The 144,179-nt window shown below is 44.5% G+C and overlaps 2 long non-coding RNA genes across 2 annotated transcripts; one reads left to right on the top strand and one right to left on the bottom strand.

Moving 5' to 3' along the window:
- Positions 1 to 61,465: 61,465 nt before the first annotated feature.
- Positions 61,466 to 82,777, bottom strand: LOC138746361 (uncharacterized). Its single transcript, XR_011346901.1, has 4 exons — positions 80,943 to 82,777; positions 80,358 to 80,658; positions 70,509 to 70,649; positions 61,466 to 61,900 (listed from the first exon to the last, which is right to left on the bottom strand). It is a non-coding gene; the product is annotated as an uncharacterized lncRNA (long non-coding RNA).
- On the top strand, positions 82,495 to 135,531 carry LOC138746362 (uncharacterized). Its single transcript, XR_011346902.1, has 3 exons — positions 82,495 to 82,765; positions 109,450 to 109,570; positions 135,152 to 135,531. It is a non-coding gene; the product is annotated as an uncharacterized lncRNA (long non-coding RNA).
- The last annotated feature ends 8,648 nt before the right edge of the window (positions 135,532 to 144,179 follow it).

Raw genomic sequence — 144,179 nt, 5'->3', positions numbered from 1 at the left:
GACATCTGTGTACCAAGAACATTTAATCTTCCTGCTTGTTTTTGTCACAGACTGTCAGAGGCCTAGCCTTGATGCAAAATAACCATTGTATTCAAAGTGATAAGCTGAAAATTATGTTAGAAGCCTAACATGCTAGCTTGCTTGCTTATCTTTCTTGCTGTGCTGGGAATAGATGCTTGGTTAAGCAGTTTTTGGGTAATATAAGCCATGGTCCCGCTGCTGAAGTTTGTGACTCTCCGAGAGGTGGCAACATCTTTCAGCAAGAAGAACTTCTAGAGTCCAGCTAACGTCCCGGTCGAGGGAGGTGGAGAAGCTGCTACCGTCGCCCCGACAACCTATTGCAAGTGTGCAGTCATTGCCTTGCTTTGGCACTTGGGGCCAGTCCAGGCGTTGATAAGTATAATTTTGAAGGGCTTGCATATTGTAGTTTGAAATCAGCTTTTGAATTTGTAATAAAAATTTGTTTTTCTGAACTGCTCTCGGTGTGGGTGTCTATTTTCTTTTGGTAGCTCGAACACTGTGACCAATCTAAAATGAACAAAGTGAGAGGTACAAGTTTACCCAGGACAGGGAACGGGGTGGAGGAAAGGGGAGGTGAATGGAGGAAGGTATCTCTACCCCCTCCCTTCCCCACCCATTCCCCTACATTATCCCTGCTTCTCCTCTCCTCCTTCTAGCAGGTCGGACCTCATTCCGGCCAGAACCTCCCTGTGGTTTCAGAGCCTCCGTTTCAGGAAGTGCCTTCGATGCTCGCTGCTGGACAGACATCTTGTCTCTTGATTCATTCTGTACCGTTATTATTAAATTAAAAAATGGTTGGGTTTTTTTAAGCTTGAACTCAAAAGGCTGGTCCAGATAGACAACACAGAAACTGGCCCTTTGGCCCCTCTCTACTGCTGGCTGAGCTGTTGTAATCAGTCCATATTCCTTTCCCCCTTTTCATTCTTTGCTCCCAGCCAGCTCATGTTGCCTTGTCAATCTCATGGCCTGTGGGAAGGAGCTGTCTGGCTTTTATACCTCCATATCTCCTTCCTGATGGCAGGGGGACAAAGATGCTCTGTGCTGGATATCTATGAGTTTATTTACAAATCCCATCCCTGCAAACAATCAGGGGTCCCTTACCTTGAGGTTCCACCCATGTTGCCTCTCCCTCAGCACTCTCTCGTCAGAACACTCCTGCACCCTCCTTCCCCTCCTCTCCCACGTCTCAGTATCCCGTTGACAATTCCAGTCAGCTGCCATATCTATACCCTGCCCCACCTAAACTGATGGATCAATCAACACCTCCCCTCAAGAGTTCGAGGAATCCACTCTCTCGCAATGTCCTGCTAATGAATGTCCTGCATCCTCCTTCCCCCTTGGTTTCCTCCTGTTATCAGGCACCTGGATGGACCCCTACCCGTGTTCTCACTGATCTCTCTGCACCTCTGCCCTCCATCCAAAGGTCTTGGTTGTCTTGTGGGGCTGGTGGAGAACAAAGCACCAACTCAAGGAGATGGGGAGCAGTACTGAATCCCCCAGCTCCAGGAGACAGGGAGAAACACAGAGATGCAATCAGGGGTCAATCGGATAAAACCTGATCATCAGTTGAAAGGTGCAAGGAACTCTCGGTACTGCTGCACGTGGGGCAGGTGTGGCCCATCCCCACACCTCTACCCTGGCAATTCCCAAAACAGTTTCCCTATTCATGCGGGGGTCCAAAATGCATAGAGTCTGGAGAAGGACCATGTACGTGGTCAATCACTGGGGGCAAGGGTGTAAACAGCATGGCCATCATTGCGTGTGGCTGTGCGTGGAACCAAAGTGCACGGGCACCAAATGGCGCTATGTGCTGAGATTCTACCTGGCTCAGGTATTGCAAAAGATTGGTCTGGCCCTGGTGCCTCTCAGTGTCCCAGTCAGCAGGACTTTGCCCCATCACCTTCCTGGGAATGGTTTCATAGACAAACACTTTTGACCACAAGGCTGTCAGGTAGTGGTCAGCAGAGAATTGCTGACACAGAGACTCTAGGACTAGATGGGATACTGCGGGGTGGTCCACGGAGCAGAGCATCCAGAGACAGACATCCAGAACTGCTGGAAGACCAGAAACTCGGTGAAAGATGCCCTTTGGTCTGCCTGAAACCCACATGGGAGTAGCAAACACTAGAAGACATCTGACAAAAGCAAAGGGAGGAAGGATTAGGGCAATATGAGAGGTACTTGTTTTTACACAGAGTTGTGGGTGCCAGGAATGCCTTGCCAGGAGTGAAGGCCAAAACATTAGGGGCATTTAAGGGGCTCTTAGTCACATTGAGGGGCTGAGACCAAGGAATATATTCTCCAACAGCAGAGGGTGGCAGTAACCACAAGATATCAAGCTGGTGGCAATGAATCTAAACAGAGACCACCTAAGGCAACTGCGCGCCCGGCTGCAGGAATTTGGACTTACTGTAAACCTTACTTAGTGCCAGTTCAGGCTGGAAATGTTTGACTTCCTGGGGCATCAAATCAACCGGCACGGAACTAAGCCCCTGCTTGAAAAGGTAGAGGCTGTTCAGTGCTTACCCAAAAACTCCATAAATTCACCAGTACAATTAATTTTTATAACCAATTCATACCAGTAGTGGCCCACATCATGCGGAGAAAGGTAAAGACATTACCTGGGACAATGAGGATTTGGAGGTGTTCCAGAGGGCCAAGGACGCACTGGCCAACACAATCCTTCTGGTAGACACCAGGCCAGAGACACCCACCACTCTCACAGTAGGTGCTTCCAGCACAGCAGTAGGGGGTGCAATGGAGCAATTCATTGAAGGGCAATGGCAGCCCCTGGCCTTCTTGAGCAGACACCTCTGGCCACACGGACTCAACTACAGCACCTTTGGCTGAGAGCAATCGGTGCTGTATCTGGCAGTCTGAGGCAGGTAACCTGACCCCAGCTTCACAATGGGGAGAATGTTTCACGGAGATGTACGAAAAACTGTCACAAACACTGTGACACTGGGTTAACAGCAGTGAGAAGGTTTAACACTAATGTACGATAAACTGTGTCAGATAATGTGACACCAAGTTCACAGTCGGGAGAAGGTTTAATGATAATGAGATAGAGACTGAGACAATGGGTTCACAGCAGTGAAAAGGTTTAACTGTGATGTACGATAAACTATGGCAGAAGCAGTGACAAATGGTTCACATTGGGGAGAACGTTAAACTTAATATACGGTAGATATGGCAGATATTGTGACAATGAGTTCACAGTTGTGAGAAGGTTTAACGGAGATGTACGGTGGACTGTGATGGATACTGTGAAACCGGGTACACATTAGTGAGACAGTTTAATAGTGAGGTTCAATGAACTATGGTAGGTACTGTAACACAAGGTTCACAGGGGGAAGAAGGTTTAACCTAATGTACGATAAACTGTGTCAGATACTGTGACACCAGGTTCACATTGGTGAGAATGTTTAACAGTAATGTACGGTAAACTGGGTCAAATACTGTGACACCAGGTTCATAGTGGGGAGAATGTTTAACGGTGATGAACAGTTGACTTAGGTAGGTACTGTAACACCAGTGTCACAGTGTCACATTATCTGCCTCAGTCTACCGTACATCACTATTAAACCTTATTCCCCACTGTGCACCAGATGTCACAGTATCTATCTCAATTTACCGTACATCACCGTTAAATCATCTTTACTATCTTCTTCAGCATGATGCTGAAAGAAGCCATGAAAGACTTCAACAATGAAGACGCTGTTTACATCTGGTACCGCACGGATGGCAGTCTCTTCAATGAGGCGCCTGAAAGCTCACACCAAGACACAAAAGCAACTTGTCCATGAACTACTCTTTGCAGATAATGCCGCTTTAGTTGCCCATTCAGAGCCAGCTCTTCAGCGCTTGACGTCCTGTTTTGCGGAAACTGCCAAAATGTTTGGCCTGGAAGTCAGCCTGAAGAAAACTGAGGTCCTCCATCAGCCAGATCCCCACCATGGCTACCAGCCCCCCACCCCCCCCCCCCACATCTCCATCGGGCACACAGAACTCAAAACGTTCAACCAGTTTACCTACCTCGGCTGCACCATTTCATCTGATGCAAGGATCGACAACGAGATAGACAACAGACTTGCCAAGGCAAATAGCACCTTTAGAAGACTACACAAAAGAGTCTGGAAAAACAACCATCTGAAGAAACACACAAAAATCAGCGTGTACAGAGCCGTTGTCATACACATGCTCCTGTTCGGCTCCAATTCATGGGTACTCTACCGGCATCACCCACGGCTCTAGAATGCTTCCATCAGCGCTGTCTCCGCTCCATCCTCAACATTCATTGGAGTGATTTCATCACCAATATCGAATTACTCGAGCTGGCAGAGTCTCCAAGCATCGTATCCACGCTGTTGAAGACCCAACTGCGCTGGGTGGGTCACATCTCCAGAATGGAGGACCATCGCCTTCCCAAGATTGTGTTATATGGCGAGCTCTCCACTGGGCACTGAGACAGAGGTGCACCAAAGAAGAGGTACAAGGACTGCTTAAATAAATCTCTTGGTTCCCGCCACATTGACCACCACCAGTGGGCTGATATTGCCTCCAACCGTGCATCTTGGTGCCTCACAGTTCAGCGGGCAGAAACCTCTTTTGAAGAAGACCACAGAGCCCACCTCACTGACAAAAGACAAAGGAGGAAAAAACCCAACCCCAACCAACCAATTTTCCCTAGTAACCGCTGCAACCGTGCCTTCCTGTCCCGCATCGGACTTGTCAATCACCGCCGAGCTTGCAGCAGACGTGGAATTTACCCATCCATAAATCTTCGTCTGCGAAGCCAAGCCAAAGAAAGAAAGTAACACCAGGTTCACAGGGAGGAGAAAGTTTAATGTTGATATACACTTGACTGAGGCAGAAACTGTGAGACAGGATTCACAGTCATGAGAAGGTTTAACAGTGATGTTCTATAAACTGTGTCAGATACTGTGAAAACCACTTTCACATTGGGAGAAGGTTTAACGGTGATATACGGTAAACTGTTGGAGATAAAGTAAAACCGAGTTCACAGTCGGGAGAAGGTTTAACTGTGATGTACGATATTCTGTGGAAGAAACAGAAACAAATGGTTCACATTGGGGAGAATGTTTAACGTGATGTACACTCGACTGAGGCAAAAACTGTGTGACAAGATTCACAGTCGTGAGAAGGTTTAACAGTAATGTACAATAAACTGTGTCAGATGCTGTGACACCAGGTTTATAGTGGGGAGAATGTTTAACATGATGTACAATAAACTGTAGCAGATACTGTGACACCAGGTTCACATTGGGGAGAATGTTTAACAGTAATGTCCGATAAACTGTGTCAGATACTCTGACACCAGGTTCACAATTTGAATAAGATTTAACGGTGATGTAAAATAAACTGTGGCAGATACTGTGACACCAGGTTCACAATGGGAATAAGGTTTAACGGTGATGTAAAATAAAATGTGGCAGGCAAAGTGACACCAGATTCACAGTGGAGAGTGTTTTAATGCTGATGTATGGATGACTGAGATCGTTACTGTGACATTGGCTTCACAGCAGTGAGAAGGTTTAACAGTAATGTACGATAAACTGTGTCAGATACTGTGACACGAGGTTCACAGTAGGGAGAATGTTTAACATGATGTACAATAAACTGTAGCAGATACTGTGACACCAGGTTCACATTGGGGAGAATGTTCAACAGTAATGTTCGATAAACTGTGTCAGATGGAGGAGTCACGTGATGGTGTAGTGGACAGTTGGGGATCTCCAGCCCTCTCCGGAAAAGTTTAAAAAAAAACAGAAAAAACAAAGGCACAAACACGAAAATTAAAATAAAGTGAAAGTAAAGGTGTGAAGGAAATGGCAGCGAAGAAAGAAAAGTCGAAAGCAACGGGAAGAAGAGAAGAAGAAAAGACATTGGAAGAAGAAGGTGAAGGCCTTACCTGTCCAAGGAAGCACGCCGCGGAGAGAGAAGCCCGCTCCCTCAGGTCAGTGCAAGTCGCGAGCTCGGGACTACAAAAATGGCTCAGAGAGCCAAGTAAACGTGCGCAACCGCGCATGAAAAAAAAACATTGACGGGAGGGGGGACCAGCTGAGGAGTCGATCTCCACAGCTGAGAATGACAGCTGCAACACAGCAACAGGAAGAGAACACAGAAAACAACGAGAACAAGAAATAAGAGAGTAGAAAGAAAACAAGGAAACAACAGATGACCAACCCAGAGGAAGAAGAAGAAGAAGGACATAGAGAAATGGAAGAAGAAGGGAAAGGCAAGACAATGGATATATATTTTTTTAAAGAATATATGGAATCAGTAAAAAAATGGCAATTACAAGAATTTAGTGAAATAAAAATAAGAATTAAAAGTGCAGAAGAAAAAATGAATAGAATAGAGATGGTCATGTCAGATGTAGGAAAAAGAGTGGACAAGGTGGAAGAACGAGAAACAGCCGTGGAAATGGAAGTAGATGACTTAAAAAATAAATAAGAAGAATCTAATAAAAAAGTTAAAGAGACACAAGAGCTGTTAGCTCAGAAGATAGATATAATGGAAAATTATAATAAAAGAAATAATATAAAGATAGTGGGCCTTAAGGAAGATGAAGAAGGCAAGAATATGAGAGAATTTATAAAAGATTGGATCCCCAGGGTCCTAGGAAGACCAGAATTACAGGAAGAAATGGAAATAGTGAGGGCACATAGAACACTAGCCCCTAAACCACAACCACAACAAAAACCAAGATCCATTTTAGTAAAATTCCTAAGATATACAACAAGAGAAAATATATTGGAGAAAGCAATGAAGAAAATAAGAGAAGACAAAAAGCCATTGGAATACAAATGTCAATGTTTTTTTCTATTCATGCATAAGTTTTGAACTCCTGAAGAAGAGAAAGGAGTTTAATACAGCAAAAGCGATCCTATGGAAAAAAGGATATAAATTTATGCTAAAGTACCCAGCGGTACTTAAAATAGTTATTCCAGGGCAGCAAAACAGAGTATTCTTGGATCCGGAGGAAGCACAAAAATTTGCAGAACAACTACAAAACAGACAGAGAGATGAAGACACGTAACGAGAGCAAAAATGACCACAAACTATATGTATGCGTGTATGTGGGTAATATATATATATATATATATATATAAATATATGTGTGTGTGAGTGTGTGTGTACATGAGTGTATGTGTATTTAAAAGAAAATATATAGAGTATAGATAAGAATTAATAAGGGAAAGAAAGGGAAGAGAGGAAGTAAGGAGGGAACTAAGAGAGTGACCTTTGCTGTATATGAAAATTGAAGTCTTTTCTGGGGGGGGCTGGGTGGGGAGGAGATACGGTCACTGCGAAATCAGTTGACGCTTGCGAGTGAATTCGCAAATCCAAGAGAGAGTTTGGAAAGAGAGTGATGATCATCCGGCCAGTGAGAGACATTGGGGACAGAGTCACTGGGGAGGGGTCAGAGCCTCAGGGAAACAAGGGCCCTGGAATTGGAAGCAATCACAGCTCATGGAAAGTAGGAGGAAGAACCCTGGGAATCATTGAGAGTGGCGAGGTTAGTGCCGCGGTTAGAACAACGCTGTTAAGGGGTCAGCGAGCCGAGTTTGAATTTGACACTGTCACTGGGGAGTTGTACATTAGTCCCGTGTCTGCGTGAGTTTTCACCAGGTGCTCCTGGTCCTTCCACCATTTAAAACATACCGGGGGTTGTAGGTCATTGGTGTAATTGAGTGGTTGTGGCTCATAGGCTGAAAGGGCCTGTTCCCGGGCTGCATGTGTCAATCTAAAATCTCCATCTAAAATGATAGTCCAGCTTGTCATGAATTATTTAAGGATTCAACTTAAAAGTGTGGTCCAGATAGACAACTCCGAAACCATCCTTTCGGCCCTTCTTTTCTGCTGGCCAAGCTGCTTGGAAATAGTCCATATCCCTCTCAGCCTTTTCATTCCACAGACCCATTCAACTCATATTACATTGTCAATCTCACGGCCTGTGGGAAGAAGTTATTTCCGTCTGGCAGCCTGATTTTTTCCTCCATATCTCCTTCCTGATGGTACTGGGTCAAAGATGCTGTGTGCTGGATGTCTGCGGGTCTATTTACAGGCCCCATCCCTGCAGACATTCAGAGGCTCCTTGTCTCAAAGTCCCATCCATGTGGCCTCTCACTCAGCAATCCCTTATCTGAACACAACTACCCCCTCCTTACCTACCTCTACCACCCCTTAGTATCCTCATGATAGTTCCAGGCACCTGTTATGTCGACCCTTGAACTGCGCCAGCTCTAATTTGGACCCAGGCCTTACCTAAACCATTGGAATAACCTGCGCCTTCTACCCTTGAGAGCCCGAGGGAATCTGCACCCTCATCAGGGTCCTGCTGGTGCACCATCGAATGCCCTCCATCCCCTTCCACTGGTTCCCTGCTGTTATCAGGCTCCTGGATGGACCCCACCCTGGCAAAACTACCCATATTTTCACTGATCCCTCTGTACTTCTACATTCCGTCCAGGGGTCAGGGTTGTATTGTGGGACTGGTGGAGAACAAAGCACCAATATCAGGAGACAGGGAACAGTGTAGAGACCCCCAGATCTGCAAGATGGGGACAGTGCAGAGACCCCCAACTCCAGGAGACAGGGAGCAGCACAGAAACCCCCCAGTTCTGGGAGACCGGCTGAGTTGTACACAAGTCTGTAAGTGGCTGGACCAGGAAGTATACAAATCTATGTTCCAGGGTAAACTAGAACAAAAGCGAGGAATGCACTTTGGTAAATCAGTCCGCTCTCCTCTTCACAGTCAGATCTGACTACCTGAAGGTGTCGGGGATTTGGCTTGAAGAGGCCGAGGCATGCAACAAAAAAATGGTCAGAGCCGATTGTAAAGGTCCACCAGAAACTCGGTCTGTGGGAATGACATTCCCTCTCAGTAATGGGGAAGAACCTGGTCATCAGGTGCAAGGTGCTCTCGGTACTGCTGCGTGTGATGCAGGCGTGGCCCATCCCACACACCTCTGCCCTGGCTATTACCAGAGCAGTTTCCCTCTTCATGTGGGGATCCAAAATGGATGGAGTGGGAAGGAGGTCCATGTACGTCACCAGACTATGGTGTTATGAGCCCAAAGGACCCCAAAACCCAGCAGCAATAGACATTCACCAGGACGAGTAGTTATATAAAGATAAGTTGTTTTTAATTATCTTTAAACATGAAAACAGAATCAAACTTTAACTTATCTCTATTAACTTAACTAACCTTAATCCCCTTCTAAGTCTAAGTGCACGTGTATGATGTGTGTGTAAATTTAAGAAAAGTTTTTTGGTTTTCAGTTCAATCTCACTTCTCATTCTTCCAAGTTCACTGGTTGTAGGCAATTCTGATTCTGTGTACGGAATTGAGCATGTATAAAGTTCACCAGACTTTGCCACTCAGTTAAGTTCCATGGGGTTTGCAGAGAGAGAGATTTGTTGTTTCAGAATTTCCACAACTGAACTACTACCATCATCACCTCAATGTCTCACTGATAAAACTTGACCCATCAGGGTTCTCCAGATGATAACCTCTTTCTTTCAGGCTAGCACAGTATTCCTTCCTGTTCCACTTATTCTGAGAGAAACATCAGACAGAGAGCACTTCCAACCATTCGCCACTCTGGTTCCTACAATTTTCTCCTGGCTTGCACTGTTCGGCTGCTTTCAGTGCCACTCACACTCTGGCTGAGAGAGCTTGTTTCACCCCTTTCTGTCTCTCTCACTCCAACTGAGACTGCTAGAAAGCCCATGTGACTCTCTCACTTGCAACCCCCCCCCCCCCAACCTTCTTCAGCAAACAACAGAAGTTATCCTTCTTGGTCAAGCTGTTGTCTTAGCTAAACAAAACCCAGGGGTGACCTTTCTGTCGGCACTTTGTAGATATTCAACCAGCCAGCCTGTCTCCAAACCAAAATAATCATCTATTTATTTCATGACCTCATTTCATCTAGCAGTTACTTGTGAAATATGCATAGCATTCTCCATAGTTTCTGTGATGTTACTGAATATGAATTCTTCAGTATTTCAAATAAAATATGTTTTAAAATGTGTGTATGTATTTAACCTACTCTAATTTTACCAGATTCTCCCAAATATATATTCCATTACAATGGGGTTAAGGGCGTAACCAATGTGGCCCTCATCATGTGTGGCTGCATCGGGCTGAGCGTGGAAACTAAGTACAAGGGCACAAAGTGCTGCTATGTACCGAGGTTCTACCTGTATCAGGTGTTCTGAAGGATTGGCGCAATGTCCTAGTCAGCTGGACTTTGCCATATCACCTGTGTGGAAAAGTTTTCATAGATAAACACTTTTGACCACAAAGCCATCAGGTAGTGGTCAGCAAGGAATTCCTGCTGATACAGAGAGACCAGGACTTGATGGATACTGCGGGGTGGTCCCCAGAGCAGAGAATCCAGAGACAGACTCCAGTCCTCCCTTTGGTTAGGAAGAGTGAGGCCATCACGGGCAAGGAGTGTGGCCTGAAGGACCAGGTCAAGGAACTTGAGCTGCAGTTTGATGACCTTACTCTGGTTAGGGAGAATGAGGCTATCGTAGACAAGAGCTATAGGCAGGTGGTCGCACAGGGGCCCACAGGAGGAAGGACAGTGGGTTACCATTAGGAGGAGGAAAGGGAGGGGTCAGGTTCATGTGCAAGCACTTGAGCCTGTAATCTTCAGAAATCAGTACTCCACCTTGAATACTGAGGAGTGGGATAGTCAGACTATGGTGGGCAGAGGTGTGGTGTCAACCTCTGTAGGGATAAAAGGAAAAGGGCGATAGTCAAAGGGGATTCAATGGTTAGGAGGACAGACAGAGGTTTTTGTTGACGCAATAAGGAAAACCTGATGGTGACTCCTGATGTAAGATGAGCAAGACCATTCGATGTGAAATTGGAGCGTGCGCGCTACTGTGAAGGGTGGAAAGAAGGACACACACTCAAGAAATCAATGTTAAAGACTCCTTTATTACACTGGCAGCTCTACTTCTATTCTCTCCCCGCTGCTGTCAACTGGAGTGATGTCACATCCATGCCAGCCTCCAATTGGTCAGTGCCCATCCAAGTTGATTCCTGCCATGCATGTTGGCCCCTGGTCCGAACATTGTTGGTCCCCATGGACTCTGCGAGGTCGCCACGTTTGTCGGCCATCTTGTGTACCAAGTGGCATCCCATTTAGCATGATCCCCCACCTCCCCACAACCAGTGATTAGAGCGCTGTTTGCTGCTTTCGGTCGCCTATATCTGCATCGTGGGGACTGAGTAGAGACCGGTTTGCTAATGTCCAGATGTGCTGGCTTGAGGCGGTTGATGGTGAAAGTCTTTTCCTTCACACTGATATCCAACGCAATTACCGTGAAGTGTGGAATGAACGATACACACCCAAGCAGTCAAAGTTGAAGACTGGTTTGTTGAACTGGCAGTTCTGCTTATATACTCTCCCACTGCTGAGGACAGGACGTACGAGACGGCAGAGCCAGCCTCGGATTGGTGGGTGTTCCCTCCATTGCTCAGTGCTTCCTGCCATGTGGAATGTCACCTGAGATTAAGTTTGTTGGTTCCAATGGGATCTGCGCAGTCACTGTGTTTGTCAGCCATCTTGTGTACTGGGTTGCGTCCTGGTTAGCGGGCGGCAACAACCATATGTTGTGGAAGAATGTGGAGCCCATTTTTACAAAGGGTGGGTGTGAATATTTAAATGAAGCTCTGACATTCCCTTTCTCCTTAAGGCCTCAGTTTATGAAAAGGAATGTTAAAGTATTCGGTTCTCCTGTTGGGGGGTTCCTTATCCTCAATTTTTCTTCTTTTTCTTTCAGTGAGGGGATGTAGGGGGATGGGATGGTCTACGGGGGGGGGGGATATCTTTATTCTTTCTTTTAACTATGCCACATGTATTTGTATTTGATTTGAATTATTATTAATTGTGTGAATTCTTTGTGGTATTTAATTTATCATTAATTTTTTTGAATGATCAGAGGTCAATCCACATGACCTAAAGTGGCTGGGAGCAACAATGGCGACACCCTCCTGCCCCCCACCACCCCAAATATCAATGTGATCCACCAAGAACATTGTCAAAATTGTCAAGGACCCCTTCCACCTGGCCAAAAGCATCATCCAGCTATTCCTCTCGGGAAAGAGATCCAGGAATATCAGAGCCGTTAACACCAGGCCCAGGAACAGCTTCTTCCTCCAGGCAGGGAGAACGTGGAACGATTGACGAGCTGCTCATACTCCTTGACTCTGCAATTTATTCAACAATATTGAGTTATTTTTCTGGACGTGCTGCACATGGATCATTTGACTGTTGGTGTGAGGGTTTGGTTGTGTGTTTGCATCTGTTTACCCCAAGAACGCTGTTTCATTGAGTTGTACTTCTGCTATTCAATGGTAATAAATTTGACCTTGTACTTTGGAATGGGTGACGAAGAGATTTCCTGGAAGCTGGGACCTATACCATAATGATGGGTTACATCTGAAACCCTGAGGGACCAGTCTCCTGGCTGGGGCATTTGCTAGGGCTGTCAGGGGGGGATTTAAACTAGTATGGTTGGGGACAGGGTTTCAAGTTAGGCAGAACAGCAAGGTCAGGGTTAGTAGGATAAGGAGAGAGACAAGTTTAAATAATTTGAGGGAGGAAAAGCAGGAAATAGTAAACAGATGTTGCAGTGAAAATTGTGAGAATGGTAGAGAGGAGGATATGCAAAAGGTGGGATGCAGGAGATCCCTGAGTTGTATTTATTTAATGCGAGGAGTGTAGCAAGGAAGATGTATGAGCTAAAGGTGTTGATTGACATGTGGCATTATGATGTGGTGGCCATTAGCGAGACGTGGTTGAAAGAAGGTTGTGACTGGCAGTTGAATGTTCCAGGATTTCACTGCTTTAGATGTGACAGAGTTGGTGGATTAAAAGGGGGAGGTGTGGCATTACATGTCAGGGAGGATATTACAGCAGTGCTGAGGCAAGATAGACTGGAGGGCTCGTCAAGAGGGGCAGTGTGGGTAGAGCTGAAAAATAAGAAGGGTGAGGTTACTATTATGGGGTATATTATAGGCCTCCAAATGGGGAAAGGGAACTAGGAGAGCAAATGTGCAAGGAAATAGGTGAGATATGCAGGTGAAATAGGGTGGTGTTGGTTGGGATTACAATTTTCCAAATATCGATTGGGAAAAGCAGTCAGTAAAAGTGCAGGATTGCTTAGTATTTATGCATTATGTTCAGGATTGCTTTTTGCAGCAATATGTTGAGACACCAGCTAGAGTCGGAGCAGTGTTCGATCTGTTGTTTGGGAATGTAATGGGGCATTGCAATGGGGCAGGTGACGGAGGTGAGCATTAGGGAGAACTTCAGATCCAGTGATCATGGGTCCATTAGCTTTAGCTTAATGATGGAAAGGGATAGGTCGGGTCCGAGGTTGAAGTTCTTCAAGTGGGGGAAGGCGAGATTTGGAGAAATGAGAAGGGATTTGCAGAGAGATGTGTGGGCTGAAGTATTTCCTGGAAAAGATGTAGAGAAAATTTGGGGGGCATTTAGAGGTGAGATTTTGAGAGTACAGGATCTTTATGTTCCAGTCAGGCCAAAGAGGAAAACTAAAGTTTCGAGTAAGCTGTTGTTTTCTGGTGAAATTAAGAAGTTGGTTCGGGACAAGAGGGAGGTCTATACCAAATATAAAAAAACAAGGGATTGAAGAGATGTATGGTCATTACTTAGATTGCAGGAAGAATCTTAAAGAGGGAAATAGAAAGGCAGAAAGAAGATTATGAGGTGTCCATAGCTAACAAGGTGAAGGTGAATCCTAAAGGTTTTTTTCAGAAGTGTGAACAGTGAAAAGAGTGTTAAACATAGAATAGGTCCACTGGATGATGGGACCGGTGAACTATCTCGGGAACCGAATGAGATGGAAAAATATTGAACAATTTTTTCTCGTCTCTATTCACGAGGGAAAGGGACATTGGGCTATATAAGATAAGAGAAGCAAAGTGCTTAGTTATGGAAAGGATCGAGATTAGTAAAGTGAGAGTTTTGGAGCTTCCAGGATCAATTAAGGTGGATAAGTCTCCTGGTGCTGATGGGATTTTTCGAAGGACTTTAAGGGAGGTCAGGGAACAAATAGTGGGGGCACTGACAGCGATTTTTCAAAGATCACTGGAGGAGAGTGTGGTGCCGTGGGATTGGAGGGTTGCAAATGTAGTTCTGTTGTTCAAAAAAGACAGTAGGTGTAGCCCAAGTAATTATCGGCCAGTAAGTTTGACTTCGGTGGTGGGGATGGTTATGGAGGGTATTCTTAGAGATAGTATGTACAAATATCTGGATAGGCAGGGTTTGATTGGGGGATCCCAGCATGGGTTAGTGAAGGGAAAATCATGTTTGACAAATCTTGTTGAGTTTTTTGAAGAGGTGACAAGAAAAGTGGATGAAGGTAGGGTGGTTGATGAGATCTATTTGAATTTTACAAGTTTCTGCACGTATGGTTAGTTAGGAAGGTTCAGTCACTAGGGATTAATAGATAGTGAGATTGGTTCAGAGGTGGCTTGGAGATAGACAGCAGAGAGTCATGGTGGATAACTCTCTGTCAGGATGGAAGCCTGTGACGAGCGGTGTGCCTCAGGGATTGGTGCTGGGTCCCCTGTTGTTTATCATTTATATTCATGATTTGGATGAGGGTGTGTTTAACTGGATAAGCAAATATGCAGACAATACGAAAATAGTGGGAGTAGTGGATGGTGAAGCAAATTTTATTGGATTACAGGATTTGGTTTGTTTGGAAAAGTGGATAGAAAGATGGCAGATGGAATTTAATGTTGACAAGTGTGAGGTGCTGCATTCCAGAAAAAATAATATAAATAGGACATATGCAGTTAAGGGGAGGGCGTTGAGGAATCCAGAGGAACAGAGGGATCTTGGAGTTATGGTACAGAGTTCCTTGAAGGTGGAGAGTGGGAGGATTGAGCTAGTGGAGTTATTCTAGTGAACCGGTGCGGACTCAAAAGGCCGACATGGCCTGTTTCCGCTCTGTAAATAGTTATATGGTTTCATGGTGACACAGTTTTCAAAGTCCCATCCCTCATTACAAAACTCTCTGCTCTCCACATTAGTGCTGCACATTTCTTTACTGCTGCTATGGCTGGACTCAGAAAGTTTGTTTGATATTTATGAACTTCAGTTTTATATCTGCTTCATGTATATATGACCAAGCACAAATATTCTCACGTCCTTTTGTATTTTTATCTTCAGAATTTGTCCCAATAATATACTGAAATCCTTCCAAAATTCTTCCACTTTTACACAGGTCCAAACCGAATGGAAAAAAAAAGTCCTGATCACCTTATGACATTGAAAACATTTCTTGGAATAATTGGAGATAAGTCCATTTAATTTATATGGAGTAGAGCACAATTGATGTGGACAATTGTACTTTTATAACTGGCATAAATCATACTTGTAACACTCTTGAAACAATCTTGACCCTATTTCTCCTTGAATTTGTATATTTCAATCTTCTTTCCACCCTTGTTTCGATTTATATAAATCCTTTTCCCCATATTATATTTGATGTCTATAAAATCTCCTTCCCACATTTGAAACACATTTCTGATATTTAGGTCATTTCTCTGGGGTAAGATAGAATTGGTGTAAAATATTAGACGGAACCAGTCCATATCTTGCTTTTCTAATTGATGTTGTGCTGTCCTTACACCAATCTGACCATCTTCTTTCTGAAATCGTCATATCCAAGTCTGACTCCCATCTTTCTCCTGACCTCTGCTATCCTGGTTTTAAATTTTCTCTCTGGAGAGCATCGCACATTTCATTGATAAAGTTTGGTGTATTCCCCATCCAGACTCTTTGTTCCATTTCACTAATTTTAGATGGGGTCAATGTTGGTCCCTATCTTTCTCTTAAGAACGATCTAAGCGGGAGAAAACAGAAGAAGGTCCCAATGGCCACTCCGAATTTGTGTTTAATTGTTTGAAGAATTTCTTCAGTGAAGCAGTCTTCAGAATATCTTATACCTCTGTCATAACACAAATTTAATATTCTATTGCCTCTGTTCATAGGAAATAACACATTTTTACACACTGGTGCTTTTCTTGAGATCCCTACCTTTTTTCCATAAACCTACATTAATTTCTTGCCACGTTCTGATCAGATCTATCTGTCTTTTTTTCTAGTGATTTGACTCTCCATTTATTGATAAAATACTTTGCTTCCCCTCCTCCATTGTTGTCGGGTTCGTGTGGGTCCCACAGTTTAAGAACCAGACCAAAGCAGAAGTACAAAGCACACGATTATTTTGGAGATGGAAACAGGACAACAGGGTTGATATGTTAGGCAAACCTCTACACTTCTAATTAGGAGGGAGAAACTGACAGAGACTTGGGGAAATTACATGAACATACACATTCTACATTCAGGATCAAGGTGATAATAGGTAAGGAGGAATGCAGTGGTCATTGGGGACTCCATTGTCAGAGGTACAGACAAGAGATTCTGTGAGCCAGGCAGGTATACCCACATGGTGTGCTGCCTCCCTGGTGCAAAGGTACGGGATATCTCAAATCGGGTCCAGAGTATTCTGAAAGGAGAGGGCGAGCAGCCTGATGTCTTAGTACATGTGGATACCAATGACATAGATAAAAATAGGGAGGAGGTACTGAAAAAGGATTACAGCGAGTTGGGACAGAAGCTAAGAAACAGGACTGCCATGGTGGTGATCTCTGGATTGCTACCTGTGCCAAGTGCAACTGAGGACAAAAATGGAAGGTTGAGACAAATGAATGTGTGGCTGAGGGGCTGGTGTAAAAGACAGGGTTTTGGCTTCTTGGACCATTGGGGTCTCTTTTGGGGAAGGCATGACCTTTACAAGAAGGATGGGTTACACCTAAACCCAAAAGGGGTCGAGGGAGTCACGTGATGGTGTAGTGGCCGTTCGGGGAACTCCAGCCCTCTCCGGAAAAGTTTAAAAAAAACACACAAAACACAAAAGCACAAACATAAAAATTAAAATAAAGTGAAAGTAAAGGTGGGAAGAAAATGGCAGCGAAGGAAAAAAAGTCGAAAGCAACGGGAAGAAGAGAAGAAGAAAGAACGTCGGAAGAAGAAGGTGAAGGCCTTACCTGTCCGAGGAGGCCCGCTGCGGAGAGAGAAGTGCGCTCCCTAAGGTCAGTTGAAGTCCCGAGCTCGGGACTACAAAAATGGCTCGCGGAGCCAAGTAAAAGTGCGTAAACGCGCATGACAAAAAATACACTGACGGGAGGGGGTACCAGCTGAGGAGTCGATCTCCACAGATGAGAATGACAGCTCCTGTCCTGTTTTGCAGAAACTGGCAAAATGTTTGGCCTGGAAGTCAGCCTGAAGAAAACTGAGGTCCTCCATCAGCCAGATCCCCACCATGGCTACCAGCCCCCCACCCCCCCCCCCCCCACCACATCTCCATCGGGCACACAGAACTCAAAACGTTCAACCAGTTTACCTACCTCGGCTGCACCATTTCATCTGATGCAAGGATCGACAACGAGATAGACAACAGACTTGCCAAGGCAAATAGCACGTTTGGAAGACTACACAAAAGAGTCTGGAAAAACAACCATCTGAAGAAACACACAAAGATCAGCGTGTACAGAGCCGTTGTCATACACATGCTCCTGTTCGGCTCCAATTCATGGGTACTCTACCGGCATCACCCACGGCTCCTAGAACGCTTCCATCAGCGCTGTCTCCGCTCCATCCTCAACATTCATTGGAGTGACTTCATCACCAATATCGAATTACTCGATCTGGCAGAGTCTGCAAGCATCGAATCCACGCTGCTGAAGACCCAACTGCGCTGGGTGGGTCACGTCTCCAGAATGGAGGACCATCGCCTTCCCAAGATCGTATTATATGGCGAGCTCTCCACTGGCCACAGTGACAGAGGTGCACCAAAGAAGAGGTACAAGGACTGCTTAAATAAATCTCTTGGTGCCTGCCACATTGACCACTGCCAGTGGGCTGATATCGCCTCCAACTGTGCATCTTGGTGCCTCACAGTTCAGCGGGCAGCAACCTCCTTTGAAGAAAACCGCAGAGCCCACCTCACTGACAAAAGGCAAAGGAGGAAAAACCCAACACCCAACCCCAACCAACCAATTTTCCCTTGCAACCGCTGCAACCGTGCCTGCCTGTCCTGCATCAGACTTGTCAATCACCAACGAGCCTGCAGCTGACGTGGACATGCCCCTCCATAAATCTTCGTCTGCGAAGCCAAGCCAAAGAAAGAAAGTAACACCAGGTTCACAGGGAGGAGAAAGTTTAATGTTGATGTACACTTGACTGAGGCAGAAACTGTGAGACAGGATTCACAGTCATGAGAAGGTTTAACAGTGATGTTCTATAAACTGTGTCAGATACTGTGAAAACCACTTTCACATTGGGAGAAGGTTTAACGGTGATATACGGTAAACTGTTGGAGATAAAGTAAAACCGAGTTCACAGTCGGGAGAAGGTTTAACTGTGATGTACGATAAACTGTGGAAGAAACAGTAACAAATGGTTCACATTGGGGAGAATGTTTAACGTGATGTACACTCGACTGAGGCAAAAACTGTGAGACAAGATTCACAGTCGTGAGAAGGTTTAACAGTAATGTACAATAAACTGTGTCAGATGCTGTGACACCAGGTTCATAGTGGGGAGAATGTTTAACAGTAATGTATGATAAACTGTGTCAGATACTGTGACTCCAGGTTAATAGTGGGGAGAATGTTTAACATGATGTACAATAAACTGTAGCAGATACTGTGACACCAGGTTCACATTGGGGAGAATGTTTAACAGTAATGTCCGATAAACTGTGTCAGATACTCTGACACCAGGTTCACAATTTGAATAAGATTTAACGGTGATGTAAAATAAACTGTGGCAGATACTGTGACACTAGGTTCACAATGGGAATAAGGTTTAACGGTGATGTAAAATAAAATGTGGCAGGCAAAGTGACACCAGATTCACAGTGGAGAGTGTTTTAATGCTGATGTATGGACGACTGAGATCGTTACTGTGCCATTGGCTTCACAGCAGTGAGAAGGTTTAACAGTAATGTACGATAAACTGTGTCAGATACTGTGACACGAGGTTCACAGTAGGGAGAATGTTTAACATGATGTACAATAAACTGTAGCAGATACTGTGACACCAGGTTCACATTGGGGAGAATGTTCAACAGTAATGTTCGATAAACTGTGTCAGATGGAGGAGTCACGTGATGGTGTAGTGGACAGTTGGGGTTCTCCAGCCCTCTCCGGAAAAGTTTAAAAAAAAACAGAAAAAACAAAGGCACAAACACGAAAATTAAAATAAAGTGAAAGTAAAGGTGTGAAGGAAATGGCAGCGAAGAAAGAAAAGTCGAAATCAACGGGAAGAAGAGAAGAAGAAGAAGAACATAGAGAAATGGAAGAAGAAGGGAAAGGCAAAACAATGGATATATTTTTTTTAAAGAATATATGGAATCAGTAAAAGAATGGAAATTACAAGAATTTAGCGAAATAAAAAGAAGAATTAAAAGTGCAGAAGAAAAAATGAATAGATTAGAGATGGTCATGTCAGATATAGGAAAAAGAGTGGACAAGGTGGAAGAATGAGAAACAGCCATAGAAATGGAAGTAGAGGACTTAAAAGAGAAATTAGAAGAATCTAATAAAAAAGTTAAAGAGACACAAGAGCTGTTAGCTCAGAAGATAGATATAATGGAAAATTATAATAGAAGAAATAATATAAAGATAGTGGGCCTTAAGGAAGATGAAGAAGGCAAGAATATGAGAGAATTTATAAAAGACTGGATCCCCAGGGTCCTAGGACGACCAGAATTACAGGAAGAAATGGAAATAGAAAGGGCACATAGAACATTAGCCCCTAAACCACAGCCACAACAAAAACCAAGATCCATTTTATTAAACTTCCTAAGATATACAAGAGAAAATATATTGGAGAAAGCAATGAAGAAAATAAGAGAAGACAAAAAGCCATTGGAATACAAATGTCATTTTTTTTTTCTATCCAGACATAAGTTTTGAACTCCTGAAGAAGAGAAAGGGGTTCAATACAGCAAAAGCGATCCTATGGAAAAAAGGATATAAATTTATGCTAAAGTACCCAGCGGTACTTAAAATAGTTATTCCAGGGCAACAAAACAGACTATTCTCAGATCCGGAGGAAGCACAAAAATTTGCAGAACAACTACAAAACAGACAGAGAGATGAAGACATGTAATGAGAGCAAAAATGACCACAAACTATATGTATGCGTGTATGTGGGTAATATATATATATATATATATATGTGTGTGTGTGTGTGTGTGTGTGTGTGTGTGTGTACATGAGTGTATGTGTATTTAAAAGAAAATATATAGAGTATAGATAAGAATTAATAAGGGAAAGAAAGGGAAGAGAGGAAGTAAGGAGGGAATTAAGAGAGTGACCTTTGCTGTATATGAAAATTAAAATCTTTTCTGGGGGGGGCTGGGTGGGGAGGAGATACGGTCATTGCGAAATCAGTTGAAGCTTGCGATTGAATTCGCAAATCAAAATGGAGAGGGGAGATGTGGTTGCCCGACAAGGGATAAAGGGCAACTCAAGAAGGGGAGGGGATAGTGGGGTTAAAGAAATTTTAGATAGGAGAATAAGGGAAATGTTTGATGTTTTAGAAATGTTGCCTTATAAAGTGTTCAAAAAAAGAAAGCAGAAATGGATAAAAGGAAAGGTGATGATGAGGAAACGGAAAGGGAAGATAAACAAAGTATGAAATGGCAATGTTGAACTATATGACTTTAAATATTAACGGAAAACATAACCAAATCAAAAGGAAGAAACTACTAAATTTACTGAAAAAAGAAAAAATTGATATAGCATTCGTGCGAGAAACACACTTAACTGAAATGGAGCACAAGAAATTAAAGAGAGATTGGGTAGGACATGTAACAGCAATAATTCAAAAGCTAGAGGAGTAGCTATATTAATCAGTAAAAATGTACCAATTAAAATAGAAGAGGAAATAATAGATCCAACAGGGAGATATGTAATGATAAAATGTCGGATATATTCGGAGTTTTGGAATTTACTCAATGTATATTCACCTAACGAAGAAGATCAAAAATTTATGCAAGATAATTTTTTGAAGATAGCAGACACGCAAGGGAACATACTAATAGAAGGGGATTTCAACCTTAATTTGGATTCAAACATGGATAAAACTGGGAAAAAAATTAACAGAAAGAACAAAGTAACCAAATTTATAATTAAATCGATGCAAGAAATGTAACTTTTGGATATATGTAGGTAACAACACCCAAAGGAAAAGGAATATTCATATTATTCGGGTAGACATAAAACATACTCAAGAATAGACTGTTATCAGTTCGCATGCAAGACAGAGTTAGAAAAACAGAATATAAAGCTAGAATATTATCGGACCACTCACCCCTGATATTGACAATAGAGTTAGAGGACATCCCTCCAAGAATGTATAGATGGAGATTAAACTCCATGCTACTTAAAAGGCAGGATTTTAGAGAATTCATTGAAAGACAAATTAAAATGTACTTTGAAATAAATACGGAATCAGTGAAAGATAAGTTTATACTATGGGACCCAAAGAAATCGTTCATCAGAGGGCAAATAATAAGTTATGTAACCAAGATGAAGAAGGACTATAATCAGGAAACAGAGCAGTTGGAAAGGGAAATAGCAAATATAGAAAAAGAATTAGCAATGAAGGAAGACACAACTAAAAGAAGAGAATTGGCAGATAAAAATATAAAATATGAAACACTACAAACATATAAGGTGGAGAAGAACATAATGAAGACAAAACAGAAATATTATGAACTAGGTGAAAAAACACACAAAATTCTAGCATGGCAGCTAGAGAATGGTATTGGGATCAAGGAAAAAAGACAAACAAATCACATAAAATCCAACGGAGATTAATGAAAACTTCAAAGAATTCTACGAACAATTATACCAAACTGAAAACAAAGGGAAAGAAAACAAAATAGATGAATTTTTAACTAAAATTGAACTACCAAAATTACAAATAGAGGAACAAAATAAATTAACAGAACCATTTGAAATAGTAGAAATACAAGAGATAATAAAAAAAAAACTACCAAATAATAAAACACCAGGAGAGGATGGATTCCCAATAGAATTTTAAAAAACATTTAAAGATTTATTAATTCGTCCCCTCCTGGAAGTAATCAACCAAATTGATAAAACACAAAGCTTACCAGATTCATGCAAAACCGCTATAATTAAAGTAATACCAAAGACAGGGAAAGATCCACTCGCACCAGCATCATATAGACCAATATCTTTACCTAACACAGATTATAAGATAATAGCTAAACTATTAGCAAACATATTAGCCGACTATGTACCCAAAATAGTAAATCTATACCAAACTGGATCTATTAAAAAAAGACGAACAACAGACAATATTTGTAAATTTATTAACTTAATTCATGCAGTAGAAAGAAATAAAACTGCAACAGTAGCGGTTGCTTTAGACACAGAGAAGGCCTTTGACAGAGTAGAATGGAATTATTTATTCAAAGTACTACAAAAATTCAGTTTACTAGAGAAATATATTAATTGGATTAAAGCATTATATAAGGGGCCATTGGTGAAAGTGACAGTAAATGGATATATATCAAAACAATTTAACTTAAGCAGATCAACAAGACAGGGATGCCCACTATCATCCTTATTGTTCGCGTTAGCCATAGAACCACTAGCAGAACTGATAAGAACAGAAAATAAAATAAAAGGGATAAAAATAAAAGACAAGGAATATAAAATCAGTTTATTTGCAGATGATGTTATAGTATACTTAACAGAACCAGAAATATCAATAAAAGAATTACATAAGAAATTCAAGGAATATGGAAAAGTGTCAGGATACAAGATTAACGCAAATAAAAGTGAAGCAATGCCAATGAATAATGCGGATTTCTCAAAATTTAAGGAAGAATCACCATTCAGATGGCAAATGCAAGCAATAAGATACCTAGGTATACAAATAAATAAAAACCTCGGCCATCTATATAAACTCAATTATTATCCACTAATGAAAAAATTACAGGACGACTCAGAGCATTGGAAAGACTTACCACTAACACTAATTGGAAGGATAAACTGTATTAAAATGAACATTTTCCCAAGGGTACAATACCTATTTCAGGCATTGCCAATACACTTGATGGAGAAATTCTTCAAGGAGTTAAAGAAAATAATAAGGAAATTTTTATGGAAAGGGGGGAAACAGAGGATAGCACTGGATAAATTAACAGAATGGTATAAACAAGGAGGCTTACAACTGCCAAACATTAAAAATTATTATAGAGCTGCACAATTAAGATACCTATCAGATTTTTATCAAACAAGGTAAAAGCCAGATTGGACTAGATTAGAACTAGATAAAATAGGGGAGAAGATACCCGAACATATATTATATAAATGGGATGAAAAATTGGTACAACGTAGGAATTCTCCAGTATTACATCATCTGCTCAATATTTGGAAGAAGATTCATGTAGAAAGGAATAAAACAAATTACCAACTACCAAAACTAATACTGACACAAAATCAGCTAATCCCTTTTACAATAGATAACCTTTCCTTTAGAGAATGGGAGAAAAAAGGGATCAAAAGAATAGAAAATTGCTTTTCAGGAAATAAATTATTATCCTTTGAACAAATGAAGGATAAATATAATATAACTGATGATACAAGGTTGGCATACTACCAACTGAAATCCTACTTGAAGGACAAATTGGGAAGCAGTCTGAGGTTACCAGAGGGAAGTAATTTTGAATATGTGATTACAGACACAATGATAATCAAAAAAATTATAACAAACATGTATATTAAACTACAAGAAAAGGAGAATGAGGAAACAAATGGTAAAACTAAACAAAAATGGGAAAAAGATCTAAACATAAAGATAAAGAAGGAAACATGGGAGAAGTTATGCTTAGGAACTATGAGAAATACAATAAATACGAGGTTACGTATGATACAATATAACTGGATACACAGGCTTTACATTACACCTCAAAAGTTAAATAAATGGGACCCAACAGTATCTGACAGATGTTTTCGCTGTAAAAAGGAAATGGGAACAACAATTCATGCAATCTGGACATGTGAGAAAGTGAAAAAAGTTTGGGAAGATCGAAACCAGATATTAAATAAAATCACAAAAAGCAATATACCAAAAAACCCAGAGATCTTCCTCCTAAGTAACATAAAAAACAAAGAATTTGGACTTGATTTGGATGGTGCACAAAAAAGATTTGTTAGGATAGCCCTAGCTGTAGCAAAAAAATGTATTATGTCAGCCTGGAAATTAGAAGATAACTTGAGAATACAACAATGGTATATAGAAATGAATAAATGTATTCCATTAGAAAAAATAACATATAATTTAAGAAATAATATTACAATATTTGAACAAATATGGGAGCCATACATGAAACATAATAGAGAAAACATACAGGAGACATCTACCACCTAAAATGACAGAAGGAGAAGAGAATGAAAAGAATTGACTCAGTGGAATTTCTTGTTTATTTTTATTGAGTGACAACATTGTTTGATGGGTTTAATGTATCTTAGATTCTGAACTTTAAATGAATGGAGGGGAGGTAGGGAGGGTGGGATGGAAAGAGGGAGGAGGGGGAGAAAACGACACTATATATTTGAAAAGGAAAATGTATGTATCTTGATCAATGTGGTTTATAGTGTGAAAAATAAAAAAATTCAAAAAAAAAACTCTGTCAGATACTGTGACACCAGGTTCACAGTGGGGAGAATGTTTAACATGATGTACAATAAACTGTAGCAGATACTGTGATACCAGGTTCACATTGGGGAGAATGCTTAACAGTAATGTGCAATAAACTGTAGCAGATACTGTGACACCAGGTTCACAATTTGAATAAGATTTAACGGTGATGTAAAATAAACTGTGGCAGATACTGTGACACCAGGTTAACAATGGGAATAAGGTTTAACGGTGATGTAAAATAAAAAGTGGCAGGCAAAGTGACACCAGATTCAGAGTGGAGAGAGGTTTAATGCTGATGTATGGACGACTGAGATCGTTACTGTGACATTGGCTTCACAGCAGTGAAAAGGTTTAACAGTAATGTACGATAAACTGTGTCAGATATTGTGACACCAGGTTCACAGTTGGGAGAATGTTTAACGAGATGTACGATAAACTATAGCAGATACTGTGACACCAGGTTCACATTGAGGAGAATGTTTAACAGTAATGTACGATAAACTGTGTCAGATACTGTGACACCAGGTTCACAGTGGGGAGAATGTTTAACATGATGTACAATAAACTGTAGCAGATACTGTGACACCAGGTTCACGGTGGGGAGAATGTTTAACGTGATGTACAATAAACTGGGGCAGATACTTTGACACCAGGTTCACAGTGGGGAGAATGTTTAACGAGATGTACATTAAACTGTGGCAGATTCTGTGATAACAAGTTCACAGTACGGAGAACGTTTAATGGTGATGTACAGTAGACTGGGACAGAAACTGTGACACCGGGTTCAGAGTGGGAAGAATGCTGAAGGTGATGTACAGTTAACTTTGACAGATACTGCTGACACCGGATTCACTGTAGTGAGAAGGTATAACAGTGAAGTACAATAAATTCTGGCCTATACTGTGACATCAGGTTCATATTGGGGAGAAGGATTAATGGTGATGTATGGTAGGGGGAGGCAGATAATGTGACACCAGGCTCATTGTATTGTTCATTTATCTAATTTATATCTCCATTTTTTTGTGGCAACTTCTAAACATTCCATAAACTTCAATTCTAATCAGATTTTGTTCATTTAAATAGGTCACCACTAAAACCCCAAATAGTTTGGTCTCTAAAGTACACTGCACAAAATTAAATTTTTACTTTGGTTTGGTTTCAACGGCACTTCAGTCTGCTTCATTATTTTTTCAGTCCCTTGTTTTGTACTTTCTGCTTTGCCCAGCCGATTCGCCTAATGGGCATCCAACTCTGTCTTCTCAGCTTGACCCAACGTCTCCTCTGTAAACTTAAGCAAACCAAAGAGACCAAAGGTAAAATTTTCACATTTGCATTTTCAAAAACAAAAATCACGCTGTGACTTGCAGTTTCACATCATAATCCCACTTGCTAAACTTGCAAGCAACTGCACCGCATCCTACAGCTGGAAAATTGCAAGAGAACTGCTTGGTTAAAGCAAAGATTCCACTCAGTCACCCCATTAAAAGCCTCCAAGTTAACAACAGATAGCAACCTGCAAGTTAAATACAAAGATCTGTATCAGGAATATTAACGGGGTTTTTAAAAAAAAAATCATTTCAACTATTGAAAGAAAACTCCTCAGGGAACACCAGGCTCTTGTTGAACAATTCTTGTTGTATTCCTCAAAATGGTTTGAATCTTGATTTCAAGCAGAGTCATTTGGTGAGATTGTTGGTCCAGAACAAACTCTGCCCACACACTCCCTTAACTACCTGCAAAGTCCTGGTTCAGGTCTGCTCCATGCTAAAGCTATCAGAACTTTTTTGAAGAGATAATGGAATTCAGATGCAGGTACGTTGAGTCAAAAACACCGTAATACTTCCCTGAACAACACACCTCTCTCTGAAAACCAACAAGAACCTTCCTGAGTGGTAATCATTTACCTTTCGAGCACCAAAGCCTGGTAAACTTTATATATGTTCAATTCTGTGCACAGTAGAAGAATGGCCTGCAACAAGTGGACTTGGAGGAATGAGAAGTGAGATTGGACTATGACCCAAAGAACTTTTCTGAACTTAAACACACGTGCACTTAGAATTAGAAGTGAGGTAAGTTAAGTAAATTAAGTTAAAGTAGTAAAACAATGATAAGTTAAAATGTAAATCCGTGTTCACGTTTAAAGATAATTAAAATCAATTTTTATTTCAGTAACCATTTGTCTTGGTGAATATCTATTGCTGGTTAGTTTTGGGATCCTCTGGTCTCGTAACACAGCACCAAGCTTCCGGTTATGATAATAGTCCAAAAAATGGACCCAGCATCTTTTGCAAATTATTAATTGACTCTTCAATAATTTTTTTTAAATATCAACAAAACATAATATCATTTAACTGTTGTGTTTGTGTCGTTGGAGAATTCCCTTTCCATTCAATCAGAATTAGAGTTTTGGGTGCTGTATTTGAGAAAAGATGTGTTGGTGTTGGAGAAGGTCAGAGATGATTTACTGGAATGATATCAGGAATGAAAGGGTGAGTGTATGAGGAACAATTGTCGACTCTTCGACTGTACTAGTTGGAGTACAGAAGGATAAGGGGGACCTCAGAGGCATTTCAAATGCTGGAAGGCCTGGACAATTAAAAACAACATTTGTTAAAGTATCACTTTGTCTTGGTTATTTCCTATTGCTGCAAGGTTTTGGGGTCCTCTGGGCCTGTAACAGTCCCAAGATGAGGTCTTCTACTCCAGGACACCCAAAATGTCTTATTTCTTCAATAAATGCAGTTTCCCCCATACTGTCTTTGATAAAATCTGCACCCGTATCTCCAATTCTCTTTCTGCCTTTACCCCACCTCCTCTCCAGCCGAACAAGGACAAAATCCCTCAGGTTTCTCACTTACCACCCATCAGCTGCCATATCTGACACGTTAACCTTGAACACTTCCAACTTCAGCACCATCCCCTAACCTGCTCCACTCAGATCCTCTTTTCACAGGGGCACATCTTTCTGTGACTCCCTCGACAGCACTTTCCTCTCCACCCACCACCACCTGATGCACTTCCCATTGAAACAGCAGAAATTGCCAAACTTGTCCCTTCCTATCCTCTCACCTCCATCCAAGGGCACAATCAGACCTTCCAGTTGAGGCAGTGTTTCACATGCACCCCATCCAACTTAATCTCCTACATTTGGTTGACTCAGTTGACCTCGATATCAGCAAGACCAAATACAGACTGGGTGGCCATTTTGCTAAATACATGTGCTCTGTGGATCTAAACTTGAGCCTCATGTGACCTACCATATCAATTCTCGAACCCTTCCAGCAACATGTCTGTTGATCCCATCCTTCGCCAGGTTGAGGGTAAAAAATCTTAAAGAAAACACATTATATTCCTCCTGGGCAGCCTTAAACTCTATAGCATGAACACGAATGTTTCTAATTTTAAGCAGCGACTCACCTCTGACTGATTTCACTGTTTCCATCTCTTGATCCACTGCCCATTTGAATATAATCACTCCTTTAAGGTAGAAGAGTCGACATGGTGTTTTCCCCATATAGCTTGCCATTGAACAACTGGCAAAATTAAGTGGCAGTTGTTGCAGAATGAATGGTGTTATTGTTTAAAATCTGCCTGTGATCGAAAGTATTCTTGGACTGAATAGACATCTGGGCCAAATGGCTATTTAAGGATAATCTGTACATGATTGTACATCCTAAAGTACAATGACTACTTCTATCCACTAAAGATTGATAAAGAGCAAGAATAGACAATACAATCACGTAAAATTCCCATCCATACAGCACACGTATTAATACACAAAACAATCACACTTCCTTATTTGTCAGGAAGTGCCTACACTTCCCAAGGAGACTGAGGAAGTCTAGGCCAACAGCTCTCATCTTGCGATTTTACAGGAGCGCAGTTGAGTCTCCTGTCTGGCTGCATCATTGGATGGTCCAGTAGCTGTAAAGCATCAGGCAGGAATGATGCAAAGAGTTCTGAGGATTACTGGGGTATCCTTTTCTTCTGACGATGACATTACTGGGAGTGTTGTTCAAATAGGGCTCAAGGAATTGTACAAAGACCATTACCATGCAGTGCACAGCATCTTTAACCATGTCCATCATCAAAATCAGGACTGCCAGGCTGGGGAATAGCTTCTTCCCACAGGGTGTGAGATGGATGAAAAGTATCTTGTAAGTGGGATAATCATCCAAAATATTTATATATGTAGCGGCTACTTTGATAGAGCTACTAAAGGAACACACATACACCAGATTAGTCAACACAAGACTGCTTTATACAGACTTTACAGGCTTCTTTTATTTACAGCTTGTCCCGGGCTCCATGGGTCAAGGTGGTACATCATTATGAGTTTGCTGCCGATCCACGGGACCCTGTGAATGTTCTGCGCCTTCAGGCAGGAGAATCCACAGATCAGCGTTCCATTCTTTGGCACGCAACACCACGCGAGGTTTGTCAATTAAATGGATGTGTACCCAGCTCTCTGCCTTATGATTGCACGCACCCGCCAAAGAACCTTGCCCACTCGGCCCACTAGTAGACAGCTGCTACACCAACCCCCCACCCCCACCCAGAACCGTCACCAGAAACTAAACCACCAGCTACATGCACCTTAGGTGGACCTCCTCGCCGTCTGGGCTGGGGGGAACTGAAGAGGTGAAGCAGGCTTGAGTCTGTCCACACTAAACAGCTGTGAATGCCCACCAATGTCCAAAGTATAAAGAACCCATCTATCTTCACCACGTGGAAAGGGCCCTCATACGGTCATTGTAACGGGACACCTGGGATAAAAACAAAATCACTATCCAGGAGTGGTGGGGGAACATTCTGTTTAGGGGATCCAAGGGAGTGGTTAGGAAAAGGTTTGCTGATCGCGACACCATGTCGGATCTGCTGAAGGATGTTCAGATCAGAGTTGGTTGTGAAAGTCCAATGAAACTGTAAGGACCGTACCATAAACCATCTCTTCGGACAATGCAGACCTATCTTCCTTTTGGAGCCGTGCGCACTCCCAATAGAACCCAGGGCAACTCATCAACCTAATTGAGACCGGTGAGTTGGGCCTTAAGTGCGGACTTCAGTTGCCGGTGGAAGCATTCCACAAAGCCGTTGGACCGTGAGTGAATTGTGTTCCGCGGTCTGAAGAAATGTGGGTTGGGAAACCAAATCTAGCCATCCAATTGACGATGAATGCTCCGACCTTTGTCTCAGTGTCACTGGATGTCAAAGGGACGGCCACTGGCCAGCGTGTGAAATGTTCTACGACTGTTAGAATGTTTCTCATGTTGTGAGATACTGGCAATGGTCCAAGCAGGTCCACATGCACGTGTTCCAACCACCTGTGTACCACCAGGAAAGGGTGAAGAGGTGCCTTAATGTGGCACTGAATTTTGGCAGTCTGGCAGGAGGTACATGTGCAGACCCATTGTGTGACACCTTTTTTCAGACCGTGCCATACATATTTATTTGACATGAGCTTGAAAGATGTTCTGATGCATGGATGAGACAAGCTGTGTATCTGGTCAAAAAGACGTTGACTCAAAGATGGTGGAATCACTGGTCGAGTGTAGCCCAAAGACATGTCACAAAGTAAGGTTGGCCACCCAGCTGTGTCGCCCCCTGCTGTATGTCCAGGTTAGTAATGGCCGTACTGTATTCCTGAACATTGGGGTCCATTGCCTGGACACTGGCTAATTCCGGAATATCAATGTCACCCTGAATATGATATACAGTCAATCTGGACAGAATATTCGGGATGCCATTGTTTTTACCAGAAATATAGAGCACGTCCGTGGTAAATTCTGAAATATATGATAGTGACCCTGCTGTTTTGCCGACCATGGATCCATTATTTTGCTGAAGGCAAAAACGAGTGTCTGGTGGTCTGTGAACAGAGTGAAATGCCGACCCTCCAAAACTAATCAGAAGTGCCATGTGGCTTGATATAATGCACGATATTTCATCTCCAATGGCCAAAGATGTCAGGAAAAGAACACGAGGAGTTGGCAATGGCCATCGACGCACTACTCAAGAACCACACCCAGGGCCGTACTCGAGGCATCAGGACTAAATGTCAAGGAAGTGTTGGGGTTAGGATGGGGGAAGCATTGCTGCATTGATTAAAGCATCTTTGGCATTGCAAACTCAACCTCTGCCTCTGTTGTCCAGGGATCATCCCTGTGCTTTGTGGTGAGGATTGGAAACCATGGTCGAAGAATGTCAGCAGCTGCTGGAATGAATCGGTGACAGAAGTTTTTCATGCCCAAGAATTTCTGCAGGCCCTGAACCGTGGTAGGTGTTGGAAAAGCACAGACTGCCTCTACCTTGATGGTTAAGGGAAAGACACCATTGACCATGATCTTGTGTCCCAGGAAGTCGATGGTGGACTTGCCAAATTGACATTTTCTATGGTTGATTGGAATTCCTGCAGCCATTGGAACAGACAGCCTAAATGCAGTTGGTTATATCCTGTTCAGTTTGACTGGATTTGAGGACGTCATCCAAGTAGATGGAAGTGAACTCTGCCCAAAGCATCTATAAGATGTTGGAAATTCAAAAACCCTGAAAGGGGTAACAATGTCATCCTTATAGACCAGGATCTGACGGTATCCCTTGACAAGATCAACTTTGGAGAAAACATGGAAAATGTGCAGATGGGCAGCGAAATCTTGCATATGAGGGAGAGGGTAATGGGACACACCCTTGTCTGTTTTGGAGGTGTTGAAATTAGGAGATAATGATGGGAAATTCATTGAGCAGGACAGCATACGCATCTTTGTGCGGGGTATGCATCCCGAGGTAGGAAATTCTCCCTTTGCTGCATACCAGTGGGTATGGTTTCAAAGTGGTGGAAAGACCAATTTCCTCCACTTCACGTCTACTGGCAAATCATAGGACCTTCAAAAATTTGCACCCAAAATGACCTGTGCAACGGAAGACAATACGCAATTCCAACGGAATGTCACACCTCCTTTCCAAATCGTGACCTGTCCTTTGCTAAAGCAGGGAATTGTAGCCCCATTTGCTGCTTGAAGAGCCAGGTGTTGTTATTTATGTTTTTTTTTCAAAATAGGTTGGTTGGATATTTGCACTTACTAGCGTCGTCTTGAAGATACAATAGGCCGGTCAGTACTTGTGCCAGATGCTGAGGCCCCGACTGGCAGCCGGCCTTTTCATTTCCTGCCTTTTTTCTCTAATAGGTAAATGGCTTTTTATGGGCTTTTTTCCCCATTGGAGATGGTAAAAACACCATTCTTGGTGCCCATCAGTAGGTTGATCCTTCTTTGACGGAATTGCAGATATAGGAGACTCGTAGGACACGGTAGATGGATCTACTGATCAAAGAGGCTGTTTGTGAGCAGACACTTGCGTTGGAGAATGATCGAGCCTGTCAGCCTCCCATGCTACATCATGGGGATGGCAGAAATCCATGTTAACGATTGGTATTGCGACACGACCTGGGAGTTTGGACAGGAATAGAGTCTCAAAAAGTAAACAATCAGAATGACCATCTGCTAATACGAGCATCTCATTCATTAGATCAGATGGATCCCTGTCACTCAGGCCCTCCATATTTAAAAGCTCATGTCTAGTCAATTCCAGGAGAAATAGGCAGAACCTGGTTTAACTGCAGCCGTGGTGGCGGCATCTGCTGTCGTTGTGTCCCTGATCACTGGAGATTCAAGCTTCGGCTGAATCTTGCATTCGGGGGGTCACCATTTCTGGCGGCAACTTTGGTACAGCTACTAAAGTCATATACATACCCACGTTAGTCAACACAAGACTGCTTTATTCAAACTTTACAGACTTCTTTTATAAACTGCATTACTTGTCAGGGAAGATATTACAGCGGTGCTCAGGCAAGAGACTGGAGGTCTCATCGAGGGAGGCAGTGTGGGTAAAACTAAAAAATAAGAAGGGTGAAGTTACTATTATAGGGGTATATTATGGGCCGCCAAATGGGAAGGGAGAACTTGAAGAGCAAATGTGCAAGGAATTAGCTGGAATGTGCAGTAGGAATAGGGTGGTGTTGGTTGGGGATTTCAATTCTCATAACATCAATTGGGAAACACAGTCAGTGGGAGGGCAGGATGGCTTAGAGTTCATACAACGTGTTCAGGACTGCTTTTTGCAGCAGTATGTGGAGATGCCCATAAGAGGGGGGGCAATGTTCGATCTGTGGTTGGGGAATGAAATGGGGCAGGTGGCTGAGTGAGTGTTGGGGAGAACTTCAGATCTTGTGATCATGGGTCCATTAGCTTTAGTTTAATTATAGAAGGGGATAGGTCAGGTTCAAAGTCGAAGGTCTTCGAGTGGGGGAAGGCCGTATTTGAAGAAATGAGATGAGATTTGCAGAGAGTTGTGTGGGCTGATTTTTTTGCCGGAAAGGATGTAGAGGAAAATTGGAGGGTATTAAAAGGTGAGACTTTGAGAGTACAGGATCATTATGTTCCAGTCTGGCCGAAAGGCAAGACCAAAAGTTCAAGGGTTTTCTTCGAGATAGTATGTACAAATATCTGGATAGGCAGGGATTGATCAGTAGCACCCAGCATGGGTTTGTGAAAGGAAATTCATGTTTGACAAACCTTGAGTTTTTTGAAGAGGTGACAAGAAAAATGGATAAAGGTAGGGCGGTTGACGTGATCTCTTTGGATCTTAGTTAGGCTTTTGATAAAGTTCCGCACGCAAGGTTAGTTAGAAAGGTTCAGTCACTAGGGATTAATACAGAGATAGTGAGATGGGTTGAGAGGTGGCTGTAAGATAGAGAGCAGAGAGTCAGGATGGAAGCCTGTGATGAGAGGTGTGCCTCAGGGATCGGTGCTGGGTCTCGTTGTTTATCATATATATTCATGATTTGGATGAGGGGATGGTTAATTGGGTAAGCAAATATGCAGATGATACAAAAATAGGGGGAGAGATGGTTAGTGAGGAAGGTTTTCTTGGATTACAGGATTTGGTTTGTTTGGAAAAGTGGACTGAAAGATGGCAGATGAAATTTAATATCGACAAGTGTGAGCTGCTGCATTCTGGAAAAAAATAACCAAAATAAGACATATGCAGTTAAGGGAAGGGCATCGAGGAATGCAGAGGAACAGAGGGATCTTGGAGTTATGGTACAGAGTTCATTGAAGGTGGATTCCCAGGTAGACAGGGTGGTTAAGAAGGCATATGGCAAACTGGCCTTCATCCATGTGTACATGGATATGAGAGGGTTGGAGGGATATGGATGGAGAGTGGTGGGGGGGAACTAGTGAGTTGTTCAAGTGAACCAGCGCGAACTCAAAGGGCCGATATGGCCTGTTTCCATGCTGTAAACTGTTAAATGGTTAAATGTGCCTGGTTCCATGAGACATGGTGAGACATCATTAAGAGTTTGCTATCGATCCATGGGACCAGCAGGTTTAAATTAAGCCCTGTGAATGTCCTGTACCTACCTGCAGGCAACTCCACAGATCAACATGCCATTCCTCGGCATGCAGCACCATGTGCATGTGATCCATTAAGTGGGTGAGTACCCAGCTGTCTGTTTTATGGTTTTGCGCGACGTCGGAGAACCGTGTCAGCGACGGTTCACAATGTGGGCTGTGCGCCCTCTTGGCCCACTACATTTATTTATTTAGATTATTCATGTGGTCATTACGTGCTGCATATTGTGTGTTTTTGTGCAGACACCATGGTAGTTTTGTCGGGTTGCAGATGTACGACCAAGTGCATCACTCCATAGATTCACAGAACATTACAGCACCGATACAGGCCCTTTAGCTTTTCTAGTCTGTGCCAAACTCTTATTCTGCCTCGTCCCACTGACAAGCATCCAGTTCATCGCCCTCCATCCCCCTTGTATCCCAAATTCTTCAATGCTAACATTGAGCTCACATTTCCTGATGCAGCTGGCAGCTTGTTCCACTCTCCCACCACCTTGCGTAGAGAAGTTCCCACTCCTGTTTCCCCTAAACTTTTCCCCATTCATCCTTTGCCCATGTATTAACGATTTCTCCAAGAGGTGGAGTCTCAAGAAAACAACCTCTACCCTCAAGGACCCTCACCACCCAGGCCAGGCATTCTTCACCCTGCTATCACTAGGGAAACAGGTCCAGGAGCCTCAAGATGAACGCCCAATTGTACAAAAGCAGCTTCTCTCCTTCTGCCATCAGATTTCTGAATGGACAAGGAACCACAGATACTCCCTCACTTACTCTTCATTTTGCACAAATGAATTTCTTTTTTTAAAATGTAATTTAGAACAATATTTGCCCCTATATTGCTGCCACAAAACTACAAATACTGTGACATATTCATCACAATAAATTTTTAATTCTGAACACTGCGCGTACATCAGATAACAATCATAGCTCAAAAAACAATTTCAAAAGATGAATTAACTATTTCCATGCACCCTTCCCTTTTATGTCTATTTTTCTCAACCCACTCCATGATCGAGACATCTCCACTTAACCCAACCCACATTTCTTCTCCTATTCAAAGCACTCAGTAATACACCAAGGCAATAAAATAAAAACTCAATGCTGAAAATACTCAGCAGGTCATCTACTGTAAAAATAATTGGAGTTAAAACCTTCAGGTCGATAACCTTTCACTGGGATTCAGAAAGATGTTCAAATAAACCTGATTCTCTTTGCTGAGAAAAAGAAGAGGGGAAATAACAAAATGAATACGTGGGATCAAAAGCCCGAGCAGCAGAAATCGCAGTGGTGCTGGATGAGTGGATTCGACTCGTTGATCAGCATATCTGTCTGGATGGAGGGGTAAAGGATAAACAAGACGAACATGATGTCGTCACTGTGAGGTACAATACGACAGCTGCAGAGAATCTGAAATGAAGGAATGGTGAAAATACTTGTTTTTGGATCAATGTGACAAAATTTGACCTGACAAAAGAAAACAAAATTGTTTTGCTCTGCCAGAATTCTCTAGATCAAGGGGCACAATAAAATAGTTCAGAAGCCAACATTACGAAATTGAACAGTGAAGTTAAAGAAATCGGCAGCAAGGGATAAAGAAGAGTTACATAATTCCCTGAAAATGGTAATAAATATGAAGGAAAGTTTGATAATAAATAGTCTCCTTTGCAGTTGGGGTACAATGTGTTTCTTGAGATCAGAGGAATCCTGGAGCCAGGACCAAGAGATCTTATGAAACCCAAGGATTTGATTGAGTTGTTGGGCTAATTGGATGTGGAAGGGCTGAAGGGTCTCCTGATCCTTCCACTGCCTCTGTTTTCTGTATTGCGATGCTGATTGGGTGCGCCTGTGTGTTTGCTCGCTCGCTGATTGGTTGCTTCAGTTGCGCAAGCCAATGGGTTGATTCGGTGTGTCCGCTATTGGATTGGACGCTGAAGTCAGGTTGGATTGATGGGCGGATTCATGGGCTGATTGGCTCTTGCTGTGAGGAGGCGGGATGTTGGCGGCGGCGTCGTCTGCTCGGAAGGAAGACAGGGTTCTAAAGACATCTTTTGTCATCTTGGCCTTTATTAATTAACATACTGAAAATAGGAGTTGGGAAGTTATGGTGAGGTTGTATAAGATGTTGGTGAGGCCACATTTGGAGTATTGTGTGCGGTTCTGGTCGCCTAGCTACAGGAAGGGTATTAGTAAGATTGAAAGAGTGCAGAGAAGATTTACTAAGACGCTGCCAGATCTTCAGGAGTTGAGCTACAGGGAAAGGTTGAACAGGTTGGGACTTTATTCCTTGGGGTGTCAAAAAATGAGTAAGAAATTGCTTAAAGTGGAATATGAATGGGAAAAAGGCTGAGAAAGACTGCAGTGGACACAATTGTGAAGGAAATATTTTGCTTGAGAAAAATTGTCATTGGCCCATTTCCTCGGGAGTTATGAAACCATGCACAGAACAAGTCAATGAGGTACAATTAAAAAAGTGGTTTTCAAACTTTCTTTCCACTCACATCCCACTTTAAGTAATCCTCTACTAACAGAGCACTTCTGGCATAGGGATTAAGTAAAATATGAGCTGGGGAGGGTGGGGGGGGAGTTTGAAAATCACTTCTCTCGATGAAAAGGTTTCTCCATCTCCGTATTTAGCAGACATCCTTTTATTATGAGGTTGTGCCCACTGGTCCTAAACTCTCCCACTCCTGGCAAAATCCTCTCTATCCAGCCCTTTCACTATTCATAAGATTTCAATGAGGTCCTGCCTCATCCTTCTAAACTCAGGCAAGTCCAGGCCCAGAGCCATCAAATGCTCCTCAAACATTATTCCTCTAATCCACAGGATCCTTCTTGTAAACCACCTCTGGGCCATCACATCCTCTCTTAGAAATGGGGCCTAAAATTGCTAACAACACTTACAAGATCAGGACAACCAGAAGGTGGTCACGGGAGGGGAAGCCAGCTGCAGGACTGCCTAGAGTCCCTGGATTGGATCGTGTTCAAGAACTCACCTGAGAAACTGAATCACTGTACCAGGACCATAGCGAAATTTATCAAAACAGCTGTGGACGAGGGTGTCCCCACCAAATTGTTCAGGGGATTTTCTCAACCAGAAATCCTGGATGAACAACAATATCCAGAAATTGCTGAGAGCCAAATCACAGTTTGGAGATACAGATACACAAGGAGCCAATACGAACCATGGAAACCCATCTCGCAGATGGTGGAGATTCACACGAGAATGGAAACAACAAAGGATACCCGTCAGCTGTGACAGGGGCCTAAATGACATAAAGTGCTGCATAAACAAATCTGGTGCAGTGGGAGGCGGCAAAGCCTCACTCCACATGAACTCAATGCCTTCTACACCTGATATGACCACTAGTACAGGGAAGATCCACTGCACACCCCCCCCCCCCCCCACCTACATCTCTTGATGATCCGCTGCTATCAGTAACCAAAGATGACAACATGGGCTGCCTTCAGGAGAGTGAATCAAAGGAAAGGATCAAGCCTGGATGGAGAACCCAGACGAGGAATGATAACGTGTGTTAACCAACTGGCCATGGATATCTTCAACATCTCACTCAGACAGGGTGTGGCACCCACCTGTTTCAAATAGGCATCAAACATACCAGTTCCAAAGAATGGGGTAACCTGCCTAAATGATGATTGACGAGTGACACTCACATCCAGTGATGAGGTGGATTGAGGGGCTGGTGTTGAAGTACATCAGCTCCTGTCCAAGGGGCGACATGGATCGATTCCAATTTGGTTAATGCAGTACCAGACCTATGGCAGATGCCATCTTCACTGGCTCTGCCAAAACCCTGAAACACCCAGACGACAAAGGTGCATCCATCAGAATGCTCTTTATTGACTAGAGTCTGGCATTCCAAACCATCCTCCCATCAAAGATGATGAGCAAATTCCAAAGTCCTGGGACTCCATAACATACTGTGCAATTGGATCCAGAATTTCTTCATCTCCAGGCCCCAATTAGTGTGGATTGGCAAGAACAACTCTTCCAAAATCTCCATTAGCTCCCAAACACCAGAGGGTTGCATATTTCACCCCTGCTCGACTCGCTTTACATCTACAGCTCCATGGCTTAGTATGACGACACCATCTACAAATTCACTGACGATAGCACAGTCATGAGCTGCATGAGGAGGGCAACGAGTCAGCATTCAGGAGGGAGATTGAAAGCAGGGTTCAATCATGGACCAACAACAACTTCGCACTCAATGCCACCAAAACCAAGGAGATGATTGTCGACTGTAGGAAGAAAAAAAGATGGACACTGCCTGAATTGGAATGGTTTTGGTTTTGATACACACACACACACACACACACACACACACACACACACACACACACACACACACACACACACACACACACACACACACACACACACACACACATATATATTTGTGCAGAGTGGAGTTAGAGTGAAGTAAAAAGTGTTGTTATTAATCTTTACCAATTAAAATTATTGTTTGAAGATGCCATTGTCCTGTGAATTATCATGGACCATTTTGTGCGAATATTAATCTTTAAAGTTACAATAGTTTATATATATTATCAAGTTATTTTGTGGGTTGGATTCAGGGTCACACACACAATCCTTTGAGATGCCAGAAGGCAAGCCATGTACGCAGATGAAACGTCTGCTCATTCAGCATCTGAAACCGAAAGAGGAAAACCTTCATGATGGTCCTTGAGATACTGGAGTGTTTGCTTTATTAAAAACGGAAGAATTTGTGTCATCAGGAAAGACTGCTGATCAAATCGAGAGACCATCTGTTGATTATCTGTGTTCTTAAAATTGAAACTAAGTCAATAGAGTGCTGAGAGATGGCAACTGTTCGAATAAGCGAGTTCTTGATTCAAGGCTGGAGTCCATTGGCTCATGATTCATACTTTTGAAGAGGCTGAATGGACTTCAAAGGCAGAAATGACGGCACGTGTCATGGGATGAGCCATTCTGGAGAAACATTACAAATGAGAGGCAGAAGATGTTGTCCATGCTGTGGGGAAGAGAGGATTGAAGGTACAGTCATCAGAGAAGGTACAGATACATCGTCTTCTCCTTTCACCAGGAGTAACAAGTGGATTTTGAAGGAGGAAGACCATTTCTAACCATCTCTTTGAGATCAAGAGAGCAGCCTCGTTGAGACCGTGGAAATGGTCACTTTTGATGAATTAAGCCAAAGTAATCTTGCATTTGCAACATAACCATTTTTAAATGGAGACTTAGTTCAGCCCTTGACTGAGTTGATGAAATCTTGGTGCAAGAAAATAGCCACTCCACTGTCTCTTTGAAAAGACAACAGATTCATCATGTGGAACAGATTCTGAAACCTCCCTGCAAGAGAGGAAAATAAACTCTCGCAGAGTAAGTTTCAGAGCAATGATTTTTCATCCAAGAAATTCAGACGAGTTTGAAAGAGGACCGATGACGAGGTTTTGAAATCCTTCAGTTGCTTTTGCCACAATTTAAAGAAATCGACATGGTGTCAAACGACTCAAATCCAGATACAACCCTTCACAAATTGAGCTCTTCCAGCTCCATTGGGTTCAACCAGCGAAAGATGAGGGGGTAAAGCCACAGGGTTAGAGAGAGTCAGCAGGTCAAACAGACATAGAGCAAAGAGAAAGAGACATCAAACACATTATGGGTTTCTCCCTTCATCAAGGAAAGATGAGGAAGAGAAGGTCAGAAATGGGACCATTAAATTGTGGGGGTGGAGGGCAGGTGGAAGCCAACACACACAGAGAGGGGACTTGGGTACCTGGGGCAAACAGGCGGTTCCCTCCCCCTGCCCTTCTCCCCCTGCCCTTCTCCCCCCACCCTTCTCCCCCCGCCCTTCTCCCCCCGCCCTTCTCCCCCCGCCCTTCTCCCCCCGCCCTTCTCCCCCCGCCCTTCTCCCCCGCCCTTCTCCCCCTGCCCTTCTCCCCCTGCCCTCCCCCTCCTTGCACAGCCTCCCCCTCGCCCTCCAACACCCACTTCACCCTCCCCCTTACCCCTGCCTGGCCCCGCCCCCTCCCCTCCTTGACCTGCCCCGCCCCCTCCGCTCCCGCCCCTCCCATCCCCCTCCCTCTCCCTCATCCCCCTCCCCTACCCGACCCCTGCACCGACGCCTCAGCTCCACCCAAACACCCCGCCGGTACCGGCCACTCCCGGGTGGGGCCCGGCGGGCTGCGGGTCGCCCGCTTTCCCTGGACCGTGTGGCTGAGGAAGGTCCAGGCGCCGCCGCCAACTTCATCCCATTCGCGCCCGCGGCGACGCGACGGACCCCGATCAGACGCCGCCGCCGCCAACGTCCCGCCTCCTCACAGCAAGAGCCAATCAGCCCGCGAACCCGCCCATCAATCCAACCTGACTTCAGCGTCCAATCCAATAGCGGCCTCACCGAATCAACCCATTGGCTCGCGCAACTGAAGCAACCAATCAGCAAGCGAGCGAACACACAGGAGAACCCAATCAGCATCGCAAGACAGAAAACAAAGGCAGTGGAAGGAGCAGGAGACCTTTCGGCCCTTCCACTTACAACTACCCCAACAACTCAATCAAATCCTTGGGAAACACAGGATCACTTTGTCTTGGCTCCAGGATTCCTCTGATCTCAAGAAATACATTGTACCCCAACTGCAAGGGAGACTATTTATTATCAAACTTTCCTTTATATTTATTACCGCTTCCAATTTAATGGAGGACACAAGTGGTAGTGTCAGCCAGCTGGACTGCCTCGGGGAACCTCATGGAGCAGGCAATCATGGTGAGACGGTAACTCATCCCGTGGGAGGCCGGTAGTGACCCTACAATGTCATTGTAGATATGGCTGAACCTATGTGGTGCTGGCTCGAATGTCTGGCATGGTGCCTTCACGTATGTCTGTATTTTGGTCATCTGGCAGAGTGTGCAGGCCTTGGCCCACTGACAACCTGTTTCTGGAGGCTCAGCAAGACCAACCGATTGACCACCATTTTGACAGTACTGATGGCCGGGTGCGTCAGATTGTGCACCTCATCATAAAACTGCCATCTCAATGCTGTCGGCACGATGAGGTGGGGTTTGCCATTGGAATGTCGCAGAGGAGCGTCTACTTACCAGGATCAATGTTAACATCCTCCAGCCTGAGCCTGGACATTGCTGTCTTGCTTGCAAGGATCTCAGGGTCATCCTGCTGTCCCCTGCCGAGGGCTAAGTAGTCTATTCACTGGGACAGGGCCTGGATAGACTTGATTGCGGGGATGGGGCAGTGCGTCACCCACGATGTGTTGAATGTCTGTAGTGAACTCAGACTCATATGAGAGGAGTCGCTGCTGCTTGGCCGACCACAGGTCTAACACTTTATGGAAGGCAAATATTAATGGCTTCTGGTCAATGAAGACACTGAATTGTCTACCTTCCAAAATTACCTTAAGTGCCTGACTGCCAGGTACAGCACCAATTGTTCTCAGTCAAAGACGCTGTATTTGAGTTCAGGTGGCCAGAGGTGTCTGCTAAAGAAGGACAGGGGCTGCCATTCCCCTTTGATGAATTGCTCCAGTGCACCCCCTACTGCTGTGCAGGAAGCATCTACTGTGAGAGTGGTGGGTGTCTCTGGCCTGGTGTGTACCACAAGGGTTGTGTTGGCCAGTGCGTCCTTGGCCTTCTGGACGCCTCCAAATCCTATTGTCCCAGGTAATGTCTTTACCTTTCTCCACATGATGAGGGCCACGGGGGGCGTGGCAAGATGGCGTAAGGATCAGACGTGCCTTCCAGTCCTCTCCTGACTCTATCTTAATGTTTTGTCTAGAAATGCCCGTTAAAATTCTTTAAAAGTTTAGATAACTTCAGTGCTGTTAATTTAACTTATGATGGTAAAATTGGTGGAAAAGAGCAAAAAAAAACGACAACAGATTATCAAAAAACTACATTTTCCAAAAGTTCAAGTTTTGGAGCCTACCTACAGGTAAGACATCGAGACTCAGCCTGAAATGGATCCCAGGAGAAAGGTACAGCTTTCGGATGTAGAGTTCAATATTACATCGGTAGAGCCCCCTAAAGAGGGCGCCAAACAGCCTTTAGAACAAAGAGTTACTCAGGTTCGCACATGTGCAGTTATATCTGACGGCAATGTTATGAATGAACCACTTGTAGTAACATCAGTTGAAGTACCGGCTGGGGAAAGGCATTTGTCAACTGTAGCGGTGGCACTGCAAACTGCACCTTTTGAGATAAAAGAACCTATACAACTTGATGGACTGGGGAAAACCCCGGCGAGCGTCCTCCAGTCATTGCTGGAGAGGCTGTGGCTGGGGTTTCCACACGCAGCTATACTACAAGGAAGGCAACCAGAATGAAGGAAGCAAAAGAAGACCCTTTGGTTATGCAGAAGAAGCAGGAATCTGTTGAGCCAGAATCTCTTCCAATTGAAAAGATTCTTGTGAATCTTGAATCTAAATGATCTTATACAATGCAGGGATTATCCAAGATTATGACTGAACTTGGTACTAGGTTTAATACTCTGTGGTGAAAATACATTCTCAACAGATGGCTGAGTTTGGAGCTTTTAAGCTTGAAGTGAGAGATAAATTTAATTCGTGTGAAGAAGATATATACGAAATACGAGATCATGTTTCAGATGTGACCAAAATGGTCAAAGACTTACAAACTCAAAATAAAGATTTGGTGAAAAAGATTGATTATTTGGAAAACCAATCCAGACGGAACAATATAAAGATTATTGGTTTGCCGGAAGGAATGGAGGGACCAGACCCAAGAAAATTTTTTACTGAATGGATTCCGCAGGTGCTGGGTCAAGAACATTTCCCGGAAGATATAATACTGGAATGTGCTCACAGAGCCTTGCGTAGAAGACCTATTTCAGGTCAAAGTCCAAGACCTGTTTTGGTTCGTTGGTTGAATTATTACGACAGAGAAATAATTTTACGAGTGGCTATTAGAAATGCACAACAGAGAAAATCACCCTTGATGATTCAAAATAATCGAGTTTTCTTCTATGCAGATTTGAGTCAAGAAGTTATGTTCCAATGACGGGAATTCAATTCTGCTAAAGAGTTGTTGTGGAAGAAAGGTTATAAGGCAACCTTTAGATATCCAGCTGTTTTGAACGTTTTTCAAGGTGGTTGCCAACCAAAGTTCTTTGATTCTCCAAAGGAAGCTATAGCATTTGCTCAAGTGCTGCCAATTACTCGGTTTCAACAGAGACGTAGTCGCCGCGATCTCTAAGGAGACAAGAGATGGAAGAAAAGAGTCGTGCTCCAAGAAGGAATGGTTGTAATGGTGACTCGGCAGTTGGAGCTGATTAAAAGAAGAGTTGTTCTTTTTTTTTATTTTTTTTTAAAAAATGAATATTAAATAATGATGATGTTAGTTTAAGATGAAGTGAGAGTTGGGGGAGAGAACTGGATGGGCACTATTTCCTGAAAGTCATCTGCTACGTGTGAGTTATCTCACACCCATTTTTTTTGGGAGTTACCGAATTGCGTGGTTTAGACGGGAGGGGGTATTTTTAACCTCCTACCTGTTTTTTTTTTTCTTTTTTTGTATTATTAGATTAAAGAGTTAAGGGTTTTCTTTTGTGTTGAAAAAAAAAGCATAAGAAAGTATTTGATTGTTTAAAAAACTAAAAATTCATGTGGTTTTTTTTGTAAAGTTTATTCAGTAGATCAGGAATTTTTAAAATTTAAATGTGAATGGGATGGATAAATTTTTTTAAAATATTTTTTCTTTAACTTTAAGGTGAAAGGAGTGGTAATTCTGGTGCATATTATTTTGCTATTTTAGTTATAGAACGAAGGGAATAATGGTGAAAGTTATAAATTGAATTGTACAATTCTTAATGAGGCTTGAATTTTGTTTGTGGCTTATGCTCTATTTGTTGAAGATATAGATTTTGTTGTAGATGTATTTTTATTATTTGGATATCTGAATTTTAACGTAATGATTGGGGATATTTAAATGTGGTATTGGAGCTTTTATTGGGTAATTATTCAAGGTTAAAAGGGAAAAATGGTGGAAGAGTACCAAATTTGAATTCTACAATGTTTAATGAGTTTGGAATTTTGTTTTAAGATGGCAGTTTATGTGACTAATATGATGTTAGATGTGAAGTTAGTTGATATTTGGTGAAGGTTTATCTCTATAGAGAAAGTTTTATTTTTCATCTTTTTTTTTCTCATGCTACAATTTTTTTTAAAGAATTGATTATTGTTTAAGAATTTTTGATAGACAATGTTACTAATTTTACTAATTTTTTATATTAAGTTTGTTAATTATATGTTTCATCTTAACTCTGTTAAATATATGCATTTAAGTTTGATTTAAATATGTTTTTTAAGTCTGATATCTTAGTATTAATTACTTTTCTTTTTGTTAGTATTTTAATCGGTTATGTTTTTGTTTTTTTTTGTAAGTGGGTTTTTTTCTCACATATATTATTAACTTTATTAATTCTTCACTCTCTATATTGGGGGGAAGGGGGGGTTGGAATTATTGGGGAGGGTATACTTTATTTAGATTACTGATACTGTATTGTAATTTTATTATTTTGTTCTTAATTTTTTAAATGTAATTCTATATGTTATTCATGTTATAAATACTTAAATAAAGTTTAAAAACAAAAAAATGATGTCGGCCACTACCGGTATGAATCGGTGATAAAAATTAATCGTACCAGTGAATTCTTGCAGCCCCTTCATTATGTGGGGTTTGAGGAAGCACTTAACAAACTCTACCTTTTCAAGCAGGGTTTAGTTCCGTGCCTGTTGATTTGACCCCCAAGGAAGTCGAACGTTTCCAACCTGAACTAGCACTTAGCAAGGTTTATATAGTAAGTCCAAATTCCCGCAGCCAGGCGCACAGTCACATTAGACGGTCTCTGTTTAGCTTCATTGCCACCACTTTGACATCTTGTGGTTACTGCCACCCTCTGCTGTTGGAGAATATCCTCCTTGGTCTCAGCCCCTCAATGTAACTAAGAACCCCTAAAATGCCCCTAATGTTTTGGCCTTCATCACTACTCCTGGCAAGGCATTCTTGACACCCACAACTCTGGGTAAAAGAAAATACCCCTGATATCTCCCCTAAATCTTCCTCCATTTGCTTCAGACAGATGTCTTCTAGTGTTTGCTACTCCCATCTGGGTTTCAGGCAAACTGAAGGGCATCTTTCACCGAGTTTCTGGTCTTCCAGCAGTTCTGGATGTCTGTCTCTGGATGCTCTGCTCCGTGGACCACCCCGCAGTATCCCATCTAGTCCTAGAGTCTCTGTGTCAGACATTCTCTGCTGACCACTGCCTGATGGCTTTGTGGTCAAATGTGTTTGTCTATGAAACCGTTCCCAGGAAGGTAAAGGGGCAAAGTCTTGCTGACTGGAACATTGTGCAGCACCAGGGCCAGGCCAATCTTTCGCAACACCTGAGCCAGGTAGAACCTCAGCACATAGCAGCATTTGGTGCCCTTGCACTTTGGTTGCAAGCACAGCCACACACAATTATGGCCATGCTGGTTACACCCTTGTCCCCATTGATTGACGATGTACACGGTCCTTCTCCAGACTCTATCCATTTTGGACCCCCACATGAATAGGAAATTTGTTTTGGGAATTGACAGGGTGGTGGTGTGGGGATGGGCCACACCTGGCCCACGTGCAGCAGGACCGAAAGTTCCTTGCACATTGCACTTGATAATCAGGTTTTACCCGAATGACAGAGATGGGTATCTCTGTGGTTCTCCCTGTCTCCTGGACCTGGGGGTCTTTGTACTGCTCCCCATCTCCTTAAGTTGGTGCTTTGTTCTCCACCACCCCCACAAGAAATCCAAGACCCCTGGATGGAGGGCAGAGGCGCAGAGAGATCAGTGAGAACACGGGTAGTTTCAACAGGGTGGGGTCCATCCAGCCGCCTGATAACAGGAGGAACCAAATGGGAAGGAGGATGCAGGGCATTCGATAGCAGGACATTGCAAGAGAGTGGATTCCTCAAACTCTTGAGGGGAGAAGGTGCTGGTCGATCCATCGGTTTAGGTGGGGCAGGGTATAGACATGGCAGTTGACTGGAATTGTCAGCGGGTTACTGAGACCTGGGAAAGGAGGGGAAGGAGGGTGCAGTAGTGTTCTGAGAGTGCTGAGGGAGAGGGAACATGGGTGCCACCTCAAGGCAAGGGTCCCCTCATTGTTTGCTGGTATGGGCTCTGTAAATAGACTCATAGATATCCAGCACAGAGCATCTTTGTCCCCCTGCCATCAGGAAGGAGATATGGAGGAATAAAAGCAGAGCAGCCAGGGAGGGAAATAGCTTCTTCCCACAGGCCGTGCGATTGACAAGGCAACATGAGCTGGATGGGAGCTAAGAATGAAAAGGGTGAGAGGAATATGGACTGATTACAACAGCTCAGCTAGCAGGAGAGAGGGGCTGAAGGGCCTGTTTCTGTTTTGTCTATCTGGACCAGCTTTTGAGTTCAAGCTTTAAAAAACCCAATCATTTTTAAATTTAATATCAACGGTACAGAATGAATCAAGAGACAAGATGTCTGTCCAGCAGCAAGCGTCGAAGGCACTTCCTGAAACGGAGGCTCTGAAACCACAGGGAGGTTCTGGACGGAAAGAGGCCCAGCTTCTTCTGGAAGGAGGAGAGGAGAGGCAGGGGAAATGCGGGGGAAGGGAAGGGGAGGGGAGGGGCTAGGGATGCCGTCCACCGTTCACCTCCCCTTTCCTCTACCCCGTTCCCCTCCCCTTTCCACTGCCCGTTCCCCTCCCACATCCCCTCCCCCTTCCAGTCCCCAGTTCCCGTCCCCCGCTCGCCTCCCCCATTCCCCTCCCCCTTCCCTTCCTCCTACTCCTAACCCTAACCCCTAACAAAATCCTAAACCTAACCTTAACACTACCGATACCCCCTACCACCACTCCACGTCCCCTAACTCTACCCCCACCCCGTCCACTAAACCTAACTTTATTCCTACGCCTATGCCGCCCCCTAACCCCAACCCTAATGCTACCCACCATCCCCTAACCCCAAACCTCACTCCTCCTCTACCCCCCTGCTCCTACCCCCTTCCCCTATACCTAACACAAGCCCACTTCCCCGAACTATAGACCTAACCATAAACCAAGATATAGCCCTACCCCATGTCTCCTAACACTAACCCTAACTCTACCCAACTTCCCCAACCCTAAACTAAACCCTATCCCTATCCCTTACAACCTACCCCCTTCCCCTAACACTACCTCCTACCCCTTCCCCATACCCGCACCCCCTACAACTACCCCCTTCCCCTAACCATACCTCCTACCCCTTCCCCATACCCACACCCCCTACAACTACCCCCTACCCTATCCCTTACAACCTACCCCCTTCCCCTAACCCTACCTCCTACCCCTTCCCCATACCCGCACCCCCTACCACTATCCCTACCCTATCCCTAACTACCTACCCACTTCCCCTAACCCTACCTCCTACCCCTTCCCCATCCCCGCACCCCCTACCACTACCCCCTACCCTACACCTTACCACAACCCCTACCCTTACCCCCTTCCACTACCCCCTTTCTCCTACCCCCTTCCCCTCCCCCTCCTTCCCCTAGGTTAGGGGTAGGAAGGGGAAAGGGAAGGGGGAGGGGAAGGGGAGGAGGAGAAAGGGAGGGGAAGGGGGAGGGTTAGGGGAGGGGATGGGGGAGGGGAAGGGGAGGGGGAAAGGGGAAGGGAAGGGCGGAGGGGAAGGGGGAGGTGAAGAGTGGAGGGCTGGGGTTAGGGCATAGGTGTGAGGGCAGGAGAAGGGGAAGGTGAGCAGGAGGGGGTTGGGATGGAGGAGGGATAGAGGAGAAGAGGGGAAGTGGGTGAAGGGACATGGAAGAGGCAGGGAATGGGGTTGGCAGGGCCAGAGGGATACGACGGGGAGGGGTTCAGGCCATCATGATGTTGTCCGTCCTCTGTTCAGCTGGGATGCGAGGTTCTCTGGACTCGTGTCTTGTCTCTGAGATCGCTCCTTCTCCTGGGAAGAGAAATACGAGTGATAGAGATACTGTCTCTGAGGCCTGATCACAATGACTTTGGAGGGTCCCAACTCTTCCCCCATCATCCCCCCTACCCCTGAACACTGGAGCCTTTCCCCTTCCTCTGCTTTACCTGAGGAAGTCTGTTTTGGCGAAAACCACAATCTCTCTCTGCAGAGCTCAGAGCAACGTGTGCCCATCAGGCAACACCCTGGTTCTCCATGATATGGCAGCAAGATGTTAGACAATCATGGATGGATCAGTCGAGACCATTCAGCTGATCCATCTGAACCTACCCCACAACAATGTTACCCTCCCCTCCCTCACACCAGTACTCTCCATTTTTCTTGAATTCCTGTCCATATTAAAATCCTTTTCATGCCTTTTTTGGACCATCCTCCGCTACTACCCCGACAATGCATTCCAGCCACCCACTACATTCAGTGTGAATAAAATGTACCCCTCACGTCTTGCCTAAATTTCCCTCAGCTCACCTTCTTTAGACGTCCTCTGGTATTCTCGCCCCAGGAATGCACACAATATTCCAAGTGTGGTCTGACGAGAATTTTATACATCTGCAACGATACCTCTTGGTTTTTGAACTCAATCCCCTGACTCCTGAAGGCCAGCACACAATACACCATCTTAAACTCCCTCTCAATTTGCACAGCAACCTTGAGTGATATATGGAGCAGGATCTAAATATTTCTCTGTCCTGCACACTGTTCATAATCCTGCCATTAACCAAGTGCTCTGCCCACACATTCTTGTAATCCGCATTAAATGAAGATATTGGTCTATATGCAGCTACTTTTAATGGGTCTCCAACCTTCTTTGGAATAACAGTTATTCGTGCCCTTGAAAATTACTCTAGAAATAAACCTGGACCAGTTGCTTATTTAAGAACATCTGATTTACAGGATTGAACTCCATCTGTCACTTCTCTGCAAACTGGATGACCTATGACAACCTTCTACACTGTCTACAACATCTCTACCTCTGTGTCATCCCCTGACGTACCCACCCTTCCACTCCCATCATCATTCATAAAAATCACAAAGAGCAGGCGTCCCAGAGCAGATCCCTTTGGAGCGCCACTAGTCATTGTTCCATCTACTACTACCCTCTGTTTTCTGCAGACAAGCCATTTCTGAATCCACACAGCCAAGGGTCCATGGATCCCATGCCTCCAGACATTCTGAATGAGGCCTCCGTGGGGACCTTGTCAAGCACCTTACTAAAATCCTCGTGCAGCACATACAGACTTTGACCTTCATCTATTTCCGTTGACACCTCCTCGGAAAACTCAATTTGACTCGTGAAGCAGGACCTACTCCTCACAAAACTATCCATGAGTTTCCCCAGCATGTCTGGGCATTGCCCTCGGCCCCAGCATCTGCAGACTTCCTGGCCAGTCCCTCCCTTACCCCTTCCCAGAGCTTCCGCATCCATTAGAACATCAAGCATTGCTGCCCAGTACAGGCCCTTTGGCCCATAAAGGCTGTACTGACCTTTGTAAATGTTCTCCACAACCTTTACCTGTACCACACCCATAGGAACATAGGAAGTGGGAACAGGAGTAGGACAAAAATGGCCTATCGAGCCTGCTCCGCCATTCAATATGATCATGGCTGATCTAATTTATGACCAAACTCGACCTACCCTGCCTTCTCGCCATATCCCCAAATTCCTCTATCATGTAAAAATTCTGTTCCCTTACATCCACATGCTCGTCTCAGAGACTTTAATATGTACCTATTCTACCAACCGCTACCACTTTCTCCGGTGACGCATTCAAAGCTCTCACAACTCTCTGCATAAAAAAAATCTCCCCTCACCTGAAGCGGATGCTCTCTGAGATTTGCACCTGACACTTTAGGAAAGGTTTCTGGCTGTTCATTCCATCTAAGCCCCCCACAATCTTATTTAGAATAAGTTATTAAGCTGTGGAAGGGGAAAGTTGGGAGAGGGAGGAGGGGAGAGAGCTGGTGGGGGAGGGGTGAGAGCTGATGGGGAGGGGACAAGGCCGTGTTGGGGAGAGGGATCAGCACCCCGTTGAGGTGGTGAACGGACAGACATGGGTGGATCTACCTGCCGAAATAAAGGAGCAATAAGAAGGCCATCTCGGGATCTACCAGCATCTTCTGGGGCTTGATGTCTCAATGGAAAACCCCCTGAGGATGGAAGTAGGCCATGCTCTGCTACAGCTGGTACATGAACATCTGGCAACACAACGATATAACATGACCAGCTCTGCCTCCACACTGGCCGGGTCTATATCCTGAGGGTAAGGGGAGGTGGGTGAAGGGCTCCTCCCTGCCATTCAACATCCATCCTCATCATCCTCTCCGCCCCTCTCCCCTCACTACCCTTTCTCTCCTCACCAATACCCATTGAGACCCTCATGCACCCTTCATCGATATCCAGTCCCCAGCGAGACTCAGCCAGTAAACTCCTTCATATCCTCCAACCCCACCATCCAAGCTTGCCCCAGTGGACAATTTGACCACCCAGACCCACAACCACCTTGATGTAGATCATGGGAATGGGCTGCTTGGCCTTGTTGAAGTGCTGGGCCATGCAGTGAACCGTCTCGGGAACATAGACCAGACCCAGATTCAAATAAACCTCCTCTTTCTCTTGGACACAATACAAACATGTCAGCTGGATTTACCCTCCAACACCCAGTGCCTCTCCCAACTGGAGTGCCAGCCCCTCCTGATCTCAGTAGGCCTGATGCCCCCACTGCTCAACACAACATGGCATGAATCCAACGGCTCAGCGAGCAGAGCGTCAACAGGCCGTAGTGGACCCGTCCACTGCCCCATCATTCGGCTTCTGGTGAGACTGCACAAAATGTGCAGCTCTGACCGCCCTCCCTCGTGAGGCAAGGATTCACCGGGAGAGAAAAACCATTGACGTTTTGAGATGAGAAATGTTTGCAGCCGGGTGTTGTCTGGGGTCGAATATGTGGAGGCTGAGTTGTTGGGACGATTCAGAGCAGGCGTTGATTTGGAAGGGCACCAAAAGGTTCTGGGGAAGTGAGTTATGGGGGAAAATACATTCGTGAAATGAATTGGGGAAACAGACTGGAGGGGCTGAGTGGCCGAATTTGGCGACCTTGTCTTGTGGTCTTGGCTGCTGCTGTCTGGAGTTGAAATGGGAAGAGGTCATGAGTTAATGGGTGAGGAGCAGGGCAGCCAGTGTCAAGGAGTCGGCACTGGTCAGAGGGGCAGGATGGAGGCAACAGAGAGGCTGCAGCGAGACAGATCAATTGAAGGAATGGGGAAGGTAGCAGCAAATGATATGCATCAGAGTGGGGGTGGGGTGGGTGCAGGTGGATCTTACCTTGACTACAGAGGAGTAGAAGTTGAGAAGAGGGACGATGACGGTGTGATCCAACTTTCGCACGATCTGCAGTTTGCGGTTCTATGGCGAGAGAGGAACATCAGCAAGGCTGGGCGATGATTCGGAGCCCTGAGGGGCGACTTGTCCAAGTTGAGGGGGGAGGCGGGGAGGAGATTCGTCAAGAGGTCAGAGGTGGTGAACTCCAAGGGAGGCCGAAATGGGGGACTCGTCGAGAGTCGGTGGGGGGGACTTTTTGTGTTGCTGGAGCGGGGACTCGTCAGGGGGTTCAATGAAGTATCACTTCCGTTTTTATGATTGTTTTCCCAGCTTCTACTAAACAATGAATTTGCAGAAAATCTTTGATATTTGCCAGGTGTGTGTGTGTGTGTGTGTGTGTGTGTGTGTGTGTGTGTGTGTGTGTGTGTGTGTGTGTGTGTGTGTGTGTGTGTGGGGTGGGGGGTTGTGTGTGGGGAGGGGGGCTGCTGTTGTGGGTTTGTGTGACTTTCTGTTTCCAAACCCCATGGCTGCTTTGGTCTCTGTCAGATGCTCCTCTTTCCACCCACCCTTCAAAAATGTGTTTAGGGTGTTTGTCAATTGGGTGTAATTGTGTGAAACGGGCTCATGTGTCGCAAGGGCCTGTGAACGTGGTGTAGGCCTAAAGTTAAATATCAGGGTGTTCCATTTCCACACAACTGCTCCTCCCCCTCACCTTGAATCTCTTGTCCTGCAAGATCTTCTTGATGGCAATCAGCTCTCCGGAGTCCACCAGCCTTGCCTGGTACACCACACCGAAAGATCCATTGTCGATGATTTTATCATCTGTGCAGGACACCACCTTGCGGACGTTGGGTCCATGACACAGAGTGGCCATCTCTGTTGTGACCTTATTGCCATGTCCTCTGGGGCAGAAGCAGCAGCATTTACACACCCAGAGGGTACACAACAGGTCATTTATCCCAACCCAGCCTTGCTGTCCTAGTTAGTCTCTCCCCCTCCCTCTAACTCCCTTCCAAGGGTCACCTAAATGTCAGAATTGATCCTCTGGTGGTTTGTTCCAGCCTCTCAGTAGAAATATTGCCACCCCAGGTTCCTCTTTGATCACTCTCCTCAGACTGAGGCCAGTTCCGCAGCCGTTCACTTTGTCTACGACCCTCCCTCCATGGGAGGATCGGGTCATCCTTGACCTTCAGCACGTCCCGGGGAGATGAACCACTCTGAACCCTACCACGGGTTTAGCAGAAGCCCTCCACATTCCCAGAAGCTCAGCAACACCGTGATCTTCCATGATGCAAGCGAGACCTCATCGCATGAGGGAGCAGGTGGGGCGGAGGTAGACCCATGCTTCATCGCTCAACTCTGCTGGGTCCACCGCAGCAGAAACACTTTCTAGCACCTTGATCCAGGTCCACTGGGAGAAAGAATCCTATCCCGGTTGGGGGGGTGTGGGGGTGTATGCAAGGGTGGAAGGGATCTTGTAACCACGGGGAGGAGGAGCGGTCCTGTCTCTCAGTGGACAGATCCCATTCCAGGTGGAGGGGGAGCTCTGTCCCATTTCTGTTGAAAGGTCTGCCTTCCATCCCCCTCGCAACTTCTCTTCTCTCTCAGACACCTCACACTCTCCCCTGCCCCAATTCCTCTACCACACTCTCATCCCCCACCCAACACCACCCCCATGGTTTCCCCAGTCCTTTCCGTCCCCTCGCACCCCATCCCCCCAGCTCAACCCTATGTCCCCTATCTCTGATCCAATCTCCCTTGACATTAGCCTGTGGTGCTACCCCGTTCCTTTGTTCTCCCCTCCACTCCTACAGACCCCATCCCTGTATCCCCTCACATGCCATTGTTCTCCCCTCCCCACTCCCCTCCAGCTGCCTCATAAAGTGCCCTGCACTCAGGGTGGGGAGAGGGGAAATTAAATGCAGCCTCCATTCTCTCTGCCCACACTGGGTGAAGGATGGTGCCAGAGGAGGTTCTGTCCCAGTCGGGGAGCCTGTAACAGGCTCTTTATCTCACCCATGGGCGCAGGGTGCTTCCAAACACAACCCTGTTGATCAGAGGGTCCCTGGGATGAGACAGCGTCCTACTCCGACACGTGGGCCAGAATCCCTTTCCAGGAGAGGCATCTTTCTCTTGTTGCTGTGCCATGGCACAACTCAGCTATGGCTGCCCCATGCAGTGACATCATCACCCCCTCTGTGTCATCATCTCCCCCCTCTGTGATACCTCCCCTCTCTGTAACACCACTAGTGTAATGGGCAGGGACATCCAACCATTTAAATCCTCCTCAATTTCCCCAAGCAAGAGGAGAATAATTCAGCTGGTCTAAATTACTCGTTGTTATCTATTCTAACTCCTAGATATTTGATCCCATTTTGCCTCCACATTTGTTGACTATTTTCTTGACATTGGCTCTAATCCCCCTTCCTAAGTGACATGATTTTGCACATATCCCAAAAGAACTTATACCCAGAGATCTCCCCATAGTCCTCCAGGGTGGAGCACAACTTGGGCAATGAGTGTGTCGGGTCTGTCAGATATATCAGAACAACTTCTGCAAATAAATTGATTTCATGCTCTTCCTGGCCTGTTCTGAAACCTTTAATGCCTGAATCCTGGCAAATGGCCTCGGCTAATCGCTCCATGGCCAGTACAAACTCACTCACTGGGGGTGTGGGGGGTGGGGAGTCAGACCTTGATCGGCATGCCTGTTGGCTACCTCTGTCCCTCTCATCTCGACATCAGTGGCTCAGGTTGGGGAAGTCTGTGCTGGCTCCTGCAGTGCACAGCAGCGCTGCTGGACCACCTTTATCTCCTTATTTTCCTGGGCCCTCTCCAAATCTTTCCTTTCTATGACCTCACATTTCTTTCTCAGGAGAAACACTGGCAGCCAAAAGGCACCCTCTGATTCCCCTTAGATTTTGGGAACCCCGACTTCTTGAAGTGGGACAACACGTGGTGACATATTTTCTCAAAATGTGGATCCAGGAGCTTGGACCAGTCTACCAGTTTGCCGTGGTCTGCCAGCATGCTTGCCAAGCTCACCAATCCTGCACTCTCGTCAGTCCACCCGCAGATCTTGTTCTCCCTGCCTGCACTATAGTTCCTGTCCTGATTCCAAAGCATCTCCACTGCAGCTGTGTTCAGTCAGAACTCGAAGGACCCTGCTCACTGCACCAATTATTATATGTGTGAAACTGATTCGAGGGGTACCAAGGGTGGCGAATTTGAACACAGTTGTCTTTTATTGACACATGTAGTGAAGTCGCACGAGGAGTAAAAGACACACACAGACACAAACTCGCCGGATTAATCGATACACTTGCAACCATTCATGGATAGAAGACTTGACAATCAACTTGTCACATACGATGCCTTGAACAGGTCATTCATTCACTCATTGATCTTGGATGCCTGTGGGTGGTAGGGGATATGCAGGTGGCCCAAATACTTGGCATCACCACCCATTGCTGGTCGGACGTTACCCGATAGGGTATTCCTCATATGGAGCACACTTAAAATGTGCTTTATCGGCCCGCTGGCAGGACATCCGAGTATGTGCTGACCATCGTGAGAACATATCACTTTTTATTTTGGCAGGGGAGAGGCCTGATATGGTCAATTTATCAGACTTGGGCGGCTCCCGAACTCCAGCGAATGTGGCCCTTGGTTTTAATTGCTGACAAATAGGGCATTTGGCCATCACAGTTCTTGCAACATCATGAGACCCCCAGATCCTCTGTCCATCATAGTGCCCCCATATGCCCACATTTATGATGCACCAATGCTGCCAAGGCTCCGGGGTCACTCTGCTTGGGGAAAATAGTGGCAGAGCATATTTGAGCAGCTCAGTCCACAGTGGCATTGCGTCAGCTTCAGCGGTTTTCCTGGAGGTGTGTCCATCCACGTGGTGGACCCTGACTATTCTTTTGTTGTTCCACCTCTCAGAAGATCTGCCAGTGCTGTTGTCCTCAGAGCAGGCAGCCATGGATCTGCCTCCCTGTCTCCTGCCGCCGACCCATCCACACTGACGTGCTGTTTGGCACAGCCCAGAAATCCTGTGGCACTGATCGGAAAATAGGCTCCTGGGCCCGCCTGGTTGTCTCTTTTCGTATCAGTGCCACAGCTGCCAGCTTGGACATTTGGCTCTCCCTTCCACCACACCCTCTTCTGTCAGTACTTTATCTGTGGTGGGCTGGAGCGCTCCCACCTTACACCGCTGTTTTCTGCACCTCCACCAGCCCGAGCCGTCAGTAAACCAAGCTTTTTCCTGCTGTCCAGCATCAAGGGTGATGAACGGTTTGCCCCAGGCCATGGTGCCAAGCTCTTCTCGGGGGTCATTCAGGTGGGAGGCTGTCACTTTCGGGCAGGACATGATCTGTTCTTGCAAGTGGCTCAGCCCTTCGGGCCCGGCCTCTGTGTGGTCTGCCATGTACCACTTCTTCGGTCCGCTGTGAGTGGCATCCGCAGATTTAACCCATCACATGTTGGGGAGGTGTGGCTGGAGTGTGACTGTCTCTGCTGTCATCTGGTTCTCTGTGGTGAGCAGGCGAGCATCTGACACTCAGATGGGGAGTCGCGTGAGGCAGCTTCCAGGAGGGAATTGAACCAGAAGCTGTGTGGGACTCGGCAACCTTGCCTCTTTCGCTCGAGGCTCCACTAGGCCATTTTCTTCATGGCAGAGACAAGTAATTCAAAGGGTGTTCCAGTTTTGAGGGGTTGGGGGGTGCTTGTGTTCAGTGGCAGTGGTGTTCAACAGTGTGTTTTGCCATTTAAGAAGCCATTTGTTGTTCAGGTCATCAATGAAGCGGAGATTTTTTTTTCTGGGCAACATTGTACAGTAGATGGAGGGGCTGGGTGAGATGGGGAATATGTTGGCACCAGTAACCCAAAAGACCCACAAAACTTTGTGCCTCAACTTGTTGGTGGGCACCGCAATGAGGATTTTGCATTGAGCAACCATTGATATTTCTCTGCTGCCTGGATGCTCAGGAAAAGGACTGTTGGACTAGGACCCTGGACCTTTTCCAGGTGGTGCCTCCCTGGTGCCAGTGTCTGGGGTGTTGCTGCTGGTGTCCAAGACATCCTAAAGTGGGCCAGAGGGTGTTGTACATGGAGATACCAATGACATAGGGAGGAAGAGGGACGAGTTCCTGAAAAGTGGGTCCAGGGCGATGGTGAGAGCTGAAAAGAAATAGCACGAAGGGAGTCATGTTGGGATGACTGTCTGGGCCATGCGACAGTGAGAGCAGGAACAGAATGAGGTGGAGGATGAAGGCGTGGCCTGAAGGTGCGGGTTAAGAGCTCCTTGAGGGCATCCTATTTGCCTAGCTCGGGAGGCTGATGTCGGAAGTCGATGAGCCTTGTTTCATGAGATACATTCTCCAATCCAGGAAAGCTCCTCTGTACCCGTTCAAATTTAACCTGAGGAAACTGTGTTCATGGTGGAAATCTCTGCAAACACACAACCGGTGTCCTGATGAGCAAGAACATCATGGAGGAGTAATGGATGTCATCAGCGGTGATCTCTTGGAGGTGGAACTGTTCCTTGGCCTGTTTGAACCCCACGTGTGGCTGCGACATCCAGAACGTTGACAGCTTCAACCAAACCATCTGAAGAGCCACCTGGACCGTGATCTTCATGTCCAACTGAAGGGCTGGGTCCTGCTGAGGTCACCACTGTAGCAGGCGTGCTCCCGCGAAGTCTGGAAAGAATGACATGCACCCAAGTAGTGGAAGTGGAAGATAAGTTGCTTGAACATGCAGCTCCAGCCTTGGGTCGGAAGGCGATCCTCCTGTTGCTCATTGTTTCCCACCATGTGGGTCATCCCCTGGGATGAAGGGCATTGGCCCCAACGAGGTCTGCGCTGTCAGTGTGTTTGTCGGCTCTCTAGTGTAGTGGCTCATGTCTCGGTTAACAGGCCACTCCAACTCGATATGTCAGAAGAATATGGAGCCCATATTTACCAAGGGTGGGTGTGCATATTTACATGAAACCCTGACACTCCCTTTCACCTGAAGGCCTCTGTTAATTCAATGAAACTTTAAAGTAACAGACACTTCTGTTGAGGCGAGAAGGGGAGGGGTTAGGATATTGGGAATGGGGGTGGGGGGTGGTTTGTTTATTCTTTCTTTTATAGATGCCACACATTAGATGAGCATTATTATTAATTGTGTGAATTTGTTGTGGTTTTAAGTTTATAAATATATTTTAAAATGATCGGCAGGACCACGAGTGGCAGATAGGATCATGGGGACTCTCTCCCCCCAACCCACCCACCCAAAATATCAACCGGGTTCATTGTCGTTGTCAACGTCGTCGAGGATCCATTCCACCTGCCCACAGCATTTGGCAGCTCTTCTCATTAGGAAAGAGGTCGAGGAATTTCGGAGCCAGTAGCACCAGGCCCAGAAACAGATTCTTCCTGCGAGCAGTGAGAATGGAGAATGATGGATGACCGGCTCAGACAAAGACTCCATGACTCTGCGATTGATTCAACAGAATTTATTTCTTTTTTGGGAGGGACTGCACGTGTATCATTTGTCTCTCTGTGCGTAGGTCCCGTTGTGTGTTTGCAGAGGTTTCCACCATGAATACAGTTTCCTTGGGTTAAATTTGAATGGGTACAGAGGAGCTTTCCTGTATTGGAGAATGTATCTCATGAAACAAAGTTGACTGAGTTCGGGCTTTTCTCTTTTTCACCCCAAAATTAACTTTATTCTAAAATTATTGACCAAGAGGACAACTGTTCCATATCTTTTCTCATCCTCGTGTTGCATGCCTATATTCCCTTCACTGCTCATGTTCTCTGTTTAACATCATTCAAGCACTTTGACACCTTGTGGTTACTCCCTGCACTCTGTGGTTGAAGGGGTTCCCCTTAGTCTCCGCCCCTCAAGACCCGGAGGATTAGAGTCCTTCCCCACAGCGCCCTCGTGTTGGCTGCGCCAAGCCTCAGTGCATCTCTCAGCAACCTGGAATAGGCTGGTGGGCAGCGTTCCCTCACCCACATCTCCATGTGGTAAAAGACCAGCAGGTTAACGTCGAACAGTTATGCCCTTCGGACCTCGATGTTGTGCTGACCTATCAATTCCAAGCAAAATAAAAACTAGACCCTTCCTCCTTCATAACCCTCCATTCTTGCAATGGAGGGAGTGCAGAGGCAATTCACCAGGCTGATACCTGGAATGGCAGGAATGACTTATGAGGAAAGATTGCACAAATTGGGATTGTACTCGCTGGAGTTTAGAAGATTGAGAGGGGATCTCATAGAGACATATAAAATTCTGGCAGGACTGGACAGAATGGATGCAGATGGGATGTTTCCAATGGTGGGAAAATCCAGAACCCGGGGCCATGGTTTGAGGACAAGAGGCAAACCATTTAGGACCGAGATGAGGAGGAATTTCTTTACCCAGAGGGTGGTGAATCTGTGGAATTCATTGCCACAGAGGGCAGTAGAGGCAGGTTCATTAAATATATTTAAGAGGGAATTAGATCTATTTCTTCAGTATAAGGGTATTAAAGGTTACAGAGAGAAGGCGGGGACGGGGTACTGAACTTTAAAATCAGCCATGATCTCGTTGAATGGCAGAGCAGGCTCAAAGGGTCGAATGACCTACTCCTGTTCCTATCTTCTATGTTTCCTTCATTCATGTGTCCAAGAAGCCCTTAAATGCCGCTAATATTTCAGCCTGCACCACCATTCCTGGCAAGGCAGTCCTGGCACCCACAACTCTGTGTAAAAACAAGTACCCCTGATATTGCCCCTAAACATTCCTCCCTTTGCTTTGGGCTTCTAGTGTTTGCTTCTCTTATCTGGGTTTCAGGCAGACCAAAGGGCATCTTTCACTGAGATTCTGGTCTTCCAGCAGTTCTGGATGTCTGTCTCTGGATGCTCTGCTCAGGGGATCACCCCACAGTATCTCATCAAGTCCTAGTCTCTGTGTCAGCAGGAATTCCATGCTGACCACTGCCTGATGGCCCTGTGGTCAATAGTGTTTGTCTATGCAACCATTCCCATGAAGGTGATGGGGCAAAGTCCTGCTGACTAGGACATTGTGTGGCATCAGGGCCAGACCAATCTTTCGCAACACCTGAGCCAGGTAGAACCTCAGCAAATAGTGGCTTTTCATGCCCTTGCACGTTGTTTCCAAGCACAGCCGCACACAATAGCCATGCTGGTTAGGGTTATGCCCCCATTGATTGACGACGTACATGGTCCTCCAGACTCTATCCATTTTGGACCCCCACATGAATAGGAAATGTGTTTTGGGAATTGACAGGGTGGAGGTGTGGGGATGGGCCACACCTGCCTCACGTGCAGCAGTACCAAGAGCTCCTTGCACCTGATGACCAGGTTCTACCGGATTGAGAGAGTTGGGCATCTCTGTGGTTCTCCCTGTCTCCTGGAACTGGGGGTCTCCTTACTGCTCCCCATCTCCTTGAGTTGGTACTTTGTTCTCCACCATCACCACAAGACAACCAAGACCCCTGGATGGAGGGCAGACGTGCAGAGAGATCAGTGAGAATACGGGTAGTTTCAACAGGGTGGGGTCCATCCTGATGCCTGATAACAGGAGGAAACCAACGGGGAAGGAGGATGCAGGGCATTCGATAGCAGGTGGGGCAGGGTGTAGACATGGCAGCTGACTGGAATTGTCAGGGGGATACTGAGACCTGGGAGAGGAGGGGAAGGAGGGTGCAGTTGTGTTCTAACGAGAGAGTGCTGAGGGAGAGGCAACATGGGTGGAACCTCAAGGCAGGGGACCACTCAATTTTTTGCAGGGATGGGCTCTGTAAATAGAATCACAGGTATCCAGCAAAGAGCATCTTTGTTCCCCTGCCATCAGGAAAGAGATATAGAGGAATAAAAGCAGAGAAGCCAGGGAGGGAAATAGCTTCTTCCCACAGGCCATGAGATTGACAAGGCAACATGAGCTGGATGGGAGCTAAGAATGAAAAGGTGGAGAGGAATATGGACTGATTACAACAGCACAGCCAGCAGGAGAGTGGGGCTGAAGGGCCTGTTTCTGTGTTGTCTATCTGGACCAGCCTTTTGAGTTCAGCTTTAAAAGACCAAACCATTTTTAAATTTAATATCAACGGTATAGAATGAATCAAGAGACAAGATGTATGTCCAGCGGCAAGCGTCGAAGGCACTTCCTGAAACGGAGGCTCTGAAACCACAGGGAGGTTCTAGCCGGAATGAGGCCTGGCTTCCTCTGGAAGGAGGAGAGGAGGCAGGGATAATGTGGGGGAAGGGGTGGGGAGGGGAGGGGGTAGGGATGCCTGCCTCCGTTCACCTCCCATTTCCTCTACACTGTACCCCTCCTAATTCCCCTGCCCATTCCCCTCCCCCATCACCTCCCCATTTCCCGTGCCCCGCTCGCCTCCCCCGCTCCCCTCCCCAACCTAACCCTAACAAACCCTAACCTTAACGTTAACACTACCGATACCCTTAAACACTACACCACATCCCCAACCCTAACTCTTATTTCCACCCTGTCCCCTAAACCTATACCTACGCTGTCCCCTAAACCCAGCCCTAATCCTACCCACCTTCCCCAAACCCCAACTCACACCCCACCTCTACCTCCTACTCCTACCCCCTTCCCCTAAACCTAAAACAAGCCCACTTCCCCAAACTCTAAACCTAACCCTAAACCTCGACCTAACCCGAGCCCACATCTCCTAACTCTAAACCTAACTGTACCTCTACCCGTCCGTGACCCTTATCTTAGTTCTACCCACCTTCCCCAACCTTAAACTAAACCCTACCCCTATCCTCTATACCTACCCCCTTCCCCTAACCCTACCCCATACCCGCACCCCATACCACTACCCCATTACCTACCCCTACCCTCTCACTACCCACTTTCTCCTACCCCCATCCCCTATCCCTCCTTCCCCTAAGTTAGGGGTAGGAAGGGAAGGGGATGGGAAGGGGAGGAGGGGAAGGGGAGGAGGGGAAGGGTAGGAGGTGAAGGGGAGGAGGCGAAGGGGAGGGGGAAAGGAGAGGGGAAGGGGAGGTGCAGGGAGGAGGGCTGAGTTTAGGGCATAGGTGTGAGGGTAGGTGAAGGGGAAGGTGAGTGGGAGGGGGTTGGAATGGAGGAGAGGTAGGGGAGAAATGGGGGCTGGGGGGGAAGTGGGTGAAAGGATATGGAAGAGGTGGGGAATGGAGTTGGCAGTGTCAGAGGGAGAAGGGGAGGGGTTCAGGCCATCATGATGTTGTCCGTCCTCTGTTCAGCTGGGATGTAATGTTCTTCTGGACTCGTGTCTTGTCTCTGAGATCGCTCCTTCTCCTGGGAAGAGAAATACGAGTGATAGAGATGCCGTCTCCGAGGCCTGATCACGATGACTTTGGAGGGCCCCAACTCTTCCCCCATCACCCCCCTCCCTACCCCTGCACACTAGGGCCTTTCTCTTCCTCTGCTTCACCTAAGGAAGTGTGTTATGGAGAAAACCACAATCTATATCTGCAGAGCTCAGAGTACCGTGTCTCCATCAGGCAACACCCTGGTTCACCATGACATGGCAGCAAGATGCTGGACAAATCATGGATGGATCAGTTGAGTCCCTTCAGCTGACCCATCTGAACCTACCCCACAACAATATTACTCTTCCCTCCCTCTCACCAGTACCTTCTGTTTTTCTTTTATTCCTGTCCCTATATTAAAATCTTTTTTGTGCCTTTTTTGGATGAGCCTCCAGTACCACCCCTGGCAATGTATTCCAGCCACCCACTACATTCTGTGTGAATAAAATATCCCCCTCACATCTTGTCTAAAGTTCCCTCATCTCACCTTATTTAGACGTCCTCTGGTATTCTCGCCCCAGGAATGCACAAATATTCCAAGTGTGGTCTGACTAGAATTTTATACATCTGCAACATTACATCTCAGTTCTTGAACTCAATTCCCTGACTCCTGAAGGCCAGCACACAATACACCATCTTAAACTCCCTCTCAATTTGCACAGCAACCTTGAGCGATTTATGGCGCAGGATCTAAATATATCTCAGTCCTGCACACTGTTCATAATCCTGCCATTAACCAAGTGCTCTGCCCTCACGTTCTTGTAATCCACATTCAATAAAGATATTGGTCTATTTGAAGCTAAGTTTAATGGGTCTCCAACCTTCTTTGGAATAACTTTTATTCATGCCCTTGAAAATGACTATGGAAATAAACCTGTACCAGTTGCTTGTTTAAGTACATCTGTATTTCCAGGATTCAACTCTATCTGTCACTTCTCTGCAAACTGGATGACCTATGACAACCTTCTACACTGTCTACAACATCTCTACCTCTGTGTCATCCCCTGACGTACCCACCCTTCCACTCCCATCATCATTCATAAAAATCACAAAGAGCAGGGGTCCCAGAGCAGATCCCTTTGGAGCGCCACTAGTCATTGTTCCATCTACTACTACCCTCTGTTTTCTGCAGACAAGCCAATTCTGAATCCACACAGCCAAGGCTCCATGGATCCCATGCCTCCTGACGTTCTAAATGAGGCCACTGTGACGACCTTGTCAAGCACCTTACTAAAATCCACGTGCAGCACATACAGACCTTGACCTTCATCTATTTCCGTTGACACCTTCTCGAAATACTCAATTTGACTCGTGATGCAGGATCTGCTCCTCACAAAACTATTCATGAGTTTCCCCAGCATGTTTGTGCATTGCCCTCGGCCCCAGCATCTGCAGACTTCCTGGCCAGTCCCTCCCTTACCCCTTCCCAGAGCTTCCGCATCCATTACAACATTAAGCATTGCTGCCCAGTATTGCCCAGTACAGACCTTTGTTAACGTTCTCCACAACCAACTAACCCTTACCCGTACCACACCCATAACTATGGGTGGATTAAATATCCAATTAACTTCTTTCTGAATTCTTCTTCTTCTTTGGCTTGGCTTCGCGGACGAAGATTTATGGAGGGGGTAAAAAGTCCACGTCAGCTGCAGGCTCGTTTGTGGCTGACCAGTCCGATGCGGGACAGGCAGACACGATTGCAGCGGTTGCAAGGGAAAATTGGTTGGTTGGGGTTGGGTGTTGGGTTTTTCCTCCTTTGCCTTTTGTCAGTGAGGTAGGCTCTGCGGTCTTCTTCAAAGGAGGCTGCTGCCCGCCAAACTGTGAGGCGCCAAGGTGCACGGTTTGAGGCGTTATCAGCCCACTGGCGGTGGTCAATGTGGCAGGCACCAAGAGATTTCTTTAGGCAGTCCTTGTACCTTTTCTTTGGTGCACCTCTGTCACAGTGGCCAGTGGAGAGCTCGCCATATAATACGATCTTGGGAAGGCGATGGTCCTCCATTCTGGAGACGTGACCCATCCAGCGCAGCTGGATCTTCAGCAGCGTGGACTCGATGCTGTCGACCTCTGCCATCTCGAGTACCTCGACGTTAGGGGTGTGAGCGCTCCAATGGATGTTGAGGATGGAGCGGAGACAACGCTGGTGGAAGCGTTCTAGGAGCCGTAGGTGGTGCCGGTAGAGGACCCATGATTCGGAGCCGAACAGGAGTGTGGGTATGACAACGGCTCTGTATACGCTTATCTTTGTGAGGTTTTTCAGTTGGTTGTTTTTCCAGACTCTTTTGTGTAGTCTTCCAAAGGCGCTATTTGCCTTGGCGAGTCTGTTGTCTATCTCATTGTCGATCCTTGCATCTGATGAAATGGTGCAGCCGAGATAGGTAAACTGGTTGACCGTTTTGAGTTTTGTGTGCCCGATGGAGATGTGGGGGGGCTGGTAGTCATGGTGGGGAGCTGGCTGATGGAGGACCTCAGTTTTCTTCAGGCTGACTTCCAGGCCTGGAAGTCTTTCTGAATTAATGCATCAGGAATTTGATGTTGATTCCAATTTTGAATAACTTTTCATAATTCTCGTTCAGCTCCTTTCAATTTAGATCCATTATCAGAACATAATTCTTTTACTTGACCACGTCTAGGAATAAAACACCAAAGAACATTAATAAAAGAGTCTGTATCAAGCAATGACGCTGCTTCAATATGAATTGCTCTCATAGTCAAACAAGTGAAAATAACTCCATATCGTTTTTCAACACTTCGTCCTCACTTTACTTGCAAAGGACCAAAATAATCAATGTCCACAGATGTAAATGGGAATTCATCAGGTGAAACTCTGTCCTGTGGTAAATCTGCCATTTGTTGTTGTCCAGGTTTTCATTCTCTCTGTTAGTCACAAAGAGATGAAACCTCATGATTTCATTATTAATATATTTAAGCACTGATGTTCTATCAGTCCAAAACACAGGATCTGCTAACTCCATCTGTAATTCTCTTCTTAACATAGCGTCCATTTTGCTCACCACAGTAGCAACAGTCAATTCCATTCAAGGTCTTGTGACTGACTTTAATGGAGCCACTCTGGCTTTTCCCATTACAAATCCACCATCTACTCGCACCTGGTTATTTCACAGGACTCAGTAACTGACAGGATCAAAACCATCTTCACTTACATCAGAAAAATGGTGTAACTGAGCAAATGTGGCCACTCCAAAGTCTGTTGACGTCAAAACTTCCAAGTATTTGAAGACGCTCAATCTAATTTTTCCAATCTTGTGTAATGGATTCTGGATTAGTTTCATCCCATCCAAATTTTCTTCTGCACAAAACTGGTATTTGGCCAGGCTGATCATTAGGCTGAATTCGGCCAGTCGGGAGAAGAAGGTGTGCAGGTGAGACTTGTGTTGTGCCCAGTCTCTGCTGGCGACAAGAATGTCATCCAGATAAATGAACACGAAATTCAAATCCCTGCGCACCGTATTCATGAGGTGCTGGAAGGTCTGGGCGGTGTTCTTGAGCCTGAAAGGCATGCATAAAAATTCGAACAAGCCAAAGGGGGTGATGATGGCCGTTTTGGGGATGTCCTCGGGGTGCAATGGGATTTGATGATACACGCACACCAGATCGACCTTGGAGAATACTCTCACACCATGCAGATTGGCCATAAAGTCCTGAATGTGAGGGATGGGGTAACGGTCAGGTACTGTCGTGTCATTAAGCCGTCGATAATCTATGCGGGGTCGCCAGCCATCGGAGGCTTTTGGGAAAAGGTGGAGCAGCGAGGCCCAAGGACTGTCGGAGCGACGAATGATCCCCAGTTCCTGCAGATGCGAGAACTCCTCTTTCGCTATCTGGAGCTTATCTGGCGGGTTCAACAGTAATGTACGATAAACTGTATCAGACACTGTTACACCAGGTTCACAGTTGGGAGAATATTTAACGGTGATATACAGTAGACTTTGGTAGATACTGTGACACCAAGTTTTCAGTAGTGAGAAGGTTTAACAGTGATGTACAATAAACTGTGGAATATACTGTGATTCCAAGTTTACAGCGGGGAGAAGGCTGAACTGTGATGTACGATAAATGGTGGCAAAAACAGTGAAAAATGGGTCAACGTGGGGAGAATGTTTAACGGTGATGTACAGTTGACTTTGGCAGATACTATGACACTGTGTTCACAGTCCTGAGAAGGTTAAACAGAGATGTATGGTAGAATAAGGCAGATTCTGTGACTCCAGGTTTACAGTGGTGAGAAGGTTTAAAAATGATGTACAATAAACTGTGGCAGATACTGTGAAACCTGGTTCACAGTGGGGAGGAGGTTAATGGTGATGTACAGGAGACTACGTAGATACATTGATATTGGGCTCAGAGTGGGAAAAAAAAGCTTTATTGGCGATGTATGGGAAACTGAGACAGTTACTGTACACCGGGTTCATAGTGGGGAAAATGTTTAACAGAGTTGTACGATAACCTTTGGCGAATAAAGTGACACCAGCTTCATATTGGGGAGAAATTTTAATGATGATGTACACTAAACAGTGGCAGATACAGTAACACCAGGCTCACATTGAGGAGAAGGTTTACTGGTGATGTACGGGAGACTGGCAGGCTCTGTAACACCGAGTTCACAGTAGTGAGAAGGTATAATAGTGATGTACGATAAACTGTGGCAGATACAGTAAAACTGGACTCACAATGGGGAGAAGGTTTAATGGTGATGTGTGGTAAACTTAGGCTGATACTTTAACACCAAGTTAACAGGGGGAGAAGGTTTAACGTTGATGAACGCTAGATTGAGGCATAAGCTAAGAGACAGCATTCACAGTAATGTGAAGGTTTAACAGTGATTTACTATAAACTGTGTCAGATACTGTGACAAGATGGCGCAGAGGGTAGACGTGTGGTTCCACCCATCCCCAGTTAGACTATTAAATGCTCGATTTTAAAAGTTGTAAAAGTGATTAAAAATACTGTTTATAGGCTTTGGAATTGTGGAGGATCAAAATAGCTACAAATGTGAAAAAATCGAAAACTCAGTTCCAGAAGAAATTACCTTACAAAAGAGTTGAAGAATTGAGGCCGAATTCAAGTTGAAGCAACGGAGTTGTCGACTGGAGTCCCCAAGCCTCAGACGACTCCTGCCCGGCTAAGTATTTCGTCGGCGCCAGCTTAGCGATGAGTTCAGCGGTTTCGACTTGTGCACTCGTGAACACAGGCGTGAGGGCGAGCCAGCTGAATGAGGACAGGCACGTGAGCCTGCAGCATTGCCTGGTGGTCAGGAGAGGTACAGTGTAACATCAGAAGACGCACCTGTGCAGTCGGTGGCCCTACCGGGCATGCACAGTGTGTCGAGGGTCCACAAACCTTTGGAGAAGGTGTGGGATGTGGGGGAGCCTGAGCGACGGTGAACTGACGAGGTCGGCACACTGTGCCAGGTGTCCAGACCTGCAGCAGCTCCAGAAGAGGACCTATTGCTATGGAGGAAGAAGATGCTCAACTTCATTAGAATTTGAAGAACTGGGGACTGTGGCAAAAGAAGGTCAGCCTCAAATGGAGGTGATGGATCCTGGACTGGATTCTGTGTTTCCAATTCTGGAAGGGATTGCTCAGCTCATGGAAGATATGTCAAATATATCAATGCAAATGACTCATCAGATGACTCAAGGATTTTCAGAAATGAAAACTAAAATGAACACTGTGTGTGAAGAAATAACTTTTATGAAGCAAGATATTAATGTAGTTAAGAGTGATGTTACGAGATGGACACGATCAGTGGATACTGTGCAAAATCATTTTAAAAAGATTGAGGAGGCTTTCTTGAATGCAAGAGTCAAGTGGAGCGTAATAGAGAAAAAATGGAAATAGTGGAAGATCCTTTTGTAGATTGGGGGATTCAGAAGAAGGAATTATTGAAGAAGTTTGACTCATTAGAAAACCAAAGTCGTAGAAATAATGTTAAGATAGTAGGTTTTCCAGAAGATATGGAAGGTTCGGATCCAGTGAAGGTTTTGAAGAAATGGATCCCAGAAGTGTAGGGCAGCTAATTTGTTCCAGATGGACTGGAATTAGATCGAGCGAACAGAGAGTTAAGGAAGAAACCGTTTCCAGGCCAATTACCACGAGCAGTTTAGATTCGCTGTTTTAAATATCAAGACAGAGAGATGATCCTCCGATTGGTGGTGCAGAAAACACGGCAAAATCAGGCTCCAATAATGGTTCAAAATAATAGGGTTTTTTTAATGCAGATCTGAGTCAAGAAATTATCAGAAGAGATTGAGAATTTAATTCAGCCTAAGAAGTATTGTGGCGAAAGGGATAAAAATTTGCTTTTCGTTATGCGGCAGTATTGAAAGATTTTATGGGAATTTTCAATCTCTGTTTTTTGATGATGACCATGATCCTTTAATATTTGCTAATTCATTGTCAGATGTTCGAGGAAATGGGTGATCGTCACCATTGTCACCGAAGAGAAGGGTCAATGGGAATGAAAATGAAAAGATTGGAAAATATGGAAAGAATGGGAAAAAAGTTGAATTGACGCAAAGTCTTCTCGATATTGAAGATCCTGAACAATCAGTGGGACTGGAATCACTGGGTTGAATGTTTTTGTTTCAGGACTTTGTGAAAGTCTGACTGGGGGTGGGTGACACTGAGTCCTTTAGTCACCTGCCACTTGTGGACTTTACCATACCCAGATTTTTAGGGGGCTACTACTTTTGAGTAACTTGTTTTGGGATTGATTTTTCTCTTTTTTTTGGAATTTTTAAAATAGGTGGGATTTGAATACAGCGAGACTTAGAAGGGGTGCATTATTTTATAGTAGGATTCACAATTGTGAGAAGGTTTTACAGTGATATACTATGAACTGTGTCAGATACTGTGACACCAGGTTCACATGAGAATAAGGTTTAATGGTGATGTACGGTATGTTGAGGTAGATAAAGTGATACCAGGTGCACAATGGGGATAATGTTTAACGGTGATGTATGGTAGACTGAGGCAGATACAGTGACACCAGGTTCACATTGGGGAGAAGGTTTAATGGTGATATACGGGAGACTGAGGCAGATACTCTGCCACCAGGTTCACAGCTGGAGAATGATCAACAATGATGTATGGTAGACTGAGACAGTTACTGTGACTCTGGGTTCACAGAAGTGAGAAAGTTGAAAAGAAATGTCCGATAAACTGTGTCAGATACTGTGATACCAGGTTCTCATGGGGAGAAGGTTTAACGGTGATCTACGGTATGTTGAAGTAGATAATGTGACACCAGGTGCATAGTGGGGATAAAGTTCAACGATGATGTACGGTAGACTGAGACAGTTACTGTGACGCTGGGTTCACAGCAGTGAAAAGGTTTAACAGTAATCTACGATAAACTGTGTCAGATACAGTGACACCCATTCACAGATGTGTAAAGGTTAAACGATGATGTATGGTAGACTGATAAGAGATAATGAGACAATGGGTTCACAACATTAACAAGGTTCAACAGTCATGTACGATAAACTGTGTGAGATACTGCGACACCAGGTTCAGAGTGGGGAGATGTTTTAACGGTAAAGTACAGTAGACTTTGGCATATACTGTGACACTGAGTTCAGGGCAGTAAGAAGGCTTAATGGTCATGTACATTAAACTGAGGGAGATACTTTAACACCAGGTTCACAGGAGGAAAAGGTTTAATGTTTATGAACGGTAGACTGAGGCAGAAAATGTGAGATGGATTCCACAGGAGTAAGAAGGTTTAACAGTGATTGACTTAAAACTGTGTCAGATACTGTGACATCATGTTCACATTGGGGAGAATGTTTAACAGTGATGTACGGTAAATTGAGATGGATACCGTGACACCGGGTGCACAGTGGGGAAGAGGTTTATCAGTGATATACGATAGACTGAGATCAATACTGTGACACCAAGTTCACAATAGTGAGAAGGTTTAACGGTGATGTACGGTAGACTGAGGCAGATACTGTGACACCAGGTTTACGGGGAGAATGTTTAATGGTGATATACTGTAAATTGAGATATATACCGTGACACCAGGTTCACAGTGGGGAGAAGGTTTAACGGTGATGGACTGTAGACTGAGGCAGATTCTATTACACCAGGTTCACAGGGGGGAGAAGGTTTAACGGTGATATACTGTAAATTCAGATATATACCGTGACACCAGGTTCACAGTGGGGAGAAGGTTTAACGGTGATGGACGGTAGACTGAGGCAGATTCTATTACACCAGGTTCACAGGGGGGAGAAAGTTTAACAGTGATGTACGATAGACTGAGGCAGAAACTTTGAGACAGGATTCACATTCGTGAGAAGGTTTAACATTGATGTACGATTAACAGTGTCAGATACTTTGACATCAGGTTCATATTGGGGAGAAGGTTTAACGGTGATGTACAGTAGAGAGAGGCAGATACTGTTATACCAGGCTCATTTATTTGTTCATTTATCGTAATTATAAACATTAACTTCCAAACATTCCATAAACTTCAATTCTAATCAGATTTTGTTCATTTAAATAGGTCACCACTAAAAGCCCAAATCGTTTGGTCTCTTAAGTAGACTGCACAAAATGAAATTCTTTACCTGGGTTTGGTTCAACGGCACTTCAGTCTGCTTCATTATTTTTTCAGCCCCTCGTTTTGTGTTTAATGCTTTGCCCACCCGATTCGCCAAATGGGCATCCAACTCTGTCTTCTCAGCTTGACCCAACGTCTCCTCTGTAAACTTAAGCAAACCAAGGAGACCAAAGTTAAAATTTTCACATTGGCATTTTCAAACACAAAAATGACGCTGTGAGTTGCAATTTCACATCAAAATCCCACTTGCTAAACTTGCAAGCAACTGAATTGCATCGAACAGCTGGAAAATTGCAAGAGAACTGCTTGGTTAAAGCAAAAATTCCACCCAGTCACCCCATTAAAGGCCTCCAAGTTAACAACAGATAGCAACCTGAAAGTTAAATACAAAGATCGGTATCAGGAATATTAACAGGCTTTAAAAAAAAAATCATTTCCACTATTGAAAGAAAACTCCTCAGGGAACACCAGGCTCTTGTTGAACAATTCCTGTTGTATTCCTCAAAATGGTTTGAATCTTGATTTCAAGCAGAGTCATTTGGTGAGATTGTTGGTCCAGAACAAACCCTGCCCACACACTCCCTTAAATACCTGCAAAGTCGTGGCTCAGCTCTGCTCCATGCTAAAGCTATCAAGCTTTTCTGAAGAGATAACAGACTTCAGATGCTGGTACGTTGAATCACAAAAACATTAATTCTTCCCTGAACAACAAACCTCTATCTGAAAACCAACAAGAACCTTCCCGAGTGGTAAATATCAACAAGACATAATATCATGTAACCGTACATGTCTTTGACTGTACTAGTTGGAGTACAGAAGGATAAGGGGGACCTCAGAGGCATTTAAAATGCTGGAAGGCCTGGACAGAGTACATATGGCAAAGATGTTTCCATTGGTAGGGGATTCTAGGACAGGAGAGCATAATTTCTGGATAAAAGGGTGTCAATTTAAAATAAATGTGGAAAAATTGATTTTGTCAATGGGTCGTGAAACCCATGTGAGGTCATTGGATGTATTTAAGGCAGAGATTAACAGGTATTTGATATGTCAAAGAATTAAGGGTAACGGGGAGAGAGCTGGGCAGTGGGGCTGAGTGGAAGAATGGTGGAACAGACTCAACGGGCCTACTTCTGCTCCTATATCTTGTGATCTATATCCTGCTGGAGACCTAGACAACCCTCCTCTTGCATTCCATTCTTAGAAAACAGTCTGCATCGTGGTTTTATGTCACATGAACCCATTTCCGATTGAATCCCATGTTACAAATAACCCAATGGAAATTCTGCATTGAGAGGACTGCAGCTTCCTCATTTTAAAAATTGTTATGGAGCAGCTCAAATGAGATTTCTTGCTTCTTTATTTGAAAGGGTTAAAATAGAATCAAATAAAATAGGAAAGGGAAAAGCAGAAGAATTTATGTACAACTGGGAATCAAAATTAATGGTTGGTGATAAAGATACACAATTGTTGAAACATTTGATTAATATATGGAATAAAATAAATGATGTAATTGGTGTAAGTGGATGTACATCACCCAGAATTGCTTTGATTCAAAATCCTCATTTCTTTTTCAAAGGATCATCAATTTCTGGATAGCGGGTTTCGTAAGGGAATTATAAATGTTGAAGATTGTTATGAAAGGGGTCAATTAATGTCATTTGAGCAACTGAGAAATAAATATCGTATACTCATCGCAAGTTTTTTTGCTATTTCCAACTTAGAGCATATTTGAAGGATAAGTTAGGACCAACCATGTTGTACTGAAATAGAAATTCTTCATAAGAGGAATTGTTAAAAAAAAATATTTGATGATGTCATCTTTATTACAAGTAGGAACTTTTAAATGAGGAGTTCATAAGTTGAGACAAAGGTGGGAAATGGATCTGAATAATTTAATTGATTGGCAAATATGGGGACATCCGTATAAGGATCTCAATGCAAGACATAAATTAGTTCAGTATAATTGTTTTTACATCAGTCATGTCAGCAGATGTCAGCAAGGATTTTATCTGAAAGCTGCACCTCGAGTCAGGTGATTCAGGCTATTGGATTTGAAAAGCTCCTCAGGAAGCTGATTTCCAATAGAGATCACATGATCCAGGGGAGTTGCATTAATTCACTTCAACTCAGCAGTCTGGAACTATTGACCAGAGTTCCACACTGCAGCAGTGAGGAAGGAATTCACAACTAGTTTTTTTTCCACAGTTACTTCTTTCACCAGTGAAATTGAATAGAATAAAATCAGAATTATCAGATCAATGTTTTAGGTGTGGTGAAGATGTTGCAACTTTCTTGCATTCAACTTATCTTTGTCCTAATGCAAGATCTTTTTGGGGAGAATTACAATATTAATGGAACAAGTTATAGGAGATATTTTTCCGCAGAATCTGACCTTATTTTTATTCGGAAATATTGAAGGAACAAGGTTCATCAGTGATGTACGATATACTGTGGCAGATACTGTAACACTGGGTTCACAGCAATGAGAAAGGTTAACAGTGATGTACAATAAACAACAGCAGATGCTGTGGCATCAAGTCAACAATGGGGAAAAGGTTTAATGGTGATGTACGATATAATATGGCAAATACAGTGTCACTGGATTAACAGTTGAGAGATAGATCAACGGTGATGTACGGTAGACTGAGCCAGATACTGTGACACCAGTTACACAGTGGGGAGAAAGTTTAACAGTGATATACAGTAGACAGAGGCAGGTACTGTGACACCGAGTTCACAGTAGTGAGAAGGTTTAAGAGTGATGTACAATAAACTGTGGCAGATACTGTGACAACAGGTTCACAGTGGGGAAGAAGTTTAACGATGATTCACGTCACACTGTTGCATATTCAGTGACACTGTGTTCACAGTGTGGAGAACGTTTAATGGTGATGTACGGTAGACTGGGACAGAAACTGTGACACTGGGTTCAGAGCAGTTAAAAGGTTTAACAGTGATGTATATACAGGATCACAGTGAGGTGTAGGTATAATGGGGATAGAAACATAGAAACATAGAAGATAGGAGCAGGAGTAGGTCATTCGACCCTTCGAGCCTGCTCCGCCATTCAACGAGATCATGGCTGATCTTAAAGTTCTGTACCCCGTCCCCGCTTTCTCTCCGTAACCTTTAATACCCTTATACTGAAGAAATATATCTAATTCCCTCTTAAATATATTTAATGAACCTGCCTCTACTGCCCTCTGTGGCAATGAATTCTACAGATTCACCACCATCTGGGTAAAGAAATTCCTCCTCATCTCGGTCCTAAATGGTTTGCCTATTATCCTCAAACCATGGCCCCGGGTTCTGGATTTTCCCATCCTTGGAAACATCCCATCTGCATCCATTCTGTCCAGTCCTGCCAGAATTTTATATGTCTCTATGAGATCCCCTCTCAATCTTCTAAACTCCAGCAAGTACAATCTCAATTTGCTCCATCTTTCCTCATAAGTCTTTCCTGCCATTCCAGGAATCAGCCTGGTGAATCGCCTCTGCACTCCCTCCATTGCAAGAACATCCTTCCTTAGATAAGGTGACCAAAACTGCACACATTACTCCAGGTGGGGTATCACCAAGGCCCTGTACAGCTGCAGTAAGGTATCCTTGTTCCTGTACTCAAACCCTCTTTATATGAAGGCCACATACCATTTGCCTTTTTAACCGCCTGCTGTACCTGCATGCTCGCCTTCAGAGACTGGTGTACAAGTACCCCTAGGTCTCTCTGCACTTCCCCATCTCTTAATCTATTGCCATTCAAATAGTAATCTGTCCTCCGGTTTGTATTACCAAAGTGGATAACCTCACATTTATCCACATTATAGTGCATTTGCCATGTATCTGCCCAGTCCCTCAATTTATCCAAATCACACTGGAGCTTCCTGACCCCCTCTTCCGTGCACACAACCCCTCTTAGCTTAGTGTCATCTGCAAATTTGGAGATATTAAAACCAATCCCCTCATCCAGATCATTAATGTAAATTGTGAACAGCTGGGGTCCCAGTACAGATCCCTGTGGCACCCCACTGGTCACCGCCTGCCACTCAGAAAACAAGCCATTTATCCCAACTCTCTGTCTTCTACCTGCCAGCCAGTTCTCAATCCACATCAATACTTTGCCCCCAATCCCATGAGCCTTGATTTTGGAAGCCAGTCGTTTATGCGGGACCTTATTGAAGGCCTTTTGGAAGTCCAGGTACACCACATCCACTGGCTCTCCCCCATCTATTTTACCTGTCACCATCTCAAAGAATTCCAATAGATTTGTCAAACACGATTTACGTTTTGTAAATCCATGTTGACTCTGTCCGATCCCTTCTCTGCTAGTCATATGCTCCGCTATTACCTCCTTAATAATGGATTCCATAATTTTGCTCACTACTGAAGTAAGGCTCTACGGCCTATAATTCCCTGCTTTTTCTCTACCCCCCTTTTTAAATAGTGGGGTAACATTAGCTACCCTCCAATCCATGGGCACTGATCCTGAGTCTATTGAGTTCTGGAAAATAATTCTTAAAGCATCTGCTATCTGAATGGCCACTTCCTTAAGTACCCTAGGATGTAGATTTTCAGGCCCTTGGGATTTATCTGCCTTCAATCCCATAAATTTCTCAAGACCATGTCCTTAGAGATACTGATTTCTTTCAGTTCCTCCCTTGCATTAGTCTCTATGTTTCCCAACATCCTTGGGAGATTATTTGTATCCTCTCTTTTGAAAACAGAATGATTTCTAGAATTGATTATTTTTTAATTTCAGCACATTTGCAGGATAGGGTTACATCTGTGGATTATAAGGCAAGACTGGTTTCGGACCATTGATTATTATTATTAGAATATCAGAGTTGACAGGATGTTCAGAGAGCTCCAAGATGGAGATTCAATACTATGTTACTGCAAAAAACGGAATTTATTAGTTATTTAAAACAACAAATTGAGGTTTTTATTAGTAATAATACTAATTCTGTTTCTAGTCAATTTGTTTTATTGGATGCAATGAAAGCTTTTTTACGAGGTCAAATTATTAGTTATGCTTCTAAAGTAAAGAAAGAGAGAATTAAAGAGATTGAAGATTTAGAGAAAAAGATAACTGTTACTGAAAAAGAATTTCAAAAAAAATGCTACTGAAACGCAAAAGAATCAGTTAACTAATTTAAAATTTAAATATAATGAATTACAAACTTATCGGTTTGAATGTTTAATGAACCGAACTAAACATAAATTTTATGAATGGGGTGAGAAATCTTATAAAGTTTTGTCATGGCAGTTAAAAAAGGAACAATTATGTAGAATTATACCAGTAATTAGAAAGAAATCGGGTATTAATTTTAGTCAAAAGGAAATTAATGAGGAATTTTGTAATTTTTATTAAAAATTATGTACTTCAGAATGTAAAGATGTAACTAAGGATGCTATAGATTCTTTTTTGAAAAATATTAAATTGCCACAATTGAATCAATAAATCCTTTACAGAAAAGGAAATAGAAACGGCCATAAGAGATATGCCAAATGGAAAGGCACCTGGTGAAGATGGGTTTTCTATAGAGTTTTATAAATCTTTTTATGCTGATATATTTCCTATATATAAGGATGTTTTACAACAAATTTATGACACTTTTCGATTACCCAAGTCTTGTTCCAATGCAATAATTACAGTTATACCAAAAAAAGATGAAGTTCCTTTACAGGTTTCTTCTTAGTTTTGCCAGGGTGGGGTCCATACAGGAGCCTGATAACAGCAGGGAACCCGTGGAAGGGGATGGAGGGCATTCGATTGTGCACCAGCAGGACACTGCTGAGGGTACGGATTCCCTCGGGCTCTCGAGGGTAGAAGGCGCTGGTTATTCCAATGGTTTAGGTGAGGCAGGGTCCAAATTAGAGCTGGCGCAGGTCATCAAGGGTCGACATAACAGGTGCCTGGAACTGTCATGAGGATACTAAGGGCTGGTAGAGGTAGGTAAGGAGGGGGTAGTTGTGTTCCGACGAGGGATTGCTGAGTGAGAGGCCACATGGATGGGACTTTGAGACAAGGGGCCTCTGACTGTCCAGGGATGGGGCCTGTAATTAGACCCGCAGACATCCAGCACACAGCATCTTTGACCCACTACCATCAGGAAGGAGATATGGAGGAACAAAATCAGGCTGACAGGCAGGGAAATAATTTCTTCCCACAGGCCGTGAGATTGACAAAGCAATGCGAGTTGAATGGGTCCGTGGAATGAAAAGGTTGAGAGGGATATGGACTGTTTGCAAGCAGCTTGGCCATCAGAAAAGATGGGCTAAAAGGACTGTTTCGGAGTTGTCTATCTGGACCAGTCTTTTGAATTGAATATTTAAAAAATTCATGACAGGCTGGACTATCATTTTAGATGGTGATTTTAGATTGACACATGCAGCCCGGAAACAGGCCTTTTCAGCCTATGAGCCACAACCACTCAATTACACCAATGACCTACAACCCCCGGTACATTTTAAATGGTGGAAGGACCAGGAGCAACTGGTGGAAATGCACGCAGACACAGGAAGAATGTAGAACTCCCCAGAGACAGTGTCAAATTTGAACCCGGCTTGCTGCCCCCTTAACAGCGTTGTTCTAACCGCGACGCTAACCTTGCCACACTCAATGATTCCCAGGATTCTTCCTCCTACTTTCCATGAGCTGTGATTGCTACCAAATCCAGGGCCCTTGTTTCCCTGAGGCTCTGACCCCTCCCCAGTGACTCTGTCCCCAATGCCTCTCATTGGCCGGATGATCATCACTCTCTTTCCTGGCTCTCACCCAAACTTTTTCACCCCAATTCCACCACCTACAACTCCCTTGTCATGTTCCACCCATTTACCCATAGGACCAAGTGTAACGAGGTAGGGGCAGGTCCAGGCTGTAGTCACATAGCTTGTCGAAGGACAAGTGAGAGCAGGAGTCCTGAGGCAAGAGGTGGAGAGCAGTGTGTACTGTGGCAGCCAGCTGTACAGGGGCACAGTCTCCAGGGTGTGGGGAGAGAGAGAGGACTCGCTCAGATGGGACAGATGTCCCAGTGCAAAGGTTTAGGGAACTCCCCAGCTCGGTGAAGGACTGGGATGCTGCCACTGGCAAGGAGATTGGACCTCTGCCCTCTCCATATCTCCACCGTCTTGGGGTCCTAGGAGTAGCACAGGTTCTAAGGCCTGTCGGTGGGGGAAGGGGAGGTGCAGGAACTGGGGTGAGGCAGTTCTGATGCGTGATCGATTTGAGATGGGCCAAGTGAGAGTATCGGTTCAGTGGGAGGACAGACATGATGGGGAATGGGCCTTTGGGACAGGCCCAGGGGAGGGCTGGGGCTTCAGGATGAGTCTTGTGGGGAGGCGGGGGCTTTGGGGACCAGCCAGTGAAGGACAATGGCTTTGGGAATGGACCTGGCGGGGGTCAGGGGCTTTGGGGAGGGAAAAGTGGGGAATAGGGTTTGTGGGAGGACCTGTTGGACAAAAGAATTAGTGACAGACCGAGTTGGGAATGGTATTGTGGACGGACTCAGAGGGAGATTGGATTTTGTTTGGACCCGGTGGTGATGCGATTGGTAACGGATCCAATGGGGGATGGTATTGGGGACTGATCCGGCGGTGGACGGTATTGGGGTTGGACCCAGTGGGGGAAGAGATTAGGGATGGATGCAGCGGGGGAATGGATTGGGGATGGACTTGTCGGGTGACGGGATTTTGGATGGACCCAGCGAGGACAGGATTGGGGATGGACCCGGCAGGGAACGGTATTTGGGACAGATCCGGCAGGGGACGGTATTGGGGTTGGACCCAGTGCAGACATGATTGTGGATGGTCCCGGCGAGGGATAATATTGAGGATCGACCTGGTGGAGAGTTTTGGAGATGGACCCGGTGGGGAATGGACCCGGCAGGGGACTGCATTGACTCCGTCTTCAATGCCTGACACAATCTTTACCGGATGATCACAGCCGGCTGATCACCGCTCTCTTTCCCAGGTTTCACCCAAACTTTCTTACCCCAATTCCATGACCTACAACCCCCTCGTCATGTCCCACCCACTTACCCACAGGGCCAAGGGTAATGAGGAGGGGGAAGCTCCTGGCTGTAGTCACACAGCTCATTGAAGGACAAGTGGGAGCAGGAGTCCTGGGACAAGAGTTGAAGGGCAGTGTGTACTGTAGCAGCCAACTGAATTGGGCCACATTCTCCAGGGTGGGGGGAGAGAGAGGCCTGGCTCAGATGGGTCAATTGACCCAGTGCCAAGGGTCAGGGGATTCCCCAATTTGGTGAAGGTATGGAATGCTGCCACCAGGAAGGAGATGGATCACTGCCCTCCCCACATCTCCACTGTCTGGGTGTCCCAGGAGCAGCTCTGATTCCAAGGCCTGTGGGTGGGGAAGGGGGAGGTTCAAGAACTGGGGTGGGGTAGTTGTGATGGGTGATCGATTGGAGAGGGTCCCAGTGAGGGAACCGGTCTGGTGGGAGGACAGACCTGATGGCGATGGGCCTTTGGTTGCAGATCAATTGGGGTGGGGGTGCGGGGACGGGCTGGGCATGTTGAGGGACAGTGGCTTGTTTAAGGTCTTGGTGGGAGACAGGAGCTCTGGGGACAGTCCAAGCAATGGGCGGAGCATTGGGGACAGGCCCAGTGGGGGACAGAGGCTTTGGGGACGGGACTGGTGGGGGATAGGGACTTTATTGACAGGATCGGGGGTGAACAGGGTTTTGGGGACGATCTCAGCAGGGGAGGGGTTTGGGGATGGGCCTGGTGGGAGATGGGGGCTTTGGGGATGGGCCTGGTGGGTGACAGGGGACAGTATTGAGGATGGACCCAGAGGACGGAGACCACCCCTGGATCTCCAGTTCACCATCGGGTCACTCATCTTGGCCCACGAACCTGCTTTGATCTGCGGGAACCTGAATTCGATGCAGTTGAGGTTCATCTCCCAGATATGCTCCTCGGCTGAGAAACCACCTTCACCTCTGGCTCGGGGTGGGGGCAGCAGGAGGGTGACAAGGGGAGGGGATACAGTGTATGCCTACCAGGTCAGGGACATAGGATGAGCCCAAGAACTGGGGTGGTGGTGAAGGCTGAAACCTTCGGGGCATTTAAGAGTCTCTGAGTCACATGGATGAAAGAAGAATGGAGGGTTATGAGGGAGGAAGGGGTTAGTTATTTTTATTTTGGTTGGAATACATCGGTCGGCACAACATCGAGGGCCGAAATGCTTGTACTGTGCTCTCGTGTTCTACGTTAAACCTGTCAGTCTTTCAGCAAGCGGAGATGTTGGGGAGGGAACGCTGCCAACTGGCACATTCCAGGCTGCAGGAGTACATGCTGAGGGATGGATGGAGGCTTGGCACAGCCAAAACGAAGGCACTATGGGGATGGATCATAACCCTCTCATTACCGGGGCATTGAGAGGCTGAGACCAAGGGGAACTCCTCCAACAGCAGAGGGGAGCTGTAACCACACGGTATCAAAGTGGTGGCAATGAAGGTAAACAGAGACGTATGCAGCAATATGTAGTGAAGGGAATATCTGGATACAACAGGAGGAGGAGAAAAGACTTGGAACAGCCTTCCTCTTTGGAAATAATTTGTGAATAAAGTCAATTTCGCTGAGTGGTGGGGGGTGGGTGGTGGTAGTGGGATGAGAAAAGCCCTACTCAGTCAACTTTACTTCATGAGATACTTTCTCCGATCCAGGAAATCTCTTCTGCACCCACTCCAAAGTACAACCTCAAATTTATTACCCTTGGATAGCACAAGTACGACCTGATAAAACAGAGTTCTTGGGGTAAACACACGCAAACACACAACCAAGCCCTCACACAACAGACAAATAATACATGTGGAGCATGTCCAGAAAAATAACTCACTATTGTTGAATATATAGCAGAGTGGAGGAGTATTTGTATGAGCAGCTCATCAATTGTTCCACGTTCTCCCTGTTTGGAGGAAGCAGCTGTTCCTGGGCCTCGTGGTACCGGCTCTAAAATTCCTGGATCTCTTTCCCAACAGGAATAGCTGGATGATGCTGTTGGCCGGGTGAAGGGGTCCTCGATGATTTTGTCAATGATCGTAGTGGATCACATTGATATTTGGGGTGGTGGGGGGGTGGGCGGCAGGAGGGTGTCCCCAGTGTTGCTCTAGGCCTCTTTAGGTCCAGTGGAATGTCTTCTGATCATTTAAAAAAAATATTTGTAAATCCACAAAGAATTCACACAATTAATAATAATACAAATCAAATATAAATACATGTTAAAAGAAAGAATAAAGAAATCCCCCCCCCCCATAAACCACCCCATCCCCCCTCTATCCCCGTGCCAAAAGAAAAAAAGAAGAAAAATGAGGACAAGGGACCCCCCAAACAGGAGCGCCGATTACTTTAATGTTCCTTTTCATAAACTGAGGCCTTAAGGAGAAAGGGAATGTCAGAGTTTCATTTAAATATTCACACCCACCCTTTGTAAATATGGGCTCCATATTCTTCCACAATATATGGTTGTTGCGGCTCACTAACCGGGATGCAAACCAGTACACAAGATGGCTGACGAACGCAGTGACTGAGCAGATCCCACGAGAACCAACAACCTTCGTCCCAGGTGACATCCTGCACGGCGGGAAGCAATGAGCATTGGTGGGAACACCCACCAATCCGAGGCTGGCTCTGCCGTCTCAAAAGACCTGTCCTCAGCAGTGGGAGAGTATATAAGCAGAGCTGCCAGTTCAACAAACCAGTCTTTGACTTCGACTTCTTGGGTGTGTATCGTTCATTCCACACTTCACGGTAAGTGTGCTGGATATTGTTGCGAAGCAAGAGACTTTAACCATCGACCACCTCAAGCCAGCAAATTGGTCTCCACTCAGCCCCCATGACGCAGATATAGGCGATCAAAAGCAGCGAACAGCGCTCCAATCACTGGTTCTGGGGAGGTGGGGGATCATGCTAACTGGGATCCCCCCTGTGCACAAGATGACTGACGAACCTGATGACCACGCAGAGTCAACAGGGACCAACAACTTTCGACCCAGGGGACAACCCGCACAACAGTAATCAACAAGGACAGGAATACTGACTAATTGGAGGCCGGCGCTGATATGACATAATTCCAGTCGACAGCAGCAGGGAGAGAATAGAAGTAGAGCTGCCAGTGTAATAAAGGAGTCTTTAACTTTGATTTCTTGAGTGTGTGTCCTTCTTTCCACCCTTCACAGTAGCGCGCACACTCCAATTTCACATCGAATGGTCTTGCTCATCTTACATCGGGAGTCATGTGTCCAGTTTCCTTATCTGAAGAATGAGAAGTGCACAAAAATTATCAGATTTGTTTCTGGGATGTTTTAACCGGGTGATAGGAGGAACGTTTGAATATGGATCTCTTTCTCATTGGAAAAAAAGAAGATGGCCTTACAACATTATGAGGGGACACAGCAGCACGGATCGAGAGAGGATAATGCAAAGGAGCTGAACACCAAGTGTCACAATTTCCCAATAACTGATCAGCTGCTTGGACTTTAAGAAATGTCTTTAATGAAAATGTAATATCCTTGGAATTCTCTACCCTGTTGAAGGTTCATTTAAAATTGGGATCCATGGACATGTGATGAGTTTACTGTCATACACATTCGTAGAGGGATCAGATGCATCGAACTGAGATGCAGATACTTTGAAAAAAGTAACAGACATTAAATTGGAAGCGGTAATTAATTTGAAGGAAAGATTGAGAATAAATAGTCTCCCTTGTATTTCTTCAGATCAGAGGAATCCTGGAGCCAGGACAAAGTGATCTTATGAAATCTAAGGTTTTGATTGTTGTTGGGGTAGTTGTAAATGGATGGGCTGAAGGGGCTCCTGCTCCTTCGACTGCCTGTTTTCTGTCTTGCGAAGCTGATTGGGTGCACCTGTGTGTTCGCTCGCTCACTGATTGGTTGCTTCAGTTGCGCCAGCCAATGGGATGATTCGGAGGGGCTGCTATCTGATTGGACGCTGAAGTCGGGTTGGATTGATGGGCAGGTTCGCGGGTTGATTGGCTCGTGCAGTGGGGAGGCGGGACGTTGGCGGCGTCGTCGTCTGCTCGGGATCCATCGCGTCTCCGCGGGCGCTAAAGAGAAGTTGGCGACGGCGCCGGGATCATCCTCAGCCGCGCGGTCCAGGGAAAACGGGCAACCAGCAGCCCGCTGGGCCCCACCTGGGAGTGGCCGGTACCGGCCAGGTGTTTGAGTGGAGCCGAGGCGTCGGTGCGAGGCCTGATGGCGCCGACAGGGCGAGGCCGGAGTCCGCGAGGTAACTTGCAGAGGGAGGGGGCGGGGGCAGGAGCTTGGCAAGTCTGGTTGGCGCATGCGTGGTGAGTTCGCGCATGTGCGGCTGATTTGCATGTGCCGACGGGGCAACTCAGCGAACCGTTTGCGCAAGCGCATGCGCACAGAAATTAAGATGGTTGCCCCCAGCAGATGGACCCCGAAGCGTTGAGTCGATCCGCACATTTTGGGTCTTTCGTGTCCTGTGTCTCTGTTCTCGTTTGTCAAATCATTTGATTTTAAAAATAGGCTCTAAGACTTCAGGGCTCCTCGCACTGGGTCAAAACCCCGACTTGCGACCATTGTGGAATCTGATGATCATTTGGACTCCACTACGGTCGCAGGTCGGGGAGGACTTGTCGGGGTCATTGGGTCGCTAAGGAAGGGATGAAAAACCAATCTATTTTTCTTTGCTTCCCAATGCTCATAGAATGTGTCTGATTCCATCCGTTTTTCCTGTTGTAGCATCACATTCTTCATCAAGTTAGATGTTATTTTTTTTAAGTTGTGTCACTTGAACAATAATGCTCCAACCCTTATGATCCTGACGTACCATGTGTCTAAAATGTAATGTTTCTCAGTTACTTGTCCGAATGCCTTGAAAAATATAGGGACTTTGGTGTTAATAATACAGAGTCAAGATTTCACCAATCCTTTTGAATTTATGATCTCTGGGATTTCTGGTCATGTTTTCTGTTTAGTTTGGTGTATCTTGCAGACCTGTTTGGTTGCAGCAATAAGAAGTTATCGATTTGTAGCGTCCGCTGCAGCAGTGCTACCAAATAAAGAGACGTCCACACAAGGTGAGTGTAAAACAAAGACTGGGTTTACTGTTTTAAATTCCCTACGTCTGCTCGCTGGCCCGGCCACTTCTGGTGACGTACCCCTGACTTCCAGCAGTGACGTTGTTGCATCATTCTCTGGCCAGCTGGCAGCTACGCAGAAGTGAAGGGCTCCTAAGCCCATACATGGTGCTGGGCATGGGGTCCTTCTCGGTAGTGAAGGGGAGTGCGTGCCATCTTGGACTGTCCAAGTGTTGCAGTGATTTGGCTTTTTTTCCTCGCCCCGTCACTTGGTACACTACAATCTCAATGTTTTAAAGGGGGAAATTCTTTCAATGTTTCATTCACCTTTATTACAGAATTCTTCCTTGATTATCTGTGTAACATTGAATGTTAGGGTTTTCATGAACAGGGATCATGATTTTACTCATAAGTTGGTGAGCAAATTGATGGGACATTTTTTACTAATGCCCCATGGGAATCAAAATAAAAATGAAGTTATATAATTAGGAAGGTTTGTTGACTCTTTTTTTTAAGCAGGATGTCAGAATGATTTTCATCTTGCTTGCTTAATTAAAATGTGATTTGTCAGTTCTTAATGGCAACTGCCATATTGGCATTGCAAGGAGAGATGGGAAATGGGTCAGGTCCTTGTTGGTCCCAGTAATGCAACGTAGAAAGATGTCATGGGACTGAATGTGGTTTAGGGAGGGAGAGGGCATTAATTTTTAGGAAATGTATGTGGCCAGCCACCTATCAATATTTTCCTGAAATAGAAACTCCTGCTGGTAGAAGCCATTTCCTACTTTGAACAGGCCCAATGTCATTATCCACGAAGATATTGTTACGAGTCCAAAGGTTCCCAAAACCGAGAAGCAATATTCATTCATCAAGAAAATTGGTTTTTAAAACAGAAGATATTTTTAATCAAATTTAATCATGAAAATAGAATCAAACTTTAACTTAACTCTATACTTAACAAACCCAAATTAACCCCCTTCTAATTGTAAGTGCACAGGTTTGTAATGTGTTTAAATTTAAGAAAAGTTCTTTGGTTCACAGTTCAATCTCACTTCTCCTGCTTCCAAGTTTTCTGGATGCAGGCAATTCTGCTGTGCACAGAATGGAATGTGTATAAATTTCACCAGGATTTGGTGCTCGAAAGGTAAATGTTTACCACTCAGAATGGTTATTGTAGGGTTTTTAGAGAGAGATTTGTTGTTCCAGGATTTCCACAACTGAAGAACCACCATTAGTCACCTCAGTGTCTCACTGATGAACCTTGCCCCGTTAGGGTTTTCCAGATGGTAACTTCTTTCTCAAAGCTACTACAGAGTTCCATTTCTCTTATTCGAAACAACAGGAGTTCTTTCTTCTGCTCAAGCTATTGTTAGATAAACAAAACCTAGGAATAACTTTCCTGTAAGCACCCTGCAGATATGCACTTGTAGTCATCGTGGCTCCATTTACAAACAATGGTCATTCATTTTATGACATCAGTTTGATTAACACCTACTTGTGAATGTGAATAACATTCTCCAGAGATCTTCAATATTTCTTCAGTCTTTCAAATAAGATGGTTTAAAATGTATGTGTGTATGTATGTAACCTACTCTAAATCTTACTAAAATCCCAAATATTACCAAATTCTCCAAATATATTTATCTATTACAATATCACGAAATGAGCATTTAAGAGACTCTGAGACAGGCATACAAGGGTGAAAGAAAAACAGGGTTGTAGCGAACGCATAGCGCGGTATTACGAACCACCACCATCAGTTCACAGACTTACCTGACACATCACGGGCTAACAATGCTGGGCCCAAAAGTACAGTCAATGGACAAGATGAAGCCCCTGCTGAAAGGCACGGGGCGCTATTGGCTCGTAGCTTTAACCAGCTGGTCCTGTGGACCAGAAAGTTTTCACTAATATTCTCATTGACAGGCAGGGAATAAAAGGTCTGTGTATGTCTGCAATAAACCAGCCTTGAGTTGACTACCTTTGTGTGTGTTTGCCTTTATTGAGTAGCATCTACTGCAGTAGCTGCTACAGGGTATTATTTTTTTCTTAGAAATATCAAGATCAACACATTGTAGGCCAAAGGGCTTGTACCGTGCTGTAATATCCTGTTATTTCTGTTATTGCTTGACTTTGAATATCTCTTGTAAGCTCTGTGAAACTTCAATAATGTAGCAAATGTGCACAGCAACATTGCAGTCAGGAGTTTGTATCTCCTGGTTGACTTGAGCTTTTCTCTTTTTTACACAATGCTTTATAGTTCTGGTCAGTAAGAAAAGAAATATTGTGCATGTTGAATATGTCATTATGTCTGCAAGTAACACTGGAAAAGAGTCAGTAACACCAAGGTAAATAGCACCCTGAAGTGGCTGGTGCAATTTTCTGATGGGCACAAGTTATCATTCAGTGGCTACAGTGATGTGAAAATGTGGGTAAATTATTTTGTATATGATTTATACATGGAAAAATTAGCTGTTGTTTCTTCCAATTTCAGGTAGGTGTAGTTGCAAAGTGGGTAAGGATAGAAAATAGTTGGGGATCAACAACTGGGGCTTGCATTTGATTGTGTGAAAGTAGAAATGGAAACTCAGAATAAGGCTAATCTGATTTAGCAAGCCATTGGCTCTTATATTTCCACCAGAAGTGAATTTCGAATTGAATTTTGAGTCATCTACACTGGTTAACTTCAAAGTCTTTTGATTGTAAGACTAAATTAAGAGCCCTTTTGCCTCTGGCTGTACTGAAAGATTGTTTTGTTTATGACATAAATCTTTCTGAGAGGGAGAATAGACTGAAGCTGCTTTCCTCGTCATTGGTGATGAATCTTGCAGTAAGATCTTTCAAATAATTACAGACTCCTAATTCCTCCCCATCCTCGGGCATTTTCTCCTGCAATCTACATCAGTTAACACCATCCAGGGATTCTCATGCAGGGTAAAGTTTCGAAGTCTCCTACTCCAACCATGTCCGTGCCCTCTGTGGCAAGAAACCCAATGCAGAGTAAATGACAGATTGGCTGAGCACCTCCACTTTGATCACAATGGCCATCTTGGCTCATGGTCACAAGCTGTTTTAAGTTCCATTCCATTCCCACACTGACCTTTGTCTTCTGCCTCCTCCATTGTCTGGGTGAGGTCAAATCCAGAGGAACCATCTCTTATTGCATTTGTGACTCGATGGTATGAATATGGAATTTTCCAAGTTCATGTAACCTGCCCACACCCCACCCCCCAAGTTTTTCTCTCTGACCTGTTGATCCACCCAGTTCCCCTCATATTATCCCTTCCAAACCAGATGACTTATAAATGTGGGCAGAAAAATGGCAGATGGAGTTTAATCTGGACAAGTGTCTTGCACTTTGAGAGGACTTGTAGTTGTGTTGCAATGAGGGATCTTGGGGTGCAAGCGCGAGCTCCTTGAAAATGGCAATTTCGATAGTTTTCTCTGGAGCTTTGGAGGCTGAGGGATGACCTGGTTGAAATTTATCCAATTATTGTAGTCCTGGAGAAGGTCAATGTCTTCTCCCCCCACCCCCATAGGAAATGTAAAAATACTATGATACTTATATTGAACATGAGAGGGGAAAAGGAGAGAAGTGAGGCAGGTTTTTGCACAGTGCGGTGGGGGTCTGGCCCACGCTGCCAGGATAGTGGTGAAATCGCCACGATTTAAGAGGCATTTGTTTGGGCACATGAACAAGAGGGAATAGGTGATGTGTATGGACCATGTGCTGACAGATGGGATTAATTTAATGAGTATCATGGTCACCCCAGACATTGTTCACCAAATGGCCTATTCCTGGGCTGCTCTATGGGTGATGATTCATCTCTTTTCAAGGATTGTTGCCGATGGGCAGTAAACTTTTCACAGAGGTCTATCTCCAATGAATGTATTTAGAACATTTCCATGAGGTAATTCCCTGTAGAAACACCAGTTTATCATTCAAGCAGTGTAGCCATAGCAATAATGAAAAATTTGAAGGCCATCATTACTGAATCCATTTTAATCAGCCTTCACCTTGTACAATGTTCAGTTGAGACAAGAAAATCAAAATGCAACTTTTAACCTCTAGGAAAGATGAGTAATCTTCTGTACCACAGAATTATTGCTGAAAAAATATTTGGAAAATTTTGTGAATTCAACTTGCAAAGAGGGGATGAAGAGGAGCCACAACGAGATTTTAAAAAATTAAATCCAGAACATTTATTAGAAGATGTTTACCACAATAAACATGTTCAGGTTCAGTAATGATCAATTTTAGAATGGCATGTGGCCGTAATAAAAGGAATTCAGGATAGATATATTGCCAGGAAATATAAATTAATGATTTGGATTGTGGTTTAAATGGTTTTGTGGCGAAATTTGCGGAGGTCACCAAGATAGGGGACAAAGTAGGAAGTGTAGAAACTGTAAAGTTGCAAAAGGATATTGACAGATAAGGAAACTGGGTAAAATTATGGCAGATGAGATTTAACATTGAGAAATGCTTAGTTGTACATTTTGGCAGTGGAAATAAACAGGAAGCATACAATTTGGATGGGATGAAAATTCAGACCTTGGATGTGCAAGGGGACTTGGGTGTCCTTGTGCAAGGAAACCTAAAAGTTAATGACCAGGTGAAATTGGTAGTGAAGAATTCAGTGGAGTACAGGAAATTAAAGAAGTAATTTCATGGAGGCATTTTGTATATTGAAAGGTTTAGATAGGGTGGATGCGGGTAAGATGGTTCCCTTGGTGGGTGAATCGAGGACAAGAAAATTAGAGGTTATCCATATAAAACAGAGATTAGGAAGAACTTCTTTAGCCAGAGGGTCGTGGATCTGTGGAACCGCTGCCGCATACAGCAGTGGAAGCCAGATCACTGGGCATATTTAAACAAGAAATAGACAAGTATCTCATTAGTAAGGGCATTAAGGGATATGGGAAAAGTCCGGAAATTGGAAGGAGTGCAGAGTGGTTTCGTGTTGGTTTATGGAGCAGACTAGACGGGACTTGTGGCCTGGTTCTGTCCTTTGTCTTGAGATCTTGTTCTCATTTGAGAGAGTTTATTGAACGCAACTGAGAAAAATGGAAAAAATCTTGGCAGTTGTTAGAGTAGGTTATTAGTTTGACATCTCTATGTAAAACTCCAAAACTATCTGTCACTTTGGAGTGGTGCCTGTCCCTCCAACCCATGAGGAACATAGACTTTCTAATATGTCATGTGTTCTTTCAGTGACAAATGATTCTCTTATTCAAACATGGCCAGAGGTCACTCGCATTTCATTTCAGCTTCACAATCGTTTTGGGTGGGTTTTCAGTTGTAAATGTGGCAAATTCCTTTTCTTGTCACATTTTTCAGTGATGTATTTGGAAAAAAATGCTGTTGTGTGGACTGCAGCTCTTGAATGCAAGTGAGCTGCATTTGTTGTCCTTCCAATGCCATCTGCTGCTTGACAAGCCTTCAACCTGGCTCCTGCCCTTTCCAAGCCTTGCTCAAGTGTTTTCCTCACCTCGTGACCCCATCATAATGGTGTGCAGACATGCAATAAGCCACCATTTAAAGGCAGGGTCCATAAGACGCAGGCTTGTAAAACCCCCGGATTATCTTAAAATCGCAAAATTGGAATGGCAAGAATTGGGCATAGCCCACAGATCTGATGGCTGCTGGGCTTCAAGGTTGTAAATGGTTCTGAAAAAAACTAGGGATTGGCGGCCTTGCAGAGATAATTGTGCCCTGAACAATTCCACCATGCCTGACTGATACAATATTTCAAATTTACAAGACTTCTCAGCCAACCTCCACGGCAAATATGCATTTGTCAAAATAGATCTAGTACATGCTTACTATTAGATTCTATTTGAGTCTTCGGATGTCACGAAGACAGCAGTGATGCTCCCGTTCGGCATGTTTGAGTTTCTGAGAATACCATTCGGTCTATGGAATGCAGCTCAGACATTCCAGTGGTTCATGGACCACGAACTCACTGGCCTTGGATTTTTTAGTACTTAAGTTCATCCAGGAGATTCTGGTTGTAAGTGTGGATGAAGAGAAGCACAAGAGCCACCTTATCTCATTGTTTCCGAGGCTTGAGGAATGTGGCATCGTGATCAATCCCAGGAAAGTGTTTCTGGTGCTTCTGATCTTGTATTTTTGGGACCTAGAGTTATGCAACATGGTATTTTGCCTGTTGAATGGAAAGTGCATGGAATTTGATAATTTCCTCCCCGCGTTAGGAACGTTTGGCCAGTTGTGATGGTTTTTAGGTACGAGGAATTTTATTGTTATTCCCTGGTGAATACCGCAGCATCTCTATTACCTCTTGCTGAACGACTCAAAGGATATGATGTCTGCTTCAAAAAGACATTAACTTTGGGAGATGATGCTGTGTGAGCTTTCCATGATGTGAACACTGTTCTTACAAATGCTACTAAGCTTGTACATCAAATGCCCAAGGCCTTGCTCTCTTACCACAGATGCATCTTTCAGTGATGTGGGGACCAGTGTTCGAACAACGAGTCTGTGGGCAATTAGAACCTCTGGCATTTTTTTTTTAAGCCAAGCGGTCACCGGCTCATGCAAAGTATAGTACAATTGGGCAAGAACTCTTAGCTATCTATCTCGCAGTGAAACATTTCAGCATTTAAAAAAAATATTTATAGTTTTGTATACAGTTCAATATAATAATAGAATCATATCCAAATGATACATACAATTATCAAAATAGAATAAAAAATAAATGTTGTACTGTACATAAAAGTGAGAAGAGAAAAAAGTATAAAAGAAAAAAATACAGATCTAGGTGCAAAGCTCCTGTGATAACTATTCCTTCCCAAAAGGAAAGGCAGGATATTAATAAAATATTAGAATTAGACCAACATGATAAGGTTCAACCATTAAGATTAATGAAAAGTGGTGGTGGGGTGGAGAAGTGAATACATTAGATATAGAAACCTATTTTTAAATATGGTTTCCATATTTTGAATTATGTAACATACCCAGTTCTAATATTATTAGTCACTTTTGCTAAGGGAATACAATTTTGCATTTCCCCACGATCAATTTTAAAATGGGATTCAGATTTCCATGGAATTGTTATACATCTCCAGGCCATTTCCAATGCAATTTATAAAAATAATTAATGTTTTTTTTTTAAGAACTTGAATTCGGCTTCCAAATCATATACATTTCCCAAAAGTAAAAGCTCAGGTGTTAATGATAAACATTATTATAATTTGTTCCAAAAACTTGGTCACATCTTTCCAAAATGATGTCATCTTGAGACATCTCCAGAGACAATGTATAAATGTACCAATTTCTGTGCCACATCTAAAACATGAATTTGAAAAATTAGGAATAAATTAATTGATGTTGCATTAAATATAATTGATGAATAAATTTGTAATTAACTAATCTATTGAAAACATTAATTACTGTCCCAACAAATGTCAGACAAGCAAAAAGGGTCAATTTCAGTTCCCAAATCCAATTCCCATCTTTCTTTTGATTTATTCAAGTCTGGGTTTGGAGATTCCTCTTGAAATAGAAGATACAATTTTGAAATAAATTTCTTTGTAATTCTCTCATGAATCCCAATTTCCAATTCGATATTTCAGCTTTTTATTGGAAGGTCAATCTTTGACCATTTGTACAGACCACCAGCCTCTTCTGCATACTGCAAGTAGAAGCACACATCTCTACTTGCCCAGAGAGATTCAGCACTTGGACTTCATCCTACAATTTTCATCAGACACACAGCACATCTGAGGATGCTGTGGCTGGTGCCCTATTCAGGCTCGACATTACATACAACTACTGCCATCGATTTCAGTGCCATGGCTCATGCACGGCACATTGATCCCGATTTCATCCGGTGAAAACAGATCAACTCTGGTCTCCATCTTCAAGTTGTGACGCTGGATGAATCGGGTGAAAAGTTGGTCTGTGATGTTTTTCCCCCAACAGGAAGGACTTGGCCGTTTGTGTGGTGGCTATGAGGCAGGAGATTTTCTCTTCACAATCTATCTCTTCCTGGTAGAAGAACATCAATCAAACTGGTTAAGGAACATTTTACCTGGCTTTATGTTAAACAGAATGTTGGAATATCGGCAAGGACTCGCTTGCTGGTTCAATGGCCTAAAGTCTCCAGGCACATGAAATTCAAGCTGGGGGATTTTGTTGTTTTGGATTCCCATTTCCAGCACGTGCACCTTGTGGCTTGCAAGGTCCACTTCCGCCATCTCGGCAATGTACAAATCTGCTCACGTGTGAGGACTGGACTACCAGGTGGCAGGATGAAATTCCTAACATTGGCATCTCTGCGGAGACAAATGCCTGTGCTTTTGTGGATTCCATCTTTTGGTGTTCTGGGCACTATTACAACAGATCGAAGGTCTCAGTTCGAGTCGGTATAGGTCCGAGCTCTCACTGATCCTCTTGGCACAACCTGAATTACCGCTGAGCATTTCAGGCGAACAGCTTCTTTGAGCGTTTCCATTGACAATCGAAAGCAGGTGGTGATGCATCTCCATGGAGCGAACATTTGGCCATGGTTCTCCTTTGCATGCCTACTGCTGTTAGGGCAGATCTTGGATGTTTAGTGGTAGAGCTTGTCTATGGCTGTATGCTGACCTTGCCAGATGAGTTTGTGAATCTGAGTCCAGGCACAGTGCTCCATGAACAGGTTAGTTATCTTGATTGTCTTCAAGAAAATGACGTGGCAGAGAATGATTCCAACTGAAACGGTACCTTCTTATGAACCAAAGTAGCAACACCTCGAGCTTTTGAATTAAATGAAGATGAAAAACATGTCCGACCCAATCTCTTTTCAATGTCATATGTTCTTTCTCAGACAAATGAGTTTGTTGCAAAAAAGCAAGATCAACCTTCATTTTCTTTAATATTTCCTTCCTTTCAATCGGATTATTAAGTTGTTTAACATTAAAGATCACAAAATTTAAATGAGCCATAACTTAATTTCCTCCTGAGATTGACACTTCTCACAGCAATTACAACTATATATATAAAAAAATCCCAACATCCCCCCCCCACCTTTGAAACAATAAGAAAACACTATAAAAACAAGAGTACAAGAGTCAGACCCCCCCTCTGTGAACCAGGTGCAGTTAATTCCACAAGTGGCAGATGACTTTAGAAGTAGCAGAGACGACCATCACCCCCCAACCGATTATTAAAACCCATCAGTCATCCCAGTGATAACACCCACATTGAGCTTGAGCTTGATCTTCAACATCAATCACCGATTCTGATTCCAATTCTTTTCCCCGTTCCCTTCCCAATCTTAACCTCAGGCATTTTCCCCATCGATTCCTTCAAATCAGGGAAGGAATTCACAAAAGTTAATGCACCATAAGGACTCTCAAAACATTGAGACTGATCTGGCCCATAAATCACCTTAAATACCGAAAGTAAACTTATACCCTTTCTTCCACAGCACTGCTTTGACCAGATTAAACTCTTTCCATCACTTAATAATCTCCTGACTTAAATCAGCATAAAATAAAACCCTATTTCCTTGATACATCGTAGGGCTTTGATCAAGGCGAGCTTTCTGAACCACAAGCCGCAAATTCATTTCTCTATCCTGATATTGCAAACATCTTAAAAGAACCGCTCTTGGTATTTGACCTGGAAAAGGTTTTCTCCTTAAAGCCCTCTGAGCCCGATCTAAAAAAATTCAACTCCCAATATCTCTGGAATCCATTTCCAAAAATAATTTTACAGGATATGAACCTTCAATATCTTCCGGCAGACCAACTCTCTTAATGTTATTACGACAAATTTGATTTTCCAACGAATCAATGTTTATAACAAATCTCTCTTCTGGACATCCCAGCCTTGAAATAAATCCTCAATATGATCCATTCTCTCCGCATAATGGTCCTCACAGTCAATAAAAACTTCTATTCTCTTAAATTGAACTTGTTCAGTGTCTACTGCTGTTAAGCTCTTATTAATATCAACTTGAATAAATGTAATTTCTTCACACATACCAGCCATTTATTTCCTCCATAACAGCAAATTGATCATTTAAAGTTTCAAAACCTTAGTTCACAGAAGACATCATCTTTTCATTTGGTTGGATCAGTTCTATAGGCATGAGGTTGACTTCCATCCCTGTTACAGGTGCCTTGAAGTCTGGAGAAGGTGTCTGTGGTGAAACAACAGCTTTCATTGGAGAAGGAGATGTTCTTCAAGCCTTAGGCCTCCCTTCATTGAGTCCAACTGCAGCAAGTAGTAATTCTTGCTCTTCTTCTTCTTGAACCTCTAAGTTGTCCTCCTCCACCTCTTCTCTTCCACATCATACCTGGCAGCCGGACTGTAGATCGGATCCAGAATTTCCTGAAAGTGAGAACATCTCCAGATGCTCCGCTGCATACAGGCAGTCCCCTTCCCAGAAACGTGCTCGCATTCGGGCACTCACCCCCCCCCCCCCCCCCACACTCTCCTTCGTCAAGCCCGGCTGGTGTCGAATTCCATGCTTGCACTCCTTCTGGCCCGGCCAAAGATCTCGGCACTATCTTGCATCTCCAGATTTGCAGAAAATGCAGACGTTTATTCCAGCTGGTCCTGACTGACATGTTGAGGCTTCAGATCCATGTCTAACTGATCCCGAGGTTCCTTCTGGGAGGTTGGCCTTGCTTCTTCTGCACTTTTCACAGGTTGAAAAACTAGGTTTTTTCTAAGTTGCTTGTTTTGATATGGTGTTGTATGTACTGACCAGTACAGGCATGGGCTGATCCCCCCCCCACCCCCTGATGTCATCCTCTCCTGGACTCCTCCCCTGTGACCCAGGCCATGAAGGTCGAGCCACATCTTCCATCCCTTCACTTCCCTCACTTGGACCCAGGTGCCTGCACTGTTGTGTTTAATAAAGCCTATCGTTCCCCTCAGTCTTTGTCTCCGTGATTATTGGGCCTTTGTCTCTGTGATTTTTGGGCCACCTGGTCGTGCCCAACACTGTTTTTTCCCTTTCTTCATTTCCAGAATCCTACTGTAGTAAATTACTGTTCAAAACATTGATAAAGTCAAAGAAGTCACTACAGTTCGAGTATTGAACAGTTCAGTCAGGGAAAGATGTCTTCTCATGTCTTTTTCCTACGCCATCTTGCCACAACCACCCTCCCTCCCCCCTCTCAGTTGACTCCTTGAACACCATCCAATCCACGGACTCTAGGCAGCCCTGCAGCTGTCTTCCCTCACGTGACCACCTTCTGGTTGTCCTGATCTCGTAAGTGTTGTGAGCAATTTTAGGCCCCATTTCTAAGAGAGGATGTGATGGCCCAGAGGTGGTTTACAAGAATGATCCTGGGGATGAGCGGAATAATGTTTGAGGAGCATTTGAAGGCTCTGGGCCTGTACTCACTTGAGTTTAGAATGATGACCTCATTGAAATCTGATGAATAGTGAAAGGACTGGATAGAGAGGATGTTGCCAGTAGTGGAAGAGTTTAGGACCAGTGGGCACAACCTCATAATAAAAGGATGTCTGCTTAAAACGGAGATGGAGAAACCTTTTCATCCAGAGCAGTGATTTTCAAACTCCTCCTCAACACCCCACTCCCACCCCCCGGATCATATTCTACTTAATCCCTGTGCCAGAAGTGCTCTGTTAGTAAGGGATTACTTGAGGTGGAATGTGATTGGAAAGAAAAAGTTTGAAAACCTCTGTTTTAATTGTACGTCATTGATATGTTCTGTGCGTGGTTTCAAAACTCCAGAGGAAATGGACCATTGACAGTTTTTCTCAGGCAAAATATTTCCTTCACATTTGGGTCGACTGCAGTCTTTCTCAGCCTTTTTTCCCATTCATATGCCACTTTAAGCAATCTCTTACTCTTTTTCGACTCTCCAAGGAATAAAGTCCCAACCTGTTCAACCTTTCCCTGCAGCTCAACTCCTGAAGACCTGGCAGTGTCTAAGTAAATCTTCTCTGCACTCTTTCAATCTTACTAATACCCTTCCTGTAGCTAGGTGACCAGAACTGCACACAATACTCCAAATTTGGCCTGACCAACATCTTATTCAACCTCACCATAACTTCCCAACTCCTATTTTCTTTTTGTTAATTAATGAAGGCCAAGATGACAAAAGCTGTCTTTAGAACCTTGTCTTCCTGTGACACCACTTTCATGGAATTATGTAACTGTGTTTTATCTCTTGGTGCCGATTTCTATAACTTGGCTGTTCAATTTCATAATGTTGGCTTCTGGACTATTTTATTGTGCCCCTTGATCTAGAGAGTTCTGGCAGAGCAAAGCAATTTTGTTTTCTTTTGTCAGGTCAAATTTTGATCCAAAATTGATCCAAAAACAAGTATTGATCCAAAAACAAGTATTTTCACCATACCTTCATTTCAGATTCTCTGCAGCTGTCGTATTGAACCTCACAGTGACGGCATCATGTTTGTCTTGTTTATCCTTTCCCCCTCCATCCAGACAGATGTGCTGATCAACGAGTTGACTCCACTCATCCAGCACCACTGCCATTTCTGCTGCTCGGGCTTTTCATCCCACGTAGTCAGTTTGTTATTTCTCCTCTTCTTTTTCTTAGCAAAGAGAATCAGGTTTGTTAGATCATCTTTCTGAATCCCAGTGAAAGGTTATCGACCTGAAGGTTTTAACTCCGATTATTTTTCCAGTAGATGACCTGCTGAGTATTTCCAGCATTGAGTTTTTATTTTATTGCCTTGATGTATTACTGAGTGCTTTGAATGGGAGAAGAAATGTGGGTTGGGTTAAGTTGAGATGTCTCGATCATGGAGTGAATTTAGAAAAATAGACGTAAAAGTGGAGGGTGCATGGAAATTGTTAATTCATCTTTTGAAATTGTTTTCTGATGTACGCGCAGTGTTCAGAATTAAAAATTTATTTTGATGAACATGTCTCAAAATTTGTCATATTGTGGCAACAAAGCAGGTGCAAATATTGTTCTAAATTACATTTTTAAAAAAGAAATCAATTTGTGCAAAATGAAGAGTAAGTGAGAGTGACTGTGGTTCCTTGTCCATTTGGAAATCTGATGGCAGAGGGGGAGAAGCTGTGTTTGTACCATTGGGTGTTATCTTCAGGCTCCTGGATCTGTTTCCCTGGTGATAGCAGTGTGAAAAAGGCCTGGCCGAGGTGGTGAGGGTCCTTGAGGATAGAGGTTGTTTTCTTGAGACTCCGCCTCTTCGAGAAGTCCTTGATGCATGGGCCAGAAAGCGCGGGATACTCACATGGCTTAATTTAAACCTGCTGGCAGCAAACTCTTAATGATGTCCCACCTTTTCCCGTGGAGCCTGGCACACTATACACATATGACAGTTTACAGCATGGTAGCAGGCCATATCGGCCCTTCGAGTCCGTGCCAGTTCACATGAACAACTCCACTAGTTTCCCCCCTCCCACACTCCGCCCATATCCCTCCAACCCCCTCATAGACATGTACACATCCATCCTTCTCTTAAGTGACAGAATGGACACTGCTGCAATTATCTCTTCTGGAAGATCATTCCATTTTGCCACCACTCTCTGAGTGAAGAAGCATTCTCCAACATTTCTCCTAAAGCTTTACCCCTTACCCTTAACTCATGCCCTCTTGTTCCAACCTCCCCTGCCCTCAGGGGAAAGACTCTACTCATATCTAGTCTATCTATTCCCTTCAAAATGTTAAATACCTCTATCATAACCCCCTTCAACTGTCTACATTCTAATGAATAAAGTCGCAATCTCCTTAATCTTTCTCTGTGCTCTTGATGTTGTAAGTCAGGCAACATTTTTGTAAATCTTCTCTGCACCCTCTCCACCTTATCTATATCCTTCCAATAAATGGAGATCAGAACTAAACACAATTCTCCAAACCTGGCCTCACCAATGCCTTAAACAGCTATACTCTAGTCGATGCTATGATTTATGAAGGCCAGCATGCCATATGCCTTCTTAACTACCCTGTCAACATGGGAATTCACCTTCAAGGAACTCAGTACCATAACTCCAAGATCCCTGTTCCTCTTCATTCCTCGACGCCCTCCCCTTAACTGCATAGGTCATATTTTGATTATTTTTTCCGGAATGCAGCACCTCACACTTGTCAAAATTAAATTCCATCTGGCACCTTTCAGTCGACTATTCCAAACAAACCAAGTCCTGTAATCCAAGAAAACCTTCCTCACTATTTTCGTATCTTCTGCATATTTTCTCACCCAGTTAACCACCCCCTCATCCAAATCATGAATATAAATGATAAACAACAGGGGACTCAGCACCGATCCCTGAGGCACCCCGCTAGTCACAGGCTTGTATCCTGACAAGACAATTGTCCACCATGACTCTCTGCTGTCTGTTTCACAGCCACCTCTGTACCCATCTCACTATCTATTAATCCGTAGTGACTTAACCTTCCTAACTAACTTTACATGCGGAACATTATCAAAAGCCTTACTAAAATTCAAATAGATCTTGTCACCTGATCTACTTTTCTCATCACCTCTTCAAAAAATTCAACAAGATTCATCGAACATGATTTTCCCTTCACAAACCCATGCTGGGTGCCCGTGATCCATCCCTGCCTATCCAGATATTTGTACATACTATCTCGAAGAGTACCCTCCATAACTTTTGCCACCACCAAACTCAAACTTATTTGCTGATAATTACTTGGCCTACACCTTGTGCTCTTTTTAAAACAGCGGAACTACATTTGCAACTCTCCAATCCCACAACACCACACCTTATTCCTGTGATCTTTGTAAAATCACCGTCAGAGCCCCGGATATTTGCTCCCTGACCTCCTTTAATGTCCTGAGAAAAGTACCATCAGGACCAGGAGACTTATCCACCTCCATTGACCCTGGAAGATCCAAAACCCTCTCTTTAATAATCCTTATCCTTTCCATAACTAAAGCATTCATCTCATTTATCTCACGTAGTCCAGTGTCCCTTTCCCTCGTGAATACAGAAGAGAAAAAAATTGTTCAATATCTCCCCCATCTCATACAGCTCCTCACATACACATCGTCCACCGTTACCATTTTCCAGTGGACCTACTCTATCCTTCAACCTCCTTTTACTGTTCATGTATCTGTAAAAACCCTCAGAATTCACATTCACCTTATTAGCTATTGACACCTCATACCATCTTTTTGCCTTTCTATTTCCCTCTTGAGGTTCTTTCTGCAATCTAAGTAAGGATCAATCTTTTGCTTCTTGTATTTAGCATGGGCCTCCCCCTTATCATGAACCGTTCCTAATATTTCTAGAAAACCACGGCTTCCTTGAATTTTGAGTCTTGCCTTTCGGCCGATCTGTGACATAAAGATGCCTTACTCTCAAAATCTCACTTTTAAATACCCTCCAATTTTATTCTAGATCATTTTCGGCTAAAGAATCAGCCCACACAACTCTCTGCAAATCTCTTCTCATTTCTTCAAATCTGGCCTTCCCCCACTCGAAGATCTTCAACTTTGAACTCGACCTATCCCCTTCCATAATTAAGTTAATCTAAAGGACCCATGATCACTGGATCTGAAGTTCTCCCGAACGCTCACCTCTGCCACCTGCCCCATTTCATTCCCTTCCCACAGATCGAACACTGACCTCATCTCCTGGGCATCTCCACATACTGCTGCAAAAAGCAGTCCTGAACACGTTATCTAAAGTCTAAACCATCCTGACCTCTCACTGACTCTGTTTCCCAATCGATGTTAGGACTTCACTTGCCTCCTTTCTGGACCCATCAACCTTGCGTATGACTTAATCAGGCTGAAACCTAGTTTTGTGTTGTGGCATAATGGCAGAGGACATGACATTCTGGTACATAGTAGGTGCATTGGATGCTGCTACAGCATCTCAAGTAAGAGAAGTGTTGCCAATCCCCTGGCGGAAAACCAGTACACCAGGTTTAGCCAATTTCTCCTGGACACACTGGAATTGATTAGACATGAGCGCAGCTTGCGGCTTTTAAATATGGAGGGCTCGGGTGAGAGGAATCTATCTGATCTAATGAATGAGATGGTTGCATTAGCAGATGGTCATTCTCATTGTATACTTTTTGAGACTCTATTCCTGTCCAAACTCCCAGATCATGTCGCAATACCAATCATTAACATGGATTTCCATGTAGCGCGGGAGGCTGATAGACTCCATCATACTCCAATGCAAGAGTCTGCTCACGTCCAGACTGTTTTTGCAGCAGATCTATATCCCGTGTCCTATGAGCCTCCTGTATCTGCAGTTCAGTCAAAGAAGGATGAACACACTGACGGGCGGCAAGAATGCTGTTTTTACCATCGCCAATGGGGATAAAGGCCCATAAATGTGTCCTGCATGTACCTATTACAGAAAAAAGGTAGGAAATGAAAAACCCGGCTCCCATTAATGGCCTCGGCATCTGGCACAAGTACGGGCCCATTGTGTCTTCAAGACGACACTGGTAAGCACAAGTTTCTTGTAGACACGAGTGCTGAGGTCCGTTTGCTCCCACCCAACCTATTTTGAAATAAGAACCACGTAAATAACAACACCTGGCTCTTCAAACAGCAAATGGGATGAAAATTCCCTGCTTTGGCACATGACGAGTCACAATTTGGATAGGAGGTGTGACATTCCATTGGAATTGTGTATTGGCTTCCATTACACGGCCCATTATGGGTGCAGATTTTTTAAGGTCCCATGACTTTCTAGTGGACGTGAGGTGGAGGAAATTGGTTCATGTTACCACTTTTCAAACATACCCACTGGTCTGCAGCAAAGGGAGTGTTTCCCATCTCGGGGTCCAGACCCTGCACAAAGATGCACATGCTGCTCTCCTCAATGAATTTCCCTGTACTCTCTCCCCAAATTCCAATCCCTCCTAAATGGCCCAGGGTGTGTCCCATTACAGAGACACTTCAGGCCTGCCGAGTTACACCAGGACTCGCCCTCTTCCACCTGATAAACTGCGCAGGCTTTTTGAATTTCATAGGATGCCACTTGGGTTGAAGAATGCCGTTCAAACCTGCCAGCAGCTGATAGGCACTTTGGGCAGAGATTTAGAGTTCCCTGACATCTACTTGGATAATGTCCTCATAGCCAGTCAGGATATCACCAACTGCATTTACTCCGTCTGTTCCAAGGGCTGGGGGAATTTGGTCTTCCCATCAACCCTAGCATATGTCAATTTGGCAAATCCACCATCAGCTTCCTGGGACACAAGATCACAGCCAATGGTGTCTTTCCCTTATCCAGCAAGGTAAAGGCAGTCCCTGCTTTTCCAACACCTACCACGGATCAGGGCCTGCAGAAATTCTTGGGCAGGAGAAACTTCCATCACCGGTTCATTCCAGCAGCTGCTGACATTCTTTGCCCACGGTTTCCGATCCTCACCACAAAGCACAGGGACATTCCCTGGACAACAGAGGTTGAATTTGTGATGCTCAAGATGCTTTAGTCAATGCAGCAACGCTCCCCCATCCTAACCCCGACATTTCCTTGACATTTAGTTCTGATGCCTCGAGTACGGCCCTGGGTGTGGTTGTTGAGCAGTACGTCGATGGCCATTGCCAACCCCTCGCGTTCTTTAGCCGACATCTATAGCCATTGGAGATGAAATACAATGCATTGTATCAAGCGACACGGCACTTCCGATTTGTTTTGGAGGGTCAGTATTTCACTGTGTTCACAGACCACCAGCCACTCATTTTTGCCTTCATCAAAATAACGGATCCATGGTCGGCAAGACAGCAGGGTCACTGTCATACAATTCAGAATTTACCATGGATGTGCACTATATTTCTGGTAAAAACAATGGCGTCACGAATATGCTGATCAGACTGACTGTAAATCATATTCAGGGTGACGTTGATATTCCGGAATTAGCCAGTGTCCAGGCAATGGACCCCGATGTTCAGGCATAGAGTACGGCCATGACTAACCTGGACATACAGCAGGTGGCAGCACAACTGGGCTGCCAACCTTACTTTGTGACATGTCTTTGGGCTACACTAGACCAGTGATTCCGCCATCTTGGAGGCAATGCCTTTTTGACCAGATACACAGCTTGTCTCATCCGTCCATCAGAACATCTGTCAAGCTCATGTCAAATAAATATTTATGGCATGGTCTGAAAAAAGGCATTGCGCAATGTGTCTGCACATGTACCTCCTGCCAGACTGTCAAAATTCAGTGCCACACTAAGGCACCTCTTCAACCTTTCCTGGCGGTACACAGGTTGTTGTAACACGTGCAAGTGAACCTGCTCGGGCCATTGCCAGTATCTCAAAACATGAGATAGATTCTAACAGTCATAGAACGTTTCACGCGCTGGTCAGAGGCCATCCCATTGCCATCCAGTGTCACTGAGACAAGGGCCAGAACATTCATCATCAATTGGATGTCGAGATTTGGTTTCCCGACCCACAATTACATCAGTCCGCAGAACACAATTTACCCACAGTTCCTTGTGGAACATTTCCACCGGCAACTGAAGGCCCAATTCACCGGTCTAAATTAGGTCGATGAGTTGCCATGGGTCCCATTGGGAGTGCTCCCGGCTCCAAAGGAAGACATGTCTGCATTGTCCAAAGAGTTGGTTTATGGTACGGTCCTTACAGTTTCTTGGGACATTCATTTCACAACCAACTCTGATCTGAACGTTCTTCAGCAGCTTCGACGTGGTGTCGCGATCACCTTTTCCTACCCACTGGAATGGAACCTCTAAACAGAATGTGCCCCCATCACTCCTGGACACTGATTTTGTTTTTGTGTGCAGACAGGTCCCACGAATGCCGTTACGACCGTATGAGGGCCATTGTCGTGTGGTGAAGAAGGATGGGGTTGTGCATTGGGGGACATTGTAGCTGTTTCATGTGGACAGACTCAAGCCTGCCCATGTGGATCCCACTTCACCCATTCAGTGCCCCCTGCGCAGACGGCGAGGGCATCCACCTAAGGTGCATGCAACAGGTGCTTTAGTTTCTGGTAACGGTTCTTGGGGGGCGGGTAGTAGCTGTATAATGGGCTGAGTGGGAACTGTTCTTTGGCGGGCATGTGAAATAATAAGACAAACAGGCGTCCATTTAATTGACCATCCTCGCATGGTGCTGCGTGCCGAGGAACGACACGTTGATCTGTGGATTCTCCTGACAGAAGGCGCGGGACACTCACAGGTCTTAATATAAACCTGCGGTCCCGTGGATGGGCAGCAAACACATAATGATGTCCCATGGAGCCCGGGACATGCTGTAAATAAAATAAGCCTGTAAAGTCTGAATAAAGCAATCTTGTGTTGACTAAAATAAGCCTGTAAAGTCTGAATAAAGCAATCTTGTGTTGACTAACCTGGTGTGTGTGTGTGTGTGTGTGTGTGTGTGTGTGTGTGTGTGTGTGTGTGTGTGTGTGTGTGTGTGTGTGTGTGTGTGTGTCTTGCTTTAGTAGCTCTATGGAAGTAGCTGCTACATATATAAATATTTTGGATGATTATTGCACTTACAGCATACTTTTCATCCATCTCACAGCCTGTGGGAAGAAACAATTACCCAGCATGGCGGTCCTGATTTTGATGAAGGACCTGGTACAAGATGCTGTGCATTGGATGGAAATGGTCTTTTTACAATTCCTTGAACCCTATTTGAACAACACTCCCAGTAAATGTCACATACAGGAGAAAGGGAGACCCCAGTGATACTCACAACTCTTTGCATCATTCCTGTCTGATGCTTGCCAGCTACTAGACCATCGAATGATGCAGCCAGACAGGAGACTCAACTGCACTCCTGTAAAATCTCAGGAATAGAGCTGTTGGCCTTGACCTCCTCAGCCTCCTTTGGAAGTGTAGGCACTTCCTGACCAATAAGGAGGTGTGCTGTATGGATGGGAATTTTATGTGATTATATTGTCTATTCTTGCTCTTTAACAATCTTTAGTGGATAGAAGTAGTCATTGTACTTTAGGATGTACAATCATGTACAGATTGTCCTTAAATAGCCATTTGGCCCAGATGTCTATTCAGTCCAAGAATACTTTCGATCACAGGCAGATTTTGAACAATAACACCATTCATTTTGCAACAACTGCCACTTAATTTTGCCAGTTGTTCAATGGTATGGGGAAAACACCACTGTCAACTCTTCTACCTTAAAGGAGTAATTATATTCAAATGGGCAGTAGATCAATAGATGGAAACAGTGAAATCAGACAGAGGTGAGTGGCTGCTTAAAATTAGAAACATTTGTGTTCATGCTATAGAGTTTAAGGCTGCCCAGGAGGAATATAATGTGTTTTCTTTAAGATTGTTTGCCCTCACCCTGGCGAAGGATGGTGCCAACAGATATGTTGCTGGAAGGGTTCGAGAATTGATATGGTAGGTCACAGGAAGCTCAAGTTTAGATCCACAGAGCGCATGTGTTTAGCAAAATGGCCACCCAGTCTGTATTGGTCTTGCTGATAATGAGGTCAGCTGAGTCTACCAAATGTAGTAGATTAGGTTGGATGGGGTGCATGTGAAACACTGCCTCACCTGGAAGGTCTGATTGTAGCCTTGGATAGAGGTGCCAGGAGATGTAGGGACAAGTTTGGCAATATCTGCAGTTCCAGTGGGGCTACATGAGGTGGTGATGGGTGGAGAGGGAAGTGCCATCGATGGAGTCACAGAAAGACGTGTCCCTGTGAAAAGAGGATATGAGTGGAGCGGGTTAGATGTAACAGGTTAGAGGATGGTGCTGAAGTTGGAAGTATTCAAGGATAATATGTCAGATGTGGCAGCTGATGGGTGGTAAGTGAGAAACCTGAGGGATTCTGTCCTTGTTCTGCCAGTGAGGAGGTGGGGGAAGGGCAGAAAAAGAATTGGAGATAAGGGTGTAGGCTTTATCAAAGACAGTATGGGGGAATCTGCATTTATTGAAGAAATAAGACATTTTGGGTATCCTGGAGTAGAAGACCTCATCCTGGGACTGTTACAGGCCCTGAGGACCCCAAACCTTAGCAGCAATAGTAAATCATCAAGACAAATGGTTATTTAAACAAACGTTGTTTTTAAATTTCTTTAACCAAAAAAATAGATTCAAACTTTAACTTATCACTATTAACTTAACAGCCTTACATTGCCCCATTCCAATTCTAAGCACAGGTTTATTTAATATGTATAAAGTTCTTTGACACAACTCCAAGTTCACCGGTGTCTATCAATTCTTATACTGTGCACAGATTCAACATTTATGAATTTTCACCAAGCTCTGGTGCTTAAAAGTAAATGTTTACCCTCCAGGAAGGTGCTTGTTGGTTTCAGAGAGGGATTTATTGCTCATTGGACACACAAAATCTCATTCCCTCTGATCATTCACTTTGGAGTCTTGCCAAAGAAACTAGCCCCATCAGGGTTTTCCAAATGAATACCTCTTCTGCATGTCACCATTGAGTTCCTTTTTTTTTTTCCCTTATTTCAGGTGAAACACCATTTCTAGCCAGCCATCTCCTCTTGTATGGGCCACAAGGTTTTTCAACAGGCTGAACTGAGAACTCACAACCCGTCTTCAAAATGGGGTTTCAACAAGATGTCAGCTTGCCATCTCTCCCTCTCTCTTTTAGAAAAAAAGCCTATTTGGCCTCTCCTCTCTGCTTGCAAAACCACATGACCTTCTTAGAACAGCAAACTGGAACCAGCCAGATGACTGCACCTGACCCAAACTTCTGAGTCCATTCATCTGTTGCTTTAAAAACAATAATCCATTTTTACCTAATTTTGAAATTATAGCAAAGCAGTCTCCTTGTTTTGTCTTTGCAAAGGCTCTCGGTGCCTGCATGACTCACTCTCAGCAAAGCTCTTGCAATTTAAATAAGAGCTGTTTTGTGAAGTGTTTGTGTTTGTTTGTGACCTCCATGACTCCTACAATCCATCTCTTTCAAAAACATATCTATATACAATGTAAAATATATAATCTGTCACAGGACAGATGCAGCAGAGGAGTTGTGATAAAATCAATGGTGTCCTTGCAAAAAAAAATGGGAAGAGGTATAATCCAGGTAGCTCTGGTGAGTGGAGTTTGTAATAGTTTGAAAGTTGAACCTCTCTATTTCAGGAGACAATTTACTGTCATGTAATTTAAAAGTGTCATATCACACAAAATTGTTTTTTTCCTGCTTTAAGGCAGACATTCGCCATTGGTAGGAATTGCCTGAAATGCCTCTTGCAGTGAGAGAAAGAAGCAAAAGAGAGTCGTGCTCTCTCTCTCCCAACCCCATCATCCCAAACCCTGGGCCAAGTCACTGAGGGTCTGTGGATTCTCTTTCAATGGTCACAGACCATCCAATTCATTGGCAATGTGAGCTCCAGTTTTGAACCTCTGACACAATTAGGAACCATTTAGCACCCATTTATCCCAAGTCTGATACCTGATACCCTTTTAGCCAGTTTTGAACCTGTCTCTAGCAATCCACAGCCTAGTGTGAGTTCCTTGACTGCTTTCTCCAGAAGCCCACAGCCTGCGTGGGTTTCTCTCCTCAAATTACCAACAGCCTATCAGATATGTGGGTCCTACAGATGCAGGACCCCTCACTGTTCTGCTTTCATGGTTACTGACCCGTGGAATGAATCCTCTGCTTCTCAGATGTTGATGGTGTGTGGTCTTCCTGTTTTCTGGTCCCCTGTGTTAGTCCTCCGCTTCACCAGAGTTTGTGGTGGCAAGGAAATCTAACACACCTAATTAAAAAATTTACAAATTAGAGGAGAATCTCGCATGTCTTGAGGGATGGAAAGGGCATTTTTACAAATTGAAGCCTAATATTTGAAAATTCAGGCGCCAAATTTGCAAAAGCAGAGAGTATATATTTCTCAAGCTTTAAGTAATTTTTTCTAAAGGAATACAACTTTGAATTTTTGCATGTCATCTTGGCATCCCTAAAATTATATCTGATATCCAATAAGTGCAATACATTTCCTCATCACCACTAACATTAATTAAACAAATTTCAATTGATACTTTAATAGTTTTAATTTGGGCCTTGTTCCTTCAATATTTCCTAATAAAATTAAGGTTGGATTTTATGGAAAAACAGCTCCTATAACTTGTTCCAAAAAAATTGTAATTCTCCCCAAAAAGATCTTGCATTAAGACAAACCTAAGTTGTATGCAAGAAAGTTGCTACATCTTCACCACACCTCAAACATTGATCTGATAATTCTGATTTTATTCTATTCAATTTCTCTGGTGTAAGAAGTAACTGCAGAAGAAAAACCAGTTGTGAATTCCTTCCTCACTGCTGCTGCAGTGGGGAACTCTGGTCAATCGATCCAAAATACTGAGTTGAAGTGAATTAATACAACTCCCCTGGATCACGTGATCTCTATTCCCAAATCAGCTACCTGTTGAGCTTTTTAAATCCAACTGCCTGAGTCACCTGACTCCAGATGCAGCTTTCAGATACAATCCTTTCTGACATATGCTACATTACGGATGTAAAGAGAATTATACTGAACTAATTTATATCTTACATTGAAATCCTTATATGGACCTGCCCTTATTTGCCAATCAATTAAAATATTCAGATCCATTTCCCACCTTTGTCTCGACTTCTGAACTCCTCGTTTAAAAGTTCCTACTTGTAATAAAGAGGACATCATCGAAGTAAATTTTTTAACAGTTCCTCTTGATAAGGAATTACTATTTCAGTACTACATTGATCCTAACTTATCCTTCAAATATGCTCTTAGTTGGAAATAGCAAAAAAGATTGCGATGAGTTATACGATATTTATTTCTCAGTTGCTCAAATGACATTAATTGACCCCTTTTATAACAATCTTCAACATTTATCATTCCCTTACGAAACCAGCTGTCCAGAAATTGATGATCCTTGGAAAAAGATACGAAGATTTTGAATCAAAGCCATTCTGGGTGATGTACATCCACTTACACCAATTTCATCATTTATTTTATTCCATATATTAATCATATGTTTCAACAATGGTGTATTTTTATCACCAAACTTTAATTTTGAATCCCACGTATAGAAATTCATCTGCTTTCTCTCTCCTATTTTATTTGATGGCAATTTTTCCCTTTCAAAAAAAGAAGCAAGCAATCTTATTTGAGCTGCTTGATAACAATTTTTAAAATGAGGAAGCTGTAGTCCTCTCAATGCAGAATTTGCATTGGATCACTTGTAACATGGGATTCAATAGGAAATGGGTTCACATGACATAAGCTCATGATGCAGACTGTTTTCTGATAATGGAATACAAGAGGAGGGTTGTCTTGGTCTTCCACAGGATATAGATCACAAGATACAGGGGCAGGTAGGCCCATTGACTCTGTTCAACCATTCTTCCACTCATCCCCACTGCCCAGCTCTCTCCCCTTAACCCTTGATTCCTTGACTAATCAAATGTCTGTCAATCTCTGCATTAAATACACCCAATGACCTCAGTTCCACAGATTGACGACCCACTGAGAAAATAAATTTTTCCACATCTGTTTTAAATTGACACCCTTTTATCCTGAAATTATGTCCCTTGTTCTAGAATCTCCTACCATGGGAAATATCTTTGCCATATGTACTATGTCCAGGCCTTCCAGCATTTGAAATACCGCTGAGGTCCCTCTTATCCTTCTGTACTCCAACTAGTACAGTCGAAGAATCGACAATTGTTCCTCATAAACTAACCCTTTCATTCCTGATATCATTCCAGTAAATCATCGCTGACCTTCTACAACACCAGCACATCTTTTCTGAAATACCGCATCCAAAACTGTAATTCTGATTGAATGGAAAGGGAATTCTCCAATGACACAAACACAACAGTGGAATGATATTATGTCTTGTTAATATTTACAATAATTATTGAAGAGTCAATTAATAATTTTCAAAAGATGCCGGGTCCCTTTTTTGGACTATTATCATAACCTGAAGCTTGGTGCTGTGTTACGAGACCAGAGGATCCCAAAACACAGCAGCAATAGACATTCACCAAGACAAATGGTGACTTAAACAAAAGCTGATTTTAATTCTCTTTAAACATGAACACGGATTTGCACTTTAACTTATCACTATTTTACTACTTTAACTTAATTTACTTAACTTACCCCCCTTCTAATTCTAAGTGCATGTGTGTTTAATGTGTGTGTAAGTTCAGAAAAGTTCTTTGGTTCACAGTCCAATCTCACTTCTCATTCCTCCAAGTTCACTGGTTGCAGGCCATTCTTATACTGTGTACAGAATTTAACATATATATATATATATATATATATATATATATAGATATATTTATATATAAAAATATATGTATAAAGTTCACCAGGCTTTGGTGCTTGAAAGGTAAATGAGCACTGCTCAGGGAGGTTCTTTTTGTTTTTCAGAGAGAGGTGTGTTGTTCAGTGAAGCATTAGGGTGTTTTTGACTCAATATACCAGGATCTGAAGTCCGTTATCTCTTCAGAAAAGTTCAGATAGCTTTAGCATGGAGCAAAGCTGAGCCAGGACTTTGCAAGTATTTAAGGGAGTGTACGGGCAGGCTTTGTTCTGGACCAAAAATCTCACCAAATGACTCTGCTTGAAATCAAGATTCAAACCATTTTGAGGAATACAACAGGAATTGTTCAACAAGAGCCTGGTGTTCCCTGAGGAGTTTTCTTTCAATAGTGGAAATGATTTTTTTTTAAACCCTGTTAATATTCCTGATACAGATCTTTGTATTTAACTTTCAGGTTGCTATCTGTTGTTAACTTTAATGGGGTGACTGGATGGCATCTTTGCTTTAACCAAGCAGTTCTCTTGAAATTTCCAGCTGTAGGATGCGGTGCAGTTGCTTGCAAGTTTAGCAAGTGGGATTATGATGTGAAACTGCAAGTCACAGTGTCATTTTGGTGTTTGAAAATGCAAATGTGAAAATTTTAACTTGTGTCTCCTTGGTTTGTTTAAGTTTACAGAGAAGACAGATTTGGATGCTCATTTGGCGAATCGGCTGGGCAAAGCAGAAAGCACAAAATGAGGGACTGAAAAAATAATGAAACAGACTGAAGTGCCGTTGAACCCAAACCCAGGTAAAGAATTTAATTTTGTGCAGTGTACTTTAGATACCAAACAATTTGGGATTTTAGTGGTGACCTATTTAAATGAACAAAATCTGATTAGAATAGAAGTTTATGGAATGTTTGGGAGTTGCCACAAAAAAAAATGGAGATATAAATTAGATGTTGTTATTAAGATAAATGAACAATACAATGAGCTTGGTGTCACAGTATATGCCTCTCTCTACCGTACATCACCGTTAAACCTTCTCCCCAATATGAACCTGATGTCAAAGTATCTGACACAGTTAATCGTACATCACTGTTAAACCTTCTCACGAATGTGAATCCTGTCTCATAGTTTCTGCCTCAGTCTATAGTACATCAGTGTTAGACCTTCTCCCCACTGTGAACCTGGAGTAATAGTATTTGCTTCAATCTACCGTCCAGCACCGTTTAATTCTCCCCACTGTAAACCTAGTGTCACAGTATCTACCTCAGTCTCCCATACATCACCCTTAAATCTCCTCCCTACTCTGAACCCAGGGTAAATGTATCTGCAATAGTGTAATGTGGATCACTTTTAAACATTCTTCCCCCTGTGAACTTGGTTTCACAATATCTGCCACATTTTATTGTACATCACTTTTAAACATTCCCTGTACTGTAAACCCAGGGTCACAGTACCTGCCTCAGTCTACTGTACATCACCATTAAACTTTCTACGCACTGTGAACCTGGTGTAACAGCACGTGCCAGAGTTTATTGTACATCACTGTTAAACATTCTCACTAATGTGAACTCAGTGTCACAGTATCTTCCACAGTTTAGCGTACACCACTGATAAACTTTCTCCCCTTTGTGAATCCAATGTCACAGTATCCGCCTCAGTCTTCGTACATCACCGTTAAATATTCTCCCCACTGTGATCCTGGTGTTACAGTACCTGCCACAGTTTATTGTACATTCTTTGGCTTGGCTTCGTGGATGAAGATTTATGGAGGGGTATGTCCACATCAGATGCTCGTTTGTGACTGACAAGTCCGAAGCAGGACAGTCAGACACGGTTGCAGCGGTTGCAAGGGAAAATTGGTTGGTTGGGGTTGGGTGTTGGGTTTTTCCTCCTTTGTCTTTTGTCAGTGAAGTGGGCTCTGCGGTCTTCTTCAATGGAGGTTGCTGCCCGCCGAACTGTGAGGCGCCAAGATGCACGGTTTGAGGCGATATCAGCCCACTGGCAGTGGTCAATGTGGCAGGCACCAAGAGATTTCTTTAGGCAGTCCTTGTACCTCTTCTTTAGTGCACCTCTGTCTCAGTGGCCAGTGGAGAGCTCGCCATATAATACGACCTTGGGAAGGCGATGGACCTCCATTCTGGAGACGTGACCTATCCAGCGCAGTTGGATCTTCAGCAGCGTGGATTCAATGCTTTCGGATTCTGCCACCTCGAGTGCTTCGATGTTGGTGATGAAGTCACTCCAATGAATGTTGAGGATGGAGCGGAGACAATGATTATGGAAGCGTTCTAGGATCCGTAGGTGATGCCGGTAGAGGACCCATGATTTGGAGCCGAACAGGAGTGTGAGTATGACAACGGCACTGTACTTGCTGATCTTTGTGGGGTTTTTCAGGTGGTTGTTTTTCCATACTCTTTTGTGTAGTCTTTCAAAGGCGCTATTTGCCTTGGCGATTCTGTTGTCTATCTCGTTGTTGATCCTTGCATCGGATGAAATGGTGCAGCCGAGATAGGTAAACTTGTTGACTGTTTTGAGTTCTGTGTACCTGATGGAGATGTGGGGAGGGGTGGGGGCTGGTAGTCATGGTGGGGAGCTGGGTGATGGAGGACCTCAATTTTCTTCAGGCTGACTTTCAGGACAAACATTTTGTCAGTTTCCGCAAAACAGGACGTCATGCGCTGGAGACCTGGCTCTGAAAGGGCAACTAAAGCAGCATCGTCTGCAAACAGTAGTTTATGGAGAAGTTGCTCTTGTGTCTTGTTGTGAGCTTGCAGGTGCCTCAGATTGAAGAGACTGCCATCCGTGCGGTACCGGATGTAATCAGCGTCTTCGTTGTTGAGGTCTTTCATGGCTTGTTTCAGCATCATGTTGAAGAAGATAGTAAAGAGGGTTGGTGCAAGGACGCAGCCTTGCTTCACGCCGATGTCAACGGAGAAGGGTTCGGAGAGCTCATTGCTGTATCTGACCCGACCTTGTTGGTTTTTGTGCAGTTGGATAACCATGTTGAGGAACTTAGGGGGGCATCCGAGGCGCTCTAGTATTTGCCAAAGCCCTTTCCTACTCATGGTGTCGAATGCTTTGATGAGGTCAATGAAGGTGATGTAGATTCCTTTGTTTTGTTCTCTGCACTTTTCTTGGAGCTGTCTGAGGGCAAAGACCATGTCAGTCGTTCCTCTGTTTGTGCGAAAGCCACACTGTGATTCTGGGAGGACATTTTTGGCGAGACTGGGTATTATTCTATTAAGGAGAATCCTAGCGAAGATTTTGCCTGCAATGGAGAGCAGCGTGATTCCCCTGTAGTTTGAGCAGTCTGATTTCTCACCTTTGTTTTTGTACAGGGTGATGATGATGGCATCACGAAGGTCCTGGGGAAGCTTTCCTTGATCCCAGCCGAGCTTGAAAAACTCATGCAGTTTGGCATGCAGGGTTTTGCCGCCAGCCTTCCAGACCTCTGGGGGGATTCCGTCCATACCTGCACCTTTGCCACTTTTCAGTTTTTCAATTGCCTTACATGTCTCTTCCCGGGTAGGGACGTCATCCAGCTCTAGCCTTAAGGGCTGTTGAGGGAGCTGGAGCAGGGCAGATTCTTGGACTGAGTGGTTGGCACTGAAAAGAGATTGGAAATGTTCTGACCATCGGTTGAGGATGGAGATCTTGTCACTGAGGAGGACTTTGCCGTCTGAACTGCACAGTGGGCTTTGGGGTGAGGGGCCATACACAGCTTTAGAGCCTCATAAAAACCCCTGACGTTGCCAATGTCAGCGCTAAGCTGGGTTCGTTTCGCGAGGCTAGTCCACCACTCATTTTGGATCTCCTGGAGTTTGCGCTGAAGATGGCTGCATGCGAGACAGAAGGCTCATTTTTTCTCTGGCCAGGATGGCTTTGCAAGGTGAGTCTGTTGGGCAGCTCGCTTCTTTGCCAGCAGCTCCAGGATTTCCTGGTTGTTTTCGTCAAACCAGTCCTTGTTTTTCCTGGAGGAGAAGCCCAGTACCTCTTCAGTGGATTGCAGTATGGCCGTTTTCAGCTGATCCCAGAGGGTTTCAGGGGACGTGTCCGTGAGGCAGTTTGCACCCTCTAGCTTTGCTTGGAGGTTTGCCTGGAAGTTTCCTCTCACCTCGTCTGACTTCAGGTTTCCAACATTGAACCTCTTTCTGGGGGCTCTACTCTTCCTGAACTTTGGCTTGAAGCGAAGGTTGAGCTTGCAGCGGACAAGCCGGTGGTCAGTGTGACATTCCGTGCTGAGCATGACCCTGGTGTGGAGCACATCTTGTTTATCTCTTTCTCGCACCAGGACGTAGTCCAGGAGGTGCCAGTGTTTGGATCGGGGATGCATCCAGGTAGACTTCAGGCTGTCCCTCTGCTGGAAAAGGGTGTTTGTAATGACAAGCCACTGTTCTGCGCAGAGCTCCAACAGGAGGCGCTCGTTGTCATTGCACTTGACGACACTATGCTTGCCAAGGATTCCTGGCCAGGTTTCTGAGTCTTTGCCGATTCGAGCGTTGAAGTCGCCAAGGATGACAACCTTGTCGGCTGTCGGGGTGTGTTGGATGAGGTTGCGCAGATCAGTGTAGAACTTGTCCTTTTCTACTGGCTCCGCCTGGAGGGTTGGGGCATAGACCCCGATGAGGGTGATGCGTCACTTGTTTTGAAGGGGGAGTCGCATGGACCTGATCCAGTCAGAGTGGCCTGTCGGGAGGTTTTTGAGTTTGGAGGCAATGGAGTTCTTGACCATGAAGCCTACACCAGATAGGCGTCATTCAGCCATAGGCTTGCCTGACCAGTAGAGCGTGTAGCCCGTGCCGCGTTCTTGGAGGCTGCCTGCATCTGCAAGGCGGACTTCGCAAAGAGCAGCTATGTCAATGCCAAGTCTGAGGAGTTCTTGAGCGATGAGGGCAGACTGACATTCAGGTCGGTGGCTGTCAGCCTTGTCTAGCATGGTTCTGATGTTCCAGCATGCTAGCTTGAGCTTGTGTGCATCTTTTGAGGGGGAGGATGTGGACATGTCCTCGGGACTGCGCAAAAGAGCTTTTAGGTGGAGTGCAGTGTGCGCAATACTGGCCCCACCCTTTACACCCATGGTTCGATGGCGGCGCCCGTGCGGCCGTCCGTGCAGGTAAAGCAGTTTGTATGGCCTTAAAACCTTCCCTGTGCCGGGAAGGAGGCGACGGCCCCGGTCCGGGCGAAGAGTAGGAGGCGGCGGCCCCAGTCCGGGCACAGGGAAGGTGGCGGCCCCAGTCTGGGAAGAGGGGAGGAGGAGGCGGCGGCCCTGGCCTCGGCAGAGGGAAAGCTGGCAGAGGCCCCGGTTCAGGCAGAGGGAAAGAGGCGGCAACCTTGGTCAGGGCAGAGGAAAGGCGGCGGCCGCAGTCCGGGCTGAGGGAAGGCGGCGGCCCTGGTCCAGGAAAAGGGGAGGAGGAGGCGACGGCCCCGGCCCCAGCAGAGAGGAAACAGGCGGAGGCCCCGGTCTGGGTGCAGTGAAAGGCGGCGGCCCAGGTCCGGGCAGAGGGAAGGTGGCGGCCCCAGTCCAGGCAGATGGGAGGTGGAGGCGGTGGCCTCGGCAGAGAAGCAGGCGGAGGCCCCGGTCCGGGCAAAGAGAAGGAGGTGGCCCTGGTCCGGGTAGAGGGGAGGAGGAGGCGACGGCCCCGGCCTCGGCAGAGAGGAAACAGGCGGAGGCCCCGGTCCGGGTGCAGTGAAAAGCGGCGGCCCTGGTCCAGGCGCAGGGAAAGGCGCCGGCCCCGGTCCGGGTAGAGGGAAGGCAGCGGCCCCGGTCCAGGCAGAGGGGAGGTGGAGGCGGTGGCCTCGGCCTCGGCAGAGAGAAGCAGGCAGAGGCCCCGGTCCGGGTGCAGTGAAAAGCGGCGGCCCTGGTCCAGGCGCAGGGAAAGGCGCCGGCCCCGGTCCGGGTAGAGGGAAGGCAGCGGCCCCGGTCCAGGCAGAGGGGAGGTGGAGGCGGTGGCCTCGGCCTCGGCAGAGAGAAGCAGGCGGAGGCCCCGGTCCGGTCAAAGAGAAGGAGGTGGCCCCGGTCCGGGTAGAGGGGAGGAGGAGGCGGTGGCCCCGGCCTCGGCAGAGAGAAGCAGGCGAGGCCCCAGTCCGGGCAGAGAGAAGGAGGCGGCAGCCCCGGCCCTGCCATCTTGCTCATTTAATTCCTGGAACACGAAGCAGAGCCAATATAGATTGGAAGCATAGAGCAATCAGGCTGAGCCCAGGGCGCTCCACCCCATGACTGAGGATAGCGGCCGTGGATCTCCAGGTATGGTTCAGCCTAAGAGGGGAGGCAGGCCTCTCCAGCCCGGTCAAGCAACCTGCATAGGAGAAGGATACTCCGATATAAAACCTACGACCCAAGGATTGTACATTAATGTTAAACCTTCTCAGTGCTGTGTGCCCAGTGTCACAGTATCTTCCACAGTTTATTGTACATTACTGTTAAAACTTCTCACTGTTGTGAAGCCATTATCTTAGTATCTGCCTCAGTCTACCATACATCATTGTTAAACCTTCTCCCCCTTTAAACCACTAAACCTGGTGTCACAGTATCAAACAGCTTATCGTATATTACTGTTCAAATATCACAATATCTGACACAGTTTATCGTTCATCACTGTTAAACCTTATCCCCACTGTGAACCGTGTATAAGTGTATATGCCAGAGTTTATTTTGTATCACTGATAAACCTTCTCCCCATTTTAAACTGGTTTCACAGTATCTGCCACAGTTTATCGTACATCACTGTTAAACCTTTTCTTTGCACTGAACCCGGTGTCACAGTATTTGTCTCAGGACATAACGTTAAACCCTCTCCCCACTGTGAACCCGATGTAACTCTTTCAGCCTCAGTCCCCACTTTGATCCTGGTGTCACAGTATATGCCAAAGTTTTATGTTCATCACTGTTTAACCTTTGTATTGCTCTGAACCCGGTGTCACAGTTTCTGTCTCACTCTACCGTAAATCACTGATAAACCTTCTCCCCACTGTGAACACGGTGTAACAGTATCTGCCTCAGTCTGCCGTACATCACCATTTAACCATCTCCCCACCATGAACCTGAGTGTATCGTATCTGACACAGTTTTTCGTCAATTACTATTAAACCTTTCATTACTGTGAACCCAGGGTCACATTACCTGTCTCAGTCTACCGTATATCACCATTAAACCTTCTCTCCACTGTGTACCTGTTTTCACAGTATCTGATATAGTTTCTCATACAGCAATGTTATACCGTCTCACTACTGTGAACCCGATGTCACACTATTTGTCTCAATCTACTGTCACATCAAAAATAAAACTTCTACCCTCTACGAACCCGGTGTTACAGTACATGTCACAGTTTATTGTATATCACTGTTAAACCTTCACACTACTGTGAATCCTGTCTCACAGTATCTGCCTCAGTCTCCTGTGTATCACCGTTAAACCTCCTTCCCACTGTGAACCTGTTGTCACAGTATCTTCCCCTATTTATCTTCTTTCTTCTTTGGCTTGGCTTCGCGGACGAAGATTTATGGAGGGGGTAAAAAGTCCACGTCAGCTGCAGGCTCGTTTGTGGCTGACCAGTCCGATGCGGGACAGGCAGACACGATTGCAGCGGTTGCAAGGGAAAATTGGTTGGTTGGGGTTGGGTGTTGGGTTTTTCCTCCTTTGCCTTTTGTCAGTGAGGTGGGCTCTGCGGTCTTCTTCAAAGGAGGCTGCTGCCCGCCAAACTGTGAGGCGCCAAGATGCACGGTTTGAGGCGTTATCAGCCCACTGGCGGTGGTCAATGTGGCAGGCACCAAGAGATTTCTTTAGGCAGTCCTTGTACCTTTTCTTTGGTGCACCTCTGTCACGGTGGCCAGTGGAGAGCTCGCCATATAATACGATCTTGGGAAGGCGATGGTCCTCCATTCTGGAGACGTGACCCATCCAGCGCAGCTGGATCTTCAGCAGCGTGGACTCGATGCTGTTGACCTCTGCCATCTCGAGTACCTCGACGTTAGGGGTGTGAGCGCTCCAATGGATGTTGAGGATGGAGCGGAGACAACGCTGGTGGAAGCGTTCTAGGAGCCGTAGGTGGTGCCGGTAGAGGACCCATGATTCGGAGCCGAACAGGAGTGTGGGTATGACAACGGCTCTGTATACGCTTATCTTTGTGAGGTTTTTCAGTTGGTTGTTTTTCCAGACTCTTTTGTGTAGTCTTCCAAAGGCGCTATTTGCCTTGGCGAGTCTGTTGTCTATCTCATTGTCGATCCTTGCATCTGATGAAATGGTGCAGCCGAGATAGGTAAACTGGTTGACCGTTTTGAGTTTTGTGTGCCCAATGGAGATGTGGGGGGGCTGGTAGTCATGGTGGGGAGCTGGCTGATGGACCTCAGTTTTCTTCAGGCTGACTTCCAGGCCAAACATTTTGGCAGTTTCCGCAAAGCAGGACGTCAAGCGCTGAAGAGCTGGCTCTGAATGGGCAACTAAAGCGGCATTATCTGCAAAGAGTAGTTCACGGACAAGTTTCTCTTGTGTCTTGGTGTGAGCTTGCAGGCGCCTTAGATTGAAGAGACTGCCATCCGTGCGGTACCGGATGTAAACAGCGTCTTCATTGTTGGGGTCTTTCATGGCTTGGTTCAGCATCATGCTGAAGAAGATTGAAAAGAGGGTTGGTGCGAGAACACAGCCTTGCTTCACGCCATTGTTAATGGAGAAGGGTTCAGAGAGCTCATTGCTGTGTCTGACCCGACCTTGTTGGTTTTCGTGCAGTTGGATAATCATGTTGAGGAACTTTGGGGGACATCCGATGCGCTCTAGTATTTGCCAAAGCCCTTTCCTGCTCACGGTGTCGAAGGCTTTGGTGAGGTCAACAAAGGTGATGTAGAGTCCTTTGTTTTGTTCTCTGCACTTTTCTTGGAGCTGTCTGAGGGCAAAGACCATGTCAGTGGTTCCTCTGTTTGCGCGAAAGCCGCACTGTGATTCTGGGAGAATATTCTCGGCGACACTAGGTATTATTCTATTTAGTAGAATCCTAGCGAAGATTTTGCCTGCAATGGAGAGCAACGTGATTCCCCTGTAGTTTGAGCAGTCTGATTTCTCGCCTTTGTTTTTGTACAGGGTGATGATGGTGGCATCACGAAGATCCTGAGGCAGTTTACCTTGGTCCCAACAAAGCTTGATAAACTCATGCAGTTTGGCATGCAGAGTTTTGCCGCCAGCCTTCCAGACTTCTGGGGGGATTCCATCCATACCTGCTGCTTTGCCACTTTTCAGTTGTTCGATTGCCTTATATGTCTCATCCAGGGTGGGAACCTCATCCAGCTCTAGCCTTAGGGGCTGTTGAGGGAGCTGGAGCAGGGCGGAATCTTGGACTGAGCGGTTGGTACTGAAAAGAGATTGGAAGTGTTCTGACCATCGGTTGAGGATGGAGATCTTGTCGCTGAGGAGGACTTTGCCGTCTGAGCTGCGCAACGGGCTTTGGACTTGGGGTGAGGGGCCGTACACAGCCTTTAGAGCCTCGTAGAAACCCCTGAAGTTGCCAATGTCCGCGCTGAGCTGTGTTCGTTTGGCGAGGCTAGTCCACCACTCATTTTGGATCTCCCGGAGTTTGCGCTGAAGATGGCTGCATGCGCGACGGAAGGCTTGTTTTTTCTCTGGACAGGATGATCTTACATCACTGATAAACCTTCTCCCAAACACGGTGTCACAATATCTACCTCAGTCTACTGTATATCACTGCTAAATCCTCACCCCTCTGTTTACCCGGTTTCACAGTGTCTGCCTCATTCTACCATTCATCACCGTGAAACCTTCTCCCGACTGTGAACCCGGTCAAATAATATCTGCCTCAATCTCCCGAAATTCACCATTAAAATTTCTCCCCACTGTTAACTCCGTGTCTCCGTTCCTGCAACAATGTATCGTGTGTCACCTTAAATCTCCTCCGCACTGTGAACCTGGTGTCACAGTACCTGCCACAGTTCATTGAACCTCACTGTTAAACCGTCTCACTAATGTGTACCCGGTCTCACAGTATCCGTCTCAGTCTACCATACATCACGGTTAAACCTTCTCACTACTGTCAAACCGGTGTCACTGGTTCTGCAACAGTGTATCCTGTATCACCGTTAAACCTTCTGCCCACTTTGAACCTGGTGTCACAGTATATGCCAGTTTCGCGTACTTCACTGATAAACCTCCCCACTATGAACCCGGTGTCGTACATCACCGTTGACCCTTCTCCCCACTCTAAACTTGGTGTCACAGTATCTGGCAAAGATTGCCGTACATCACCATTAAACATGCTCCCCACTCTGAACCTCGTGTCACAGTATCAGACTCAGTCTGCAGTCCATCTTCCCATTTTGTACCTCGTGTCACAGTCACTGCCGCACGGAGACCATAGCCTCTGACAAATTGTGTGGACTCATCTGATTGATCCTCAGGGAACCCATTGTGCTCTCCTCGGTCTCCTCAAGATCTCCATCATGGTGGTGTTCCTCCTCTGGATCCAAGGTTCAAGGTAGCTGCTCCCTCTGGGTGCACATGACATTCCTTCCTGGCTGACCTGAGGAAGAACCAGAGCTATCCTGCCGCCTATTTACATGACAATGTGTCTTGGTGGTCGCCCATGGGCTCCTGCAGACCCGAGCATAATGGCTTTGTTTTCTACTTTTCGAGCAGTCCGCGTCTATTGCTGGGCAGCGTCCTAGGGGTGGGGGTTTTGGCCACAGAACTGGCATCTATAGGTCACATCTAGCTGAGCTGCCATTGCTGCAGCCGTTGTCATCTCCATATTCTCGGCCCGATCTTGGCGGGGTGTCAGCGAATCTAGCAGAGTTGGAATGATGTGCTTGGCGTTGTGGTTGGGAAGGTATTCCCCAAGGTTGTTTCTAGCCATCTCCCATTGCCTTTGCCACCCTAAAAGTCTCTTCCAGGGACACCGTGCTTTGTTCTAATAGCCGCTGGCGGATTTTGTTTGACCGGACCCCTGCCACCAGAGTGTCCCTCATCAGGTCCTGTGCTATTTGCTGTGCTATTCTAGCACAGAAGTTGTATGCCCGTGCTGGGGCTCTTACTGAGAGCATGAAATCCCGGAAGGACTCCCCTGGTTGCTGTCTTCTGGTTAGGAGACAGTGTCTCGTGTGAACTTCACCTCCCCCTTGGAGATAGTGGGACTGGAGCATGTCCATAGCCTCCCTGTATGAGGCGCAGTTCTGGACTAATGTGTACAGGAGGTCTCCCAGCTGGGCCACCAGCTGCATGAAAAGGTCTTCTGGGTGGGCAGTGGGCATCAGGACGTGACTGTGATTCAGGAAACAATGTCTGCAGTGACTGAAATGCGTGCGTATGCAAGGGTCTCAGGGGTCTAGTTCCAGGCTTTCCGGCCATAGCATCCAGTGCTGCCGTTGATTCATTTCTAAGTGCCCCGATTGTGCTGGGGCTGGGGACTGTCGCTTCCACTGATGGATGTGGGACTCCCTGGTGACTGGCGTTACCTGGTAGATGTCCACTGAGGGTCTGGCGTCCTCACTCTCATCCCTGTGTCTGAGCCAAACTCCACCAGGTTTGGGGGAGGGGGGCTCGCACACATCTGAACCATGAAAGGCTTGACCTCCTCCTCGATCTCCTCGTCGTGCTTGGGTGTAATCACCCAAATTTTATGTGAGTGGAAAAAATTGTGGCAGGATGCATCAAAGGAAAACACAGGCACAATAGTGTTTGGGGCCACACAGCTTTATTTCACTCACATAAAGATGTAGTTGGCTGCTTGCTGTGTTTACAGTGGTCCCGGGGGTCGTGAGATAGAGGGAGGGGGAGAGAGAGAGAGAGAGAGAGAGAGAGATGGATGTCATTAGGCCGGGTGCCGAGTCTCTACGCCACCTAGTGGCCGAGTTAGGTACTGCAGCATATCATCAGACAGGTCACCACACTATTCCTTTTGTGTTTCCCTTATTTCAAGTGTAACATTATACAGCCAGACATCTCCTCTTGTGTGGACCACAAGGGCTTTGACCAGGCTGAAGTCAGGACTCCAAACCCATCTTCCAAATGGGGTTTTCCACAAGCTGCCACCTTGTCCTGTTCCAGTCCCAGCTACTGCAGAACTGGAGAACTCAAATCTCTCTCTGTCTCTGTCTCTGTCTCTGTCTTTCTCTCTCTCTCTCTCTCTCTCCCTCTCTCTCTCTCTCTCTCTCTCTCTCTCGCTCTCTCACTCTCTCTCTCTCTCTCTCTCTCTCTCACTCACACAGAGAAAACCACATGATCCTCTGGGAACAGCCAACTGCACTCAGACTGCGGCACCAGAGCTAATCCTCTGAGTTTGTTCATCTGCTGCTTTCCAAAACAAGAATCCATCACTCCACAGCAGGTCGAATTAACCCGTACTTGTGAAATCCTTATAGCCATTCTTCAAAGTTTTTGCAAAGGCACCCGAAGCCTGGACTGTCTGCCTTGAGGAGAGCTCTGGCATTTTAAATGAGATCTGTTTTGAAGTGTTTGTATGTGACCTCCACTAAAAAACCTGCCACAATTTATCTCATTTTAAAACATATCTATAACCAATATAAAATATAGCATAATCTCTCACAGTATAAACTTTTTGCAGATAGCACATGATTTGAACCCTGGGCCCAATCGCTGGCGATGAAAAGAGTTGTGATAACTGCTAAGCCAACCATGGCACCCAAAGAATATCTAGATCCATCGCCCTCTGGGTTGTGGGCCCAGCACGCTTCCGCTGCACTGTTCTGCTTACATGGACACAGAATTCTGAGCGATGTAGATGGAACAAATGCAAGCAGGCTTTTTATCCACTGAGTTAAGGTGAGATAAGAACCAGAGGGCATGGGTCAAGAATGAAAGGTGAAATGTTGAAAGGGAACATTTGGGGGGAACTTCTTCACACAGAGAGTGGTGGGAGAATGGAACCAACTGCCAGCTGAAGTGGTGAATGCCGGCTTGATTTTAATAGTTAATAAAACTTTGGGCTTGTACCTTGATGAGAGGGCTATGTTCTAGGTGCAGGTCAGTTTGATCTGTATAAAATAATAGTTCAGCACAGACTAAAAGGGCCAAAAGGCCTGTTGTTCTGCTGGAGTTTTCTATGGAAGAGATTGTGCAGTCACTGATATCAGAGACTCGTGGAATTGTAATCCACAGAGACCAACCCTTCAGACCAGCTCGACCCTGAAACCCAAGTTGTCTTCTTCAACTGGTTCCATTCACCTGCATTTAGCCCGTATCCGTCTGAATCTGTACCTGGGTAAATGTCCTTAAAACATTACAATAGTCCCCGGCTTTACCACTTCCTCTGGCAGCTCGTTCCACTTGCCCCGCCGCCCTCTGGGTGAAAATTATGCCCCTCAGGTCCTTTTTAAATCTTTCCCCTCTCAATTTAAATCTATGTCCTCTGATGTTACATGTTGGGGAAAAAGGTGAATTAACATAAGATTTCAAGATCTCTGAGGTCCCCCTCATCCTCCTACACTCGAAGGAGAACAGTCCCAGTCTATCCAACCTCTCCTTTAATTCAAAGCCCCAGTGTCAGGAACATTCAGATTTCAGAATTATTGTCCGAGTACATACATGACATCACATACAACCCTCAGATCATTTTTGTTGTGGGTCAGGCAGAATTACCACTTATTGGTCGTGCAAACACAACTGGACTCAATGTTCTCATGTAAAGAACTAAAGGTTGCAAAGAAAGTTTTGGCATTCTTGGCCTTCATAAATCAAAGTATTGATAGAGGAGTTGGGAAGTTATGATGAGGTTGTATAATATGTTGGCGAGGTCAAATCTGGAGTACTGTGTGCAGTTCTGGGTCGTCTAACTACAGGAAGGATATCAGTAAGATTGAAAGAGGGCAGAGAAGATTTACTAGGACGTTGCCAGGTCTTCAGGAGTTGAGTTATAGGGAAAGATTAAACAGGTTAGGACTTTATTGCTTGTAGCGTCGAAGAACGAGGAGAGATTTGATCGAGGTTTACAAAATTCTGGGGAATAGACAGTAAATGAGAGTCGGCTCTTTCCACAGATTAGGAGAAGACATGGCTTTAGGGTGAAAGGAGAAAGGAATTTGGGGAACATTAGGGAGAACTCAGAAAATGGTGGGAGTGTGGAATGAACTGCCATCTGTCATGGTGAATGCCTGCTCACTCTTGAATAAATTGAATAGATTCACAGATGGGAGAGATCTGGAGGGTTATGGACTGGGTGCAGGTCAATGGGACTAGCAGAATAATATTTTGGAACAGACTAGAGGGGCTGAACAGCCTGTTTTCTGAGCTGCAGTGTTCTATGTTTCTAACTGTAAGCAAATAATAAATGTAAACAAACTGCAATCCAGAGAGAATAAAAGAAAAACTCAATAAAGTGCACAATTAAGAATTCTTAAATGAGTCCCTGATTGAGTTTGTCGTTGAGGAGTCTGATAGTGGAGGGGGAGCAGCTGTTCCTGAACCTGGTGGTGTGGGGCTTGTGGCATCAATACCTCTTTCCTGATGGTAGCAGCGATTAAAGAGCGTGTGCTGGGTGGTGCGGATTCTTGATGATTACTGCTGTTCTGCGAATTAGGACAGATTAAAGCAAATCTCGTGCCATATTACAACAAAGGAATCTTGAATCTGAAATGGGACAGGAGAACTGTTTAATGAACAGAGGGATTGAGTGAGAGCAGCCACAAGTGTAAATGAAAGGACAGAGTGAAGAGTGACGTGGGCAGAGTTTGTGTTGTGTCCCCTGGTTAGGCTGTGAAGGGTTTGTATTTTCTCCCCATGACCTGTGTGACTTTTTGCCAGGTGCTCTGGTTTCCTCCCACCCTTCGAAACATACAGGGTTGGCAGGTTAATTGGGTGTGATTGGAGTCAAGTGTGTCATGGGACACCAGACTGTAACGTTCATATTAATACATTACATTTCTCTATGCTTGGCACATGTCCTTTCTATTTTCTAAGCCTCTCTCAAGTCACCCCCCAGCCTCTGTCATTCCAGGGCGAACAGTTCCTCTCGACCCAGCCTCTCTGTTGGCACAGCCCCAGTCCAGCCTAGAAATGATTTCCATTGACTGAAATGCAGCAGGAACTTCACAGCCTAAAGGGTAACAAAATCTCTCTGAAAATCAAAACAGAACTCCAGAATCTGGTAACTGCATGCATTAAATCTTATGGTCTAACCCTATCAAAGATATTCCCCAACTTCTACCCATCTCACTCCCAGATAAAGCATCCATGAAAGAGCTGACATGCCAGAAGCGCAGCCAGTTTCAGCTGCGGAAGAAAGGGACCCTAAGCATAAGTGCGTAAGGCCAAATCTTACCCTTCCAGTGCTTCATGTGAACAACGGCCATCGCCAACTTGGACTGTGTCACCTCTGGTCCCATTTCTAGTCGTGGAAAATAGCATAGTGGGGGCTCGAGCACGACGGATAGGGTTAACGTCAACTCCAACGGCGACTGCGTGCAAACCATGGGGATAGCCATTTTGGAAGTTGACGACACACATACAATAGCAACTGAGACAGACAACAAACTTACACTGGCATCCGTCATTCGAGATCAGAGTAGTGTACAACAATAAGCAAAGTCCACCAGACAAAAATGGAGCATGTATCTCTACTCTATTAATTAGACCTTGTTTTGGAACAATGCAGAATCCAGATCCGAATTTATTCTCATGAACATTTCACGCAATTTATTGTTCCACAGCAGTATCATAGGTGCAAATATTGCTATAAATTACATTTTCAAAAGAAGAGAATATGAGATCGTGTCTATGGTTCGTTGAACATTCGGAAATCTGATCACAATGTAAAGGGACAGAAGCAGGTCATTAGGCCCATCGAGTCTGTTCCATGACTCTACACTCAGCTGAACACCTGATTTCCAGCCTTTTCCCCAGGTCCCTTGATACCCTTACTAATGAGATACTTATCTATTTCCTACTTAAATTCTCCTCGTGATCTGGCCTCCACTGCCTTGTGCGGCTGTGAGTTCCACAGATCCACGACCCTCTGACGAAAGAAGTTCTTCCTCCTCTATGAATAATTTCTAATTTTAAGACGATGACCCTTGTCCTCAATTCACCTATCAAGGGAAACATCTAATCTGCATTCTCTCTGTCAAAATCTTTCAATATTCAAAAGATCTCTATGAGATTCACCTATACTCCAACGTATACAACCCTTGTGGTGCCAAATGTTCCTCATACGCCAGCCCCTGCATTCCAGGAATCATCCTAGTAAATCTCTGCACCATCTCCAACAACATCACATCCTTTCTGAGAAAGAATCTCATTAACACTTCTCTGTCTTCTGGTATTTGACCCTCTCACCCCAGGAAAATGTTGCCGCCTGTCCACCCTACCAATGCCCTCATAATCTTGTAGGACTCTATTGTCACCACTTATCCTTCTTCACTCCAAAGGGAAAAGCCCTAGCTCTGTTAAGCTTGCCTCATTTTTCAGTTCAGGCAACCTCCTATAAATCTTCTCTGCACCCTAATAACCTGAATATGCCTGAGATTGCCTGATCTTGGAAGCAAAGCAGGCTCAGGACTGGTCAGGACTTGGAGGGGAGACTGCCTAGGGACACCCGGTGCTGTAGGATTCTGAGGGGCACTGGAGAAATGGGCAACACTCTGTCCGCCTTCCGGTAGAAAAAAGTTAAAGAATTTCATGTATGTTACATTCTAAATGTAGTGTTACATGATGATAGTGAAACATTTACATTTACCCTCTCCAAAGCTTCCAGTAATAAGGAAACCAGAACTGAACACAATATTCTAATTGTGGTCTAACCAGTTTTCTCGAGCTGTAACGTGACCTCTCAACTCTTGAGCTCAATCTCCAACTAATGAAGGCCAGAATACCATAAGCCTTCTGAACGATCCTATCAACCTGCAAGGGCAACCTTGAGAGATCTGGAATTGAGGGAACCACTCAGAAGTGGATGAAGTTGCATCCTGTAAAAATATGTATCAGGAGTCGGCAAGGCAGCCAGAAGGAACCAGAGGCTTTGAAATGATGCAGGCTCGCAATACTGTTGCCTTCTTCATAGATGTTATCAGTTTATTGCTTTGTTACACAGAATAAAACACTTTGAATATGCCAGCCACTGAGGTGACAACTGACAAACCTCTTCAAGAGTCAACTCTCCCTCATGCAGCATCTCTGTTTTGAGTAGAAGGCTGTTCTCACAAAAATAGCCATCACAGTCGGCACTTTGTTGCCCTTAGAATGCCTGGCACTGCTCCCAGCATGCACGGTGCTGCTCCCAGCATGCTCCAACCATGGCCAACCCCACGCCTGACAGCACTGGCACAGTGAGGGTCACAAGGCCATGTCTCAAGGTTGCAGGTGGTCGTAGTTCACAAACCTTCTGCCTGACACCACCTCCCCCCACCCCAAGCTTCAAGAACAGTGTTAATTAAATAGCTATCGGGCTCTTGTGAGCAGAGGGGAAGAAGCTGTCCTGTTCTGTTGGGTGTTCATCAGGCTTCTGTTCCTCCATCCCGATGGTAGCAGTGAGAAGATGGCATGGCCCAGGTGGTGGGGATCCTTGAGGATAGTGGCTGGTTTCTTGAGACACCGCCTCTTGTAAATGTCCTCGATGGAGTGGGGACTAATGCCCATGGTGGCACTGGCTGAGTTCACAACATTCTGTTGCCTTTTCTTGTCTTGTGTATTGGCAGCTCAGGTGATGCAAACGGTAGAAATTGGCAAGTCTTTGGTGACATCTCAAATCTCCTCAGACTCCTCACTCTGTTGCTCAGGCAGAGTTAACTCTTGGGGAGGGGGTCACCTGTTTTTCTTTAATTTTTATAATTAGACAAACAGCACTGTAACAGGCCACCAATTCGGTCCTACAAGTCCTTACACCCCATTGACCTACACCCCAGTATGTTTTTGAAGGGGACGTGTTATTCAGATGTCATGTGTTGTTCAGGGGTCACCCGTTGTTCCGAGGTCACCTGTTGGTCAGGGAGAGGTGATCTGTTCATCAGGGGTAATCTGTTATTCAGAGAGTGGTTGCCAGTTGGTCAGGTTGTCACCTGCTGGACAATGGTCATGAATTGGTTAGGGACAGGTCATCTGTTGGTCAAGTGGACATCTAGGTCAGGACAGGGCATGTGTTGGTCAAGGAGTAGTTAGTTACCTGTTGGTCAAGGGTTACCTGCTGGTCAGGAAGAGGTGACCTGCAGGTCAGGGGTCACCTTTTGGCTAGGTAGAATTCTGTTTGGTGAAAAGTCACGTGTTAGTCAGGAAGGATTCATCTATTGATCAGGAAGGAATCACCTGTGGGTCAGGGCCACCTGTGGGTCAGCAAGATGTCTTCTATGAATCAGGAGTCACCTGTTGGTTATGGGCCACTTGTGGGTCAGGGCAGGCTCAAAGGTGGATCCGGCATCACCTGTTGGCAGGTTATAGTCACCTGTTGGACAGGGGCCCCGTTTGGGTGAGGGAAAGGTTTTCTCTTGGTTATGCAGTGGATCACTTGGTCAGGGGTTATCTGTTGGTCAAGGGTCACATATTGGTCAGGGAGAAGTCACCTGTTGGTCAAAAGTCACAATGACCATTTTTGGAGGACCTTAATGATTGCTCTGTTCAATTCTTAGTGCATGCCTCAACCCCTCCAAACCAGATCCCCAGTACCTTCAGGTAGTCCATTGTGACTGTAAAAGGGATGGGGGATAGGTTGGGCCAGTTAACCCTGGCGACCAACGTGGACTCAAATGGCCTGCATATGGTGGTCACCTATTGGTCAGAGAGAGATCTCCTGTTGGGCATGTGACAGAATATATAGAAATATTTTTGGGAGATAAATTGGGAAACATAGAGCAGGTTATGTACATACACACACTTTAAAGCAGATCTTATTTGAAATACTGAAGAATTTATATCCACAGTGACTTTGCAGAAGTTGTAAAGAACAGCACTGGAGATTTCACAAGTTGGTGTTTACTGAATTGACGTTAAGGTTGAATAGACTATTGTCTTTAAAGCAACAGCAAGAGACATACTGTCTCTTGATTCCTTTTGCAAGGCCTTTGAAGAGTGCACAAAAAAGTCATTAAAGGGTTCTTGCTTACCTAAAAACAACAGATGAACCGGCAGACGGACTTTGATGGTTTGCTGGAGAAGGTCAGTTGTTTTTATACATGAGAGAGGGACCACATATTGACCATGGGTTACCAATGGGTCAAGTGTCAACTGTTGGTCAGTGGTCAGATGTTGATGAGGGAGAAATGAACTGTTGGTCAGGGAGAGGTCTCCTGTTTGTTAAGGGTCACCTGTTGGTCAGAGATCAGCTGTTGTTCAAGGTCAGCTTTTGGTCAGGGGTCATCTTGTTCAGGAATCAACTGTTAGTCAGGTGTCACCTGTTAGCCTGGGGTGATCCATTGGTCAGAGAGAGTCACTTGTTGGTTCGGAAGGAGTCTACATTGGTCAGGAAGGAGTCTACATGTTAGTCAGGGAGACATCACCTGTTGGTCAGGGTCATATGTTGGTCAAGCAGTGGTCACTTGTTGGTCAAGTCACCTGTTAGTCAGGGGGTCATTTGTTGGTCAGGAAGGTGTTACCTGTGGTCGAGGGGTCTCCTGTGGGTCAGGGAGAGGTCTTCTTTTGGTCAGGAGGTCATCTATTAGTCATGGGTCACCTGTAGGTCAGGGAGATATCTCCTGCTGTTCAGAGGTCACCTGTTGGTTAGGGACAGGTAATTTTTGATCAGAGAGTGGTCACCTATTGGACAGGGGTCACACGTAGGTCAGGGTCGATTCACCTGTTGGTCCGAGAGAGATCACCTGTTGGTCAGGGAGTAATTAACCTCACTTTGATGTGACTGTGAGGATAGAGAACTGCAGATTCCATCCATCATCTGTCCCACCCCCTCTATCCCCATCTACCATCATCCATTATAGGAAGGATGTGGAAGCTATGGAGAGGGTGCAGAACAGAGTTCCCAGGAATTTGCCTGGATAGGAAAGTAAGTCTTAACCAGAGCTGACACTTTTCTCTTTGGAGTGAAGATGGATGAAAGGAGACTTAATAGAGGTCTACAAGATTCTAGGAGGCAGAGCTAGGATGAATAATATTCCTCTCGCCCTTTCTGCCCCAAGATTCCAACTGTGCAGCCCCCACATATGCTGATGTCCTCAGCCACTAGGTTTGGCCACTGATTTCACTATCAGCTCTCTACAGTGTCTATCCCTTGTCTCTTGGGATCAGATATCACTGGCAAACTGTGTTGAGAAATGGCAACGTTGTCACTTGTACAAATCTAGCGTGTTCAGCCAGTGGAGACACAGTGCTCTCCCACATGGTACTGCTGCCTAGTCCTGCTACCAACTCCTCCGAGCTGTCTTTAAACAGTTTGTTAAAGGATGGCAGAATATAGTTTTCATGGGAAGACTCTTGGCAGGGTAGAGGATGAGAGGGATCTTGACGTCCGAGTCCATAGGAGACTCAAGCAGCTGTGCAGGTTGATTTTGTGATTAAGAAGCTGATCAGTGTATTGGCCTTGATTAATCGTGGAATTGGATTTAGGAGCCACGACGTAATGTTGCAGTGATATAGGGCCATGGTCAGACCCCAGTTGGAGTAGAGTGCTCAATTCTGGTCACCTCACTACTGGAAGGATGTGGAAACCATAGAAAGTGTGCAGAGGAGATTTCCAAGGATGTTCCCTGATTTAGAGAGCATGCCTAATGAAAGCAGGTGAGTCAATTCGGGCTTTTCACCTTGGACTGACAGAGGATGAGAGGACATGATGGAGGTGTTTAAGATGATGAGAGGCATTGATGATGTGAATAGTGAGAAGGTTTTTCCCAAGATGGGAATTATCGCAACAAGAGGACACGGGTTTGGAAATCTACTTACTGATCTGAGGTCGTCTAAAAGGTAACGCTGACACTAAAAAGAAGCTAAGGAATTATTCTGGACAGATTTCAATTCCAAATCTACCCAGAGTGGACGATCAAATTTATCCAAGTCATAAACCCAAAAAATCATACAGTGAATATTAAGTGCCCGATAGCAAAATCTCAAATTCCATAAGGCCAGACCTCCCTCCTTCTTAGGTTTCTGCAAGTGAAGCTGATTCAGTCTGATGCCCTCACCATTCGAAATATAATAGTGTGGTAAACCGCTGTCGTGCTGTGATTGGGTGCTGCTGACAGGAAATGCCTCCCGAGACCGATCCTACCCATAATTCTTTGTTTGCCTTGATCAGTCAATGAGGTTGACGGCTGTTCCAGTCTATAGTTAATAAAAGCCCATCAGTTTCATTAGTCATCAAAGATTAATTCTTCAAATCAATATCATCAAATTAAGATTTCGGAATAAAAATTGGGACAGCTGAAATAGGTATATGACAAAGTAATGTTATCATTTCAACAGCATTAATACGGCCAACCAAAGACAAAGTCAACAGGGTCCATCGAGTAAAAGATTGCTTCACAAAAGTGAATAAAGGAGCAAATTTTAATTTAAACAAATCTTTAAATTTCCTGGTGATTTTAACACCTAAGTATGTACTATACTCTTTAACAATCTTAAATGGTATATTGTCATAAATAGGATCATGTGAGTTGATTGGGAATAATTCAGTTTGATGAAAATGTAGTTTATATCCAGAAAACCCTCCCAAAATGTGATAGAAAAGCGAGCATCGCAGGGATAGAACGAGCAGGATCTCAAATAGAGACTAGAAGATCATCTGCATCTAGAGAGACGATGTCCTTTATCTCTTCCTTGAATCTCATTTGAATTACGGAGTGCAATTGCAAGGGGTTCTAACACCAGATTAAAAAGTGAAGTGTGAGGAGACGGCCTTGTCTAGTACATCGAAACAATGTGAGTGGCGAAGATTTGAGATCATTCGTAATAACTACTGCAGTTGGTTTAAAATAAAGTAACTTAATCCAGGAATTCAGTCCAAAACCAAAATTGAACCTTTCCAAAATTTCAAACAAGTATCTCCATTCAACTCTATCAAAAGTAAGGTGGACGAGCTGAAGGTGGGATAGACACTTGGCAATATGATGTGGTGGATATTAGTGAGATGTGTTTGTATGAGGGATGTGATTGGCACTTATATATTCCAGGATTTTGCTGCTTTAGATGTGAGAGAATTGGAGGGGTAGGGGGGGGAGGGTTAAGGGGGTGTGTGGCATTACTTGTCAGGGAAAATATTACAGCAGTGGTGAGGCGTGATAGATTGAAGGGCTCGTCGAGGGAGGCGGTGTGGGTGGAATGAAAACATAGAAAAAGTGAGGTTACAATTATAGGGGTGTATTATAGACCACCTAGTGGGGAGTGAGAACTAGAGGAGCAAATGTGGGAGGAAATAGCTGAGGTGTGCAATAAGCACAGAGTTGTGTTAGTTGGGGATTTTAATTTTCCTAATATAGATTGGGAGACGCCGTCAGTGAAAGGCCTGGGTGGCTTAGAATTTGTCAAATGTGTGCAGGATAGCTTGATGCAGCAATATGTTGAGGTATCCACGAGAGAGGGGGGAGTGTTGGACCTACTGTTGGGGAGCACTTTGGATCCAGTGATCATGGTACCATTAGTTTCCGCATAATTATGGAAAGGGATAGGTCTGGTCCGATGATGAAGGTCCTTGAGTGGGGGAAAGCCAGATTTGATGAAATGAGAAGGGATTTGGAGGGTGTGGTTTGGGCTGATTTGTTTTTTTTTGTGAAGGAGGTGGAGGAGAATTTAAAAGTGAGATTTTGAAGGTGTAGAATCTTTATGTTCCTGTAAGGATAGAAGACAGGGCCAGATGTTCAAGAGAGCTGTGGTTTTCAAGAGAGATTAGGAAGTTGGTTCAAGTCAAGAGGGAGGCTTACATTAAATACGGGAAGCAAGGGATGGACGAGATGCTTGAAAGATACAGAGATTGTAGAAAGAAGCTTAAGAAGGAAATTAGGAACGCGAAAAGAAGTTACAAGGTGGGAAAAGCAAATAGAGTGAAAGTAAATCCGAAGGGTTTATGCTATGTGAATAGCAAAAGGAGAGTGAAGGATAGAATTGGTCCACTGGAGAATCGGAGCATGTAAGGAGCCAAATGAGATTAGAGAGATATTGAATGAGTTCTTCTCATCGGTATTCACTAGGGAAAGGGCTATGGAATTGTGTAGGATAAGTGAGGCAAAAGTGGTAGTTATGGAAAACATAGGGATCAGCAAAGAGGGGGTGTTCGAACCTCTGAGGTATATAAAGCTGGATAGGTCTCCAGATCCCGATGGAATTTTCCCCAGGACCTTAAGGGAAGTCAGGGAGGAAATAGCAAAGGCTCTGACAGTGATTTTTCCACAGTCACTGGAGGAGGGTGTGGTGCCGTGGGATTGGTGTGTTGCAAATGTGGTTCCTCTGTTTAAAAAGGACTTAAGGTGTAGGCCCAGCAATTATTGGCCAGTAATTTTGACATCGGTGGTGGGTAAACTAATGGAAAGTATTTTTAGGGATAATATGTATAAGTATCGAGAGGGGCAGGGATTGATCAGCGCCATCCAACATGGGTTTGTGATGGGAAGTCATGTTTGACAAATCTTGTTGAATTTTTTGAGGAAGTGAATAGAAAAGTTGATGAAGGTAGAGCAGTAGACGTGGTCTGTTTAGATTTCAGTAAGGCTTTCGATAAGGTTCCACATGGTGAGGTAGGTTCAGTCACTAGGGATAGATGTTGAGGTAGTCAGATGGGCACCAGAGAGTCATGGTGGACAACTGTCTGTGAGGATGGAAGTCAGTGACCAGCGGTGTGCCTCAGGGATCGGTTTTGGGTCCTTTATTGTTCATCATTTACATGAATGATTTGGATGATGGTGTGGTAAATTGGGTAGTAAATATGTGGATGATACAAAAGTGGGGGTGTTGTGGATAGTGAGGAGGGTTTTTGTGGACTGCAGAAGGATTTGGACGGCTTAGAAGAGAGGGCTGAATGGTGGCAGATGGAGTTTAATGTAGAGAAGAGAGATGTACTTCATTTTGGGAAAAATACACAAAATGAAGTGAAGGGGAGGGGGTGTTGATGAATGCAGAAGAACCAAGAGATCTTGGAATAACGGTTCAGCGTTCTTTGAGGGTGGCGACTCATGTAGATAGGCTGGTGAAGAAGGCTTTTGGTATGGTGGCCTTATAAATCGTAGCATAGAATATAGGAGGTGGGAGGAAATGTTGAGGCCAGGTTTGGAATATTGTGTGCAGTTCTTGTCTCCAAATTATAGGAAGGATATCAATAAGGTAGAGAGGGTGCAGAGAAGATTTACTAAAATGTTTCCTGGATTGCAGTATGTAGAATACGGAGAAAGTTTGAGTAGACTGGGTCTTTATTCATTGGAATGCAAAAGGTTGAGAGGCGATTTGATAGAGGTATATAAATTTATGAAGGAAATAGATAGAGTAGATGTGTATAGTCTCTTCTTTTTTTAATTTTTTTTAAATTTTTCACACCATAAACCACATTGACCAAGATACATACATTTTCCTTTTCAAATATATACAGTACCATTTTCTCCCCCCTCCCTCCTCCCATCCCTCCCTCCCTACCTCCACCCCCATCCATTTAAAGTACAAAATCTAAGATACATTATACCATTCAAACAATGTTGTCATTCAATAAAAATAAACAAGAAATTCCACTGAGTCAATTCTTTTCATTTCCTTCTCCTTTCGTTAATGTAGGTAGTGAATGTCCCCAGTAGGTTTTCTCTATTGTGTTTCATGTAAGGCTCGCATATTTGTTCAAATATTTCAATATTATTTCTTAAAATATATGTTATTTTTTTCTAATGGAATACATTTATTCATTTCTATATACCATTTTTTTTTTGAAATTATCTTCCAATTTCCAGGTTGACATAATACATTTTTTTGCTACGGCTAGAGCTATCATAACAAGTCTTTTTTGTGCACCATCCAAATCAATTCCAAATTCTTTCTTCTTTATGTTACTTAGGAGGAAGATCTCTGGATTTTTTGGTATATTGTTTTCTGTAATTTTATTTAATATATGGTTTAGATCTTCCCAAAATTTTTCTACTTTCTCACATGCCCAGATTGCATGAATTGTTGTTCCCATTTCTCTTTTACATCGAAAACATCTGTCAGATACTGTTGGGTCCCATTTATTTAACTTTTGAGGTGTAATGTATAGCCTGTGTATCCAGTTATATTGTATCATACGTAACCTCGTATTTATTGTATTTCTCATCGTTCCAGAACATAACTTCTCCCATGTTTCCTTTTTTATTTTTATATATAAACCTTGTTCCCATTTTTGTTTAGTTTTACCATTTATTTCTTCATTCTACTGTTCTTGCAGTTTAATATACATATTTGTTATAAATCTTTTGATTATCATTGTATCTGTAATCACATATTCAAAGTTACTTCCCTCTGGTAACCTCAGACTGCTTCCTAATTTGTACTTCAAGTAGGATCTCAATTGGTAATATGCCAGCACTGTATCTTGAGTTATATTGTATTTATCTTTCATTTGTTCAAAGGATAATAATCTATTTCCTGAAAAACAATTTTCTATTCTTTTGATCCCTTTTTTCTCCCATTCTCTAAAGGAAAGGTTATCTATTGTAAAAGGGAGTAACTTATTTTGCGTCAATATTAGTTTTGGTAATTGGTAATTTGTTTTATTTCTTTCTACATGAATCTTTTTTCCAAATATTGAGTAGATGATGTAATACTGGAGAACTCCTACGTTGTACCAATTTTTCATCCCATTTATATAATATGTGTTCAGGTATCTTTTCCCCTATTTTATCTACTTCTAATCTAGTCCAATCTGGCTTTTCCCTTGTTTGATAAAAATCTGATAGGTATCTTAATTGTGCGGCTCTATAATAATATTTAAAGTTTGGCAGTTGTAAGCCTTCTTGTTTATACCATTCTGTTAATTTATCTAGTGCTATCCTCGGTTTCCCACCTTTCCATAAAAATTTCCTTATTATGTTCTTTAATTCCTTGAAGAATTTCTCTGTCAAGTGTATTGGCAATGCCTGAAATAGGTATAATATCCTTGGGAAAATGTTCATTTTAATACAGTTTATCCTTCCTATTAGTGTTAATGGTAAATCTTTCCAATGCTCTAAATCGTCTTGTAATTTTTTCATTAGTGGATAATAATTGAGTTTATATAGATGGTTGAGAATTTTATTTATTTGTGTACCTAGGTATCATATTGCTTGCATTTGCCATCTGAATGGTGATTCCTTCTTAAATTTTGAGAAATCCGCATTATTCATTGGCATTGCTTCACTTTTATTTACGTTAATTTTGTAACCTTCAATTTCTTTTATAATTCTGGTTCTGTTAAGTATACTATAATATCATTCGCAAATAAACTGATTTTATATTCCTTGTCTTTTATTTTTATCCCTTTTATTTTATTTTCTGTTCTTATCAATTCTGCTAGTGGTTCTACATCCTGGTGCGAGAAAGTGACAAACAAGATGTGCTCCACACCAGGGTCATGCCTAGCGCGGAATGCCACACTGACCACCGGCTGGTTCGCTGCAAGCTCAACCTTCACTTCAAGCCAAAGCCCAGGAACAATAAAGCCCCCAGAAAGAGGTTCAATGTTGGAAAACTGCAGTCAGACGAAGCGAGAGGAAACTTCCAGGCAAACCTCAAAGCATAGCTCGACGTTGCAACCCGCCTCACGGACCCGTCCCCTGAAACACTCTGGGATCAGTTGAAGACTACCATACTGCAATCCACTGAAGAGGTACTGGGCTTCTCCTCCAGGAAAAACAAGGACTGGTTTGACGAAAACAGCCAGGAAATCCAGGAGCTGCTGGCAAAGAAGCGAGCTGCCCACCAGGCTCACCTTACAAAGCCGTCCTGTCCAGAGAAGAAACAAGCCTTCCGTCGCGCATGCAGCCATCTTCAGCGCAAACTCCGGGAGATCCAAAATGAGTGGTGGACTAGCCTCGCCAAACGAACACAGCTCAGCGCGGACATTGGCGACTTCAGGGGTTTCTACGAGGCTCTAAAGGCTGTATACGGCCCCTCACCCCAAGTCCAAAGCCCGCTTCGCAGCTCAGACGGCAAAGTCCTCCTCAGCGACAAGATCTCCATCCTCAACCGATGGTCAGAACACTTCCAATCTCTTTTCAGTACCAACCGCTCAGTCCAAGATTCCGCCCTGCTCCAGCTCCCTCAACAGCCCCTAAGGCTAGAGCTGGATGAGGTTCCCACCCTGGATGAGACATATAAGGCAATCGAACAACTGAAAAGTGGCAAAGCAGCAGGTATGGATGGAATCCCCCCAGAAGTCTGGAAGGCTGGCGGCAAAACTCTGCATGCCAAACTGCATGAGTTTTTCAAGCTTTGTTGGGACCAAGGTAAACTGCCTCAGGATCTTCGTGATGCCACCATCATCACCCTGTACAAAAACAAAGGCGAGAAATCAGACTGCTCAAACTACAGGGGAATCACGTTGCTCTCCATTGCAGGCAAAATCTTCGCTAGGATTCTACTAAATAGAATAATACCTAGTGTCGCTGAGAATATTCTCCCAGAATCACAGTGCGGCTTTCGCGCAAACAGAGGAACCACTGACATGGTCTTTGCCCTCAGACAGCTCCAAGAAAAGTGCAGAGAACAAAACAAAGGACTCTACATCACCTTTGTTGACCTCACCAAAGCCTTCGACACCGTGAGCAGGAAAGGGCTTTGGCAAATACTAGAGCGCATCGGATGTCCCCCAAAGTTCCTCAACATGATTATCCAACTGCACGAAAACCAACAAGGTCGGGTCAGATACAGCAATGAGCTCTCTGAACCCTTCTCCATTAACAATGGCGTGAAGCAAGGCTGTGTTCTCGCACCAACCCTCTTTTCAATCTTCTTCAGCATGATGCTCAACCAAGCCATGAAAGACCCCAACAATGAAGACGCTGTTTACATCCGGTACCGCACGGATGGCAGTCTCTTCAATCTGAGGCGCCTTCAAGCTCACACCAAGACACAAGAGAAACTTGTCCGTGAACTACTCTTTGCAGATGATGCCGCTTTAGTTGCCCATTAAGAGCCAGCTCTTCAGCGCTTGACGTCCTGCTTTGCGGAAACTGCCAAAATGTTTGGCCTGGAAGTCAGCCTGAAGAAAACTGAGGTCCTCCATCAGCCAGCTCCCCACCATGACTACCAGCCCCCCCACATCTCCATCGGGCACACAAAACTCAAAACGGTCAACCAGTTTACCTATCTCGGCTGCACCATTTCATCAGATGCAAGGATCGACAATGAGATAGACAACAGACTCGCCAAGGCAAATAGCGCCTTTGGAAGACTACACAAAAGAGTCTGGAAAAACAACCAACTGAAAAACCTCACAAAGATAAGCGTATACAGAGCCGTTGTCATACCCACACTCCTGTTCGGCTCCGAATCATGGGTCCTCTACCGGCACCACCTACGGCTCCTAGAACGCTTCCACCAGCGTTGTCTCCGCTCCATCCTCAACATCCATTGGAGCGCTCACACCCCTAACGTCGAGGTACTCGAGATGGCAGAGGTCGACAGCATCGAGTCCACGCTGCTGAAGATCCAGCTGCGCTGGATGGGTCACGTCTCCAGAATGGAGGACCATCGCCTTCCCAAGATCGTATTATATGGCGAGCTCTCCACTGGCCACCGTGACAGAGGTGCACCAAAGAAAAGGTACAAGGACTGCCTAAAGAAATCTCTTGGTGCCTGCCACATTGACCACCGCCAGTGGGCTGATAACGCCTCAAACCGTGCATCTTGGCGCCTCACAGTTTGGCGGGCAGCAGCCTCCTTTGAAGAAGACCGCAGATCCCACCTCACTGACAAAAGGCAAAGGAGGAAAAACCCAACACCCAACCCCAACCAACCAATTTTCCCTTGCAACCGCTGCAATCGTGTCTGCCTGTCCCGCATCGGACTGGTCAGCCACAAACGAGCCTGCAGCTGACGTGGACTTTTTACCCCCTCCATAAATCTTCGTCCGCGAAGCCAAGCCAAAGAAAAAAGTGGTTCTATAGCTAATGCGAACAATAAGGGTGTTTGTGGGCATCCCTGCCGTGTTGACCTGCTTAAGTTAAATTGCTTTGATATATATCCATTTACTGTCACTTTCGCCAATGGCCCCTTATATAATGCTTTAATCCAATTAATATACTTCTCTTTTAAACTGAATTTTTGCAATACTTTAAGTAAATAATTCCATTCTACTCTGTCAAAGGCCTTCTCTGCGTCTAAAGCAACTGCTACTGTTGGCGCTTTACTCCCTTCTACTGCATGAATTAAGTTAATAAATTTACAAATATTGTCTGTTGTGCGTCTTTTTTTAATAAATCCAGTTTGGTCTAGATTTACCATTTTAGGTACATACTCTGCCAATCTGTTTCCTAATAGTTTAGCTATTATCTTATAATCTGTGTTAAGTAATGATATTGGTCTATATGACACTGGTGCGAGTGGATCTTTCCCTTGCTTTAGTATTACTGTAATTATTGCTGTTTTACATGAATCTGGTAAGCTTTGTGTTTTATCAATCTGGTTGATTACTTCCAGGAGGGGAGGAATTAATAAATCTTTAAATGTTTTATAGAATTCTATTGGGAATCCATCCTCTCCTGGTGTTTTATTATTTGGTAATTTTTTTATTATCTCTTGTATTTCTACTATTTCAAATGGTTCTGTTAATTTATTTTGTTCCTCTATTTGTAATTTTGGTAGTTCAATTTTAGTTAAAAATTCATCTATTTTCCCTTCTTTCCCTTCATTTTCAGTTTGGTATAATTGTTCATAGAATTCTCTAAAGTTTTCATTGATCTCCGTTGGATTATATGTGATTTGTTTGTCTTTTTTCCTTGATGCCAATACCATTTTCTTAGCTTGTTCTGTCTTAAGCTGTCATGCTAGAATTTTGTGCGTTTTTTCCCCTAGTTCATAATATTTCTGTTTTGTCTTCATTATGTTCTTCTCCACCTTATACGTTTGTAGTGTTTCATATTTTATTTTTTTTATCTGCCACTTATCTTCTTTTAGTTGTATCTTCCTTCATTGCTAATTCTTTTTCTATATTTACTATTTCCCTTTCCAACTGCTCTGTTTACTGATTATAGTCCTTCTTCATCTTGGTTACATAACTTATTATTTGCCTTCTGATGAATGCTTTCATTGCATCCCATAGTATAAACTTATCTTTCACTGATTTCGTATTTATTTCAAAATACATTTTAATTTGTCTTTCAATGAATTCTCTAAAATCCTGCATTTTAAGTAGCATGGGGTTTAATCTCCCTCTGTACATTCTTGGAGGGATGTCCTCTAACTCTATTGTCAATATCAAGGGTGAATGGTCCGATAATATTCTAGCTTTATATTCTGTTTTTCTTACTCTATCTTGCATACGAGCTGATAACAAAAATAGGTCTATTCTTGAGTATGTTTTATGTCTAGCCGAGTGACATGAATATTCCTTTTCATTTGGGTGTTGTTTCCTCCATATATCCAAAAGTTGCATTTCTTCCATCGATTTAATTATGAATTTGGTTACTTTGTTCTTTCTGTTAATTTTTTTCCCAGTTTTGTCCATGTTTGAATCCAAATTCAGGTTGAAATCCCCTCCTATTAATATGTTCCCTTGCATATCTGCTATCTTCAAAAAATATCTTGCATAAACTTTTGATCTTCTTCGTTAGGTGAATATACATTGAGTAGATTCCAAAACTCCGAATATATCTGACATTTTATCATTACATATCTCCCTGCTGGATCTATTATTTCCTCTTCTATTTTAATTGGCACATTTTTACTAATTAATATAGCTACTCCTCTTGCGTTTGAATTATATGACGCTGCTGTTACATGTCCTACCCAATCTCTCTTTAATTTCTTGTGCTCCAATTCAGTTAAATGTGTTTCTTGCAGAAATGCAATATCAATTTTTTCTTTTTTCAGTAAATTTAGCAGTTTCTTCCTTTTAATTTGGTTATGTATTCCATTAATATTTAAAGTCATATAGTTCAGCGTTGCCATTTTATACTTTGTTTATCTTCCCTTTCCGTTTCTCCATCATCACCTTTCCTTCTTATCCATTTCTGCTTTCTTGTTTTGAACACTTTATAAGACAACATTTCTAAAACATCAAACATTTTCATTATTCTCCTATTTAAAACTTCTTTAACCCCATTCTCCCCTCCCCCTCCTGAGTTGTCCTTTATCCCTTGTCGGACAACCACATCTCCCCTCTCCATTTGGATTTGCGAATTCACTCGCAAACGTCAGCTGATTTTGCAGTGACCGTAATTCCTCCCCACCCAGCCCCCCCCAGAAAAGATTTCAATTTTCATATGTAACAAAGGTCACTCTTTTAATTCCCTCCTTATTCCCTCTATTCCATTTCCCTCCCTTATTAATTCTTGTCTATACTCTATATATTTTCTTCTAAATACGGATACATTCATGTATGCATACTATATATATACACACATATACCCCTTTACACACATACAAATAGATCGTGGTCATTTTTACTCTTATTACATGTCTTCATCTCTCTGCTTGTTTTGTAGTTGTTCTGCAAATTTCCTTGCTTCCTCTGGATCCGAGAATAGTCTGTTTTGTTGCCCTGGAATAACTATTTTAAGTACCGCTGGGTATTTTAACATAAATTTATATCCTTTTTTCCATAAGATCGTTTTTGCTGTATTGAACTCCATCCTCTTCTTCAGGAGTTCAAAACTTATGTCTGGATAGAAAAAAAATTTTTGACCTTTATATTCCAGTGGCTTTTTGTCTTCTGTTACTTTCTTCATTGCTTTCTCCAATATATTTTCTCTTGTTGTATATCTTAAGAATTTTACTAAAATGGATCTTGGTTTTTGCTGCGGTTGTGGTTTCGGGGCTAGTGTTCTATGTGCCCTCTCTATTTCCATTTCTTCCTGTAATTCTGGTCGTCCTAGGACCCTGGGGATCCAATCTTTTATAAATTCTCTCATATTCTTGCCTTTTTCATCTTCCTTAAGGCCCACTATCTTTATATTATTTCTTCTAATATAGTTTTCCATTATATCTATCTTCTGAGCTAACAGCTCCTGTGCTTCTTTAGCTTTTTTATTAGATTCTTCTAATTTCTCTTCTAATTCTTTTACTTCCATGTCTACAAATGTTTCACATTTTTCCATATTTTCCACTCTTTTTGCCAATTCTGATATGGCCACTTCCATTTTATTTATTCTTTCTTCTGCGTTTTTATTCTTCTTTTTATCTCATCAAATTCTTGTAATTGTCATTCTTTCACTGATTCCATATATTCTTTAAAAAAAGGTTCATCCATTGTCTTGCTTTTCTCTTCTTCTTCCACTTCTTTCTCTTCTTCTTCTTTCTCTGGATTGACCATCTGTTGTTTCCTTGTTTTCTTTTTACCCTCTTCTTTCTTGTTGTCGTTATTGTCTGTGTTCTGCACCTGTTGCTGTGTTGCAGGTGTCTCTCTCAGCTGTGGAGATCGACTCCGCAGCTGTTCCCCCCTCCCGTCAGTGTGTTTTTTTTCATGCGCATTGCGCATGCGCGACTCCTCGCGCATGCGGGGTTGCGCACTTTTACTCGGCTCTGCAAGCCATTTTTGTAGTCCCGAGCACGGGACCTCCACTGACCTGAGGGAGCGGGCTTCTCTCTCTGCGGCGGGCCTCCTCGGACAGGTAAGGCCTTCACCTTCTTCTTCCGACATTCTTTCTTCCTCTTCTTCCCGTTGTTTTCGACTTTTCTCTCTTCGCTGCCATTTTCTTCTCACCTTTATTTTTACTTTATTGTAAATTTTAATCTTGTACCTTTGTGTTTTGTGTGTTTTTTTTAAACTTTTCCGGAGAGGGCTGGAATTCCCTGACCGGCCACTACTCCATCACGTGACTCCTCCACCATTTAAGATTGTTAAAGAGCATTTTATTTATTTAGGTGTTAAAATCACCAGAAATTTTAAAGATTTGGTTAAATTAAATTTTGCTCCTTTATTTGTTTTTGTGAAGCAATCTTTTACTAGATGGGCCCTGTTGACTGTCTTTGGTTGGCCGTATTAATGCTGTTAAAATGATAACATTACTTTGTCATATACCTATTTCAGATAGTCTCTTCTCCTTGAGGGTAAGAGAGATTGGAACGAGGGGTCATAAGTTAAGGGTTAGATGGCAAAATGTTAGAAGTAACACAAGAAGAAGCTTCTTCACTCAGAGAGTGTTGGCTGAGTGGGATGACCTTTCGGAAGAGGTCGTTACAGTAGGGTCAATTTTGTCATTTAACAGGAGGTTGGATGAGTACATGGATGTGAGGGTTTTTGGCAGTGAGCAGGTAGGTGGAACTAGTGGAGTTCACTTAAATCAGTGCGGCCTAGAATGGCCCATGTGGCCTGTTTTCATCCTGTAATTGTTATATGGTTATAAAAGGCTGAGGAACAGTTCCTTCCCACAGGCGGTGAGAATGGTGAATGACCAAAGGATCTGCTCACACTAACATCCAAGGCTCTAATTTGGACAAAATAGTATTTCCTTCAGAGAAAAATACTTCTCCTGCATATGTATTGTTTGTTTTTATGTGTGATATGTCTGGTTTTGTGTCGGAATGTTTGCACCGAGGACCAGAGAATGCTGTTTCGTCGGCTTGAGCTTGTACAGTCAGATGCCAAAAAACTGGACTTGACTTAATCCTGGCGAACTACGGCATGGAACAGGTCCATCCATCTAATTTGTTCCCCTCGACCAACTTAGGATTAAGGGCTTGTCCCATTTCCTGCATTTGGCCCAGATTCTTCCAAGCTCTTCCCATCCATATATCTGTCTAAATATCTATTAAAATCATAATTGTACTTGCCCCCACAATTTCCTCTAGCAGCTTGTTCCAGATATGGATCGCCCTCTCAGTAACAAATTGTTCCTCAGGCACTGCAAATGTTCATTCCCATCTTAAAGCCATGCCTCAGTGACCAACACTGATTCCTGTGGCACAGCATTGGCCACATCTCTCCCAACCACCCTGTCTTCCACCATGTCATCAAAGGTTCGAATGCTACCTCCCTCCATTTGGACCTCTTTACCACATCACTGACATGAATTATGAACAGTTGGGATGATACCAGCTGCCCTTCACCGGTTTGCAAAAGACTGGTGAACAGCCATACTGTCCATATTCTGTCCATGAACTAACCCACACTCCATGTCAGTATATAGTCCTAAATCACAATCACCCATTCTCCTATTTTGTTTCATCGTCTCTCGTGAAGCACCTTTCCAAATGCCTTAAAATGGATCAACACCCAATCTGGCTCCCACTCATCTAATCTGACAATGACATCCTCAAAAGGGCTGGATAGATGAATCCAACACCATTTCCATTGCCTCTATCTCATCCCACCATCACGTTAGATGGCCTGCTATCACTTCCTGAATGATTCATTCCAGACATTCCCCACTTTTCTCTTGCCTCGCTGACCATCTTGTTACTCTGTACCAAGAACAACGGCTGATCACCCATCTCCTGGCTCCTCACCACAAAACCTCTCGAAGGAAGAGAGGAGACTTAATAGAAGTACATAAGATGACGATGGGCTTAGATAGGATGGAGAACCAACACCTCTTCCCTGGGGCAGCAACAGCAAAAATCAGAGGGCACCTGTTGAAGGCAAGTGGAGGTAAGTTAAGTGGAGATGAGAAAGGCCAGATGTTATTTTCCACAGAGTGTGGTGGGTGCCTGGAATGCATTGCCAAGGGTGGTCCTTTGTCTATAGGACCCTGGTCAGACTCCAGTTGGAGTACTGTGCTCAATTCTGGTCACCTCATTACTGGAAGGATGTGGTGCAGAGTAGGTTTACAAGGATGTTGCCTGGTTTAGGGAACGTGCCTTGTGAAAGCAGGTGAGTGAACTCAGCCTTTTCTCCTTGGACTGACGGAGGATGAGAGGCGCCTGATAGAGGTGTTTAAGATAATGAGAGGCATTGATTGTTGGATAGTCAGAGGCTTTACCTCTGGGTTGAAGTGGTTGCAACAATAGGACACGGGTTTGGAAATCTACTTACTGATCTGAGGTCATCTAAAAGGTCATGCTGACCCTACAAAGAAGTGAAGGAATCATTCTAGACAGATTTCAATTCCAAATCTACCCAGTGTGGACGATCAAATTTATCCAAGTAATAAATCCAAAAAAAATCAGACAAGAAATATTAAGTGCCCAATAGTAAAATCAGACCACCATCCTTCTTAGGTTTCTGGAAGTGAAGCCCAATCTGATGCCTTCACCATTCCAAATATAATGGTGTGGTAAACCGATGTCGTTCTGTGATTGGGTGCTGCTGACAGGAATTGCCTCCCAAGACCGATCCTACCCATAATTCTTTGTTTGCTCCCCAATCCACTCTGTCTCGATCAGTCAATGAGGGTGACGGCTGTTCCAGTCTATAGTTAATAAAAGCCCATCAGTTTCACTTC

Source organism: Narcine bancroftii, chromosome 11, assembly GCF_036971445.1.
Source record: "Narcine bancroftii isolate sNarBan1 chromosome 11, sNarBan1.hap1, whole genome shotgun sequence".
In the NCBI taxonomy this organism is placed as follows: Eukaryota; Metazoa; Chordata; class Chondrichthyes; order Torpediniformes; family Narcinidae; genus Narcine; species Narcine bancroftii.
The sequence above is the reverse complement of the archived record's forward strand: the minus strand, read 5'-3'. Positions and strand labels throughout refer to the sequence as shown.